The 144,179-nt window shown below is 45.3% G+C and overlaps 2 protein-coding genes across 16 annotated transcripts; both read right to left on the reverse strand.

The window, feature by feature from the left end:
- Window positions 1–21,043: 21,043 nt before the first annotated feature.
- On the reverse strand, window positions 21,044–66,640 carry TNK2 (tyrosine kinase non receptor 2). 13 transcript variants are annotated; one of them, XM_042954443.1, is made up of 16 exons: window positions 66,286–66,640; window positions 40,342–40,522; window positions 39,243–39,313; window positions 37,087–37,308; window positions 35,953–36,105; window positions 35,167–35,444; window positions 33,599–33,725; window positions 33,040–33,186; window positions 32,861–32,955; window positions 27,723–27,917; window positions 26,249–26,340; window positions 25,629–25,673; window positions 23,546–24,900; window positions 23,348–23,443; window positions 23,048–23,175; window positions 21,044–21,856 (listed from the first exon to the last, which is right to left on the reverse strand). In XM_042954443.1, the coding sequence occupies exons 2-16, from the start codon at window positions 40,502–40,504 to the stop codon at window positions 21,850–21,852; spliced, it is 3,174 nt and encodes a 1,057-aa protein (XP_042810377.1). In that variant the 5' UTR covers window positions 40,505–40,522; window positions 66,286–66,640; the 3' UTR covers window positions 21,044–21,849. The 13 variants fall into 13 exon arrangements, with proteins under 13 accessions (XP_042810377.1, XP_042810373.1, XP_042810371.1 ...); XM_042954439.1 differs by having other exon boundaries at window positions 37,087–37,257; window positions 66,286–66,363; XM_042954437.1 differs by lacking the exon at window positions 25,629–25,673 and having other exon boundaries at window positions 66,286–66,363.
- Window positions 66,641–82,359: 15,719 nt separating this feature from the next.
- TFRC (transferrin receptor) lies at window positions 82,360–135,069 on the reverse strand. Of its 3 annotated transcripts, XM_042903372.1 has the most exons (20): window positions 135,029–135,069; window positions 116,208–116,227; window positions 105,043–105,101; window positions 104,262–104,472; window positions 102,839–103,052; window positions 101,544–101,693; window positions 101,266–101,368; window positions 99,344–99,457; window positions 98,342–98,440; window positions 97,806–97,945; window positions 95,267–95,424; window positions 94,238–94,357; window positions 93,064–93,149; window positions 92,419–92,482; window positions 90,701–90,768; window positions 89,290–89,348; window positions 88,996–89,077; window positions 87,274–87,495; window positions 86,018–86,158; window positions 82,360–85,393 (listed from the first exon to the last, which is right to left on the reverse strand). In XM_042903372.1, the coding sequence occupies exons 3-20, from the start codon at window positions 105,076–105,078 to the stop codon at window positions 85,151–85,153; spliced, it is 2,310 nt and encodes a 769-aa protein (XP_042759306.1). In that variant the 5' UTR covers window positions 105,079–105,101; window positions 116,208–116,227; window positions 135,029–135,069; the 3' UTR covers window positions 82,360–85,150. The 3 variants fall into 3 exon arrangements, with proteins under 3 accessions (XP_042759306.1, XP_042759305.1, XP_042759304.1); XM_042903371.1 differs by lacking the exons at window positions 116,208–116,227; window positions 135,029–135,069 and adding an exon at window positions 112,186–112,222; XM_042903370.1 differs by lacking the exons at window positions 116,208–116,227; window positions 135,029–135,069 and adding an exon at window positions 110,121–110,197.
- Window positions 135,070–144,179: the final 9,110 nt, after the last annotated feature.

The following is a 144,179-nucleotide window of genomic DNA, read 5'->3' on the forward strand; positions in this document are numbered from 1 at the left end:
TACCCCAGTTCAGGACACCCTCCCCTCTCTTCCAGATGACTGTCCCGAGCCCCCAAGCTGTCACCCTGTCTCCAGCCCTGTGCCCTCTGCCCATTCTCTATGCCATGGTGGCTGTGATCCTCCTTATTTTCAGAGCTGACCATGTCTCTACCCTTCCTTCTTTCAATACCTGTCCACTGTCTCCAGGATAAAGTCCAAGTTTCTCAGCACGGCTTACAAATCCCTGCCGGCCATGTGCTCTGCCTGGTTCTCAGCTTTGTCTGACATCCCACACTCCAGCCCACTAAACGCCCTGTCTTGAGCCAGCCAGACTGTTCCCCTACAAATAGCAGCTCATTGATCAAGACTCACCTCAGTGGCCACTTTCTGTCTGACGTTCTTCATCCCTTACTCATACTCTGGGTTGGACTAGACCCCACACAAGCCTTCCCACGGCAGTCAGACCCCTTCTTGCTCACACCTCCTCTCAACTGTCTCCATGTCACCTCCACAGACAGACCTTCCTTGATGATGCCACCATCCATTCTGGTGGCTCCATCACATTTCACTTTTAACATTTATAACTACCTGAAGTCTTATTAATTTGTTTTCTTGTGTATTATCTATTTCTCCACACTAAAATATAAGTTCCCTGAGAGTAAGAATCTTGTGTTTCTTATTTATCTCTGAACCCCAACCTCAGAACAGAGCCTAGTGCCCAGAAAGGACTCGATAATCATATATTAAGTGATGAATATATGTTTAAGGTGAAAATAGATTTTGTTTGTTAAAAATCACATTGGGGTGCCTGGGTGGCTCAGTCAGCTGAACATCTGACTCTTGATTTCGGCTCAGATCATGATCTTGCAGTTCATGAATTCAAACCTCACACACTGACAGTGCAGAGGCTGCTTGGGATTCTTTCTGTATTCTCTCTCTGCCCTTCCCCTGCTTGCTCTCTCTCTTTCTCTCTTTCAAAATAAATAAACTTAAAAAAAATTTAAAATCACATACTGATTTTTTAACTGCAGGAAAATTGGTATACACATTATATTAGTTTCAGGTGTCCAGAATTTGATCTTTGTTTACACCACAAGTCTAGTCACCATCTGTCACACAATGACCATTTGTAAAATCACAAATCTGAAGACGCTTTGCAGAAGTTAAAGGCCCCCATATCACTGCTGTGCCAACCTAACCTTGACATCCTCCTCCTTTAGGAGATTCTTTTATTTTCTTTTAGTGTTTTATTTCTTTTTGAGAGAGAGAGAGAGCGTATGCGCATGCACGAGCAGGGGAGGGGCAGAGAGAGAGAGAGAGGAGGACAGAAAATCTGAAGCGGGCTCTGTGCTGACCACAGGGAGCCTGATGCAGGGCTTGAACTCACAAACCGTGCGATCATGACCTGAGCTGAAGTTGGACTTTCAACCGAGCCACCCAGACACCCCTACGAGATTCTACTCTCTGACCTCTGAGGCTCTTGGGTCACCCTGGTTCTTCTCTCATTCTCTGACTGGTTCTTTGTCTACTTATTTCCTGTTTCCCCTTCCTCTTCCTCTTCTTTGCTCTCCCAGCTGTCGGCTTTCCTCAACACCTGGGTCTTAGTTCTCTCCTTTACACACTAAAGGAAACTTAAAATTACATATGTGGCTTACACTATATTTCTGCTGGGCAACCCCACTCTGCACATCATTCTACATCTTGTTTTTTTCCACGTATTTGGAAATTATTCCAAATCAATACATATGGAACTGTTTCATTCTTTTCAATGGCCACATGGTATATACAATTGCATAAAAATGCTATAGTTAGGTTTCGACGTGGTGAGTTTGTAGTCATTACAAATCTAGTCTGTAATCAGCTTGTTAATTGCTAGGAGCCATTGGTGTGCTATCACACAGTTTAGAGGCACAAAGGGAATTCCAAGTGGGACTTTGCAGGTTGCAGGGAGTGAGAGGATGTACCAGGTGAGCTGTCCACACAGAGGGACCCAGATGCCATCATGGGGATTCATTTTGACAATATAGTTTATTTAACTCAATATATCCAAAATAGTATTTCAACGTACCAATACAAAAAATTATTAATAAGATATTTAACTTTTTTCTCATATGAAATCTTAGAAATTCTAAGCCTTTGAGGTGTACTTTGTACTTACTGTTCATGCCAATTTGGTCTAGCCATGTTTCAAGTGCTCAACGGCCACCTGTGGTTAGTGGCAGCCATAATGGATGGTGAGACTATGTGAATAACAAGCACACAGCAGGAAACAACTACGCAGCCTCCACGTCCTCAGTCATCTTTCCCATTTGAATGCTCTGTGGGACATTGGTGACTGACCATGGATCACAGGAGCAGTTGGAGGCCACCCTGAAATGCACACCCTAGATCGCTCCCATGGCCCTGCTTAGACTTCTCAGAATGGCTGCCATTCAGGGGTACAAAAAGACTCCTCCCATTTTTGCCCAGTGGCTGTCTCCCCAAGGAAGCAAACTAGCTCCCCTGATCCCAACTCCATCTTCACCATCCTCTCGGTGAAATTGTCCAAAATCAATCAACCAAAGTCAATAAGTCCTTGAGTGTTTACTGTGTGTTACTTGCTTGCCAGGCCCTGGGGGCATGAGACACCTGGTTCCTGTTCTCCTGGACCTCCCAGTCTAGGGAGAAATCTCTCCCTGCCCACCCTTGCCCACTCCCTCTGCCTTCCCCTCTTCTTACCTTTGACGCCCTTCCTTCATCTCTCAGGGCTCCAGATCTCTCTCCTGGCACCCATGGGCAATGACAGGTGGCTCCCCCAGGTGCTAACCACACCCTTTTGGGCTTAATTTTCATTTCACGGTTCAGCCTGGTCTCTGCTTTTCCTGGGGAGATTCCTGTGCATTAGTCACTCTGCCGGGGGAGCACAGGACAGCAGAGATGATGGGGTCACTAGGAGGACGGGGAGGAAGTCTGGCCTGCAGAGCAAGGACTTGGCTCAGGGTCTCACAGCCTCTGGTCTGCTCTGGAATGACCAAGGCCAAACTCACCCTGGAGAGAAAGGAAAGCACAGATGGAAGTGGGTCTAGTTGACACTGGTTCTGGGTGTTGGGGCTCCAGCAGTGACTTGCCTAATCTGCCCATATACGCAGAGGAGAGAAGTACTAGCTACCCTGGGATGTCCAGTCCTGCACTGACTCTTTCCTCCCCTTCAAGTCTGTAACAAATCAACATACTTCCTGTTCGACATGGCGTTTCAGGCCCTCAGACCTGCTCCCTGTGGCCATTCAGGGGCCTCCCTAATACCCTTCTATACCCTCTACTCTGGTTCATCCTGTACCAACCACCACATTCACCTTCACACGATCCTCCTCCTTGACTGCTGCTGAACAACCCTGCTCAAACCTTGCCCTGACCTCTGTGGTTGGTACAACCATACCTTCCCAGGTGTTTCTCCTGCTAATCCATGAACAATGTGACAGATCACCATGCTCGCCCCACCCCAAACTCTTCCTGGGAGGGGTTCCTTAGGGAAATGGAGGGAGAAAAAATAGAGATGCTCTTAGCATAATAGTGCTCCACAGTTATGAGTTGTCAATGTCAGCAAGAGAAAGGTTGTTTTGTGGCTGAGCCTTTCTGAGGCTGGGTGTGGAGGGCCATTTGCCTTTATCCTCTTCCTCCTACACAACTTCAGAAGTCTCTTCATCAGCTCCAAGTAGAGGAAATCCTGACACAGCCAAAACCCTGGGCTGATGGGAGGTTGATGGATGTGTGTGTGTGTGTGTGTGTGTGCATGCGTGTAGAGGTGTTGTTAGGGTCAGAGTAGAAAATCTCGTGTCCCCAGACACTGTCTGACCGTGGCAGGGATAGAAATCCATCCCTGAGAGACAGACACAGGCTCCAGGACTCCCTGACAACTTTTTCCAACCTTTTGTAGAGTCCTGGAGGTCTGGGACACGCCAATCTGCCCTCCCTCTCTCCTTCACTTGGGTTCAGGCTTGCACAGTGGCCTGAAGCCTCTCCCAGCATCTCCGGCTCCCTCCCTCCTTATTTCCTTTCACAATCTCCCAAATCAAATCCTTGGGCATTCAATCCCAACCCTTGTTAAGTGGGTTTTTTGTTTGTTTGTTTGTTTTTGGAGAATCTGGACTAACGCAACTGGGCTGTGCATGTCTTCGCCCCACACTCTCAGCCTCAACCAAACCCAATCCACAGATTCTACCAGCAGGGGGCGTAGCAGGCAGAGAGAGAGTGCCCCTCTGCCCTCCTCCTCCTCCAGTCCCAGTCAGGGAAGAGCACACTCTTCCATGCCTTTGTCAGTGACCTCTTAGATCTGCCAAACTTAGCTGTCCTTCAGAGTCACCCTCAAGGCCATGTTAACTCAAGAGGAAGCCACAGGGCATCTGAAGTGGATACTGCAGCGCTCTCCGCTCCTTCTAGGACCCAGGTGTGGAGCAGAGCAAAGGGCCGCCAGAGATGCTGTCACTGGCACTTCCCTGATCTGGGCCTGCTGGTCTTTCTGGGGATCTGCTTGTGGTGTGTAGGGATGGCAGGTCACTTAGGGTGCCACCTGAGGAAGGAGACTTAGGGCTGTGGTTCCATCTGCCCACCCAGCCTCTGAGGGCACAGCACAGGGAGGCCCAGCTGCTCTCAGCCTCAAGTTCCTGCTGTTGCCCTGTGTCCACGTGGAGGGTGGCCCTTACCTAAGGTTTTTTTTCTGTTAGAAACAAACCTGGCAATAACCTTGTGGCCATGCAACTCGATATACTACGAACACCCGCAAAGCAGCCTCTGGGAGAAACTGGCTGACTTGGGTTCAGATCTTGCTTGCTCCCACCTGCTAGGTGTGTGAACTTGGATAAATTAACTTGTCTGAACTTGATTTTCTTAGCAAAAGAGAGGTAATACTAACACATACCCCCTACGCTTATTGGGAGGATTAGATGAATAACATGTGAAGTTCCAAGCACAGGGTTTTCTCTACGGGACCAGTGGTTCTAAATGAGGACAGTAATGACCTCTAGAGGACAGTTTGGGAAGTGCTGGGGGTGTTTTCCGTTGTCCTCATGCCTCAGGCCACTGGTGTAAAAGGCCTGCAGTACCCTGGGCAGTAAAGCACACGAGGAAATATCCTTTATTCTACATGGCAAAACAGGTTTTTGCGTAAGTTTTAGACACACTGAATTTTCCAGGAAAGCAACCACTGTGTAAGTTGAGGGAATTTCATAATGTGTTTTGTTTGGCACATTATCAAAAGTTGTTCACCGATTTAGAAAATCTTACCACTAACAATATAACCACTTGTGGTATTTGAGTGGCCACGAAGTGTACTTTTCATACTCTACTGTGCACACATGTTCCCTGGGGACCCTGCTGAGGTTGAGGTTGCATCCAGCAGGTCTGAGGTGGGAGCTGAGTCTGCATTTCTCACCAGCCCCCAGGAAAGGCCAATGTTGCAGGGTCCCAAGGCAGTCACACCTGAGCAGGACGTACAGAGAACATGTTTTATTAAAAATTACTCTTCTTTTATTCTCCATTTGTATGACAGGGCTGCTTCATCTTAGGTCAAGATGTTTCCCTAGGAAACAGACTCAGAGAGACTTGTGTGCAGTGATTGACTGGGGCATGTTCTTGGAAACACCCGTGGTGTGTGGGAAATGCAGGATTGGGCAGAGGAAGAAGTCACTCCATGATGCAGTCACAGGAGAGGCCTCAGCTGATCCCTCGGGAGCTCAGGATCTGGTGGCCCTCCAGATCTCTCACATTGAAGCAGGAGGGGCCGGCATTTATTCCACATCAAGCACTCACTGGAAGTGATAGGTGCATAACCTTGGCTCTCTGGTCCCAGGCAAGTCCTGGGGAGGCCTCAGCTGTGAGCTGTTTGCGCATCCAATGCTCCCACAGCTGGAGGAAGGAGGGCGACTCTCTGGACAAGGGATCTGGGCAGGACACCTGGCATCCTGTATGGGCAGTATTCAGTTTTAAAATGGTATATGTGGACAGATTATATTATCTATGAAATTTCATTTTCAGATAGCAAAGAGGATGTATCAAAATATTTGTTACTGAGGGGCGCCTGGGTGGCTTGGTCAGTTAAGCGTCCGACTTCGGCTCAGGTCATGATCTCACGGTCCGTGAGTTCGAGCCCCGCGTTGGGCTCTGTGCTGACAGCTCAGAGCCTGGAGCCTGTTTCAGATTCTGTGTCTCCCTCTCTCTCTGCCCCTCCCCTGTTCATGCTCTGTCTCTCTCTGTCTCAAAAATAAATAAACGTTAAAAAAAAATTTTTTTTAATATTTGTTACTGAAAGGGACCTCTGGGTTTCATTTAGAACCTCTGTACATAGTAATTGGTGTAAGTGTCTATTAATAAAAACAATAGTTCACCAAACTTGACAAACATTTATTGGGTGCTTACTATGTGCCAGGCACTGAACGTAAAGATCCGTCAGTGAACATAGTAACAAAGGCCCCTGCCCCCGTGGAGGTTACATTCTAGCAAGTGCCAGGGGGTTAGAGACTGTGGTCCCAGTTTTCAGTTTTCGGCCTGTATCTGCCCCCCAGGTGGCCCACCACCCAACCCACAACCCATGCATTCAGTGGGTGCCTAGTTCATGGTGAAAGCCTCTCTTCTTGCTCCATCCAGGCTGCCTGCATGTAACAGATTCTTGTCCTTGGGGCTTCATCTCTCAGGTTCTCATTACTAACCATAGAAACTGCCTCTGGCTACTTTAAACAGAAAAGGCATGTGTTAGGGGCACCTGGGCGGCTCAGTCAGTTAAGCGTCCGACTTCTGCTCGGGTTATGATCTCATGGGTTCGAGCCCTGCGTCGGGCCCTGTGCTGACAGCTCGGACCCTGGAGCCTGCTTCGGATTCTGTGTCTCCCTCTCTCTCTGCCCCTCCCCTGCCCACGCTCTGTCTCTCTCTCAAAAACAAATAAGCATTTTTAAAAAATTAATAAAATTTTAAAAGGAAAATGTATGTATTACAGGATACTGAGTAGCTCACAGATCCTCTAGGACAGCAAGAGGGCCACCTAGTAACATGCAACAGTGCTGACCCAGCCCCTGATTGATCGCACCCTAGATACCGAACAAAGTAGGAACGTTTCTTCATGAAAGATGCCATCTGAAGCCTCTTAGTCTTCCCTACACACTGTTCAGCATAAAGTAATCATCAGGCATAGAGAGAGTGCCTCCCCCACAAAGTGACTGACATGGGGGAAAAGTAGACAAATAGAAGTAGACCCACAGATGATCCCAACATCATTCAAGGACTTTAGAACAACTGTGATCACTATGTGGAGGAAAATATGGAAAAAGTAGATGAGAAAGCCCTTTTCAACAGCAGAAAGAGTGTATCACCAACCAGCTTGCACCACAAGAAATATTAAAAGAAGTTCTCATACTACAGGACAATGACCGTGGATGGAAGCACAGAGCTGCAGGAAGCAAATGAGATCATTAGATAGAATAAACATGGAAACCACCAAAATGAAAATGAGTAACTAAAAAAAAAAGCTGGTAAAGGAGAAATAAGTGGAATAATAAATCTGTCCAAGTTTTAAAAGGCTCAGAGAAGAGAAATCAGTTAAAACTGCTGAGGAGATTCTCCAGAAAGCCAGGACTGTGGCCCGCAACGTGACTGGTCAGAACGTGTAGGTTGTTTCGTTGGGGGAGGGGAGGATGGACCTGGTGGCCTGTGAGAGATTTTCTTATCCGCCAAGTGTTCCCTGCCCTCCCTACGGCGTCAACCCCTTGGAGCCCCAGGTTGCCAAGCTCGGCCAGGCCAGGCCAGGCCATGGACGTGTTTCTTGTCACTGGGGTAGAAATGGAGTGTATGCATTCTGAGGTAAAAATCTCCAGGATTTTTACCTTTGTCCTGTTTCCCACCCCCCTCCTCTGCAATGAATCTGGTACATCCAAGACAGGGGAGGCTTCTTCAGCCTGGGGCCCAGAATGAAGGACAGAAAATAAACTTTGTTTCTGTAACGCTAAGGTCGGTAGCTCAAGGAGAAGGTGTGTCAACCTCAGCTCCCATGGAAAACTTCTCCCAGAGTTCTGCTCTGACGCTGGAGAGTTTACATTATTTCTTGCCCAACCTTTCATTCACTCATTCACTTATTTGTTAAATTCTTACTAAGTGCCGGAACCGAAAGGTGTGAAAAACAAAAATGACTAATTCAGTCCCTGCCCCCTTGCACTAGCTGTCCCCACAAGAGGTAAACAGCTCTGAGAGAGGTCCCTACTCACAGCTGGGGGAGGGGTTGTTGAGTCAACGCAAACAATTTGACAAGAAAACAATAGTAATAAGATAAAAACCATTAAGTCACCCCAAATCTCTTCCTCTTCTGTCAGTGTCCTGACAGACATGTTATTTAGCTGTCCCCAGCATTCTAGGACCATCTGGGGACATCTCTCACTGCTTTGGCAAAGTGTAGACTCAGGTCAGGATGCATTCAGGCTGCAGTTTGAGCCCTGTGTTTACTGAAATGCTTGAGGGGCTGGGCCAGGAAAGGGGGGTGCCCAGACCCTCACAGTGGTTGTCAAGTGCTAGTGGGGGGTCACATCGGGCAATGGGGCATGACTGCGGGGCAGGATGACTGTCATGTCAATGATTTTGGGAGGATAGGGGACCACTTCCCTTTAGTGAAACTGGGGTACCTGTTGCTCAGTGAGTCATAGGCCACCTTGTGGGGGTCTCCAAACCCACTCTAGGCCTCGGAATTTCCCTCTGCAGCTTTCCCTCCACTAGGTCCACCCAGACCCTCACTGATTTCTGGGAGAGACATGCCAGACTGGAGCCCAGGCAAGGAGCTAAAGGGAGGGTCTCGAGCCAGAGGCCTTTCCACAGCGACCCTTGCTACTGCTGGCCTCTCCTTGGGGCAATCCCTATTTTCTCCCTGAGTCTGGGTCCTTAAGTCTTAGTCTCAGTCCCCAAGCACCCCAAGGACAACCAGATAAGGGCCCAGATGGGAGAACAGAGCAGCCATCTGTGCAAATGAACATGCACACACTTTCCTGCATTTTTCTGAGAGTCTAGGAATTTGGGTTTCCACCTGGGCTCCTCCATAGACCATTTGGATTGTCAGGAACCATCAACCTCAGGTAACTTTTAACTCACTAATAAACACAATTATTACGATGGGTCTGTTTCTATAATGTTTGATTTCCTTTGAATACAAAATTGTGCACACACATGTACGCACACACACACACATGATTTAGAGTGCTGGTAAGCTGGAGCGCCTGGGTGGCTCAGTCGGTTGAGCATCTGATTCTTGATTTCGGCTCAGGTCATGATCTCAGGGTCATGGGAGCAAGCCCCACATTGGGCTCTGCACTGAGCATAGAACCTACTTGGAATTCTCTCTCTCTCTCTCTCTCTCTCTCTCTCTCTCTTTCTCCCCCCCCCCCCCACTCATGCTCTCTCTCTCTCTCTCTCTCTCTCAAAATAAATAAATAAACTTAAAAAAAAAGAAAGTTGAAAAACTAAAAATATACATATTTTAAGAAGAACTAAAGGTTACCCACAATGTCGCCACCCACAGTCGGGCATTGCTAACTCAGGATGAATCACTTGCCGGGTTCTTTCTCTGCGGTTACAATGGAGCTACCATCAACAGCTATTACAGTCACGATTGCAGTCTTATTAAGACCCTAGTGTTTGTTCAGGGAACCTGGGTTTAAGCAACATTACTGCTCACTAATTAGGGCTCCACTGAAGCAGTGACCCCCCTCCCAAGATCCTCTTCTGCCTCCTTATTCTCCAACTTCTCTAACCTGAAGTTTGTGCCAAGTGCTTTACATTCTTTATTTCATCGAATCCTTACAACCACCACAAAATATGTCTTCTTATGTCCATTTTATGGATGAAGATACTAAGACTCAAGGAAACCAAACAGTTTAGCCAGAGGCAGCAAGTGGAGAGCCTAGGTCTGGGCTCATGCCCTTTCCATAACAGTTTGTAGCCTGCCAGAAGCCCCCTGGGGATTGCCCAGGCTGGAGAAGAAGAGGCTGAGGGAAGAATCGGGAAACACCTTCTGGTCCATGCAGAGGTTTAACTGGAGGGGCTAGTGCCTATTCTTTCCTGAGAACAAGGCTGAACATATGGCCAGAGGCACGGCTAAGCGTCCCCCAATGGTAGGGCGACTCTGTTATAACCTACGGTCTATACTGGGATGCTTTTGAGAGTGAAAACGTTGCTATTAGCAATACTTAGGAGCAATGGACATAAATGGGAATGTGCCAGAGAAACTGGTATGGATGGTCACCCTGATCAGTAGGGGCAGAGGGCAACAAAAGGACTCTCTTAGGGGATTGCCCAGAAGGCCAGAATGCACCATCTCATCCCCTCAGGTATGCTCTGGGCACTAGGAGAGGTTCCAAGAAGTCACGTGGTTTCTTCAGCTGTCCTCTGACTCTTCGTGACTGGCTTCCCAGGATCCACTTTGGTGGCCATGCTGGGTGCTTATGCAGCAGGCAGCTATGTGGGTGCTAGTGTAACCCAGATCTGAATTTAGATTCTAATACCATCTCTTTCCGTGGCTTTGGAAAAAATCACCTAACCTTTCTGAGTCTCAGTTTTCTTGTCTGTATAATGGGACCAATAAAATCCAATTTTTGAGAAAATCTAATTTTTGAGACTATTGTATTATATGAGATAAGGCAAGTGCCTCCCGTTTAGTAAATGCTCCGTGAAGATAGTGTTAGCCTCTGAGATGCAGTTTGTGGCTGGGTAGGACTGGGGTCATCAGGTTGATGTTAATTAAGTGACAGGGCCAATGTAAGTTTTCTAGACCAGGATCAATCCTTGATTGGCCTGTGGCTTTCTCCTACTTGTACACCCTCAGGAGTGCTAACCTGGGGGCAGATCCCTGTTCTGGTCTGAGGCCTGCTACTTGAGACTCGGAAAAGTAAACGATGGCAGGTGGGCTGGGGAAGGAAAGCGCTAGCAGCGGCAGCAACAGCTGAATAGGCAACTAAAGCTCCAAGGGAGGGGACTCTCTCTGACCAGACGCTCGGTCCCAGAAGGATGGGAGAAACCCCCATCGCTTTCTCCTCTCTCTCCATTCTCTCTTTGCTTGGTCAGAGGCAGCCGCAGTCATGGGAAGTGCATGGTAGAGCAGGCAAACTCAAGCGTTGGCTGTCACGCCAGAGAACCGGAAAGGGGGGTCCGTGAGAACCAAAAAGTGCCAAGTTGATTGTGAAGAGGAGGAGGCTCAAGACATCAACCCCATAAAGGTGTAGTTGAATTCCTGGGCCCATCCCCAAGCTGCCCAGGCATGGATCCAACCCTAACCAACACTCCAAAGGCATTGGGCACTGAACTATGGGATAGACGGCCACCCAGGTCCCAAACTGGCCACCAGGTGATGTGTACGTGGGATGATCAGGATAGCGCTACGAAGCACTAGCAAAGACTTGAAAATCAGATGACGCTGGAACCACACAGCTTACAGAAGGTGAGGAAACTCGTGGCCTGAACCTACCTAAATCAAGGACATGCTGAAACAAACAAAACAACATTCTCCACAGACTTTAAACAAGACTGGAGTCTTAGAACATAATTTTCACAATGTCTACACATGATCAAAAACTACTCCATATACAAAGAACCAAAAAAATTTAACATCTCCCAGAGAAAAAGGTAATGAGATGCCAATCCCAAGATGAGGCAGATGTTGGAATTATCTAGGAGGCTTTAAAGCAGCTATTATAACCATGCTCCAAGAAATGACAACAAACAGAGGCACCTGGGTGGCTCAGTTGGTTAAGCATCTGACTTTAGCTCAGGTCGTGATCTCACAGATCATGAATTCAAGCCCTGCATCGGGCTCTGTGCTGACAGCTCACAGCCTGGAGCCTGCCTCGGATTCTGTGTCTCCTTCTCTCTCTGCACCTCTCCAACTCTCTCTCTCTCAAACATGAATAAACATTTTTTAAAAATTTGTTTTAAGAAATAACAACAAACACTCTTGACCTGAATAAAAAGATAATTTCAGGAGAGAAATAAAAAATTAAAAGAACCAAATGGAAATTACAGAAGTGAAAAATACAATAACCTAAATAAAAAATTCACTGGAGGGGCGTAACATCAGAATGGGCCACAAGCCGTGGAGTTCCACAGGCAGCGCCTCATGCTCCTCAGATTTGGCAGACTAGGGTAGAGGCACTAAGGCCAGCACCCTACCAAGCGGCTTTGATCCCGGAACCGTTAGTGCGGCTGCATATGTGTGCATATGTGCATATCGTGTGGCCTACTTATGTGTGAGTCTTCCCAGAACTTCCTGGCCCATCCACACCAGCTCCTGTCTCAGAACTCGGCTGTGCCTTCCAGCCTAGCCTTACGTGTTTGCTTACCCACCTCCTCTGTGAGTCGGCCTCCCCACCCACGTGTAAGCTCCCTACCGGGAAAGGACTGTGGTTCTCCTTTCTCTTCATAATGCCCTGCACACAGCGGGAGGCACAAAAGGGGATCTGGGAAGCTAAGGACTCACCTCCAGCTTGGGCTTTGGGGGAGAAGCAAAAGGTAACGGGTAATAAAACCTCACCGCCACGCCAGAAGCCCTGACACATGTATGGCTTCAAAACTGCTCACTCCCATTTCAAGATGAGGAAACCGATGCTCCCGAGAGATTAAAAGATCGGAATGAGGTTGCACAGGAATGGCAGCCTGGGGCCTCACCAGGGCTTCTGTCTGTGACCCCGGCCCCTTAGGGAAGACGAGAGAGACAAGGGTGAGGAGTGCAGTGGGCAGAGCGAAAGCATCAGCTTCTCCTCCCTGGGACAGAACACTGGATCTTGGGCCTGGCAGGCTGGTGAGGGCCCTCCTCCAACCCGCTCCCTTATGGCCCATGAATTTCAGGCCCAGGGAAGGACAGGGACTTGGCTAAGATCATACAACCAGGGGCAGAAATACCCACTTTCCTGAGGTGTCTATATCTAAGGGGAATTAAGTACAATAAGGCTTCCTGAAGTTTCATTAAGGGTTTCATTTTTGCCAAAATGTGTACCATTCAAGGAAAAAAAGTTCTTAGGTGTAGATGTGCTTAATAAATACTTAGCTAGAATAGCATGATGAGGGGTGCCTGGTGGCTCAGTCTGTTAAGCGTCTGACTCTTGATTTCGGCTCAGGTCATGACGGGTAATTATTTTGTAAGTGTATTTTGGAATACACCAGATGAAACGTTAAGCACCAAGTGAAGTGGATTAAATAGTAATAGATTTAACAGTTAGCTTTGGCAATAAGAACTACAGAAGGAAAATGGGAAGTACTTGTATGCCCGCCCAAAGGGGAACGACTAAGAAGGACATTTTGGCACATGTACTCAGTGGATTGTGCTTATGAATGTACCACGACGTGAACGCAGTGGGGGGAGAAAAAGACAAAACCAAGATGTTACATGGTGGTTGTATATTCAAGTGTCAGACTACACTTGAGCTAAAGACTTTATTTATTATTTTTTTTTTTTATTATTTTTTATTTTGGTGTTCCAGAAATTCTAAAATGAGAATGTCCTTTTGGCAAAGAAGGAAATGTTTTATTTGGGAAGAAAAAAAAAAAACACTCCTTTTCTTTGGTAGGGGACGTAGCTGGAACAATAGCTTGTCTGGCGTTAAGCAAATGCCAAGCCCGGGAGCCTATCCCCGTTTTGCTTCTGACTGTACCTCCGGCAGGAATGCAGGCAAATGTTGTTTGAATAAGTTGGTTGGATGACATATGTGGAAATAGTTGATCCTTGAAATTTCCAAATACCTAGTAGAGACGTAAAGAGTTGAAAATGAGAATTATTCCAAACGGGAGCTGTGCAACTGAGACAAAAATAAGTGAGCATTGGAGAAAACTGTTAGCCTTCTCACCTGTGGGTTGGGCTGTAGGGAAAACAGGGTGACCATCAGACATGACATAGTGCTCAGAACCCCAGGGCTTTCGGCAGCCAAACCGTTCCTCCAAAACATGGGCCAGATGTGGATTTTCTGCAGCTCGGCCATCCTTCCTGACCAGCTCTCCCTTACCTCCATGGCCAGAACCTTCCTGAGGTTCTAAGGGGAAGCAGGTAAGTGAGAGAGGTGGGCAGCCAACAGGCCAACAAGGCCTGCCCTTGACAGGACAGAGGGGTGCTCACTGCCCCACGTGGCCATCTAGTGCTGGCAGGGGAGAAAGGGACCCGGAGCCAGCAATTTGCCACCATCAGACCTCATGTCATACAATTAATGTATCCTAGGTACACAAAGGAAGCCACTCAGTTCCAATGGGGAGTGAGGAAGGAGGGAGGGAGGAAAGGAAGAGAGGAAGGGAAGAAGGAGTGAGGCAGGGAAATGAAATAGAAATGCTAACCTGGAAAACAATGAAAGCAAGTAATTGACACACTTTCCTAGAGCACCTAGGGAGGAATAAGATACAAGTCTGCTCTCTAGAGCTTAAAACCTAATCATAGAGACAAAACCATCCCCTGAGGTCACCTTTCCAACTCTGGGCTCTCCCCTGCCTCCCTGAACCCAGGTCCAGGCACCATTTTCTACTACACGAGTGCTTCTGTGATTTTTGATCTTTGCTCCTTCTAACTTGGCCCTGCCCCTCGCTCACTGTGAGCCCACAGAACCTAGTTACTGCTCCAGAGGGCATCTCGCAGCTGGCAGGACCGCCGTGAACAACCACTGGGCAGCTGCTAGCCATGCACGCGTGCACAAGAGCAGCCGAACTTGGAGGGGCTGGGACAGACAGCCGTGAGGACGGCGGGGGGGGGGGGGGGGGGGGCAGCCGTGGGGGCGGTGGCATTTCACAAGGGCTGGAGACCATCAGCAGGACTGCGAGCGGTCTCTGGACAGGTGTAGATCCAGGCTAGATATGGGGACTCCGAGAGACACATGCATGGTGCTGCTCCTCCAAGAACAGGCTGATAATTCCCTCAAAAAAAGGAACAGCCACGACAGAAGGTGCTTGTGCGTATGGAGGGAGAACCAAGCCCACGTCACGTGCTTGCAGAGAGGAGAAAGGCAGAAAGCAGTATTCCCAAGGCCAGTGAAACCAGATGGTGAGAGATGGCGCATAGGTCATGGTGTCTGGCAAAAGGGCAATTAGGACAACAAAATACAAACAACCCAATTAAAAAATGGAAGGGAGACAAATAAGCAACAAGCACAGGAAAAGATGTTCCACATCACTAATCATTAGGAAAATGCAAATCAAAACCATGAGATACCACTTCATGCTCATTAGGATGAGCTAGTTAAAAAAAAAAAAAAAGCATAAGTTTTATGATATGTGTATTTTACCACCAAAATAATTGAAAAAAAAAAAAACTAATAGGAAGCCATTTTGCAGAACATAATGTAGAAGTTAAAAAAAAGCCACAATCTCATATCTCAAAATAATTGATTTTAATATTATTAATCAAATGGTCTTTTTAAGGATTCTTTGATTCGTGGTGCTATTTCCCATTCTGTGGATGAAACAGTTATATTTAACCAATCCCCTATGATGGTACATTTTGATGGTTTCCAATTATTTACGATAATACTTGGCAACTAAATTCCTTGCATATAGTTTTAAGTGAATTATTTATTCAAAAAAGGGCAGTTAGGCTGGGTGATGGGTCATGGGAGGGGGCACAGGTAGCACAGCCCTGCCTACGGGGACCAGGGGCTCCTGGCAGCCAGGCGGGGCCTCCCAAGGCCCACCAGCTCTTTGGGATTAGAGCAGGGCTGCCTTAGTTGAAGGCTTCACACACTTGACCGTTTCTGTGCCCCTCCTGGGAATCTTGGTAGAACAAAGATTCTAGTTCAGTAGGTCCAGGATAGGGCTCAGGTTCTGCATTTCCAACAGGTTCCCAGGTGATGCTGATGTGGATGGACCTCGTGCAGCCCTTTTAGTAGCAAGGCCTCAGGATAAAGGGTGAACACACGGGATGGGGTCTGTGACAAGGCTGGTGACAGGACTGGAGATATTTCCCTCAGGATTTGGCTCTGTGGTTTGTAAAACTCCACCTTGACTCTACCTTGCAAAAGCTAGCAAGAGAAGGAGGTTCTGAACACTCTGTGCCAGAGCCACAAAGATGGAAGTTACGCATCCCTGGGGTCTGCCTTGTGTCAACGGAAACAAAGAAACCTCCAAGGGGCGACTTCAGAGAAGACGGCTGGACCAGTGGGAATGTCCCTAGCTGGAGAACGCGTGCATTTTTGCTGAGCTTTTTATTGTGGAAAGGAACATCCCTCATCTTGAGGACTACAATAAGCCCTCATACTCCATCATCAGCTTCAACAATTATCAACCCGTGTCCCATTTCCTCCAACCATCCATTTCCTCAACAGATGACTTCATTCAGAAATATTTTAAAACGTTATCTCCAAAATACAAGTCCTCTCTTTAATAACACATATACTTTGTTTTAATAAAAGAGACAAATCTTTCTGAAAAGTCATTTAGCAGTATTTGTTAAAATAATTTGCTGCAAAATAAAAATGTTAACAAGGTGTTAAATAACGATGTCTGCATTTCATTTCTATAGAATGAAAACTATGCTGCGTTTTAATGTCCCTTGAGAAAATGAGTTTCAAGATATAGAAAACTGCCTGTGGTATAAAATATTAAGTAAAAAGGGGTTACAAAACAGTATAAGCAGGATGGCCTTTATGAAACTGTAATACACACAACATACACGCACAGGAAAGAAACTCAAAGAAAATATAACAAAATTCCAAGTGCCTTTCTGGGTAATTTTAATTTTCTCACAGTGCTTTTCTGAATGTTCCATGAACAATGAGCATGTGTGGCAATCATAAAAACATTTAAATATATATATATATTTACTATATATATATATATACACTATATAGTTATATATATACAGTATATATAGTATATACTATATATATATACACTATATATATAACTATATATACTGTATATATATATAACTATATAGTATATATATATATAGTATATAGTGTATATATATATATATATAGTATATATAGTATATATTATATATATATATATATATATATATATATATATATACTATATATATATATATAGTAGTGGCTGGGGCTTCCCAAAGGGCACTTGTGTCATCCCAGGACTTTTCACTGGTGAATGACTGCATGCACTTCCTCAGCCCACAGCATCCCCCCAGGGAGCCCCTAGGTTTCTTTCCTAGGCTTCTTCCTAGGAAGAACCTAGGTTTCTTTCCTAGGTTTAGGGGTGGTCTTCAGAGCCAGTCCCTTTTCCCGCCATTAAATCCTAGCTGGCTTCCATTTGGCTCCAGATGGTGGGAGAACCAGTTACCTCCCCTCCCAGCTTCCCTGGGACGAGTCCCTTTTAGCACCCATGGACCTGGGCCAGCAGCTTTTGGATTTAATGTATTTATTGGGCAATGACTTTCACACAATCTTCTCTCTCTGTCATCTGAAATTTAGCCTGATTGCAATGTCTTCTTTGGCCAATAGGTGGTGCTGCGTAACACAAAAGCACTTTTGTCCCGCGGTTCTGAGGCTAGATTTCAGGGATCCTTACAATAATTGCTGGAGAGTGTGTGCTGATATAGCATCACCACATAAGGGCAGGGCGACAAATCTGTCACCTGCCAGTATCACTATCATCACCAGACAAAAATAGCCATTTCAATACCAAAAATGCAGGAAGACAAAAATCTCAGAACAAAGGCAGACTTTGAACTTGAATACCTTTTAAGAAAAACTGTCATATGGTTCATATTCTTACCATTTCAACTCAGACCAAAACTTGACCCGAGACCACCACTGGCACTGGCTTGGCCTTTGGGAACCCTTGCTCTAGTCAAGGATTCCAGAGTTGGAGGTCGTTCCATTCCCCAAGGTCAAATTTCTGTAAAATTCATTTGCTTCAAATTAAGAACACATTTGTGTTCCCAGTGTGCAGTGAGACACATCTACTAGATCTTTCTTCCACTCATGGTTAAAGTGGAGCAGTGAGCCACTTTTCAGCAGAGCTCTCTTCTTAAAAACATAGACTTACGTTGCTCTGCTTATTCTCTGCTGTCTCCCCTCATCTACAAGGTCAAAAGGCCTCCGGGTATCACACCAGCGGCTTCATGATCCAGGACTGCCTCACTCCACCAGAATCAGGATCACATAAAAGCTACCTCCAACTCATCCCAAATACACAACCAAAGGATGGCCTCCAGCCTTACCAAACTTGAGCATTTACATAAGTCCCTCCACCTGCAATATTTGCACGCCCCCTCACCTTCCTGACATATGCCTATTCTTCCCCATCAAGTCAGCACAAGGTCACCTACTCCAGGGAGCCACCTCCTTTGCTCCCAAGGCATCGGGCACATTGTGATCTTAGAGCACTTATCACCTTGCTATAATGTCACAGTCCTGTGGACAGACTGTTCAGCTTGTATTCCCTCTTCAGGGCTTGACTCAGTAAGATACCCAGTGAATTTTTGCTGATTTATTGATTCTCCTTGTTGGCAAACGAACCTGGGCCAGCTTTCTCAACATCCTCCTTTAAGATCTTTTCAACAAACCCAGGAGATGCTCGTAAGAACTGGCAGGCTGGTTAGAAGTGAGAAAAACAGCAGGAAGCCCCTAGGATTTAGGGGCTATGTATCTGGCAAGAAAAGTATATGGGGTTTCCCAATCCTCTGAGGAGCCCCCAGATCCTTTGGTGTCACCCTTGCAAAATATCTAAAATGTACTAGCTCTGCCATCATTTACCGAAAAACAGCATTTAAAAAAAATGGGAGTTGAAAATGTCCATGATCAGGGCGCCTGGGTGGCTTGGTCGGTTAAGCGTCCGACTTCGGCTCAGGTCATGATCTCACGGTCCGTGAGTTCGAGCCCCGCGTTGGGCTCTGTGCTGACAGCTCAGAGCCTGGAGCCTGTTTCAGATTCTGTGTCTCCCTCTCTCTCTGCCCCTCCCCTGTTCATTCTCTCTCTCTCAAAAATAAATAAACGTTTAAAAAAAAATTAAAAAAAAAAAAAACGGAAAATGTCCATGATCTATAAAAAAGGAATGACTTTGTAGCAAAAGAAAATTATTTCAAAAAAATAAAGTGAAATTAAGGGGAAATGGGAAGAGAAGACAATTGCACGCAAAGAGATGTGGTCAGTGTGAATGTAAGCTATTGATTGATAGCAACATGAAAAAATAAAATGTATAATGATTATAGTTTATTGGGTACGTATCATGGCCCATGCACTAGGCAAAATACTTTACCTGTGCAATCTCATTTAATCCACACCACCATTCTAAAAAGCAAGGATTACTGTCCCCCAGATTATAGGCTGAGAAAGGTTAAGTAACTTCTCCAAGATCAAACAGAACTGAGAATGGAATCCAGGTCTAACAGCAAAGTCCAAAGTTAACCATACTAATGTTTTCTTTTGGGTGATATATTTTGATTAAATATTTTTATTTATTTTTTAAAAATGCTTATTTTGAGACAGATTGCATGCTGAGGAGGGGCAGAGAGAGAGGGAGAGAGAGAGAATCCCAAGCAGGTTCCATGCTGTCAGCTGTCCGTGCAGAGCCCAATATGGGGCTCAATCTCACGAACTGCGTGATCATGACCTGAGCTGAAATCAAGAGTCAGATGCTTAACTGACTGAGCCGCCCAGGCACCTCTTGACTAAATATTTTTAAATTGCAGTAAAATATAATTGAATTCTTAACTTAGTACACAGGGTATTCAGAACATGTCTGGATCTGAAGGCCCAGACCTCCCAGGCCTGAGGGCCCACCAAGCAGTCCAGCCTGGAACAGCAAACACATAGACAGCACCCAGGCCCATCCTAAATGGCCTTTGTGTGGTTTTTAATAAACTAAACCATCAGCTTCCCCTCTCATGATTTAGCTGTCTTCCTAAAGTTCAGATCACATAGTAAAGCTCAAAGAGCTAATTCCCTTCATCCAGTCATTTCCTAAGAACCAGTAACAGACTAATCACTTACTTTGTAAAATGGGCCAGGGGTGCCTGGGTGGCTCAGTCAGTTAAGCATCTGACTTCTGCTCAGGTCATGATCTCGCGGTTTGTGAGTTTGAGCCCCGCGTCAGGCTCTGTGCTGACAGCTCAGAGCCTGGAGCCTCCTTCGGATTCTGTGTCTCCCTCTCCTTCTGCCCCTTCCCCGCTCATGCTCTCTCTCTCTCTCTCACTCAAAAATAAGCAAACGTTAAAAAAAAAAAAATTTAAATGGGCCAAGGGTATTAATAGGCAGTTGACAGAAAAGGAAATATAAATGGCCCAAATCACTTTTTATAATGTTTATTCACCCATTGGGGAAATGCAAAAACTACAGAAACCCATCTCACTGGCCAAAATCAGAAAGCTCTGGAACACATGGAGAGAGCTCTCACACGCTGGTGGCTGTGGCTGCTGGAATGAGCTCCTCTGTGGAGAGCAATTCAGCAACACCCATCACTACTGCACAAACTCTTGGACTCAGGAGTTCCACTCCTGGGAACTCATCCTTCAGACTGACCTGCAGGTGCAAAATAATCCATATACGCCATTTATTGCATCAACGGTTATAATTGCAAAGGACTGGAAACAGCCCAAGGGGCCTGGTTAAGCAGACTATGGTACATCCACACACCCAGGCACCCCTGAACAAGAATGGGGACACTCTTTCAGTATGGCCATGGAACCCTTCAGAATGTACTGTGAAAAAAACCAGACAAGAAGGCAGCCTCTGGGGAGGGGAGGTGGCGGCTGGGGCAGTAGACTTCACTGAGGACTCTTCAACACCTTTTGAATTTTGAACCATATGAAATATTCAGAAAAACAAAATACATATTGAAGCTTTCCTCCATTACTAAAGGTTCTGGCTTAGCTCTAACTAGGTGAGTTATCGTACATGCTCTCTCCTGCAGTATATATGGCCTTATAGAACTCTCGAGCAAAACCATGGAGACAGAGTCAGTGACTACATCAGCAGGGGCTCTGCCCCTCTGCCAGGGTCACCCGGGGCCCGCACTTCCTCCCTCTGTCCACAGGTGGCACCAGGAGGACTGCCACCCTGGACAGATGGTGGTGGCCTGGGAAGCCCCGGGGCCTCAGGCTGCTGACCAAGAGTCAAAGAAACAGACAGTCACAAGTAAGTAACATAAAATAGAAACTAACTTTATTTCTCTGGAAGAAGCAGGTATCCATAGCTGGGGCAGCAACTTTGGCGACACAGGCTGGTAGGAAAACACAGAACAGCACAGGGGAGGAGCTGGGTCAAAGAGGAAGCACTGGTATCCCTCCAGGGCAGCTGCCCCCTTGGTCTCCTTCCAACCCTGGGGCCTTGGGCCCTGGTCCCTGCCAGAGAACAATCTGGCACCCTCGCTCTGCTTCCTGAGCCACTCAGGGCTATTTCCAGGCACAAGATCCTAAGACCAGCCTAGTCCCATAACATATCCATGGTGAGGCCACAAGTCACATTCTCTCCGACACCCTAACTGCCCTCCAGGGGATCCCTGGAGAAGGGCCCTACCCTGGGGAGGGCTTGCTGGGTGCTGGTCCACCTTTCTGTGTGGCCAACACATCCTCCCTGCACGAGTCAAGCCCGGCTTCCCCACCGGCAGAGCATGGAAACACACTCCGGCCACAGGCCCAACCAGGGGCTGGAGCCAGAAGCAGGTCAGCTGCAGGGCCTGCTGAGGCGGCCACCAGGCCTGCCTTCATGGGGTTCCTTCCCACCCCTTGGCTAAGGGCACCAAGAGCTGATCCAAAGTTGCAGGGACAGCACTGGGTGAGGGAGGGACAGCAAGGCGGGGCTCCCAGTCTCCTGCTGCCTTGGCTTTGCTCTGCCACGGCAAGTGGCAGCAGGTCCTCCAGGCCTGGGCAGGTCTTCTCCCCACCCTTGTCAGATGGACAGGCTCAAGTGATTCCTTCAGGGCAGACCCTCTGGCTCTTCAGACATCTCAGCGCCTAAAGGACAGGAAACAACGAGAAAGCCCCTCTATCAATACAGGGGCTGATTCAACAGAGTGTCTAGAGTGCGTGGGCACAAGAGGGCCTCTTGATGGTGGGCTAATCGGTTGAAAAGTCAGCAATGATTTTGGAACTTACCATCCTGGGATGCCTTTTTCTCTTTAATTAAAAAAAAAGAGAGAACAGCACTACTGAGTATTAGACTATCAGAGGGCAATAGGCACGGTAAAGCCTAAGTTTCTTTGGATGCAAATTAGTAAGAATCACCACAAGTTAACAGCTGACACTAGGTGATGGTGTCCCATGTGCCAGACGCTTGCTGTGTGATTTGACAGATGCATCCCTCGTTTCTTCTAGTCATTTCTATGAGGTAGATACTGTCATTTGTACAGATTTTTTTTTCCCCCTAAGTTATCTCTACTCCCAATGTGGAGCTAAAACTCACGACCCCGAGATCGTACTCTCTACTGGCTGAACCAGCCAGGCCCTCATTAGTACACGTTTTACAGATAAGGCTGAAGAGGTCGGGAAACATGCCCAAGCTGACTCCGTCCCTGAGCGGAAGGCTGGGCTCTAATTCCAGCTATCTGCTGCCAGGGCCCACCAGCTCCAAAACCCCCCACCCACCAGCGTCCCTCCGAGGACAATGCTGGGATCTACCCATATCTCCACCTCTGACTTGATACAATTCTCATTTATGATGTATATATTTACATTTATACTACAGATCATTTGTATCATTTGTTACATGTCCACATATACATTTTTAACAGGAAAGTAATGGGATTATTTTTGGTTAAGCGTTCCATTAAAATGCCATTAAAACTTTAAACTGAAATATGAAATGGAGAGGTGAGAAATATGTTGAAATCACTGAGCCCTAAAATGCTGCTCCCTGACGCAGGCTCAAGGGTGCTGTGTGGGGTTAGGAAGCAAGCCCCCACAAGGGGAGAGGCTCCAGTGCTCTCTCTTTACTTATTAGTTCTTTTGCACCAAGTGGCTACAAAGTCTAAATGCACTGAGGAGAAACTGTTTTCACCCAGAAACTGCCTGCATCCCAGGGTGGGGGCTGCCTTCCCTCCTCCCAGCTGGGCAGCCCTGTGTCTCCTGGCCCTGCGAGGCCCTGCGAGGCCCTCGAGGCGTGGGGCTCTCTTCTAGGGGGGTATGCTCCCCGAGGGGCTCACTCACTTGTGGTGGGCGGGGCCGCAGGAGCCCAGGAGGTGGCAGCCTGCCTGCTCCAGGTTCCAGTCACACATCTCCAGCACCTTGTGGCACTCGCTTCGCGGCCGCAGACCCAACCCAAAGAGCTGCTCCACCTGAGGAGCAGAGGGTGGTGCCATGGGACACACTGGGGCTGAAGGGCACCGGCCAGGGTAGGGGCAGAGGAGAGCCAGAGGCAGGATGGTAGGGAGGGGCAAAAGGAGGTGAGAGCGGCAGAACCAGTCTTCAGGGTCCCTGAAAGCCAGAGTGGGCAGGAGGTGGTGGTACCTTCAGATACTGGGCAGCCCTCTGCACGCTCCAGCTGTGACTCTGCAGGGCCGCCTGGCACTCCTCTGTGGTCACCCCATGCACCATGGCCTGCAGCTGGGCACACCCACCCACCTACCCATCAGCACCACTTGGGCCCATTCCTCCCGGGCCCTTGGGCCCCCGCCCCTCCAACCAGCAGCCAGGCCCGGTACTCACCATCTGGATCTTGTCTGTTGGTCGTCCAGCCTCTGGCCCGTCCCCAGGGCAGCCCCTCTGTGGCAGCCGTGCAGTGGCCCTCAGGGCTGGTGGCCGGACCCCTGGGTTACTGTTGTTGGTGGAGAAGTTGGCCTTGGGGTCTGGGGCAGCCTGGGGCATTGGTCGAACAGTGGCAGTGGGGGCGGCAGGGGCTGGGGTGCTGGGTGGGGGCAGCAGCAGGGGCACAGGCAAGGGGGCCGGCTCTTCAGGGCTTTGGGCCTCACGCAGGAAGCGCTGGTAGCGTTCCAGGTAGGGTGGGCGCTCAGGCAGCAGGTAATAGTGGGTGTTGCTGACCTTCTTGCCATCACGGACGATGGGTAGGATGCAGGGACCAGCCCGTGGGCCGGGTGCCTGGATCACTTGTGGTGTAGCATATTTGGGGTCTGAGGCAAAGCTCTGGGTGGTGGGCATGGTCTTCCCAGGTGAGCTTGAGAGCCGGGGCGGCAGCGGGGAGCTTCCAGGTGGTACCAGGGGGCTAGGGGTCCTCGAGCCTTGAGGGGACAGGGGCTCCCGGGGAGGCACCCGGGGAGGGGAGGCAGGTCCAGGCCACCGCCCTATCTCCTCCTCACCTGAGGGGGCTGGTGACAGCTCACTGCGTGGGCGAGTGGGCCTCGGGGGGATGGGCACCCGGGGGGGCACCTGGGGCTTGTCTTCACCCGCTGGGGCTGGGCCAGGTGAAGGGACCAGGGAGCCAGCCGGGACCCGCAGCTGCCGCATGCACTCCTGCTGCAGCGCCTGGAAGATCTGTGCGGTCTGGGCCGAGCTGGGCGGCTTGCTCCCACCCTGGGGTGGGAGGAACAGATTGTCCTCCAGGGGAGGGAGGAGCTGCGCCTGCTCAGGCACAAAGGCATAATTGGTTTCACCCTGGCTGGGCCCAGCACAGACCCCTGCAGCCACCAGGGTGCTGTTGATGGAGCAGACTTCAAAGTCGTCCTCATCCTGGGCCACATCGTCATAGGCAGGAGGCGGGGGCAGCGGGCGGGCATCCCAGTCCACCACAGGTGTGGGATGCAGGGGCCGGGGCAGTGCCCGAGTGGGGCTCTGTGGTGGAGTCTTGTCCAGCAAGGAGCAGGCATCCATGGCCAGCTGTGCCAGTGAGGGTGCACAGGGCCGGGGGGCGGGGATGACGGGCTCCTCGCCGAAGTCAATGAGTGTGACCTCGCTCCCGCCGCCACGCCCTGCCTTGGTGCCCGGCACCCGAGCTGAGGGCTTCGCCAGCCACAGCCCACGGGTCAGGCCTGGTTTCCGGAGGCCCAGCCTCTTGAAGTCGCTGGACAGAGGGTCCTGGTCCTCACTCACTGGGTCGTAGGTTGGCTCTAGGATAGAGAGGGAGATCCTAACGAGAAGGCAGTGTCAGGGGGACGGGAAGAAAGACAAGTGTCTTCCACCAACTCCCCACTCCTAATGCCCCCAGAGGTTAGCCCTCAGCTGCCAAAATTCTCAAGGCACACCAACCCTATTCACACGGGAGGACAGGATCTGCTCTGGACGCCATGAGCTCTCCACACAGGCTAATGAGCCCCTGCCTCCCTCTCAGCTAGAGCAAGCAACACCCCACACCTGCCTAATACCCCAACACACGAGACCCCAGGTATCCCGGGCTCCTGGGCCTGGTTGGTAATCCCTTGTCCCCACTCCGTTATGGCACACAGCACACCACTAGTGCAGGCAGCGGGCTATGGGCAATCCTCCACCATTAAGGGCAACAGGAGCTGTCCTTGGAAGAGCACAGAGCTCCTGACTAGCCACCATGAAAGCCCAGACACAGCCTCTGCAGGCCCCAAAGGGAGTGAAGCAGGGCCAGGTGACGGTGGAGAGGGGGGACCAGGACCACACAATTGCTCCAGGAGCCCAGGTGTTTGCAAGGCGGGGGAGAGGCAGGCATGCTGGGCCAGGTCAGCGGCACGAGCTCACAGCACACATCCCACCTCCCCTCCCGCCCGGCCAGCCCACCAGGGCTCTGTACCTTTCAGAAGGAGAGGAGGAATGAGAGGAGAGAGGGGGCAGGGGCAGGGGCCAAGGCATCGAGAGCAGCCCCACTTACTCTGAGCGAAGATGGCAGGCTGAGGTGGGCGAGGTGGAGGCTCCCCTGCAAGAAAGGCCATGCGGAGAGTAGAGGGGACAGAGCGGGAGAGACAGAGGACGGGGGGAAGGGAAGACAGCCAGACAAGAGGGCAGAGTGTGGAGAGAGACAGAGAGAGGGCAGTGAATAGGAGTGAGTGGACATACACACCCAAGAGCAATGGGAAGCAATGGGGTGGCAGGATGGGGAAAAACGGGTTCCGGAACAACAGGCACAGGATCCGGGAGATGGATGAGGCTCCTGGCCAACATGAAGCCTGTGGGGTGGTTTTGGCTTGGGAGAGGACAGCAGGATTAGGGGGGGGTGAGGAAAGCCAGGATCTGAGCACGGCGGGAAGGAGGGAGGAGGGAAGCTGAGGTGGGCAGGCCAACACAGGACGGCCGAGGATGCCCACCTCGGCGGATACAGCTGCTTCTCATCTTCCACCCCACACGCAGCCGGAGCCGGGTCACAGCTGTCCCCCGGCAGCCCTGGCCCAACTGTCCCAGAGCCAGAACAGCCAGCTCAGAGTGCCTGCACAAGACAGTGCCTTTTCCTGGGCAGCTGATGAACTAGGGGGCACTGGGGAGCCAGGCTCTTACTTTTCACCCTTCCTAGATGTTGGGTGGGTTGGGAGGTGCTCAGTTCCACGCTCAGCAGGTCAGGAGGGTCCATGGGGTTTCCCAGGTACAGTCTGTGGGGAGAGAACCGGGTCAGAGGGTGGGGGCTGGGGGAAGGGTGTGGAGTGGTGACGGTCGTGGGGAACCTCAGGAGGAGATGCCCGGGGTCAGGCAGAGAACAAAACCCTGAGTGCATGTAGGGGACCATCTTGTCCAAGCCCCGCACAGACTTGGGTCTGGAGCACAGGACGTGCAATTCCCCGAAGACGGTACTCAGGGAGGGTGTCATGGAGAGAGGGCAGAGACAGAACTGACTGCAGGGTGAAAGGCTTGGACTGAAGGGGCTCCAACAATACCCTACAAAGGCAGAGCTGGCCCTCCATGACCGCCATGGCACCCCAATGTCTAGCAGCCACCTGCTGGCACACTCTCCTGTCCTGCTGGGCCCGCTCCCCTGTCGGGGTGCGTAGGAGGCACCCTTCTGCCCCGCTGCCAGGTGGGAGAGGGGCTGGGCCACTTGCCCTGCTCCCGATTCACCCTCTCAAACCCTGTGCTGACTGTCAGGCCTTGGGACTTAGTCACTGAGCTGATGAAAGCCTGGAGGAATGGGGCTGGGCTGGCCGCAGCACGCCAGGAGCAGGGCAGAGGGTGCCGGGCCACCTTCTGGAGGGCGTCTACACACCTCGCCCCAATTCCCACAGGCCCGTGCTGGCTCACGCCAGCTGCTCTCCCAGGGCTTCGGGTTCTGGTGTGTGGGGGCAAGAGGGCAGGCCTGCTTCACTGTGCCTCTCAGGGCAGAACCGAATGTCAGGAGAAGTCAGGAGAAAGGGCTGCCTCGAGGCCTCCTGGGGCCAGCAGAGAGGCATGAAGCCTGGGCTGAGGAGCTGCCAGGTGGCTCGCTGGGGTAGGGCACCCAGGAAGTGACTGATTCTTCTCCTCTGTGTCCTCCGCAGAGGACAGGTCCCCAGTGACCTCATCCTTTCACTTAAAGGAGACTGAACCCCCTGCCAGGTAGAGAGTGAGCACGCAGGGGCGGGGGGTGTTGCCTAACCTTCCTCCTGGGCTTTCCCCACAGGGAGCTCTTTCTCTGGGCCCCCAGCTCACCCCCTGGCACCTGTGCACACCCCAGGGCTTGACCCAGCAGGCTCCATCTCCCAGACTCTGCACAAACACTAGGGGGCATGACAGAAACCCTCCTGCTGAACTCATTCCAGAGGCTGTTCTCAAGTCCATGTTCCTAAGGTCGGTGTTCTGGGGGGGTTCCACCAAACAGAAGTGTGCCTCCATCCTCTGAAGCTCCTAACCTCAGTTCTGCCTACAGGGAACAGCTTTCGGGCAATAAGAGACCCTCTGCCCTATTGTTGTGACAAGGACCTTGGCAGTGAGAGCCTGCATACCCAGGGAGGAGCTGCTGACTCTGGAGCCACAGGTGACCCCCACCCCCAAATGCACTCACTCATCAATCTTGTCGGGGAAGCCCCAGCAGTGGCGGGGGTCACTGTCGCCATGTCCCGTGTGGATGAAGCTATTCTGCAGGGGTTGGCTGATGTCCTGGGCTGAAAGGCCAGCCACGGAGGTCACCACGTTGCGAGGAAAGGGTCCCACACACAGTGTCCGGGTGTTCTGTCCACGCCACCAGTAATTCTCAGCCCTGCTCAACAGAGATGACATGGTGAACACCAGGGTGTGTGAGGTGGCCCCAGGGAGTGGGACCCTTTTCATTCCAAGCTCTCTCCAGCCAGAATATATCTGACTATCTTGGCAGGAGGGGACCCAAGGGCTATGGCTCTGAGACCAGGCTGGTCTGTCATCAGCCTGCCTGCCCCACAACCTGTCACTCTCCCAGTACAGGGCCTGTCTGTTTATACACTCCTTACCCTAAGACACTTAAGTGGGTCAGACAACCTTTTCCGACAGTTTACAAATAAGCAGATAGGTTACAAATAAGTGACAGGACTTGCCTACACTTCCCAGACAGATCATAGCAGACTCAGGATTCAAATTTGGCTGTTCGTCTGCAGCTACCAACCTTCCTATAAATCTGCCTTGCCTCCCTCCTCCCCGGCAAGGCCTGTACCCCTACCCTCTGGCCACCTGACCTTGCTATTCAGCCCAGTTCCCGGGCATCCTGAGCTGCAGTGGCCAAGGGAACACCATGGCCTTAGCACTGGGCTTGGAGCCAAGCCCCCCAGCCACACTCTGTCTCCTGCATGCAGCCCCTTGTGAATTTGGAAGCACTGCAAGCAACCCACGCCTTCCCATCACCAGTTTTTGTATCTCCAGTGTCTTCCACCACCTCTACGCAGGGCTGTGGGACCTGTGCCCTTAACCCTGGTCATCTCCTGGGGAGTTCTACTCGTCTTAAATAAGGGGTCTATAAGGGGACCCAGCCTCCCAGTGCGGCTGGACTGTGGGACCACCCCCTCCCCACTCTGATCTCAGACACAGAACCTCTACTGACGTAGCCTAAGCCTAACCCTGAGTTGGGGTAGGATGGTGCCCTCCTGGACACTTCAAGTGGCAGGATGCAGCTCCTTTGTCTGCCACTAGGATCGCTCACACCAGACGACATGGGCAGAATCTGAGCTAAGGCAGAGGTAGTGCAGCCTCATGCTGCTGTGGTGGACACATGCACACACCCAGTCAACCCCCACCTGGGCAGCCAGGAGCATCAAGGTCTCCTCCAAACTGGAGCCAGACCACAGGGACCAAGGGCAGATGGAGGCTGAGCTCCTGGACCCTCCTCCATGAGGTGACATGGCCCGTTGGGGCAGCACGACCTCAATCAGCCTGCTCTGGAGATCACAAGTCAAACCCCATGAGCACAGCAGTGCTTGGGAAGCCAAGAGGTGGGGCGGCAGAGGGCTGGGAGCCCAGCCTCCCCATAAACAGGGCCGCTGACCAGCCTACCACCAGACACAGCAGCCCTGTGATTACACCCTGCCCTAGGGTGGGAAGGGCAGGAAAGGAAGCAAGAAGGGAGGACAACACCCAGGAAGGGACAAAGCCCATTGGAAAACAGCAGGGCTGTTCCGAGAAGAGAACGTCCCCTAGCACCCCAGTCCCGGGGACTGGCTGAGGTCGAGAGCCTCCCATGAAGCAGGGTGAAGAGGGATGCCTGACACCAGGGGACCCCCTGCTGCTCTCTGCCCCCCCCCACCCCTGCACCCAACGGCTCCCTGGGTTCTGCGTACCCCTTAACAGACCTTCTAAACACCAACCCCAGGCTGGACACTGGACTCTGCTCTCCACACCTCTTCAGAGGTGCTCATTAACCTGGGTGAGAGAGGTAACCGAGGCAGAGAGATAGTTCAAAGTAGAACAGAAGCATGTCCAAGACCAGTTCCACCCTGTGACCCTATCTTCCCTGTGTCGACCCTGAGCAAGGCCAGACTGGCAGGTCACTCCCTCCACCCCCTTCCTTTTGCCAGCACAGCCGAACACACAGGGGCTCCTTTGGACCCACTTCTGAGAGTGAGAGATGCCAACCCACCTCCCTTTATTATAGGTATGGCCGAGGCAAGAGCCTCCAGGACTGCTGGGAGTCCCGACATCACTTCCCAAAAGATCTGTGCTACTAGGGGAGGGGAGCTGGAGGGCAGGGCAAGTGTTAAGACAGACACCCTCAGAAGCAGCATCCTCTCGACAAGGCTCAAATGTAAGTCTTGAGATGGCCAATGCTGTATCGTGCTGCCTACCTGTGCCCCTCTGAGAATCAGTAGGGCCGAAGTACCAGCAGCTCAGAGAGGACTGAGGCCACCCTCCCCACCCTCCTGCATTGGCCACACCCGCTCCCCCTCCTTGAACAGGCCAGAGTCTCCATAGCAATGGGAGGGCTAGGCCTACCATGGGCAGACACTGCAGTGAGGACAGAAGTCCTTGGGGGAACAGGAGAAGGGGCCAGCACCTCCAGCACGAACTCTCTATTTCCTGCTACCTGTCAGTATCCTGGGACAAGTACAAAGTGGAGTGGCACCTGGGAAGCCAAGGCCTGAGCTGAGAACATGCCGCAGGCTGCCCCTGCTCTATTTGGGACCAGCTTCTGGAAATCTCAGACCTCTGTCCCACTCCTGGTCTAAAGTAGTTCAGAAATGGCTGATAAATGTTGCTTGAATATTCTGCTCAAAACCCCACCCCACTCACCTCTCTCTGAGAGACCCAGGCAGCCCCTGGTTTTGAGAGACAACTTAGGCCCTTGCATCCCCCTCCCCTACCTACCACTGGGAGCAGAGGCTCCAGGGACCAGGCCAGACCAGGCCAAGGCCCAGAAGACAGACTTCAAAACCTCTGTCTCCCTTCTCTAGATCTATAAAAATGGAACATGAAACAGCTGCCAGCCATCCTAATTTCCAAGTAAGAACCCATGGAAAAGACCCAAGTCATCATTTGTCCTTCCATCTAGACAGCACCTCACAGGCTCAGCAAAACATCTAGGTGTCCTGTCTCTGCCCACCGCCCGCTACCCCGAGAAACACTGAGCCTACGGAACCAATCAGAGCCAGGGACAAGGGGGCTCTCAGACTCCACTTGGAAACAAACACTGGCACAGCTTCCGCAAGAGGAGTCCAAGGCTGACAGATGAGCAGAAACAGAGCAGAGAGCCAGGCTAAGAGGAGACACAGAAACAGAGACCCACACGTACAAGCCCAGACCCAAAAAGACACACACGAACAGAGAGCCCCTCCACTAGGAGACATGGAGACAGAGGCAGCCAAACAAACATAGAGACATCTGGGCACTGAAAAGACAAGGGGGCAGAGTTAAAGCTCTGGTACCATCCGCATACAGGCCTACTCCCAAAGCCTCACCAGCTGTTGTGGCCTCCTGCCCCTCACCTCCCACCTCCTGAGCAGCTCCAGGAACCAAGAGCAGGCGCTGTGGTCCAAGTCGGCCATGGCCCTGGAGGAGGAGCCCAGCAAGCCCACACTGGCAGGCAGCTGCGGAGCCAGCAGCCCAGGCCAACCGGAGGCTGTGACGCAAGGGCAGGGCAGGGCACGACCACAGTGCCTCCCAAGAGGAGCGGCTCCCCTGGGGCCCCACCTGTTGCCCGCCTAGCTCTGGTGGTAACCCAGGGTGCCAGCTCCAGAGACACACACCCCAGGAACACAAGAAGCAACTGAGTCACCCGCTGGGGACCACTGGGTCCCCACTGAGAGCAAGGGATGGGGGAGGTAAAAACCCGAGGGCTACGGTGCACAAGATGGGTCAGGTTCAAGGTCCTCCTGCTCTTGGAGGTAGGAATGGATATAAGTCCAGACTTCTGAATTAACACCCTGCCATGCCCCTCTAGACAGGCCCTCACCCTAATCTTCCTATTTCCGGAATGCTCCCCAGTCCCTTGTCTGGCTCCTCAGCCCCAAACCCACAGACTGTCTTCCTTCCTGTCCCCTGAGCCTCTCTCCGTCTAAAAGCTTTCTGCTTTCGTTTACCACCACTAACTCCCCAAACTTCACCCCCACAACTTGTTGGTTTGTCATTCATATTCTCAGACTGGGCCCAAAGGCTAGGCAAGCCCTGGCCTGGGGAAGAGGTGCTGGGGCCACAGTGAGGGTAGGTCATGTCCCTCCACAACCAGCTTGGGCTCCAGGGCCTACTCTATCACTCTGACCAAACGCAGAAGCTCTCCCCTCTCACCAACACCCCATGAGGCACAGACTGAATGAACTAAAGGCCCCAGACCCCCAGACCTGAAGCCCAGGTAGAAATGGCTCTGTAGGAAGCGAACCCTGTCCTCATCCCTGCCTGGCTCTGAGTCAGAGGAGCTGGGAGCACAGGGGATTTCCTCTGCCTTGCTCCTCTTCCTGGTCCTCCATGCTCACCCCCTACCCCAAAGGCACCTCGACCCCGCCCTGCCCCAACCAGTTCCTCGGCAGCCCTGGGGATCAGATAACAGAGGGTGGGGTGAGTGGTGGGTAGGGCCTCCTTAGCAGAAGGGCTTGAATGGGGGCTACAGGTAGGAGACATGACTCAGGAGATGCTGCCTGGAGGCAGAGACGTGTGTCCCAGGTGTCTGGGCAGGGGCAGGTAAGGAATGGGGACTGGGGACAAAGGAGCCCAGGTGGGCAGCCCAGCAGAAAATGGAGGGGAGCCCCAGGAGGTGACAGTGGGGCTCAGTGGGAGGGCAGAGGCTGCCAGAAGAGGGTGGGGCTGCTTTGAGGTTCTGACAGGTACCCAGCCGGGTAGTCTAGAGTCCCTGTCCTGGGAGGAGGTGGGAAAGGAAGAAAGAGAGGATGAGAGGAATGTTCAGGAGTTCCAGAGTCCCTAGTTGTGGCCCCAGGGCCAAGGCTGAGCCACTTCCTTTGCCTCACCATATTGGCAGTTTGGCTCTGACCCACACAGCCAGGACTGGAGCCGAGTGGGAAAAGGGTGAAAGGGTGGTGCTAGGCAGGGAAAATCCCTCTTAGCAGCAGCATCTGGTACTTAACCCCAGGCACTCAAGACTGGACCCGGGCCTGTCCTCCCCTTACTGCACAGCTCAGGCTCCCCACAGCCTGTATTGCCATGGGAACCTTGGAGGCAGAAGAGCTCTCAGCCAGCAGGCCCCTCCACCCTGCACCCTTCAAGGCAGCGTAGGCGCAGCCTCACGCTCCCTACCTTCCCTCGATGACGGTGATGACGTCGTTCATCTGGATGTGCAGCTTGTCTGGCTCCTCAAAGTCCTGAAGCGCCCTCATGTCAGTGGGCTGGGCCTGGGGGCGGAGACCCGTCACTGCCCACCCTGGGACTGACCCCTGCTGGGATACCTCAGCCCCCATGGGCAGACCAGCCCTCACCTCCAGCAGGAAGTCCCGCAGGGCCACAAAGGTGGGTCTGTCCTCTGGCTTGTGAGCCCAGCACTGAACCATGACATTGTAGATATCCTGTGGGCAGTCCTCAGGCCGCGGCAGGCGTTCCCCCTCCTTGTCAATCTTATGCAGAATCTGGCGGTGGGGTGGTGCAGTTTGAGCACAAGCAGAGCACCCAGCTCTTCACTTCCCACCTTCCCTCCAGCCCATGGAACAACTGGAGCTGTGGGCTGCCATGCCTGCACCCCAAAGAAAAGGTCTGTCTCCAGGAGCCTATCCCTGGGCCTCTGACCCTTATCCCCTGGCTGGGGCCTCTGGATAGGTGGCTATTACAAGGGAAAAGAATGTGAACAAGCCCCAGTCTGCCCCTCTCCTGACCATTGGAGGCTCTTCTCTTTGCTCAACTATTTGAGAGGTCATGCAGACACCGGGCAAAGGGGACAGGAACTCCAGCAAATAAGAGCTAGTTCCAACAGGGCCAGGTTGGGAACCAGGAATCAAATCAGCCCCCACCCATCCTGTAGGGAGCACATCTCCAGCCACTCACCTGACTGCCATTGAGGCCAATCCAGGGCTCCTGGCCATAGGTGAACATCTCCCACAATGTTACCCCAAACATCCAGGTGTCACTGGCATGGGAGAAGGTACGTGTCTTCAGGCTCTCAGGAGCACACCTGGCAGAGGCAGGGGTCAAAAAGAAGGCCCCTCAGAGCACACCCACCCACATCAGCCCAATGGACAGAACATATTCATTCAACAAACGTGTTGTTACCCTGTGTGCCAGGCTCAACAGCAAGTATTGGGACACGTGCAAAGTGAACAGGGACAGGACATGTTGACTATGGGGTGCACAGATGGAGAAAATCATCTATGTTCGTGTCTTTATTCACATGAAGCCTGGGGTAGGAAGAGGGTGAAATTCCCAGGTCAGGGAAGCCAGGAGGTCAGAGGCTACAGGAGTTGGTGAGGGGATAAGATCTCAGGCTGTTTTCTAATTGTGGTGGGAGGATGACAATTTCCGGATTTGGGGCAGGATCCTGGGATTTGGGTCATTTCAGCAGGAAGGTGTGGGTGGGAAATTTGGATAGGGTCTGGGGAAGAACCAAAACGGGTGGAAATAGTTACACTCACTTCACCCAAACATCCCACACTCCCTCTGGGACTCCCTTTTAGGTGAGGAAGAGAAATGTCACTGCAGTGAGGCCAGCAAAGGGGTATTCCGGGGTGGGGTGAGGTACAGAGCAACGGGGAAGCTGACCGAATGGAGAATCAAAGACTCTCTCCTGGGACTGGAGAGCTGGCCCTGCCACTCAAAGGGGGTGGGACCCAGGGACAGTCACTCAAGATCTCTAAAGCCTCACGGTCCTCATCTGTGAAATGCGAGTAACAATAATCTGCTTATTTCACAGTGCTATGATAAGGGGACCTTATAATTTACCATCCAAACCAGGATGCTTGGGTGTGAAGGGGGTGCTATTAATTACTCCAGAACAACAGGCATAACGTAATCTGAAATGTATGGTCACTCTACATATAAAATCAGTTATTAATTAGGGTGACCGTACATCCTGGGTGAGAAGGGTGCTCTGGCAAGAACTAGATCTACTCCTCCCACCCCAAAACAAGGAGACTACACTCCTCTGGGTGCCTCCAAAGCCAGTGGACCACGATGGTGTCAGCACAGGATGAGTTCACACAGGAGCTAGGGTAGGGCCAGGTAGCACTTCAGTGTGCAGGTAAACATCCCTGGTCAATCTACAAGGCCCAGTATGGTCTGGCCCTGCCTGCAGCTAGCTCTACCTGAAACATACTTGCCAACCAGTCTGCCTGGCGAACTTCTGGTATTTCAGAAGCTTAATACGGAGTCCTATAGGATGCCTTTTTGAACTCCCGCAGCACTTACCCCCGTGCACCATAGTACCTGGTACATGGGCCCAGAGAATTCCTGGATGAATGAGTGAATGGACTGCGCACAAGAAGGGCATCCCAGACCCAGAGAAGACAAAGGTTGTTGTGGTTACAGAAGGCCTGGAAACTCTGAGGCCCAGGTACACAGGGACCAGGAGGGGTAGGACGGGGTCCAGGCCCTGTGAGCCGGCAGCACCTGTCCCTCACCAGGCAAAGGGCACCTTGCGATGCTCTTGCATGACATAGTGGTCGTCATTCTGGGGTAGTGCACGCATCAACCCGAAGTCCCCAATCTTGACCAGGTCACGGGTGGCCAACAGCAGATTTCGGGCAGCCAGGTCACGGTGAATAAAGCGCTTGGACTCTAGGTAGCCCATGCCCTCAGCCACCTGCACGGCGTAGCGGCTCAGAGTTCCCAGGAGGAAGTGGCCCTGGTGCTTGCGCAGCCGGTCCAACAACGATCCCAGCGGCGCCAGCTCTGTCACCTGAGGCCATGGAGGAGGCAGGAGGAATAAGCGTGGCTGAGCCCTGCCCCTCCCTCAGTGCCCCAAGCTGGATGCTCCTTCCTGGCCTGCCCTCGGGGGACCTCTGAGAGTTCTACAGCTTCCCAAGCCTCTCCCTCCAGGTAACGTGGGAACCTGAGGCCCGAGAGAAGCAACCCACAGAGGCTCAGATTAGAATTTCTAAAAACTAAACTCTAAAAAAAATAATAATAATAAAAATAAAAAATAAAAAATAAACCCTAGGGCCAGTCCCTCCTGTGAGTGCAACTGTCTGCCAATGAGCACAAACAAAATCCAAAGACAGACATGGCCTCCAGCAGACACAGTACCAGGCTGGGCCCCCTAGGAGCCAGTCTGCCACATCAGGTGGGGGACCAAAGCATCTTCGTCAGGATGGAGGGAGTAACCACCACACAGGCAGGAGGAGGGGCAGATCTGGGGGGCCCAGAGACCCTCCTTGAGCACCTTGCCCTCTGCCCACAGCACTCACCATCTTCATGGGCGGCGTGAGCACCACACCATAGAGACGAATGAGGTTTCGATGGTCCAGGGAATGCATGGCATTAACCTCCCGGATAAAGTCATCCATGGCCTCTGGCTGGCTTAGCACATCAGGCTTCAGGCACTTCACAGCCACACTCACCTGCCCAGAGTGGGGAGCAGAAGTCAGGACAGGTCCCAGGCCCCAACACTCTGAGCCAACCTGTCCCTCCTCCCAACTCAACCCAAATATCCCTGCCTCAGATCTGCTCATCTGGATGGATGAGCATGTATGTCACAGGTGTCTGTGGGTTGGCTGGGAGAGGGCAGCCCTCCCTTGGGCCTCTCCTTCCTGGGGGAACGTCCAGATTAAACAGCAACCATAAAATAAGAGATGATCAGTATGATGACAGAATATTAAAATCTTGTAATAAGATGGAATATTAAAATGTTTTTGGTGTAGAAGGAAAATGCTGTAAATATAATGACAAGAAACTAATCTATAGTGACAGAAATCAGAATAGTGCTTCCCTTGGATAAAGAGGATACTCAGTAGAAGAGGCAGGAGGGAGCCTTCTGGGTGCTGGAACTGCTCTTAATCATGATCTGGGCAGTGGTCACATAGGTCCGTGCATATGCAAAAATTCACTAAGCTGTCCACTCAAGAACTATGCACTTTATTGTATACATGCTACCTATCTTTCTGGGGAAAATGTTTAGAATACCAAGATGAAAAGGCAAGGTTTTAAAAGTTGCATTCAAAATTTGTATCTTCACCAAATTCAACAAAATACCTGGGGTGAAAAAAAGCAGAAATGCTAACTCTGCTTCCCCTGAGTGAGGGGATTACAAACAATTGTTTTTTCTTATTTTTTTAAAAGTTTTCAAACTTTTACAGTAAGTAAATTATTTTCATAATTGGAAAAAGAAACAGAGATGTCTAATTAAACCTGAGCATGTAGTCCAGAGGAAGCCCCTTTCTGATCTGTGCCCAGCCACACCACCATCCCAGCAGAGGGGAAAGATCTGCCTCAGAGGGTAGAGTCGGGGAAGGCCAGGGTGGAGGGAGAGTGGGGATGGACTCTGCCAGAGTCTCTTAGGGGCCTGTCCCTCCGGCTCACCCCACATGACCCAGAAAGCTTACCGTCTTCCCTGAGGGGGCGTCCCACTCGCCCCTGCGCACCACGCCGAAGGAGCCATCTCCTAGCTTCTCGAAGAGATGCAGGTCCTTCTCCCCAATGAGGCACGTGAGGCTCTGCAAGGGCCCCTCCCCTGCTGGGCCCCCTGGAGTGGGCAAGGTCTTCCGGAAGGTGCTCTGAGAGTGATGAGGAGGGAACTCAGCCTCCAGTCGCTTTCCACTGAACACCTGTTTGAAGGCAGCCAGGGGCCAGATGGAACTCTGAGGTCCCAGAGCCAGTCACTCAGTCCGGCCCACAGGATCCTCGGCTAGGCCTTCAGAGAGGTCCTGGCTTTGCCAAACTGCCAGGGGGCAGCCTGGCTGGAGGCCCACCCACCCCCCACCTCCAGATCACACCCTCAAACAGGAACCCACAGTCTCAGTGTGGCCTCAGAGTATGTGCCAGAAATGGACTGACAGGCATGTAGCTCATGACTGCCATAGCCCCACACCCAGCTGTAGGGTCAGGGACAGCCTAAAGCCACTCCAGACCCATCTTGTGCACCACCTGTCCCTCCCTATCCCCCTACCCAGCACAGACTTGGGCCCCTAACCAGAGCAGATGGGCAGGAGCCTGAGGGGCCCTCCACAAACACCTCCCTGTCCATTTTTAGCCCTGGCCCCTTCTCTGGGTTGCCCATTTGGCGCTGTCTGTCTCCACCCTCCCTGGGGAGCTGACTGCCCTTCATCCTGCCAGGGGAGAGGATAATTTGAGCCTGAGGTTGGACCGTGAATGTGTGCGGGGTGGGGGTGGGGGGGTATGTGCAGATGAAGCAAGGTCTTGCTGGGGAAAGGCCTGGGAAGACAGCTGGGCTTCTGGAGGAGCTAGAGCTGAGAGCTGGGAAACGAAGACTGGAGGTGACTCTGTGACCTGGGATGTGGAGAGAAGGGGCCAAAGGTCAAGGGACAGGAGGAAGGAGACCCTGAGTAGCACAGTTGGCCCCATTAGTCTGACTGGGGCTTCCAAAGCCTTGGCCTGAGGCTGCAGACTCTGTCCAGTTGGGCCCCTGCCCCTCAAAGGCTGGCAGAACCTTGTCCGTATGGGGTAGGCGCGTTTCCAATCTGAGAGCCTCTTCTAGCCACTGCTCCGTCCTTCATCCTAGTAACTGAAATCCCTTATGTTTGTAAGCAGTGTTCAGCTAACAAGGCCCTTCACAGCCTTTATCTCCAGGGACCTTTTCCGCCGCCCCGTGAGGGGAGCTGGGCACAAGTGCCACCACCACGGTTTTACTGAAGACATGCCTCAAGTCTGGAGAGGTTCGCTGACTGACCTGAAGACCTCCTGCATGGTGGTCCAAGATCCCCGAACCCTGGCACACCGCACAGCTCCTCCCTCCTACCTTCACCCGCCCGACAAACTCATCCTTCCCTAAAACCTGGGCAAGGGACCAGGACAGTGTCCCCAGAAAAGGCCACAGGCTCCCAAGAGACAGCCCCTTTGCCAGATCGTAGCCAGGAAATCTCTGCTGCCCAATCCTAGTCCAGCTGTTCTGCCCTGCCCACCCCCCATCCCAGCCCTGAGGCCAGAAGTGGGGAGGGAAGGCCCCTGGCTGGTTCACTTCCTCTCACATTGTCTTCCAGACAATGGGCAAAGCTCCACTGAGTCAGACCAGGGACTCACCACTCCACAGACCCAAATTAGGGCAAAGGGAAAGGGGGGCAGATTGTGGGGAAGGAAGTGGTCAGCAGGGCCAGATGACCAGAGAAACCCTCTGCAGACTAGGGAGGGCGGGGGGCGGGGGAGGGAAGCAAGGCAAAGATGTGCTAGGTCCAGACAGTCCCCACCACTCTGTCCTGGACACTGGCCCCAACACTCAGACTGAGCAAGGGCTCAAGTTACGGCGCACTTGTCAACGGGTGCCTGCTCCACACCCAGCGCCACTGCACAGCGGGAGGGGAGGTAAAGCCATCGCCGCACACAGGCTACTCACGTGCCATCTCTGGTGGAGACAGACACTTAGCTGGGTGGTCCTACAAGTACCCTGCCCGGTAAGACCTTGGAGGAGGGAGGTCTGTACAAAATACAAGATCATACCTGCCTGGGAATGGGGGAGTTTCCTAGGACTAACATCAGAGCTGGGCCTGCAAGGCTGCCCACCCCATCTTGTTCCTCATTCACGCACCTTGCTCATCCAAGACTTGCGTTTGCACATGGCCTTTCTCCTCTTCACAGCCTCCCACAATCGCCGCTGTCCTGCAGAGAAAAAAGGGGAATCAAATGCTGTTAAGGTAGTTCACAGCCCCCAGGGCCCCCACCTGCATGCTTCCTTGGTCCCCCTGGGGCGGGCCCACCACTAGATACTGCCTAGCACAATGACACCAAGGAAACAGACCATTCTAACCAACCAGGGGCCATAGTTAGCCAGATGGTCACAGCATTCCACTTCTAGGCAGTGGTTCTCGAACTAGATGGAGGTGTTTAACCACCAAAATTGAACAGCAGTGGTCTTTTTCCAACCCTCAAGGGGGGAAAAAAAGGCAATGTGTAGGATTTACCCAATTTTGTGTTTTTCTCCCATAAAATTTTATTGTTACTTGCATCAGATACCAACTATCCAATCCCAAAGTAGTCTATGTCAGTGTCTAATTTAGCACGTTATTACTTATTCAGCTATTTTAAGTTGAATATACTAATAAGTTTCTAATGCTCTACAAGGAATACCATGGCTTCTAGATGCTATGATCACTACTTTTAGGATAAAAACTTATAGAGCATATTTTTGTGCATGGGAAAGAGACAGAATGAGTTCAATTTAAAGCAGATCTTTGTGAGGGAGAGAGAAAAAGAGACAGATTAAGAGAAAATTTGCAAATCATCTGAGGGTTTTTAATCTTCTCTTCTCCATACAGATCTCTGGACATTGACCCCTCTGATGTTCAGAATGGTGAACAGAGCAGACTCAATGCCATGTTTATAAAGGAGGAGGAGATGGAGGAAATACATCCTACAAACGTCTGAACAAACCAAAAGCAGCATTTTTTCAATCCTGAGAATCCAGAGCTTTAAGTATGACTTCATTCTCCTCAAACTCCAGTTCACCTTTACAACTGCTAACTGTTCTCATGCACTCACTGCGTGCAGCATCTACTGATGCAGCGAGAGTTCTCAGCTATGCCACCCCAAGGAATAAGGAGGAGGGCTCTTCCAACTGGCAATCCTGAGGATAGAGGAGGTAAACGGTCAGTGGGGAAGCAACAAGCAAGGCCAATATCCCCACCTACCAGGCCGGCCCATGCCAATCTTCTCCAGGTCCTCATTCTTGACATACTCAAAGTGGGACAGGCGGGTAACATTGAGGTCATCGCGGAGCCGCAGGAAGTACTGTTGTAGCTGCACCTCGGACAGCAGCTCAAGCAGCCAGCCCGTGCCCTCCTCGGGCTGCATGCTGCTGCTCCCCAGCCTCTGTGGGGAGGGAAGAATGGCTCAGGGACCAAGGGGTACAGGGAGGTGGCAGGGGACCCTGTCCTGAGTGTCCTAGGCTCACCCACATTCTACTAAACTGCTTCAAGGGAAGGACTCAAACCATGTTCTTGCTCCCCAAAACAGCTGTACAGAATGGCCTATACTCCTGTGCCCCTCTTCCTGCCAGCAACAAGGGTAGAATTAGGACAACTGGAATACAGCCCAGGCCCTGGAGTCAGGGTCTTAAGCCCAAACTTTGTGATCTGTGGCTGAGTGATATGAGATCAACCTCTCTGCTTTCAGAGAGTCACAAACCCTTTGAGAACAATGAAAACTATCGATTATGTTTCCAAGAAAACATACACATTCTTACTCATGAAGTTTCCATTAAAAAATTGGGGGGTGGGGCGCCTGACTAGCTCAATCAGTCGAACATGCAACTCTTCTTGATCTCAGGGTTTTGTATTGTAGAGATTACTTAAAAAATATTTTTAAAATATTTTAAAAAACAATTGGTCGGGGAGGGGTGCCTCCCCTCAGTCAATTAAGCATCCGACTTCAGCTAGGTCATGATCTCGCGGTTCATGAGTTCAAGCCCTATGTCTGGCTCTGTGCAGACAGCTCAGAGCCTGGAGCCTGCTTCGGATTTTGTGTCTCCCTCTCTCTGCCCCTCCCCCACTCACACATTGTCTCTCTCTCAAAAATAAATAAACATTAAAAAAATAGAAAAAAAAAACAATTGGGGGGGGGGGTGCAGGGTCCCTTGAGACCTATCCATAGGCTCCTTGGACCTGATGGACCCCAGGGAAAGAAAGCACTGTGGACTAGATGAGCTCTAGCTAAGTTTCACCCAATGCCTGACACCACCAGAGGCTGTCCCCTCACCATCCCACAGACCACTCAAGTGCCCTTAGAACCACAGTGAGTGGAAGACAAGAGGCAGGCAAAGGCTGGGGTCAGCTTTCAGATGCCAGCTCAAAGAGGCAGCCCTGCTTAGCTCCATCAACAGTTATCATCATAGACTACTGCCCAATGTCATCAAAGCTTTTAATTTTTTCAAGAAATACTGGAAATCTGAATCTATATGTGAAATGTGACCACTAAAATTCTTTTTGAAAAGGTAATATATGCACATGGTAAGATATTCAAAAAGCACACAGGAGCCATAAAGTCTCATTCCCTGCCATACTGCACAGCCACCTAGCCCCCTGTCCCCAAAACCAGCTGCCATAAATGACTTTTACACATCCTTCCAGACTTTGTTTCGCCCACACACACACACATTTACCCATTACCCACACCATTCTGTTCCTTTTTACTTAACATTACATCTTTCTCTTGACTTTTTAATTATATCGACTAATTCAAGTTTGAAATACACACACACACACACACACACACACACACACACACACACGCTGTACAAGCCAAGCAAAACACATGTGCAGGCTATAATCAGCCAATAGGCCACCAGTGAGTGACCTCTGACCTACACTCTGTGCGGTCCAGAGAAAGAGGACAGGGCACCCATAACACAAAGCAGCCTGGCCCACTGGACACCAAGCCCATCCTTGTCCAAGTAAGACCCGACAGAGCTGAGAGCTTGTCCAGGCCGGCCCATGACCTGTGTTCAATCCCCACGGAGGAAAACCCACAAGAAGGAAAAGGCCAGCTGCCCCTCGACACCCCACAAGTCAGAGGTGGCCCTGGCCTCCAGCTCTCAACACAGGCTCACCAAGAGAAGCCGGCGCTTGCAGCCCAGGCGGAGCATGAGCCTCCTGCCCCCACAGTTCCCAGCGGTGTTGCCAGCCTAGCAGCAGGACATCAGAGCTTCCCAGGCAGCTCAGGGCAACGCAAAGAGTGACAAACGGGAATGAGAAGCCCTCAGTTCAAACCCTGGCTCTTCCACCAAGGCAGCTGGGCCAGAGGGGGGTTTTCAAACTTCAAGCTGTGACCCTTTACCTAGATGGTTCCCATGAGGTCTGTGCAGCCTCCTAGGGGACATTCTTGGATGTTGGGGGGCCACTAGTGGCATTTAGTGGGTGACTGGGGGACAAGAATGTAAGTTATCCTGTAATGTGCAGGGGAGTCTCACACATTGTCCCAAATCCCACACAACTTAATTTGTGCGGGTGAAAAACTGGTTTATAAACATCTGAACCTAGAATCGAATCCCATCTTAACATGAGCAAAAATGTACTTTTTGTTTTTTTTTTTTTTAATTTTTTTTTTAATGTTTATTTTATTATTTTTGAGACAGAGAGAGACAGAGCATGAACGGGGGAGGGGCAGAGAGAGAGGGAGACACAGAATCGGAAGCAGGCTCCAGGCTCTGACCCATCAGCCCAGAGCCCGACGCGGGGCTCGAACTCATGGACTGCGAGATCGTGACCTGAGCAGAAGTCGCACGCTTAACCGACTGAGCCACCCAGGCGCCCCTGTACTTTTTGGTTTTTAATACACACTGAATCTTCCTAGAACAGAACTATGGTGTAAAATGAGGGAACACTGACCTTTGCTTTGTTCAGAACTTAGCAAAAGTTGTTCACTAATCAGAAAAATGTCACTGAAGGCAACCTGCCCTTATTATTTCCAAACCCCACTCTCGGTCAGCACTTGTAGATGCTGCCTCCACGGTGGTCCTCCTAGAGGTGTTAGCACTGACTACCTCATCACGTCAGAGTGTACAGACATACCAGAATACATGAAATGCTATCATCACTTTCCTTTTATTTCTCCTTTATACTATAGGTGACATCGTGTTGACTATACACACACACACAGTAAAAAAGTTATATTTTTATTATTTTTATTTAAGAAGAACTATAAAAATAACTCTAACATTTCAACTACACTTATTATATGCCAGGCACGGTTCTAAGCGTTTAGCTGTATTAACTCACTTATCCTCAACAAAACCATTTGTTACACACAAGGGAGTGCATGGACGTTAAGAGGGCAGGGCACTGCTGCTTTCCAGAAGAAGGCCCCAAAGGTGCACTGTGAAAATCACTGACCTAGGCCGTGTCTCTCCGCAGCCTGGCCAGGCAGGGCCAGCCAGCACTTCCACCATCACTACCCTGTCCCTGGAGCAAAGCAATTGCACCCACTACATGCCCCACGATGTGGCCTGCCAGCAGGGCAAGCAGTTTAAAGTCTCCCTCCTCTTCTTGCCCAGTCTCCAAGTCTCAGGGTTCTAGACTCCCCACTCCCACCCTCCTCTGGGGGCAACTGCTCAAAGCCATGCCCTGGGTGGTCAGGACTTGGGGAGACACACAGCCCTTCCCCTGAAGCTGTGCAGAAAGCACACAGTCTGGCATGTTCCTTTTCCCTGAGACACCAGCTAACAGATCTCCCTGCTCAGCTGGACACTCCCCTCCCTGCTCACCAGCCCCAGGGACAGGGTTGCTCTGCGTAGGGGTGTGTGGGGGACAGGGAAGAACACTGGGATCCCAGTGAGAAGAAAGCAATCAGGGTCCTAGTTCTGTCTCTACCACCAGGCCCAGAGTGGCCCTGGATAAGCCCCTTCCCCTTGGCTAAGTGCCCCTTCCCCGCCAAGTTTCTTTGTCTCTGAAGCTTTCCCCCCCACCCTGCTCACAGTCTCCAGCTGTGCGTGTGCCTGGCCCCCAGCACACCCACAGTCCCACACCTGTGTCTGACGTGTGGCGTGGCACTCTCCAGACACGCACAATTCCCGCATACACTTTGCTAACATGCTCACCAACCAGAATGCAGCAGCTGAGGGGAGAGGCCCTGGTCTCAGAACCCCTATCAAGCCCTCAGCCATTCCCGGTCCTGTCCTCTGCTCCTCAGTGAAGTGCTGGCTCTGAGGGGCTGACCCAGTCCCCAGTCAGTCCTACCCACATCCCCAGCCCCCACTCACTGTGTACAGGCGTCGCCGTAGTCTGGCCAGGAGAGGGAAAGAAAGCTCCAGGCCAGGGAACCGACGGGCTGCTGGCATCTCCACGGAGCTGGACCCTCTGACTGGGACCCTGGGACTTTGGCCCAAGATATGAGGGAGCAGAGCCTTTAGCTCCTGAATTTAAGGTTCTGCCCAGAAGGGAAGTTGGCCAAAGACCTGCTCCAGGAGTCCCCCAAATCCCACAACAGGAGTGGGAAATGGGGCAGAAAAAGAGGGTGGGCTCCTTTTCTTTGCTGCACAGCTGTTTCCACAGCTGGCTAGTCTGGCAGGAGGTGAGCTCTTCTCTGGGCTGGCTCAGCCTGGGTCCTCTGTCCTGTTTCTCTGACTTCTCTTCAGTGCAGTGGTCACAGCTCAGCCCTACTCCCTGGCTCCCCCGCCTGACTGCCCTCCCTCCCTTGTCCCTCCCTCCCCGGCTGAGCAGCTCTGACACTGGCTGAAAAAGGACCTTTCTGAATCACTGCCAAAAGGGTGGCGGGAATGAGGGGACTCTTCCTCCCAGCCACCCGCGCTGGCCCCCCTGCCTCCCCATACACAAGGCCCCCTGTCTTTGGCTTCCACCCCAGCCCCCATAGCTGCAGACAACTCTTGGGATTTTAGGGTGGGGGCTATGTGAATCAAGCAGCAACGTACAAAGAGGGGCTACAGGCTCCTACATGGGCTTGTCTGGGGCTGTGGGGGCTAGAACACAGCCTGAGTTGAGGGCCTGGACCCCAGACAGACATTCCTGGGCCCTGCAGGCAGACCCTTCAGAGACCCTCCCCCATCTCCCAGTCCCAGTCTTGGCTGGGTGTCTCCTGGCTCAGGCCCTAATGTGGCCCTGTTACCCTGGTGCCCGACGGAAATAGGAGGCCGGCAGCCTGCCAGAGTGGGGCAGTCCAGCCAAGAGCGAGGGGGGTTGTGGGGGTGAGGAATCTCCACCCCCTCCCCTGGGGTTGCCTTGCACTGCCCACAACATCCAGGGTGCCTCCTCCCCCAGACCAGCTAGCTAAGATCCAAAGCCCCTCTAAACAAACAAATATGCCCCTAGACCCTGCTGGGATGTCCTCATTCCAAAGCAATAGGATTCTAGGCTATAGGATGTTTCTTGTATAGCACCCCCAAACACAGGCAACAGCCTGAGCTAAAAAGAACTGGAGAAACTCCACCAAGCCCCCATTGGCCCCCCATGTTCCTACAGCTGACAAATGATCCCTCTGCCCCTCCTCAAGAGTACCAGCTGCTCCTACACCCCCCTCACTACAGCCCCCAGACACACCTGACAGCTGCAGGAAGTCCTCGCAGGCTCCCTCAGCAACCCCTCCCCCCATCAGCAGCCATGTCCAGAGAGCCCGTTTCTTGTACACTGTTCTCTTGTCCCTATCCAGCTGGCTACCAGCTCTGGGAACCCCAGCTGGATGGTGGGGCAGACAGCTGGGTGAGAGTTTTGGGGAGTTAGCATCTTAGGCTCTCTTTCCAGGGCCTCTCTTAGTGCCCAGCCTTCTTAGCAGGGAGGTTACCTGAAAGGTCAGCCATTTCCTGGTCCAGCCCTGTGGAGGGGTAGGGGGTGTGGGTGTTGGGGGACATGCCAGCTCTCAAGTTCTCAGTCCCTCCTCCTCATCCCTGTGTCATCTACCACACAAAGCTCGTGGATCCAGCCAGGTATAGCCTCCCCTTGGTCCAGTGAATCACCAGTCTGAGGCTGGTGTCAGAGCTAATAGACAAGATAAGGCCGGGCTGAGATCACACTGGAAATGACTTTTCCCAAAACCCTGGCAGACAATGCCCTTGGCTCAGAGAAGCCTACTGCCTACTTCCCACCAGGCACCACCCTGAAGGAGCCCCAGGGACCTGACTTTAGGGGACAATTTAAGCAAAATTACTCCCTCTACTGCAAAAGGGAGGCTGCTGGAACAGAATGGCCAGATTAAAGAGTCTAGCCACCCCCAAAAGATGTGTCCCAAATCATTCAGAACCCCATGCCTGACTCTTCCCTTAGACTTTGGGTAAGAACAAGCCTCAGCAACTTGGTCAGCAATCCAGCTGCAAAAGGCTGTGAGGAAAAGCAAAGCCTGGTCAGAGCTCAGGCCACTTCTTGGACCCCTTCTCTCAGACCCGGAAAACAACCTCCACCTTTTCTGTCCCCATTAGTCCTGTCAGCTATCGCCCTCTGCCGACCAAGAGAGAAAGTGCTTTATCTCCAAGCAGAAGGGAAGCAGCCCCACGAATAACGATCATATTTCCTAAAGCAAATAAGGGCATTTAGCTTGATATGCATATTCAAAAGTAAGCAGGAATGTCCAGGGAACAAGGACTCAGTGCCCATAAAAGACTACACCCAAAGCCTGGCACTGCTTCTGGTGCTCCCACAGGGTGTTGAAGAAAGCCCAAAAGGCAATTTAACTGGGTCCCAGAGAAACCAGAGACACTGAGGCAGGTGGCAGCATCAGTAATTTCCCACCACTGATTTGCCCCTCACCCACCACATACACACACAAACACCTCATTACCCAGCCTCTCAATCCCCAGGATCTGTCCTGGGGCCCAGAAGCACAGACGCCCCTCACTCCTGAGAGGCTGCTGCGGAGCAGGGCTGGGCCCTCAGCTCATTGGCAGATGATGGGGTCTAGGACCCAGCTACCTGGCTATCCCCCAGGCCTCTCCCATTACCTGCTGTCCCTCCTCACCCCCAGCCAGGCGCTGATATGCAGATCTCTCCCCCATGGCACCCAAACTCCCCGGCGTTAGAGCCAGGGAGGACAGCAGAGCCCTCCCGCAGCCCCCGCCCCTCCAGCGGCACCGGCAGCGGCAGCGTCACTGCCCTGCGTCCCGAGGGGCCGGGCCTCCAGCATCCTCCAGAAGGAGGGCAGGGGCTGCTTGAGCGCCTCAACCGAGAAGGCCGGTCCGTACCCCACAGCATACCCACCCACAGCCTCATATCCACCGCTGGTTGGCCAGTGCCCGAGCCGAGCCCGGATGGTTGGATGGTCGCCGTCACCTATGCCGGGCCTGCGACCGGCCCCTCCCCCAATCGCTTCCCCAGCCTCCATTCCAAGGAGCCGCCGCCTCTCGCCTCTCCGCAGCACCACCTGCTGACCCCCGGAGACATCCAGGTGCCTCGACCCCACCTCCACTGACCGCAGGGCCACAGCTCCCCTCAGCCCCTTGGCTACCTCCATGATCCCTGAGCTCCACTGCCACCAATTAGGTCCTGGGGAATCAAGACCTCCCACATAAGGAGGTCCATCCAAGAGGCTCACAGAAAAGGAGCCCCATCCTGACTCGGCCTGAGAACCCCCCCCCCCTCCGTTCACTGGGGCCTGAAGCCTATCTCCCCAATCCGCTTGGCTTCCACCAAGCTCCAAGCATGCGCCCACCTGCCGGACTCCCTGCCGCTCCACTCCGCACTCCACTGCACTCCACTCGCTCAGCGCCCCGAGAACCTGCCCAGTCGTAGAAGCCACGCCTCCGGCACCAGGAGGGAGACCACAGCCCGCCCCTGCCCCACGCCTCTTCCCAGCCCGGCCTTGACATCTCCCTAGCCTCCCCGTCCCCCTCCCCCAAGACTGCACAGGCTGTGCGCACGGGAGCTCAGGGCAGGGCACAGTGTTGGGGCTGACCTCTGGCCTCAGAAGAGTGCCTCGAGTGCCCACACTCCCCGCCGTAGGAGCTGCTCCAACACGTGCCCACGCCGGGCTCTGCCACCCAGCACTGGGGCGAGGCCATTGCCTAGTGATCAGGAAGTCCTACTGCAGAGGCTCCTCCTCTCCCTCCCGCCCTGAGGGCCTCAAGGCGCCCCACGCACACCCTTTCATTGTGCTGGCATCTGAAGCATCCACTGACTCCTTAGTACCAGGTATTTAGGGCTGAGCTCAGGGCACCCTCCACTTCCGGGAGGGTTGGGGCAGAGGAGGAGGGAGATGCTGAGACACCTGCCCTCCCATCAACCAACTCAACCTTGAGGCTAAGGAAAGGGACCCCAGGAGGATACTGGGTGAGTTCCTATAAGGCTCAATCTCCTCACAAGTTCCTTCACCTTGAAGTATGCTGAGGTAGGGGATGACCCGCCAGGCAGGAGATCTAATCCAGGCAGAAGTCCCTGGGTATCTTACAGCAGCTATAGCAGTTTTGTGAGAAGCTGCAAGAACCCAGCCAAAGTCAGGAAGCTGTCCTGACCCAAAGTTAGAGAAAAAGAGCATGAAAATGCCAGGCCCATCCATTCTTCCCTTCACTGGATGAATGGTATGATCCAAATTATTCCTCCTTCCTGCTTTCTCCCTATCTCCTCCCACCCCCCCATTACCCTCCCTTCCTAATGCCATCCTGCCAAGATTCCCACAGGATCCAAACTACCTTTAGGACTTGGGGGATCTACCCTACATGTATACCCCTGTAGTCTACAACTTGCCCCCATATCTCTAAAGAGAGATGGGAGTGGCCAGGAACCAGCTTGCCTCTGCTGTCCACTCCCCTCCCCCAGCCTCTCCAGCAGCATCAGTGAAGTGACAAATCCACACTGAGGAGCAGACATGACATGTAATTTCCGGCCAAGAGATTTTTCCAAAACAATCTACCGTATTCTTGGGAATATATGCCAACCTCACCTCCAAGCCAGCCCTCTCCACCCCTGCCCTCCCTCTTCTCTAAGCTCTAGAGGGAAAACAACATATTGGGAGGAAGGGGGGGGGGGTGCTTATAGTTCCTCTCCCAGCCAGAGGATTATCTTGCCTCCACATGCCAGCCCCACAAAGCCCAGTCAACTTCAACTCACCCCTCCATACACAGGCCCCAAACTTCTGGACCAAGGCCAGGCTGGCTCCCCTTGGGACCTCATCCCAGAGGGAACTGCACCAAGCAACCCCACACCTTCAGGTCAGCCCAGTTCTGACATCACACAGATCTGGGGAGGAGGCTGGCCTGGGGCCAATGGAGAGAGGGGGTGATTCAGACACACACCATGGCTGTCCACACCCTCTCCATCTCCAGGACACAGGGGCCCACTCCCTCCCAGGAGAGCTTGGCAGCTGTGGTTCTGAGGAGAGGCAAAGCTGAGGCATATTTGCTAGTGGTGCTGGGCCCATAGGCCCCAAGTCTAGCCCTGGAGCCTCTTTCCCGTCCTCCTTAACTATCGATATTTCCCCAAGACTTCTGAACTCACCCTTCCTTCTCTTCTCAGTGGATGCTCTGCTCCCTGGGGGGTCACTTCCTCTCCCTCCCCTGCCCCAGGGCTCCAATTACCGTGTGCTGTCTGTCTTTATTTCTGACCACCTGAAGCTCTAGGCCCACATTTACAGACATTTACAGGACAGCTCCACCAGGAGGATGCACAAGTACCACAAATTCTGTATAACCATACTGAGCTCATCATCACCCCCTTCAACTTAGCTAAGGCATGCTCCTATATCCCAACTGAAAATATCACAAGCCAATGCCAGCCACCCAGGCTAGAAACCTCACCCCTGGCCCCCCTGCAACTATAACTTCCTACCTTCCTCACTGGGCAGGACACAAAATCTTGTTTCTGCCTCCTCATTAGTCCTCCCAATGAATACCATTAGGATCAAGAGTCAGACAGACCAGATCTGAAATCTTGGCTCTGTCACTTTGTACTTGAGCAACTTTTGGGCAAATACCTTAACCTCTAAGACTCAATTTCCTCTCCTGTAAAATGGGAAGAAATAGCAGCACCTCCTTCACAGAGTGCAGATTCAATGAGATAATCAACAGCACACTTAGCACAGCACCTGGCACACAGCTGCCTATTGCTATTATTGTCATCTGAAGTCCCTCCCCTGCTTCTATCCTTCTGTAACTCCTCATTGAGCCAAATACAAGGCCCTTCAAGATCCTCCCCTTGCCTATTTGTCCACCTCCATACCTCATCATTTTCTTCAAATGTCCATATTCCAGCCAAATTAAATACTTGCCCTTCCCTACACACACTCCCTTCTTTAACTTTTTTTAATGTTTTTGAGAGAGACAGAGACACAGAGACAGCGGGGGAGGGGGCAGAGAGAAAGGGAGACACAGAATCCCAAACAGGCTCCAGGCTCTGAGCTGTCAGCACAGAGCCCAAGGCGGGGCTTGAACCCACAGACCCTGAGATCATGACCCTGAACTGAAGCTGGACGCTTAACCGATGAGCCATCTAGGCGCCCCACTCCCTTCTTGAATCTTAATGTTTCAGGGTGCCTGGGTGGCTCAGTCAATTAAGTATCTGACTCTTGATTTCAGCTCAAGTCATGATCTCAGTTCGTGAGTTAGAGCCTCATATTGGGCTCTGTGCTGACAGTGTGGAGCCTGCTTGGGATTCTCTCTTTCTCCCTCTCTCTGCCCCTTTCCCACTTGCTCTTTCTTTCTCTCTCTCTCTCTCTCAAAAATAAAGAAAGAAAACTTTAGAAAAAAAAGAACATTTCTCATTTAAAAATTTTTAATGCCTCTGAGCTATTCTCTTTGTGACGGTCCTTCTCTTTGTCTACATGATGAATTCCAACACATCCCCCAAGACCCATGTCATCTCCTCTGTAAATTGCCATTTCCTACCTCTAAATGGTTATTTTTGCTATGCTTCCCATGTTATTCTGTTAAAATAATATTTGAAAACAGGAATGGTATAAACACACAATACAGTTAACTCTTGAACAACATGGGTTTGAATTGTGCGGGTCCACTAATGTGTGAATTTTTTCAATACGGTACAGTACAATGTATTTTCTCTTATGATTTTCTTAATTACAACCTTTTCTTTTCTCCAGTTTACTTTGTTCTAAGAATATAGTACATAATACATATAAAATGTAAAATATGTGCTGTTTATGTTATTGGTTAAGTTTTCCACTCAACTGTGGGCTATCAGTAGTTCAGTTTTGGGGGAGTCAAAAGTTATATGCAGATTTTAGACTGTGTGAGAGGTCAGCACTCCTAGCCCCCACGTGTTCAACAGTCAACTATAGTGTAGTACATGTGGAAAATAGCCAAATCAATGTATAATTTTCAAATTATTCATCACATTCTGATCCTTAAAGGCTCACTGTTCTTATAGCATTCTGTATCAATATATAATTCTACTGAGAGATTCTATGTACACACCTCTACTGTAGTTTGTACCCTGTAAAGTAACCAGCTGTTTTTATCTATCAACTTGAAGGCAGAAGCTGGCAAGGTATCTGGTCAAGAAGAGTTTGCTGAAAGAGACTTAAAACCCATAAGATGGCACTGGAGAAAGGGGGCCTGCTTTACTTCCAGAGGGTATCAGAAATAAGCCTCATTCCCCCACCCCACCCCCCGCCCAGGCTTTGCTCCCTCCCAGTATTTCTAATCCAGGAAAGCAAGCACCTTCATAGAAAGAGGGGCTGCCAATCTCATTACAGCCACTCCAGTACCAGTAAGCTACTTTGCTCCCACAAAGCCGTTTCAGCACCAGCGATGACAAGGCCAGTCAGTTGCTTATGCAGAGGGAGGGCCAGGAATCGGCCTTCTGCAGAAGGCTGCATTCTCACTAGACTGCAGGGACAGCTGGGGTAGGCGATACAACAATGTTGATGGGAAGGAAGCTCAGTTTGTCAGGCATCCCAGCCTCACCATGGGGGTCAAGGGAGTAACAGGGTGGGAAGGCAGGGCACAGAAGCAGGGACCCAGATCAGATACAGGGACCCACTATGCCTCATCTTCGACTCCAACAGAAAAGGAGGTGTGACTTTCAGAGAAGAAAGGAAAAAATCTACCTTTACACAGAACCTATCCACTATACAGACCCACATTGAACTCAACACCTCCCCACATGTACCAACTTGATCTTGAAAGTATTTAGTTGCTGTTTCATGCTCCAGCGGCTCAAGACTGGCATGCCAACCCTGACACTCAGAGACAGGACACTGAGAGCCCTAACACATTCCTGGAGCACTCCTCCCACCAACAAAACCCTACTCATGTGTGACAGAGGATAAATTCCGGCAGCTGTCCGGGTCTGGTGCACATGCACACCATGCAGGCCCTGGTGCCAGGGCTCGGATGCAGGGCACTGCAGAGAGCTGCCTCTTGCCAATCCTCTGGCCCAGGCATCATCACAACACCAAGCAATGCAGTGACTCCCGGGAACGGAGGAAGGATGCAGCACAGCTCCCAGCAGCCAGCCACTCCCAGAGCTCTTCTAGGGCTGGGGCTGCGCAGAGGCTGCCTGGCTGGTCCTCTGCCTGCTGGCTCAGGCCTCACCCCACCCCCACCCCTTCAGCAAGAGCCTAGAGCTGAAGGGGCCTATTGTTGAGCCCTGGAGGTGGGGTGGGGAAAGAAGCCAGAGCTGTGAATGGTACAGCATTTATTCTGCAAGAGGGACTGCTCATCCCCTCTGGACCATGTCCATACCAGAACCCCAGGAGCTAGCAACACCCAGTGAAGGACAGGCTGCAGGGCCCAGGAGACAAAGGGACTGAACCCAGGAGTAAAAGAAATGTTGGACTACCTTCCCACTATATCCTGCCTATCCATTTTAGCAATAAAGAAACTGAGATCCTAAAAGGGGAAGGGACTTGTGAAACAAGGCACTTACGGAGCTATCTTTGGAAACAGATCCCTAGGAACTAGGGGAGATCAATAGTTCAGAGCGGTGGTGATTGTAGACACAGAGGAGCAGCCATACCAAGGTCAGGGATTAGTAAACGTAAGGACCCAGGAAGAGGAGGCCTTGACTTATTAGAAGACACAGCATACAGGAGACAGGCAGAGACAGGAAGAGCCCACTGTTCTTACACCCAGCTAAGGCCCTTGGCTCGGGGCTCCTAGGAGATACAGCTGCTGAAGGAAGAGACTAAGCCAAAACTCTCACTCCAAACCCTGCCTCAGTCACTCACCATGCACCTTCTATGTGCTCACTCTGTGTTAGGGTTTTGGGGAAATAGGAAAGGGAAGTTATGTTCTGGGTCCTCAAGAAGACACTATGTGCAGGTTCTTTTATTTTTTTTAATAGAAAGCAATGTTTTTTTTTATCTATTTACTTACTTTTATTTTTTTTAGTGAGTTCTAAGCCCAATGTGGGACCTGAACTCACAACACCAAGATCAAAGAGTTGCACACTCTACCAACTGAGCCAGCCAGGGATCCCTACATGCAGTTCTTTAAAAGCTTTATCTTCACTAACTGATTAAAAACTTCCCCTTATTACTCTACATTATCCCCGTTTTACAGATGAAGAAATTGACGTTCTGAGGAAGTGACCAAGGTCATGCAGAGAGTAAGAGCTGAAGCCAGGATTCAGTCCATATACAAATGCACACTAAATTTCTTGGCTCAATGACACGAGCCCACGGAGGGCAGAGTTACAGTCCTATTCATTAAATATATACTGGATATTGAATGAATTCATGGATTCTGTGAGGAAGTTTAAAGAGGGGACAGAGGTTCCAGGAAAAAAAACCAGTAAATTGCACACATGCACATAATTCCATTCCTTCTCAAAACCCCTCCAAAACTACATTTTTAAAGAGAATTTATTTTTCTAAAGAGAATTTTTAAAAAAATATATTTATTTATTTTTGAGAGAGACAGCACACAAATGAGCAGGGGAGGGGCAGAGAGGATCTGAGCAGAGGAGAGAGGATCTGAAGCAGTCTCTGAATTATCAGCACAGAGCCTGACATGGGGCTCAAACCCACAAACCACAAGATCATGACCCGAGCCGAAGTTGGATGTTTAACCAACTGAGCCACCCAGGCGCCCCTCAAGAGAAATTTTTTGAATGGCAGAGGAAACAACCACAACAAGCTAGAAAGCAGATGATGGGCCAGCGACAACTGGGAGCAGAACCTAAAAAAAAAAAGCCACAACTCCCAAGGTGAGAAGCACCTGAATGATCCCACAGAATCTTCAAATGGCCTGGGAATTTGAAGCCCCAGAAACCCCTACAAGAAGAAGAGGTGAGAGAGGGAAGTGCTAAAAATATAGAGGATTATTTAAAAGCTATTTAATAAGCAGTAAGACCCCACCACCAGCACCACCATACTCCTTCCCCAATACAGAGCCACTGGGTGACTGTCCCTTTACCACCCTGCAAAAAACAGGGATTTCCCTACAGTAGATAAATGGAACATCTTGAGACTGGCACAGTGGGCTTCATGGAAGATGGCAAGGGGGTGGGAGGGAGCAGCAGGCAGGTGCTACATCCCAAACAAGGAAAGCATGCATGGATGTTGAGATCCCAAACCCCTTCTCAACTTGCTCCTGGAACATGGAGCCAGGCTTCCACATCTTGGCAGGAGACACAAGTGTCTTTTCTGGCGACTCTGACCTGGCCAAGAAAGATATAAAGATACCAACACTAGGAGTTCCCAACAAATGGCCCATCTAGGTCACCACACAAAGAAGCTCCATCAACAAGACCATTCAGTGCTGTAGTTCCCCATCCTCCGTTGAGAGCAGACAACACAAAATTACCAGACACCCAAGACAAGCCTCTAACATGGAAGAGAGAGAGCAAAACACACAGAAAAAAGCAACCAAGAGGGAACAGACTATGCAGAAGAAAATTTCAGACCAAAAAATGCTCATTAATATACCCTCAGAGACAAGATAGTGTATCTTCAAAATAAGAACAGGATATTATTGGGAAACAAAAAATTACAAACACAATAGGTGACATACAAAATTCAACAGATCCATTCCCAACCCACCCAGCAGAGTCTGGCCCATGGCAGGTGCTCGCTCATAAATACCTGTTGAATGGATAAATGAGGTAGTGATTCTCAAACTTTAATGCACATACAGATCACCTGGGGATATTGTTAAACTGCAGATACAGATTCCATGGATATGGGGTAGGGCCTAAGATTCTCCATTTCTAACAAGCTGCCAAGTGACACGTGTTTTGGTCCAGTAGACCGCACTCTGAGAAGCAAGGGTCTTCAATAAACTCTGGAGGTGCTCTTTGCCCTGGCTATGCATTAAAATCACCTTGGAGTTAGGAAAGTGTCAATGTGTAGACCCCACCCACTGAGATTCTAATCAACTTGACCTAGGTGAGACTGAGGTGTCATTTTTTTTTTTTTTTTTTTGAGAGAGAGAGAGAGAGAGAGAGAGAGAGAGAGAGAAAGAGAGAGAGGGGCAGCGCACAAGTAAGCCAGGGAGGGGCAGAAGGAGAGGGAGGGAGAGAATCTTAAGCAGGCTCCACACTCAGCATGTGGAGCCTAATCCGGAGCTCAATTTCACAACAGTCAGATCATGACCTGAGCTGAAATCAAGAGTCAGATACTTAAATGACTGATTGTGCCACCCAGGCATCCCTGAGGCATATCTTTTTTTTTTTTTTTTAATTTATTTTAAGTTTATTTATTTTGAGAGACAGAGAGAACAGAGGAGGGGCAGAGAGAGAGGGAGAGAGAGAATCCCAGGCAGGCTCTGTGCTGTCAACGTGGAGCCTGATGTGGGGCTTGAACTCATGAACAGTGAGATCATGACCTGAGCTGAAACCAAGAAGTGGATGCTTAACCAAATGAGCCACCCAGGTGCCCCCTGAGACATCGTAGTTTGAAGCCTCTTCAGCTGAATCCAGACTGGGGTTGAATACCATTGCTCTGTAGAAAGCTTGTAATTGTGCCAATTCGTTTGACCTGGCCAGAACAGTCCTGTTCTCAGATGTTCTCTCCCATTATTGACACTGACCACTCTCTCAAAGGCCCTTCTCATCATAGCCATGAGCATCAGTTTATGGGACTACTTATTATACTGATAGTGATTCTCAATTCTGAGTCCCATTAATATGGATGAAAAAAATCATTCTACTGAATTCTCAATAAATTCATTCTGAGAGTGCTTTCCTTATTAAATTCTCACACTTATCTTAATCTAATTTTTTGTTACCCTTGACCTTGAAACTTTATCAGGTTAATAAGCCCTTTGGGGAAGGAGGTTTTGTTTTTGTTTTTGTTTTTTAGTGAAATGTGGATAATTCCCTAATCAAAAATCCTAACCCATTCTCCCAAGGTTTCTATTACTAAAGTTGAATTTAGTAGTTTTGTGTCTACCTCATCCATGTCACACATGGGAGAAAATAGTATCAACAGACATTTACTGCTATCATAGTTGCTAAAACTACAATAGAAGGGATGGAAGATAAAGTTCAGATCTTCTGCAACAGAGAACAAAAGACACAAAGATGGCAAACAGGAAAGGAAAAAAAAAAAAAAAGAAAACCAGATGATCAGTATAAGAAGGTCCAATATCTAAACAAAAGGAGCTCAGAGAGAGAGAGAGAGAGAGAGAGAGAGAGAGAGAGATGACCAAAATAATACAAGAAAACTTCCCAGACTTGAAGTACAAGTTTCCAAACTAAAAGGGTTCACTGAGCATACAGCACAAGTTGAAAACAGACCCATACTAAGCTACTTAATTAGGAAATCATTACAAAACACAATACTGGAGATAAAGAGAAGATCCTACACACTTTGGGGCAAGGGAGAGGGTCCCACACAGGATTTGGAGTGACCTTAGACTTCAGTGTTAATTCTAGAATCTAAAAGCAATATCCTCAAGATGTGAAGGAAAGCAATTTCCAACCTAGATCTTTATATTCAGCTGAGTGAATAGCAAGGCTGGCAAGGTCTCCAAATAATCTCCCACCCATACACCCTCCTCCTTCAGGAAGCTACTAAAGGACAGACTCTACCAAAACTAGAGAGTAAACCAACAAAGGAGAAGACATGGGATGCAGGAGATCCAACACAGAAGAGCAGTGAAGGAGATGCCCAGATGCTGAAAGGAGGTTCCAAGAGGATGGCTAAGCACCTGTGATAGACACCAACCAGACCATGTTGCTTCAGGGCACAAGGCTCTGAAAGAGACTTCTTCAGAAAGATAAATTTGATAGAATATCTGATGGAACTGACATCTTGAGAAACTTAGACAGCTACTGGAATTTGGCTAATTGAAAGGTGCACAGAAAACTAAGCAAACAAACAAAAGCAACTCCAGGAAGAACAAAAGTTGTGCAGGAAAGGAAAAGTCATCACAATTTACTATACCGTAACAATAAACACAGACAGTAGAGTGAAGAGACGGAAGGATGGGAAGTGTAGAAGGGTAGCAATGGGGGAATTAAATTCAAATTCTCATCTTTGGCCAAGATGGAATAATAAGGATCAGATTTGCTCTCCTGACTGCAACAACAAAAAATTGGACAAAATATACAAAATGGTTTTGAAAATACCAGATATCAGGGAACTAAAGACAGTGATACCTGTGAGTCAGGAAATAAAAGATGTCAGCCCTATGGTTGAGTTTCCAGGCTACAGCACAGAGAAGGGAAACTGTCAGACCCCAAAAGACTCCAGGAGTTGAGGAGATGGAGCTTAGAGTTTGGGGAGTCTTAGGGGGCCGGAGTTCACAGAACAGAGCAGCAAAGAAGAGAGAGTACCACAGAAGTCTATAAAGGGTTCCCCTCAAGTATTTAGCTGAGCACTAATCATCTATGTGAATGTGTAGAAACTACCCAAGGGTAGGGAAAATAACCACCCAAAAGGATTAGAAGTAACAATGCTTGGTGCTCCCAAGGCTGGGAAAAGTGCCTGTTCCCACCAGCCAAACTGGAAAAGGTAGGCACTGGGTACAATTCACAGATGGGTCTTGCCTCAGCAGGAAAATTAGTAGCCTTAGATTGAACATGGCTCTGGTCCTAACAACTCTTAAAAACAAGACCCAAGATAATCAAACTGTTTCCAAGTCACTGCATCCTAGAATAAAGCTCAAGAATAGTTATAAGAATACAAAAGTATCCAGCAACCAACCAGGTAAAATTAACATTGTCTGGCATCCAATAAAAAATTATCAGGCATGCCAAAAGCCAGGAACTAGGACCTATAATAAGGAGATAAAGCAATTAATCAAAACCAACTCAGAACTAACACAAATGGCAGAATTAGCAAGGACATTAAAATAATTAAACATTAAAACAGTTATTAAAACTATTATTACTATAAAACTATATAGCTATTAAAAATATTTTTTTAAGGGGCACCTGGATGGCTCAGTCAGTTGGGCATCCAACTTCAGCTCAAGTCATGATCTCAAAGCTTGTGAGTTTGAGCCCTGCATCAGGCTCTGTGCTGACAGCTCAGAGCCTGGAGGCTGCTTCAGATTCTGTGCCTCTCTCTCTCTCTGCCCCTCCCCACTTGCACTCTCTCTCTCTCTCTCTCTCAAAAATAAATAAAGATTTTTAAAATTTTAAACATATATTTTTAAAAAGAATAGAACTGAACTTTTAGAATAAAAACTACATTGCATGAGATGAAAAAAATAAACTGAATGCAATTAAAGGTGATTAGATACTGCAGAAGAAAAACCTAGTGAACCTGAAGACACAGTAATAGAAATGATCTGAAATTAACTCCAGAGAAGAAAAAAAAATCTTTTTTAAATAAACAAAGCATCTGCTCCTGAAACAATATTGCACTGTATGTTAACTAAATAGAATTTAAATAAAAATTTAAAAAGAGAAAAAAAAATTTTTTTTAAATAGGGGGGACACCTGGGTGGCTCAATCAGTTAAACATCTGACTTCAGCTCAGGTCATGAATTTATGGATCATAGGTTCGAGCCCCATGTCAGGCTCTGTGCTGACAGCTCAGAGCCTAGAGCCAACTTCGGATTCTGTGTCTACCTCTCTCTCTGCCCCTCCCCTGCTCATTCTCTCTCTCTCAAAATAAATATTAAATTTTAAAAAATTTAAAAGAGAAAAAATAAATGAACAAAGCGGCTGTGAGCAGTGGGACAATTTCAAGTGGCCTAACATTTGTATTGTTGGAGTTCCCTGAGGAAAGGAGAGCTGGAAACAGAAAAAAATATTTGAAGAAATAATGGCCTAAATATTTCCACATTTGATTAAGATTATAAGCCCACAGATTCAAAAAGTTCAATGAACTCCAAGCACAAGACACATGAAGAAAACTATACCAACATACCTCATAATCAAATTGCTCAAAATCAGTGATAAAGAGAAAATCTTAAAATGTAGCTGGGGAGGGTGAGGAAGACATGTTATAGACAGGGAGCAAAGATACAGATGACAGCAGAGGGGGCGCCTGGCTGGCTCAGCTGGGAAAGCATGCAACTTTTGATCTCGGGTGGTGAGTTTGAGCCCCATGAAGGGCACACAGAGCTTACTTAAAAAAAAAAAAAAAAAGACAACAGATTTCCTGCAGAAATGAAAATGAGAAGACAGTGGCACAACATCATTAAAGTACTGAAAGAATAAACTAATGAAATGGAATTCTAGTCCAATGAAAATATCTTTTTAAAATAAAAGCTAAATAAACTTAAGCATACAAAAGCTGAAAGAATTCATCACCAACCTGCACTACCATAAATGTCAAAAGAAGTCCTTCAGACAGAAGGAAAATAATACCATATAGAAATATGGATCTATGCAAAGAATGAAGCACTGGAAATAGCAACTACAGGGGTAGACACTTAAGACATTTTTATTATGTACATTACTTTAAAAAATAAATTGTTTAAACACAAATAATACCAAATAGTGTGGTTTACAACATGTGTAAGAATAATTTCTGAATAATAGCGTAAGAGGAGAGAAATAAAAATATAAGTTTTTATACTATTATCACTTGAAGGCAGACTGTGATTAGTTAAAGATGTGTATTATGAATCCTGGGGCACCTGGGTGGCTCAGTCAGTTAGGCTTCTGACTTCAGGTTATGTCATGATCTCACGGTTTGTGACTTCAAGCCCCACATCGGGCTGTCTGCTGTCAGCACAGAGCCTGCTTTGGATCCTCTGTACCCCCCTTTCTCTGCCCCTCCCCTGCTCACTCTGTCAAAAATAAACATTTAAAAAATTATTTAAAATAAAGATGTATATATTATGAATCCCATAGCCAGTACAAGGAAAGAAAACTATCCTCATAAACACAGATGCAAAATTCTTAACAAATTCTCTAGCAAACAGAATTCAACAATACATATAAAGAATAACACACCATGACCAAGTGGAGTTCATCTAAGGAACGCAAGGTTGGTTTAACATTTGAAAATCAGGGGTGCCTGGTGGCTCAGTTGGTTAAGTGACTGACTTCAGCTCAGGTCATGATCTCAGGGTGCATGAATTCGAACCCTACATCAAGCTCACTGCTGCCAGTGCAGAGCCTGCTTCAAATCCTCTGCCCTGCCCCCTCTCTGCCCCTCCCCTGCTCATTCTCTCTTTCTCTCTCTCAAATATAAGCATTTAAAAAACAAACAAAAATTTGAAAATCAATGTAATTCAACATATTAACAAACAAAAACAAAAAAATCCCATAGTCACAGAAAAAACATTTTTTGTTTGTTTGTTTATTTATTTTTTTATTTTAACGTTTATTTATTTTTGAGACAGAGAGAGACAGAGCATGAACGGGGGAGGGTCAGAGAGAGGGAGACACAGAATCTGAAACAAGCTCCAGGCTCTGAGCTGTCAGCACAGAGCCTGACGCGGGGCTCGAACTCACGGACCGCGAGATCATGACCTGAGCCAAAGTCGGCCGCTTAACCGACTGAGCCACCCAGGCGCCCCCAGAAAAAACATTTGACAAAGTCCAACATCCATTCCTATTAAAAATCTCAGGACCTTCTGGGTGGCTCAGTGGGTTAAGCATCCGACTTCGGCTCAGGTCATGATCTCGCGGTCCGTGAGTTCGAGCCCCTTGTCAGGCCTATGCTGACAGCTCAAAGCCTGTAGCCTTCTTCTGATTTTGTGTCTCCCTCTCTCTGCCCCTCCCCTGCTCGTGCTCTCAACCCTCTCTCTCAAATAAACGTTAAAAAAATGTTTTTTAATAAAAAATTTAAAAATCTCAGTAAAATAGGAACAGAGGGAGTTTCTTCAACTTAATAAAGATCATATATGAAAAACCTACAGCTAATATCATGCATAATGGTGAAAAGACTGAAGGAGCAAGTAATCCCTCTTCTACTGAACTTTATACCAGAAGATATAGCCAGTGCAATTAGACAAGAAAAACAAGTAATTATCAGGCATAAAGATCAGAAAGAAAGAAGTAAAACTGTCTTTATTAACAAATGACATGACAGTCTATGTATAAAATCCAATGGAAGCTACAAAAAGCTACTAGAATACATTTATCAAGGTGGTACGATTCAAGATTAATATACAAAAATCAATTAGGTTTACATATATATATATATATATATATACACACACACACTAACAACAATAGGAAATAGAAATTTAAAAACAATACCATTTTATAGCAGCATTATTGACGACAGCCAAAAGGTGGGAAACAACCACCAGATGAATAAACAAAATGTAGCACATTCATACAATGGGTTATTACTTAGCCTTAAAAAAGAAGTAAATTCTAACACATGCCGCAACATGGACGAACTCCAAATACATTATGTATGGTAAGTGAAAAAAGCCATTCACCAAGGGACAAATACTGCATGATTCTACTCCTATGAGGTATTTAGAATAGCCAAATTCATATAAAGTAGAATGTGGTTCCAAGGACTAGGGTGGAGAGGGTATGGAGAGCTATTGTTTAATAGGTACAGAGTTTTAATTTTGCAAGATTAAAAAGTTCTGGAGATGGATGGTGGTGATAGTTGCAATGTAAATGTACCTAACACTACTGAACCATACCCTGAAAGATGGTTAAGATGGTAAATTTTATGTTATATATATTTTACCAAAATTAAGATAAAAAAGTAAGAAAGCCAAATACCATTTACATAGCATCAAAAAAAAAATACATAATACTTAAGTATATATCTGACAAAACACATGAAAAATCTGTATACTTAAACTAGAGAACACTGGTGAAATTCTTAAAAGTCCATATACAGACATATATATTGTTTATGGGTCAGAAGGTTTATTATTGCTAAGATAATGGACATTTCCCCCAAAATGATCTACAGACTCAATGCAATCCCAATCAAAATCCCAGGAGCCTTCCTTATAGAAATTATCCCCAAATTGATTCTAAAATGCATGTGGAAGTGCAAAGAAGCTGGAATAACTAAAGCAATTTTGAAAAGAACAAGGTTCAAGGTTTTACCCTGATTTCAAGACTTACTATAAATCTACAATAATCAAGATAGTGTGGTATTAGGATAAAGATAGACAAAATGACCAATGAAGCAAGAGAGCCCAGATTGTATCTACACATATACAGACAATTGATTTTTTTACAAAGGTGCAAAGGCAATTCCATGGAAGGACACGTTTTTTCAACAAATGGTGCTGGAATAGTTGGATCTCCACAAGCAAAAAAGATGAACTTCAATTCATTCCTTGCACCATACACAAGAATTAACCCAAAATGGATCATTAAACCTAAATGTAAAACCTAAATGTAAAACCTAAAAATCATTTCTAGAAGGGGGAAGGCGGTAGAGCATGAGACTCTTGATCTCAGGGTTGTGAGTGCGCACCCCACATTGCACACAGAGATTACTTAAAAATAAAATTGTTTTAAGAATAAATAAATAAAATGTCTAGAAGAAAAATAGGAGAAAACCATTGTGCTTTGGGTTAGGCAAAGATTTCTTAGACGTGACACCAAAAGCATAAACCACAAAAAAAAGAGGTTGTTAAACTGGAGTTCATTAAAATTTTAAATTTCTGCTCATCAAAAAAGGCACCGTAAGGAAAATTAAAATGTAAGCCAAAGATGGAAGGAAATATTTGCAAATCAAACATATCCAATCCCAACATATTCAATAAAGGATCTGTATGCAGAATATATAAAGAACTCATAAAACTCAATACAAAAAAAAAACAACTCACAATTAAAAAATGGGTAAACAATTTGAACAGACGTATCACCAGATATACAAATGGCAAATAAGTACATGAAAAGATGCTCAGTAACATTAGTCATTAGGGAAATGCAAATTAAAATCAAGGAGATAACCACTGCAGACCTATTCGAAGGTCTAAAATTAAAGAAACTGGGGCACATGGGTGGCTCAGTCGGTTGAGCATCTGACTTCAGCTCAGGTCACAGTCTCAAGGTTCATGAGTTTGAGCCCAGCATCAGGCTTGCTACATTCAGGGCAGAGCCCACTTTGAATCCTCTGTCCGCCTCTCTTTCTCTGCTCCTCCCCGGCTCGCTCTCTGTGTCTGTCTCTCTCTCTCTCAAAAATGAATAAACATTAAAAAAAAATAAAAGCTAAATTAAATTAAAGAGACTGACCATACCAAGTGCTGACAAAGAGGTGGAAGAATTTGAACTTTCATATACAACTAGTAGGTATGTAAAAAAGTTTTTTTAATGTTTATTTTTGAAAGAGAGAGAGAGAGAGAGAGAGAGAGAGAGAGAGACAGAGTGTGAGCGGGGTTGGGGCAGAGAGAGAGGGAGACACGTAATCTGAAGCAGGCTCCAAGGTCTGAGCTGTCAGCACAGAGCCCAATGTGGGGCTCCAACTCACTAACTGCGAGATCATGACCTGAGCCGAAGTCAGAAGCTTAACTGACTGAGCCACCCAGGCGCCCTACAACTAGTAGGTATGTAATATAAGACAACCACTTTGGAAAAAAGTCTGGCAATTTCCTTAAAAGTTAAATGTATACCTACCATATGATTCACAATTCCAGTCCTAAGGATTTACCCAAGAGAAATAAAATAGTGTGTCCATAGAAAAACTTACACAAATGTTCACAGTAGTTTTATTTGTAGTAACCAAAAACTAAAAACAACCCATCATCAGGTGAATGGATAAACTGTGGCATATATGTGTAATGGAATGCTACTCAGCAATAAAAAATGAGCTACTGAAGTTTACACAACATGCATGAATCTCAAAATAATTATGCTGAAAAAAAAAAAAAAAAAAGCCAGGCAAAAAAGGACACATGCTGTCTGATTTCATTTCCATAAAATTCCAGGTAACGTGAACTAATGTATGGTGACAGAAAGCAGACCAGTCTGTTGCCTGGGGAAAAGGCATGGCAAAGGAGGGGCGGGAAGAAGGAATTAGGAAGGGGCATAAAGAACTATGGTGGGGGGGTGGTGGTTGGGAATAATAGGTATGTTCATTATCTTGACTGTGGTGGTGGTTTTACAAATATATTCATACGTTAAAACCTACTGTTTTAAATATGTTCCATTCATTGTATATCATTACACCTCAATAAAGCCACTATTAAAAACAAAAAGAATAACCACTTCCTTCTCCAGAATAAAGCACAGGACAGGGGATAATTGTGAATTTAGGGACCAGAGGAAAAGGTCTGGGAGCACAGACACCTCCTCCCCAACATCTGCCAGCAGGGGTCCCAGGAAAGTGGGCACCAAACTGCCAAAGAGGGAACTGAGCCCTCTGGTCTCAGGACAGTGTAAGGAAAACCATGGCCCACTGCACAGAAACTGAAGCCCAGAGACATTATCTTTCCCCAGGAGGTTACACAGGTAGTAGATGGTCTAAACCCAGAACTGTCAAAGTGCTTCTCTTCATCTACCACAAATTCAAAAAAGTTGACCTGAAACAGGATAAAGGTATATGCTTATGTCTATGTGTTTAGAACAGACAAATCTCTCCATTGGCTCCAGAGAGCCAGAACCAGTTTGGACATCCCAGAAGAGCCAGGCACCGTGGACACAGCAGCTGAACTTCCGGTGCATGAGTGTTTGGGGTAGCAGTGTGACAGGCAGGCGTGGGACGAAGCTGACAGTCGGTTTGGGGTTTGCATGAGGAGCAGACTAACCGGCTCCTCCAGCATAGTCCCAGGAGCTGCCTGCCTATGGCTCTGCTGCCCCAGCTACCACCACCACCACTCCCCCTGTCCAGACTAGAGAGGACTATCTCCACCCACTCTGGTTTAGACAAACGGCTGGGGCCACCTGACTCAGACATAGGACCCAGCTAAGGCAAGCAGCAACTCTGTACCCACCCCAACGTGAGGGCCATAGGAGCAGGAACTTACAAGTGCCAAGTAAGAGGTGAACAACCCTAGGAGGATGAGGCCCATAAACTGGCCAACCAACCCCCTATGGGCCAGGAATGAGTAGGCCTGGCACTTGGGCCACCGGGGAGTCAACAGGAAGCCAAATCTAGTCCCCACCCTGTAAGCCCCACCTCTAGGCTGCGACAGGAGCTGGCCTTGGCTGGTACAGAACCTATGATGCCACAGCTGTCCACCTCCAGGGGGTGGGGCTGAGCTCTGGGCCACAGAGAATGCCCAGAGTCCAGTAGTACAAACACCCTCTCCTCAAAGTGTCCCTTTCAAATTAGAGGCCTAGAGCCCACACCCAGACAGAAGGCCTCACCAGTAGTCCTCTGCCCTGCTACCCCTATTCATCCTTGGCTCTGAGCCCTCGATTATTAATCAGCTGTGACAAGAAGGTGTGGCGGGAGCAGGTCAGGCTCGTGCTCAAGTCACTGGCAGCCACACTCACATCACATGGCTAACAGGGTTACTAGATAAAGTCCGGTTAATGCAATGCTGTCCCTTCCCTTTTTTGGAATCTGTTTTGAGGACCTGAGAAAACCTGTGCTGATTGCACCATCCCAGCCCTGGCACGGAGGCACTCCTATCTCCAGGGGCAGACTGATGGAGGGGTGACTACCTCCTCCGCAACCTCGGCCTAGGGCTACCCCTCTCTGCCTTCTGCCCAGGCCTGGTAGCCTCGCAGTCTCACCTCCAGTCTAGACTCTAAGGAAATGCCCCATCACTCTAGTTGGCATTTTTAGTACTGGGGGGAGGGGTCCTGCCTCGCTGTTGAAATTGCACTGCTTCCTTCCTCCCCAGGTTTAAACACAGCAAAGTGAACAAGAGCAGTTTGGAGACCACCCTCTCCTGAAATAACTGCAGCCCCCTGCTTCAAAACACACCAACTCCCGCTGGGAAGGGAATTGGGTTTCCTTACCTGCTGCCTTCGGCTGCCTCCCTGCAGACACAGTTTCGATGATGTCCAGACTAAGGTGGCAGAAGAGGATCCAGCAGGACACACCGCCCGCTCTGGGGCAGTGGCTTCCAATGCTCCAATCCCCAAACCCCTACATCTTGCGCTCACCACGGCCCTTGAGCGATCCGGGCGCTGGGCAGCCGGCCTGTAGGTTACCACCTCCTCCTCCGCCGGCGCCTCCGGATCCTGTGCCCCTCGGGGGGCCCCTCTCCCTCCTGGGACCCCTTCCCGTCCAGGTATGTCTCCTGGACAGCCCGCACCACCTGTCCTTCTTGCACCCCGGGCAACCAATTTGCTTCTTGCACCCCCAGGCGCCCCTCCCCCTCAGGCCCCTGGGGCCCCACAGGCCTGGCCCTCCCCACCAGCTCGAGTCTCTCGCGGCGTGTCGGTGCCGCTCCCAGGACCACTGCCTCCCGCCTGAGGTGCCCGCAGCTCTCCCAGTGCTGAGCCCCCGGCTCCCCGGAACTTTCGAGCCCCTCCCCGCGCTCCCAGGTACGGTCCCCGAACTCGGAGAGCGGCTCGGGCTGCTGCAGCAGCCTACGTGGGCTCCCCTCCCCCTGTTCCTGCACCCCGGCGCGGGCCTCCCCACGCTCCTGCACTGCGGGGCTGCCTCCCCCCTTCTCCTGGTACTGCTTGCGGGGCCCCAACCCCTCCTCCTGCACCACAGGCCAGCCCGCCGAGCCCGTCCACGGCGGCGGGCGCCTCCAGTCCGCGCCGTCCGGCGGACCCCACACCACCCCCAGGCTGGGCTCGTGGCCACGGCCGCCCCGCTCCTGCACCCCCGGGCCCACCCCGCCCTCCTCCTGCACGGCCGGACCCACGCCCCCCTGCTCCTCCACGCCGAGCTTCAGCCCGCGGAGCAGCTGCGGGCCCCAGCTGAGAACTCCGACCCGCTGCGGCTGCTGCTCCGGCAGCGCCGGACTGAGTCCGCCGCGCTCCTCCTGCGCTCCCCGCTCGGGGCCCCTCGCCGGCACTGCCCAGCGCACTCGCCTGCCCCCAAGAGGCCGCGCGGTCCCACCCCTCCAGATGGTGCTGCCCTCGGCGCCCGCTTACACCGCCCCCTGCCCGGCTCCTTCCGCCCCGTCCCCCTGGGGAGGGGGCTGCAGGCTGGCCTTCCCGCGGGTTCCGCGGCCACCCCCACGTCCCAGGCCCGCCTCCCCGCCCTAGCCTCCCGGCGTCGACGTCCGCCCGCCGGGCGCCGCGCCCAGCGCCGGCCCCCGCAGGTGCTGCGGCCCCGCGCGCCGGCTCGGGAGCCAGGAGCGCCCGCCCTCCCGCCTGAGTTCCTGGAGCCCGCCTGCGCCTGCGCCGCCCCAGGGGGGCGGAGTCCAGCAGGGTTGGCCCGCCCTCTTAAGGAGCCAGGTCCCGCTAGCTCCTCCCCTCTCTCCTCTCTTCAGTCCCACTACCCATCCTCCTGCTTTACTCTCCAGAATCTCCCCACCCCAGGCACAGCTTGCGCCTTCCTGTGTGTCTACCGGAGGAGAGACAAGTCGAAGGTAGGGAGTTACACTGAGACTGTGCAGTTAACTGGGCCCAGTGGAGGAGCACTGAAACAGGAGTCTCGAATTCTCAGTAGCAGCAGTTCAGCAGCTGCTCACTTACCACGTGACAGTGTAAAAAGTCACTTCCATCTGGTCTCAGTTGCTTTGTTTCTAAAATGAGGAGGTTGGATTGGAAAGTTTCCAAGGCCACAATCCAGTGAGTGTTTGCAGAAGTGGACTTGAGTCATAATCTCTCAGCAGCAGCAGCCCAGAGGCCTGGGAACCCGGGCCACCCCCATCCTTTCTGTGGGGCCAAAGGAGGACATTTCAACAAGGGAGAGGTGGTTTCAGACCTGTGACACTTTCTGCTGGGAACACAGGCATAAACAGTCCCAGGTAAAGGGGGCCTTCCTCCCTCCTGCACCGCTCTCGTTCTTGGGTGCTTTCCTCCCTGTACCCACAAAGAAGGAGAAAATTCAGAGCTCCTCCTCCCATTGATAGAGCAACTATCGCACCCAGATCCTAGCTAGTTGGAGGCAGCCTTGAGGCATGGTGCTTAGAACCCAAAGGTTTAAGGCCAGTTGGCACTGTTACTGACTACCTCATCTATGAAATGGGTACGATAATAAAACAAGTCCAGAGAGAATTGTCCCAAGGATCAGACATCAAAGAACTGTGTAAGGATGACTCTTTCTGCACCCCTGTTGTCCAGCATTGAGCCCAAGGGCCCTGGCGGGAGGTGGGGGAAGCAGTAGGGCAGATCGGGATGGGTTAGAGACACCTAAGGGGGGGCTGGACTGGGTGGATTTGGGTCTTGGTGTCTTGCCTTGTGAGATAGGCTGGGCATCTTTCCACTAAATCATTTGGTAACAGTGTGTGTAGCAGCTTACCTTCATCAGGAAGCCAGAGCATGGGGTGAATGCACCCTACCTGGTCCAAGGGAGGGTCTAGGGCAGGCAGGACTCCTGACGCCACCTCTGGGTTCAGCCAAGTTCCCCCTTGCTGCCTGATCTCAGAGGAAAAAGTCAGGGAGAAGGAATCTGAGGGGAGTCCTCTCCCAAGCTCCTTTACACTACATCGGTAATGACAATTGCTAAGGTTTATGGAGACTTCCTATGGGTAAGGCCCTGCATTTGGCATGTATTCTCATCTACCGGCCACCACAATCAAATGATGTTACATATTACCATCCTCATTTTAAAGATGGACTTTACATTGTTAAATAACTTGCTCCAGGTCATACAGCTGGTGGCATTAAAACCAGGATTCAGATCCAGTTTTTGACTCCAAAGTCTGCCCTATACCACTGATGCACAACAAAGCAATGCCAAACCCAGGAGCCTCACTTTGGGATGTATACAGTCTGACTAAATTTGGGAGTCAGTAGATACAAACAACTGATTTGGAGCAAGCTTTCTGCCTGTAAATCAAGCTCCACATCAAAGCAAAGAATCAAAGCACTTGTATCCTGGTCAGTCCTGCTAGGTGATTTTCTTAAGGGAGCCCAAGTCCCCATTCTTCCACCTCCCCTCCACCTGCCCACAAGAGCCAGATCCATCCTTCTTACATGCTTAGTGCAAGGTTATCTGGAGCTTTAGTTTCACAGAAAAGCTTCCTCCATCCTTTTTAGTCCCAACTCTTGGACTGTCTCCACCACCACGCTGAGCACCAGGGGCTATGCTGAGAGAGGTCCCTCAGGCTGTCTGTCTCCACTGCATTGTTCTGTGAGTCCAGTACTATCGCCTAGAGACACCTAGGAAGACGACTCTGCCCTCAGGGAGCTGACAGCATATTAGAGGAAATGAGACACAGTCTAGAAGCATAAGGCTCAGGAGGTTAAAGGTGGCTGTGGGGATAAACCCCAAACCTTTAACGTGCCTGTACCAGTCTCTTCCCAGATCTGGAACTTGAGGAAGGTTGCCCACAGCAGAGTGACTGCAGGGAGAAGGGCTTGTCAGTTCTAGTTCTAAATGGAGGCAAACCAAGCTGCTTGAGGGAGGTTTGTGGGGTGCCCTTAAGAATCCCCACCTCGAGATGACTGCACTGCAGGGTATACAGGAGGACAAGGAAGGTGGTGACGGGGCAGCCTGGCTCATACCAGCAAGCAAGTGCTCAGCGAAGAGTGGTGAATGTTGCTGAGTGATTGGGCTGAAGGGTTTTTGTTCTGTTTTTTTTTTTGTTTTTTTTTTTTTTTATAGAGCAATGTTTTTTTAAACTACTGTTGCAACCTATGCATAGGAGGTGAACTGAATTCAGTAGGTTTTAACTGGCTTTTTTTTAAGTGGAAGAGGACAATAATGCAATAGAAAATATGAGAATGTAATTTTTTTGAACTTTTAATTAAAGTATGACATACATCAAGAGAAGTGCAAACACGTGCACATTTTACAAAGTGAAGGTACCTAGCACCCAGATCAGAAAACAGGACGTAACCAGCATCTAGAAGCACTTCCAAATTTAATTTTTATTTTATTTATTTTTTAAAAAAACAAAGCAGACGATATTCTTTTACTAAAATACAGTAAAATTAGAAAATAGGAAAAAAAGTCAGAAACCAAAGTTTCTTCTACCTAGAAATGTAAAGTTTATTAAACAATTTTTGTGTCAAAGAGAAAATACAGCAGAATTTTTTCAATATTTTATTAAAATTATTTTATTTTATTTTATATTATTTTATTTTATTTTATTTTTCATCATGAGTGTACTCTTTAATCCCCATCCCCTATTTCTCCCATCTCCCTACATCCCCTCTGGTAACCATCTGTTTATTCTCTATAGTTAAGAGTCTGTTTCTTGGTTTGTCTCTCTTTTTTTTTTTTTTCCTTTGCTTGTTTGTTTTGTTTCTTAAATTCCACATATGAGTGAGGTCATTTAGTGTTCATCTTTCTCTGAATGACTTATTTTGCTTAGCATTATACTCTCTAGCCCTATCCATATTGGTTTTGATTTTATTTTATTTTATATTTTTTTTAATTTACATTCAAATTAGTTAGCATATAGTGAAACAATGATTTCAGGAGTAGATTCCTTAATGCCCCTTACCCATTTAGCCCATCCCCCCTCCCACAACCCCTCCAGTAACCCTCAGTTTGTTCTCCATATTTAAGAGTCTCTTATGGTTTGTCCCCGTCCCTGTTTTTATATTGTTTTTGTTTCCCTTCCCTTATGTTCATCTGTTTTGTCTCTTAAAGTCCTCATATGAGTGAAGTCATATGATTTTTGTCTCTGACTAATTTGACTTAGCATAATACCCTCCAGTTCCATCCACGTAGTTGCAAATGGCAAGATTCCATTCTTTTTGATTGCCGAATAATACTCCATTGTATATATATACCACATCTTCTTTATCCATTCATCCATCGATGGACATTTGGGCTCTTTCCATACTTTGGCTATTGTTAATGGTGCTGCTATAAACATGGGGGTGCATGTGTCCCTTCAAAACAGCACACCTGTATCCCGTGGATAAATGCCTAGTAGTGCAATTGCTGGGTTGTAGGGTATTTCCATTTTTAGTTTTTTGAGGAACCTCCATACTGTTTTCCAGAGTGGCTGCACCAGCTTGCATTTCCACAAATTTAATTTTTAAATAACTGTTATATTAATCTAGCATACCCTTCATATTCATGACTTCTTAACTTTCTGACAACCCTCCTCCCCGCTCCCAACACACAGAATGTGAACTCCACAAGGACAGAGGTTTTTGTCTGCGAGCAGATTGGCACAGACACCTACGACACTGCCTAGTAGGTGCCAGAAATGTATATTGAATGAATGAGAGTGCATCACAGCTAATAAAGGTATTGTGTTTGTGACATTTTTGTTTCATTATACGTGCATATGTGCTCTGCTTCTTGATATACAACCTGTTTCTTTCTGTAGGTCACACTCAAAACTTTCTGCTCCCAAAGCCCACTGCTCCAGCTTGAGAAAGTTGTGGAGGCTCCGATTCAGGCCAGGTAATGAGCATGGGTGAAGCAGAACAATATACTGATTATATCAGTGCTTCTCAAACTCCAGTGTGCAATTGAATGAGCTGGGGATCTTCTTGAAATGTAGATTCTGATTCAGCAGGTTTGGAAGGGGATGCTAAGACCCTACATTCCTATCAAGCGTCTACACTTTGAGCAGCAAGGCCTTGGACCCAGAGAGTCTCAATTACGCTGCACATAAGAATCACATGAGAAGCTTTTAAAAACAATGATGCCCAGGCCCCACCCCAGAATAATTAAATTGGAAACAAACCAATTTGCAAACAAACCAATTTGAAAAAGGGCAGAAGATTTCTTAGTCGGGAAGAGACTAAGAGACCATTTGTCCCTTACTGGAGGAGGTTGAGGGGAGGGATTTCTGAAGGAATTCTTAGGCATGGGGCTATCTGCTAGCCCAGGCCATGTCCTCCCAGGACTGAGAACACACTGTGCCTTTACCCTATCAAGCAAGCCAGAGCTCCCTGGAACTGCTCAGATGGGCCGGCTCATATGCCCCTAAGCAATTCAGACAGTTGCAAAACCTTACTAGGGCATTGGGAGGAGGTGCTGCCAGCTGCTCCCACGCACCTGCCCCTCTGCCCAGCTAGAGAAAGGGCTAAATGAGCCAAGAGATTACAAACCCTGGATCAACACGGGCTATTCAGAAAGGAACACCACAGACCTGGGTTCCGACGCCCCCTGGTGGACACCTAGAATTGAAGTTTAGTAACGCACAAGGACCGAGTGGCACAGGTTCTCAAGATTTTATTATGTGTCCAGCCAGTGTCTGGCATGGTCATGTAAGACATGGCCCAATGTACATAATCCAGAAACTGCTAGTGACTAAACATATTGAAGCCTGGCTCCTTTTATGCTCTACCTACTCCTTTACGTCCCTGAAATCTAGCTTCCCCTGGAATTCACTGTACTAAGTTTGGAAATGAGCTGTCAGGGCTTATCCTTAAATGGAGAGGAGGTATTTTTTCACCTTTCCTCTCTCCTTTTGTTAAATCTCCCCGTTGGTAGTGTAGACACAACACAGTCCTTTGTGGTCTGTTCCTTTCTCCTGCTGCTCCAACAATGACCATCCCAGAGAAGCCCCTACCAGCTGCTTTTTGAGACACCCTCTCAGCTTGGTGAGCTCATGTCTACTAACCTCTCCCCCCACCACACACACACACACACACACACACACACGCACACATCCGAATTAGTGAGGCCTGCGTGGATAGAGCCCCCCACATCGGTGGCTGCCTCCAGAGTGATGATGTTGACTCCCAGACACTTGCATTTGGTCACAGCAATCTGAGGAAGGGGCAACCGAATCCAAACTCTCAAATCCAGCTCTGTCTCCCCTACTCCCCTAGCTCTCTCATTTGCCCAGAAACCAGCCTCAGGTCCTTTACAGCATCTTTACCCAGCTCCTCTTATAGACTTTGTGCAGACCCCAAACACCGCAGGGCTCCACCCTCCTGCCTCGTCTCCAGACTGGCTTCCTCTGAGCCACCACCTCAGCGCAGTTAGGGAGAATCCAGGCCCAGGGCCCACCTTCACCACACCATTTATTCATTTAAATGGTTAGGGGCGCCTGGGTGGCACAGTCGGTTAAGCGTCCGACTTCAGCCAGGTCACGATCTCGCAGTCCGTGAGTTCGAGCCCCGCGTCAGGCTCTGGGCTGATGGCTCGGAGCCTGGAGCCTGTTTCCGATTCTGTGTCTCCCTCTCTCTCTGCCCCTCCCCCGTTCATGCTCTGTCTCTCTCTGTCCCAAAAATAAAAAAAAAATTTAAAAAAAAAAAAACGTTGAAAAAAAAAATGGTAATCAAGGCAGTGCCTGGGTGGCTCAGTCGGTTAAGCATCTGACTCTTGATTTCGGCTCACTCAGGTCATGATCTCACGGTTCGTGAAACTGGGCCCTGCATCGGGCTCCAGGCTGACAGCGCAGAGCCTACTCGGGATTCTCTCTCTCCCTCTCTCTCCGCCTCTCCCCCGCTTGCTCTCTCTCTCTCTCTCTCAAAATAAGTAAGCATTTAAATAAATAAATAGTAATCAAGCACCTTTGAAATGCTCCGTATCTAATTATGCATTTACTTCCCTGTGAAGTGGAACAAAGCCTTTCATCAGAAGGCCTCTGTTTCTCCCTTCACTGGAAACTTTAAGGCTGTGACACGATGATACTGTGATATTTATACTCTTGAATGGTGTTTTACTGGAAATGTTCTTTCCTGACCTTACTGACTTCAGCCTCTCTGTCTCCATGTTAATTCTCCATTAATCTTTCTAAAACACTGCTTAACCTACTCCCTTACTCAAGAACTTAAAATTGCTCTCCACTTCCCCCTAGGTAGTCTGCAAATCACGGCAAGTGATTGGTTATGGTAATAGAGTGGGAAATTGGGTCCAGATGGAGCACCAAGCTGAAACGAGGTCAAGATAGATAGGTCTGTGGGTTAGAACTTAAGAAAATTCTGTTTCCAGAAGATAAGGCAGTCAGTATGTCAGAAACCAGGAAAGCATCCAGAACAGCAAATATAAGTCACCATCAGCAAGGATACTAACCTACAACTCCTGCAATAGTGGGCTTGTCCATAGTAAAAAGGCAAGTTCTGGAATATCAGTTTTAGTCATCTAAGACACCTTAATATCAACAGCCCCAAAAGAGGTGATCAGATCATTAGACCAAGGGGAACACCCAGGACACCTGAACAAGTGCCTGAAGAATGTCTACAAGATAAATTCAGATTAACACAGTCTCATCAATAGTACATCTGTGCTCTTAGGAAAGAGAAGAAAGGATTATAATGGCACCCTTAAAGGAGAGAACTGAATCTGGGTTTGAAAGAGGAAACACACATTCTTAGTGAGAGAGGGATTTTGTGTTAGAGCTACAAGGAATATCAGAGAACATCAGGCCTAACCCCCTCAGGTAGAAGTGAGGACACTGAGGTTCTGAGAGGTATAGCAGGTTACCCAAGGATACCCAACAATTTAAGAGTGGTGACTGAATTTGGATTAGCATTTCCATGACCCAGATACAAACTCTGATTCTCTTTTAACCCAACTCCCTAACCGCTCTAGCACATACATGTATATGCCATTCCAAAGCTGTGTTGCAAAAACAAGTGGAAGAGAGTGAACATTATTTTAGTGGAGCTGAGGACTTACATATAAGGATTATATGTGGCCCAGTCTCTATGCACTTGGTTGGGGGTGATGAGATAGCACCTTAAGGGATTCATTGAGAGGACCAGCTGGATATCAACGAAGGCCGGGACTGGGTTCTAGCACAGGGATAATGCCTACACTGGTACATTTGATGATGTTCCATGGGTCCCTTAGGCTCTGTTCATTTTTCTTTATCCTTTTCCTTTCTGCTTCTTATACTGGATAATTTCAATGGCTTTATCTTTAAGTTCACAGATCTTTTCTTCTGACTGCTCAAATTTGCTATCAAATATCTCTAGTGAGTTTTTCATTTATTTTACTTTCCAGCTCCAGAATGTGTTTGGTTTCTTTTTATAATTTCTATCTCTTTACTGATACTCTCATTTGTTCTACATAGTTTTCCTAATTTCCTTTAGTTCTTTGTCCATGGTTTCCTTTAGCTCATTTAACATATTTAAAGCAGTTGATTTAACATCTTTAGTGAGTAATTCCAGTATCTGGGCTTCCTCCGGAGTGATTTCTGTCAACTTTTTCCCCCACCGTGGGCTGTACTTTCTGTTTCCTGTTTTGTTTTGTTTTGTTGTTTTTACTGAGAATTGGACATACCGAGCATTATGTTGTGGTAATTCTGGAAATCTAATTCTCACTCCTCAGAGATTGTTAAATCTTGCTTGTTACGGATTAAAGCCATGTGTTTGTGACACTTCCAAACTATTTTTGCAAAGTGTGTATTGCTTGTGTGTGGTCATTCAAGTTTCTGTTATCACTGCAGTCAGCCCAGTGACCTGACAAAGATTTCCTTAAATGTCTGTTTCCCAGAGAGAAATCATGTCTCTTTAAAACCCTTGTAAGTCACTTCAGCCAACAGGGGCTCAAAAGCAGTGATCAAAAGCACTAAGTGTCAATCAAAACACACAACTCTTGATATTTAGAGGACAAGATCCTTATTGCCTACCCTGGCTCCAGGAAGCTGCACCAGGATCATGGGCCACCATCCCTCCTCTCAGCTTTCTGCTCTGAGGCTGGGAAGTGGGGGATAGTAGCCACTACATGAAAGGCTAAAACTGACTAGAATTTACTGAAATTTACTATCCTCTTCATCAAGCTCTACCCTGGACTTTGCAAGCATCCAACTAGACTCCCGAGCTCCAAAATAATTACTTCAGACACTTCTTGCCAGCTCAATAGCTATTTACGTGAAGGAATGGCTTCCTACTCTGCCATCTTCCATGACATTACTTCACTTCATTCCTTTTATTGTCAAGTAATATTCCATTGTATGTGTATACCACATTTGGGTTTTTAGTTTTTGACTATTAGAAATAATGCTACTACGATCTCTCACGTGTAAGCTTTTATATGGACATGTTTTCATCTCACTGAGGTATATACATAGGTGGGATATTGCTGGGTACATTGATTTTTGAGCATTAAGCCTACATTCTTGGAAGAAATCTTACTTGATCATGATATATAATCCTCTTACACGTTGTTGGTTTTCAATTTGCTAGTATTGTTTAGGATTTTTGAATCTATATTCATTATAATATTGGTCTGTAGTTTTTGTAACATCTTTGTTAGGCTTTGGTATGTTGTATTAGCCTCAACAGTTTCCTCTTCCTCTGTTTTCTGAACGAGTTTGTGTAAGATGGGTGGTATTCCTTCCCTGAATGTTTGGTAGAATTCACCAATGAAATTGAGTCTAGAGTTTCCTTTTTGGAAAGTTTTGATAAATTTTATTTCTTTGATACAGAGCCATTCAGATTTCCTGATTTTTCTTATGTTAATTTTGGTTAAGTTGAATTATAAATAAATAAATGTATCTACTTCATGTAAGTGGTCTAATTTTGCTGGCATAAAGTTGCTCATGGTATACTGTTATTCTCCTTTAATGTCCAAAGGACTTGTGGTGATAATCTTTTTCATTCCTGACATTGGTGATTGTTTTATATGTTATTTATTTATTTATTTGAGAGAGAGAGAGAGAGAGGGAAAACACACAAACAGGGGAGAGGGGCAGAGGGAGAGAACCTTAAACAGCCTCCACGCTCAGCACAGAGCCCAACGTGGATCTGTCTCACGACCCTGGAATCATGACCTGAGCTGAAATCAAGAGTCAGACGCTCATCCGAGCCATTCAGGCACCCCTAGGTTTTTCTTCATCAGTCCAGCTAGGGGTTTTTCAATTGTGCTTTTCATTCCAAAGAATTAGATTTCGGCTTTGTTATCTATTGTCTGATTTCCACTTTATTGATTTTTGCTCTGTATAGTATTTCCCTTTGTCCTATTTCATTTGGGCTTACCTTGCTTTTCTGTCTCTAATTTGTTAAGGTGGAAACAGGTCATTGATTTTAAAGGTTTCTTCTTTTCTGATATATTTAAAACCATAAGTTTCCCTCTAAGCCATGACTAATAGAACTTTCTGCAGTGATGGAAATATTTGATTTTCTGCTGTCCGATACAGTAGCCACTAGCCATGTGTAGCTACTGGGCACTTGAAATGTGGTCAGTGTATCTGAGGAATTTGAACTTTTTTTTAGATTTTTAAAAAATGTTTTTATTTTTTGAGAGTGCACGTAGGGGAGGGGCAGAGGGGTACAGAGGATCTGAAGTAGGCTCTGCACTGACAGGCCGACAGCAGCAAGCCTGATGTGGGGCTCAAACTCACAAAATGCGAGACCATGACCTGAGCCAAAGTCAGACATTCAATGGACTGAGCCACCCAGGTGCCCCAGGATTTGGAACCTTTAATTCTAATTAATTTAAATTTAATCATGTGTGGCTGGCGGCTACTGTAGTGAGCAGCGCATCTCTACTGCTTTACCACATCCGCATACTTTATATCGTAATTATCATTAAGTTCAAATTTGTCTAACTTCTCTTGTGATTTCATCTTTGGCCCATCAATTACTTTAAAAAACGTGGCTTAATTTCCTGATGTTTTGGGCTTTTTCTGGATATCTTGTCATTGCTTTCTTGCTCCGCTGTGGTCAGAGAATACACTATGTATAATTTCAATACTTCCATTGACACTTGTTTTACAGCCCAGAATACGTTGGATCTTGACGCATATGCCACGCGTACCTAAAAAAATGTGTTTTGCAGTTGTTGGACGTAGCATTCTATAAACGTCAAGCAGATTGAGGTGGCTGATAAAGTGGTTCAAATCTTTTGTCCTGATTTGTCTATTGACTACTAAGTGGGTGTTTAAAATTTACTACAGTGGGGTGCCTGGCTGGCTCAGTCAGCAGAGCATGTGACTCTTGATCTCAGAGTCATGAGTTCAAGCCCCACATACGGCATGGAACCTATTTAAAAAAAAATTCTTTTTTAATTTTTAAAAAATCTACTATGGCAAAATTGTCAGTTACTTCCTTCAATTCTTTAAACGTTTTATTCATGTATTTTAAGGCTATTAAGCACATACACATTTATACTTGTACTATATTTTTAATGAATTGTTCCTTTTATCATTATGAAATGTTCCTAATTTTTATCCATGGTAATAATCTCTGTATTGAAGTCTGTTTTACCTGGTATTTATATAGCCACTCTAGTCTTATGCTAATTTGCCTATTCTATTTTTTTCCATCTTTTAACCTTAAACTCATTCCGGCTTTGGCTCGGGTCATGATCTCACAGTTCGTGAGTTTGAGCCCCACATCAGGTTCACCGCCATCAAGCCTGTCAGCATGAAGCCGGTTTCAGACACTCTGTCCCCCTCTCTCTATCCCTCCCCCACTTGTGCTCTCCCAAAAACAAATATCTTAAAAAATAAAAATAAAGTGTTTCTTATAGGCAGCATATGAATGAGCTTTTTTCCCCCCTAACCCACTAACAGACTTTTAATTAGAATGTTAATAGATCAATAATGTAATTTTATTGATTTGGTTGGACTCTGGCATACCATTATTCTATTAGTTTTTTGTCTCTTCTTTTTGTTCTTGCCAAACACTTCAGGTTTTACTACCCTCCAGTCTGTTTGCTTTTATTTACTTTTTCAAGTCCCTGGGTGGTTTTCTTGTTTTTTTTCTATTTTAAAAAAAGGTTTGTTAAAAAAATTTTTAATGTTTATTTTTGACAGAGAGACTGTGAGGGGGGTAGGGGTAGAGAGAGAGGGAGACACAGAATCCTAAGCAGGTTCCAGGCTCTGAGCTGTCAGCACAGAGCCTGACGCGGGGCTCAAACTCACGAACTCTGAGACCATAACCTAAGTTGAAGTTGGATGCCCCACCGACTGAGCCACCCAGGTGCCCCAGTTTTATTTTTGAGAGAGAGAGCCCAAGTGCAGGAGCAAGGGAGGGGCAGAGAAAGAGGGAGAGAGAGAATCCCCATCAGGCTCTGCGTTATCAGTGTGGAGTCCATGGAGCTCAATCTCACAGTGAGATCATGACCTGAGCTAAAATCAAGAGTCTGATACTTAGGCACCCAGGCACCTCCCCTTCTCTTTTTTTAAGTTTTATTTATTTTTGAGAGTGGGGGAGGGCAGGGAGAGAGAATTTTTTCTATTTTAACCAGTTTATCACTGTAAGCAGTCAGAGGGTTGGGTTGCAGGGATTTCCATTGTGATAGTGGAACCAACAACCACCCTCCCGTGTGTGCTTTTATCAAGGTTTCATGGACATTCTCACTTATGCAGAGACTACTTTGAAAGTATATGCACGAAACTGGTGATTGTGGAAAGAGGGAGAAATTGTGAAAAACAAGAAGAAAAAGTTTTCAATCAGACCGTTCTGTACATTGACCATTAATTAGTATGTACAGATTTTCAAAAAAGGTATTAACTAGTCAAAGAAATCCATGTGAGATGCATTAGATGTAGCAAATGGTAAAGGCTCTGACTGAATCACCTAAAACAGTAAACCCATTGGTAGCCGTAAGGAAGCCATTCTGATGTATTATATTCCAAGGGAAGTGTATCTTATAAATAAACAGATGTCTTCAAATATATTTGTTTAGGCCTGTCTCCTCACTCACCATCTTTCATGTAGGCACTTCCCCTCTATAGAGCAAAGCAGTTTCATTACTGTCTTGCTTCTTCCTCAAGGATATGCATGTGGCTACTAATTCTCACAAGGGCAAGCTTGGACACAGGTGAAGCAATTAAAAAGCCTCCCTATGCTAGGGGCTGCAATTCCTGCAATCATACTGAAGCATCCCAGCTGGCACTTGTAGTGATGAGATGAAACCGTATGATGGTTTTGGTAATTGCACAGAAAACCTATTAAAAAAAAAAAGCAAGCAAGCAAGCCCTACCAATTATGCCTTTTGCTATACAGCAGCAGTGTCCACTCACCATAAGTAGCTATTAAGCACCTGAAATGCGGGTATTCCAAATTGAGATGTGCTAGAAGTACAATGGATTTTGAAGACTTAACTCTGAAGGAGTATAAAATATCTTGGCAGTAATTTTAATGCATACCTGTTGAAATGACAGTATTTTGGATATATGGAGTTAAATATAGAACATTTTCACATATTTCTTTTTAGTTTTCTAATGTAGCTATAAGGACATTTAATTTTTTATTTTTAAAAAAAATTTTTGTTAACGTTTTTATTTATTTTTGAGACAGAGAGAGACAGAGCATGAACGGGGGAGGGGCAGAGAGAGAGGGAGACACAGAATCAGAAGCAGGCTCCAGGCTCTGAGCCATCAGCCCAGAGCCCGACGCGGGGCTTGAACTCACGGACCGCGAGATCGTGACCTGAGCTGAAGTCGGACGCTTAACCGACTGAGCCACCCAGGCGCCCTTTTTTTTTTTTTTAATTTTTTTTTTTAAGGACATTTAAAATTACTTAGCTCATGTTTTCAGAGGGGAGAGTCTTACTAGAGTATTCTTAACAAAAACTCGTGACCAATTGGACATCCACATGCAAAAAAATGAATCTAGACACAGACCACATACCCTTTACAAAACTGAATTCAAAATGGATCACAGACCTGAATGTAATATGCCAAACTGTAAAACTACTAAAAGACAGCACAGGAGAGTATCTAGATGACATTGGGTTTGGCAGTGACTTAGATAAAATGCCAAAAGCATGATTCACAAAGGAAATAATTAAGTTGGACCTCATTAAAATTTATAAACTCATGCTCTGTAAAAGACATTGTCAAGAGAATGAGAAGACAAACCATAGACTGGGGAAAAAAATATTTGCAAAACACGTATCTGACAAATGATGGTATGGTTATCCAAAATGTACAAGGAATTCTTAAAACTCAACAATAAAATGAACAACCCAATAGAAAAAGGGGCAAAAGATCTGAACAGACACCTCACCAAAGATATACGCTGATAAATAAGCATATACGAAGATGCTTAACATCATGTCATTGGACAAAGGGAAATCAAAACAAGATTATCACCACACGCCTATTAGGATGGCCAAAATCCAAAACAGTGGACACCACCAGATGCTGGCAAGTATGTGAAGCAACAGGAACTCACTGCTACAGGAATTCACATCGTACAGCCACTTTGGAAGACAGTTTGGAAATTTCTTACAAAACTAAGCATACTATTTCCATATGATCCGGCAATTGTACTCCTTGGTCTTTACCCAAATGAACTGAAAACCTGCCCACGTAAAAACTGTTTAGAGCAGCTTTATTCATAGTTGCCAAAATTTGGGAGCAATGAAGAGGTCCTTCAGTAGATAAATGGATAAATAAACTAAGTTACATCCAATGGAATAAAATTGAGCACTAGAAAGAAGTGAGCTATCGGGCACCTGGGTAGCTCAGTCAGTTAAGCATCTGACTCTCGATCTTGCTAGGCTCAGGTTATGATCTGTTGGTGAGTTTGAGCTTGGTTAGGATTCTGCTTAGGATTCTGTCCCTCCGTCTCTCTTCCCCCTCCCCCACTCATTCTCTATCTTGCGTGCACACTCTTTCAAAATAAATCAACTTTTAAAAAAGTGAGCTATCAAGCCTTAAGTGCATATTACTACTAAGTGAAAGAAGCCAATCTGAAGAGGCTGCCTACTGTATGATTCTAACCACGTGACATTCTGGAAAAGGCAAAAACTACGGACTGTAAAAAGATCAGTGGTTGCCAGAGATCAGGCAGAGGAAGATGAAGAGGCACAGAACAGACGACTTTCAAGACAATAAAACCATTCAGTATTGTATTATAAATGGTGGATATGTTTCATTATAGATTTGTTCAAACTCACAAAATACACAACACTGAGAGTGGACTTTAATGTCAACTATAGGCTTTCGGCGATAATGATATGTCGATGTATATGTTCAATTGTAACATGTGTACTACTCTGCTGGGAGATGCTGATAGTGGGGGAAGCTGGGCCACGGGTGAGCAGGCAGAGAGTATATGGGAACTCTATACTTTCCTCTCAATTTTGCTGTGAACCCAAAAATGCCCTAAAACAATATAATCTATTTTTTAAAAAATGACAACTCCGTGTTCAAGCATTTTATTAAATCAGATAAGGAATTTCCACACTGTTGCACATACCAGTTTGGACACAATTATAAGGGCATATCATTTGTTTACAAAGATATCGATGAGCAGTAGGTTGGCAAGTCTAATAAGCCATGTTTAGCCAACTAAAATTTCAAGAACATTCAAAGAGGAAACACAGTAAAGGTCATGCAAGTTCTAGAATAGTGAATCATGATAGAGCTCATTTATCCTTTACCTTCAAAATGCACCTGATATCTATAACCAGACAAAATCTGAAGTCCAGCAGGTTGTCACTAGTCAGATACACATTTCATTCAGGAATATTACGCCTCTTACCACTTACTGGCTTTTTTGATTAGAACTAACTCAATCCTCACTACAGAAAAGAGGTATTTGAAGAGATCTACTGCTGTAAAATGTATGCCCATATTCATAGTATGTCTTGAAGTTACTGAGCTTTCATTAAAGTGTGGTAAAGCATGATACCCAAACCAGGAATCCCAGCTATGACCTTTCCACTTAGCTACACTAAACACCAGTTCAAGATAAAACACCGTGAAGACTAAACAGACCGTGAGCAGTGAAACAATTCAGTGAGGCTGTAATAATCTAGACCTATGTTAACTTCGGTAAGGGACATTAAGTCTGTGGACTTTTTCTTAGGTGGCAGTTTCTTAGGGTGAACTGCCCTATAACAAACAACTGATTATCAGGTTTATAATGATGGCGGACTAGAAAATAAAGTCTTTACTCATGTAGCTTCAAACTTATTTGTTCACATCTCTGTTTAACTTAAAACCACCATATACTAACGGGTAGGGAGACATGATCAAGGATCCTTTTGCAAGCTTTGCTTCCCTACACATTTCACTCCCCCAGCCCCCTGAGTCTCCTATACAAGTTTCCCCTGATTTAAGCTAAAAGATCAATTCTGGATACAAACTTGTGTGAACTAAGTTTCCAGGAGATGACATGCAAATAAGGGGATAAAGTTAAATTCATTTGTCAACAGCAAACACTGTAAATGTGGACTACCATCCCACTAAACAGAAGACCTGGAGAAACCACAAATATAATAAAACACTACATTAGGTTTAAAAACAAAGACTCTCGAATGAAGTAATTTTATTTTATGGTGGTTGAATTCACCCACCAAATGTTTAATGACCATAAAATGTTTCTGCAACTAAAACTAAAAGATAGAGAATTATAGGGAGCTGGGAATACATGTTAGATACTAACGATCTTCAAGCTTTGAAGATGTCATTGCATGAAGAAAATTATGGGAAACACTGTTCCCGATAATTACGTACACCCTTAGTGTAACATATGGAGATCACTGTCTCCGATATAGACACTGTGGTAGGCAAAAACTACCTTGTTCTTTATACATTATGGAAGACACTGCTCCCGATAATGTGAGTTAGGTTTGTGACAAAGGTACTGGAAATTTTGCAAAATTCGAATTAAAGTTACACCTTGGATAAATTGAGCTGTAAAATTTCACATGTATGAGTATCACAGCCTTTAAGTGACATTAATGTATAACTTGGTCACAATTCCTTCCCTTTAAGAACTGCCATTTTTACCTGGTTGACTAAAATTCTAACTTGATTAGCAACTCCTAATTCAATTGAATTCTTCACCAATATTTAGCTTTATAATTTTATTTGGCGTGTGGCCGTTTTTTAAAACCCTCAAGTGTTGACCATAAATGCAAAACTTCCAGTATCTGTTGGGTTTTATTAGCAGATGCTGCTTTTATTAAAAAAAAACGACAGTATAACTGTCATAATTATGGAAGGCACTGCTTCCGATAATTATCTTCTATAAAAAAAACACCATTTATAGTGAACTCTGTCACTGATAAATAAACAATAAATATCTCAGTGCCAAAATGATAGAAAGCTTTTCCAAAAAATTAACACTTTGGCCAAAATTTGGCAGTGTGTTCTTTAAAGTCTGACAAACTGAGTTTGAAATTAAACACCTAAAGCTGGTTTTCTTTCAAAATACTTTGGGAAACACAAAGACGACAAAAAACTAATACAAAGGCTTATGGGGCAGGGGCAGAGGAAAAGAAAATCTAGGTCTTTGGCTTCTGGTCTCCTCTTTTCATAAATAATCTTGAGGTTAACACATTAAGGCCTTACTCCTGTGATAAACAGTTGAACCTCACTTTATCCAGCGGAAGGACCTCTGTTTCAGACCTCACTGGCAAGAAAACAAGTCCCATCTCTTCTGAAAGTTAACTGTTTCATTCAGGGATGTGGAAACCAGCTAAATCCTTACGGAAGGCATAGATCTCATTTGGAGAATAAAGTCTTACAACCTGGTATCTCCTATCCAGCATCAAGTGCAGGTGGAGGATCCCACTAAGCTACCACTTCCAGCCCCCAGGAGACACCACCTCCCTCCTCCCACTTAGAAGATACCAGTTCATGTCCTTAGGATTTAGAGCAATAGTTTACGTAACTGGTTCTGACTCTGTCATAACTCTAACAAGAAAGAGGCAGTTACCATACAACACATTTAAAATTTTAGAGATAATCAGAGAAAAGATTCTATCATGAACATTTTTAAGTGGTTATTCACTTTAACTTGAAGTGCAGGTACCTACCCTGTATTAAAAGCTGCTGCCTAAAGAAATCTAGTGGTACCAAGATGGTTGGGTAAAATTTTAACAATATTAGGTTTTGTAGCCCTACTAAAAATTTAGCACAACCAGCCCAAGTCTAAAAATCACACTACCCTGCTGTTCTCATATAAGTTATGGGTACCACATTTAAAACTCATTGTCAATGTCCCAAATGTCACCAGAGAGGGCATTTGCAGCCCCTTGAATAGTCCAAGTTGTTAGAGCCAACTGGTTTCTAAACAGTGTTTCATTAAAAGCACTCATATTTTCCTGGCGCAGCTTCAGATGCTCTAGTAATGCTGACAGAGTGTGAGAGCCAGTGCCCCAAAAGATATGTCGGAAAGGAGACTCTCTCGGAGATACATAGGGTGAGAGGAAGTGATATTCCACCTACGGAAACAAAACATACATGAGAACTTACACCGTGCTGGGACTTTTGGTGTAAGGGCCTGACACAGTAAAACAACGGCCATTTTCTCACTTGAAATGTGAAAATTCCCCCAATTTAGCAATGTGGAGAACCAGGCTACTTATCTTCTAACATTAAAACTATAATCAATCAATCCTTTTGTATAGTCAATCCTTTTGTAAAAGTGAACTCTAATTATATTGGTTTTTTTTAGTTGAAGCATATACATGGAAAATTTACAAGCTTCTACTGTAATCGAGTCTTCTGCCTCTTCCAGGCAGATTAAGATAGAAGCAGTTAAGGGCTGAATTAGAGAACAGGAATACAGAGAAAATGATAGCTAAAAATCATTAATGATTCCTTCTTAAAAATGTTTCTTAAAACTTAAAAAAGGTTAATACTGGGACAAATGTCTCTTGGACTTCCAGTTTAGATATATTGGTTCTAGATCTTGCTAATAAGTAAGAGTTAAAAATCTGTGCTCAGTTCTAAAGCAGCAAATGATGCTAGGCTCCTGGAGTTACTACTCTGCTTTTTAGAAATGCAAGGCCCACCAGTTAAAAATTAACAATCTTTAGTTCTTCCATTTTTAGGAGTTTACTTACTCTCATGATACGGTCATTGATGTCCCTCATGATAAATCTGTTTGTTCTCTCAGCATTCCTATAATCTGTTGTCAGTCTGGAGGTGGCACGGAAAAAGTCTCCACGAGCAGAATACAGCCACTGTAGATTCAGACCCATCTCCTGAAGCAGAGAGACATTACATTCTTTAGTAGATGTTGTATTTCTAAGGATGTTATACTATATACCTTTCTAATTTAGTGATAGCAAGGGAGTTGGTTCTGGTAAAAGGGGGTGGCTCGTGGACAAGCTCAAGATGCAGAGAATGGTAGACTTAGGCACCTTGCCCAGGAGGCCCCAAGCTCTATAGAGTAGTATGCTCATATCTGAGCCCAAGAGATGGCACAATTTTCCACTCTTAGTCTCATAAGGAAGCCGTCCTCCTGGAGAAATCTAACATAATTAACTTAATATATAATCCTGTGTAGTATATTGTTTCCAGTTCAATTTCCCTATGGGGGAAAATTTGAAAACATTTTGGTTCAGTGAACTTCAGAGTCTAGTGATTTGTCTCACAATTGCCACTTTCTGATCAGTTACAATTAGTTTCAAGTTTCAAGAAAGCCATAATCATTAAGATTTGTTTATCAGTGATTTGCTTCATTTAAGGGATCTCTGTTAAATTGACTTCTAGTACCATAAAAGCAGTTAGAAGCCACATATTAATACTAATTTGATTTTTTAAAAGATTCTATTTTTAAGTAATCTCTACACCCAACGTGAGGCTCGAACTTACAACCCTGAGATCAAGGCACACACTCTACCAACTGAGTCAACCAGGTGCCCCATTATTAATTTGGTTTTATCAAGTATCTGAATACTAGGCACGTAGGATGAACACTAAGTAGGACTGTAATTACTGACTCTGTTATCTCTCTAGCTGTGACATCCCTGAAAGGCATATATGATATATGGCCCAAACTCATAGTTTCAAAGTCATGGTTGAGATCTTTGTATTCTCTGGATTCTCTTCACAGGTTGCTTGGAATTACAAAAACTTAACATACCTTAACAAAAGTTAACATAGTTCTAGACTCTGAAATACCTAGTGTGGTATATCCTAGATTTATAACCCACAACCTCTCAACTTTCAAATGAGTTAAAAATCTAAGAAAAATGATATATCAGTTCCCTTAAAATGTACTTTGGCTACCCATCATGTCCTTTCTCAGGAATAGCTAAACATCATAATTGCTTGATATTTCAGCAACAAGAACCTGGTTTTAATTAGTACTTACTTTTATGTCTGCTCTGAATCGGCTCACATCCCTCACAAATGAAAGTATTTTGTCATTATACATCTCATAGTTCAGGTTCAATTCAAGATCATAGGTAAGTTTCATTATGAGCTGACCAGCTACTTCTGCTGCTGCACGTGCCATTTTGTTCAACTGAGGAACTTTCTGAATGAGTTTCTCATAGACATCCATGGTAGTACCCAAATAAGGATAATCTGTGTCCTGAAAAACAAAGCTAGGTTAATGTACTCACAGGAGGGTCATAAGAGTAGGAGCCTCACATTCATTTTCCCTTCAAGGTGATAACAGTTGCAATTCATCCCTTGCTTCTAATACATACCTACTCCAATTTTATCTCACATCCACTACTTTAATATCACTCTTGTTATTTCCTCTGAATCTGACCTACTCCTTGAATGACTACTTTCTTCTAGATTCTATAGAATCTTTGTCCCATCACATCATAGACCCTGAAAAGATTTCTAGCCGAATTTCTTGAGGTTGTATCCTTGTTTTCTTCTCTGGGAAGTTTGGTTCATTAAATAAGGAAAGAAGAGAGCATGTATGAAGTGTGCTTTTGATATAAAGCATCACGCTTACATGTGAATTTACCTTCTTCCTAATGATTCAGCACTCGATCCATTCATACATGTTACCTTTCTAACAAACATGTCTGATGCTCACAACTTCTCCCCACCTTGATTAGACAATTTAAGTAACTACTTTTTCAATTCTATTCCCTATCCTTGTCCTTGGTGACAATTTCACTGCCAATCCTTTGATCTGACCTCAATTATTTACTTTCAGACTATACACTTCTGTATTACCTGCTAGATTTTTGACATCTAAGAAGTTTTTAAGAAACCTTCTGGAGGTCAAAAGAAATCATCCATAAACCACCAAAACGGTAGCACCTGACATCCAGTTCTTCCTAATGTACTAAATAGATACTGTGACCAGCTATTTCAATGCCATCCATACTGCTGTTCTAGCAGAAGGTCAAGGGAGTTCCACCTATGTTAATCTCTGAATCCAGATCTTACATCACTCCCTAGCTCCAAACCTTTCCCCTCCTAGTTCCAGGCCAAAACACTCAGTGATAAGAAGTCTTGTGAGGACCTGGCCTCCAGAGCATCAATAATTTGATGCCAAAGTCAACAGCTTCCACCCTGACCTCCTACATTAACTCTAGGATCTCTTCAGCCCTGGGAAAGCCCAGTACAGGGCTGGAATTCCAGCTTCAGCGCAGAAGCCTTCATCATTTTGTTTACTCATTGTGGCTTTCAGGGCCTTCTGACGACTCCTGAAACAGGCCAATCTTGCTTTCCTACAGCTTGGTCAGTTCAAAGTTCTGTGTCATAACAACCTTGTACCTGGTTTAGGAGATTAACATCTTTGGACAAACGTCTAGAACCGTATTTCGACAGGTATCAAGAACAGCAATGTCCAGCTGAACTTTCTATTTGGTGGAAATAGTCTATACCCACACTGTCCAGTAGGTAGCCTTGTTATTAAAACTCATCATACCTAAGTGAAGATGGCTTAGCAAATAAATTCCAATGCTAATTAAGCTGAGAATAATTCCACGTTAAGACTGATAATAAGGGAGCATGTAATAACCGCAGGTGTATAACTTCTGACAACATTTCAAGTACTTTAGGAAATTTGGTCTCAAAACTGATGAAAGGGCTAAGATATAACTTGAGAGTTCTTCATACTTACCTCACAAAAACAGAAAGAAACTGCTGGGATTCCAGAATACGCAAGGAAAGGGAAAGCAGCATTATCCAAAGAAAATTTCTCACTGCAAGGAAAGCAAGAATGTGTCTCTAGGTTTTCTGAAGAACAGCCTGTGCTATCATGCAACCCTACCCCTATCCCCAAATAAATTCTTAAATTGACTGTATAGGTGGTAAGCTCACTGCAAGGATAGGTTTAGATCTCTACCTAACATAGCAGGGGCTCCTGGGTGATTCTGCTTTTCTACTAGTTGTTCATTCACTTTTCTCAACTTACACTTTGTTGATCCAATTGCTGTCCCGATAAAGAGACTGCCCAGTAACTGGGTGTTTCACCTATAAAAGGAAAAATTAATTTGTCACTAAAATGAATCTTTCTGCACACAGTCATTCAGGCTAGTCACAAACATACTTCGATCTGTAAACAGTTATAAAAAAAAATTTTATTGTTTCTTCTTGAAAAAAATTTAAGACAGCTAAAACAATCCCCAATTTCTAAAGTTATTCCTCCTACACTCATGCTGCCAGTTCCTTTAGTTACAGCAAGAGAAAAAATGTTTTCCTCCTTTAACCATTTTAAAGGTGGCACAGTTTTAAAAGCCCTTTCTAGCCTTCACGATGCCTACCTTATTTCTGGCTTTTTCCTTCTAGCACATTTTATACTACTGCAGCCTAATCTGCACATTACTGCCTTGCTGGAAACTCGATAGCGATTCCTAGTTTCCCATAGGATCAAGGCCAAGTTCTCTGACCCTTGTTTCCTCCATCTTTAATGATTCCAATATATGGCCTCTAAGCCCATTAGCCAAATCTTATTCCTTCCTATTGCAAAACCACGGTCATTTGCATGTTTGTTTTTACCCAGTGAATATTTCATCTGGCCTTCTTATTTAAGTATTAGGTATAATTCATTAATTTTTTTAAATATTTATTTTTGAGAGAGAGACAGAGCTCGAGTGGGGGGAGGGGCAGAGAGAGGGAGACACAGAATCTGAAGCAGGCTCTAAGCTCTGAGCTGTCAGCACAGAGTCTGACGTGGATAGATCACGACCTGAGCTGAAATCAGTCGCTTAACCAACTGAGCCACCCAGGTGCCCCATATTTTTAATTTTTTAAAATTAAAGCCATACCCAACATGGGGCTTGAACTCACAATCCCGAGATCAAGGGTCACATGCTCTACCAACTGAGCCAGCTAGGCATTCTCAAGTTCATTTAAAGCTTCCTTGCACCTGGGTGGCTCAGTCGGTTAAACATCCGACTTCGGCTCAGGTCATGATCTCACAGTCCGTGAGTTCGAGCCCCGCGTCAGGCTCTGTGCTGGCAGCTCAGAGCCTGGAGCCTGCTTCAGATTCTGTGTCTCCCTCTCTCTCTGGCCCTCCCCCGTTCATGCTCTGTCTCTCTCTGTCTCAAAAATAAATAAACATTAAAAAAAAAAATTTTAAAGCTTCCTTAGCATTAGGACTCTGTAGACAACCCCCAGTGGGCAGTTTACCCTCACCTCACACAGTTCAATAGACTGAGAGCAAATAAGCTAAGAGCATGACCTAAATAATGCAACTATAGAATTTATTCTAAATTCCTGTACTTGGTTATTTATGATGATTGTTTAAACATCAATGCTTTTCACTTTACGTAAATTAGATGAGAAAATTAAGTTACAGATTTTGTAATTAGGTATACACTCACATCTTTCATCATCTTCTCAATAAGCGAATACAACAGTGGACTGGCAGAAACCTTGAAGTTGCTGGTACCTGCAAAGAGATTATTTAAACATTGCTTCTTCTCTAGTCAAGTGATTTTTACATGGCTACTTCAACAACTAAAAGTACTTGACAAAAAAGGAAGACATTAACCTAGATCAGTGGCAAATATGACTATACTCTTCAAGAAGTAGACAAAGTGATTTAAGAGTCAAGTTCTTTAGTAAATGCTAACTCTAATTGACTGAAGATCTTACTCCTGAGTTTGCATATGTTAACGATCTGTTTCTTGGTACTTTTTCAGTTTACCTATCTTAGGGCAATTACCTGCTAGCTACTCTTGCTATATTCCATATATTCTGCTGTATAGGTAAGATGGCAATGACAACTCATCTAATAAAGGTTTAGTTCAATTTTTAAAAAATATTTTGAGAGATTGAATGCATATGCGTGCACAAGTAGGGGAGGGACAGAGAGAGAGGGAGACAGAATTCCAAGCAGGCTCCAAGCTGACAGCACTGACAGCCTGACAGCCTGACACAGGGCTCAATCCCATGAACCAGGAGACCATGACCTGAATCGAAGTCAAGAGTCAGACACCCAACTGACTGAGCTACCCAGGTGCCCCAAGGTTTAGATCAAATTCCTTCCTTTTTCTTTCAAATGAGATATTCTACTGTTCTCAGTTCATCCACTGGCTACATCTGTACCTTTAATAACATTCAAACTCTTTCAGAACTAGTTTATCTGGTATTTCTATTTGTGATACCACAATCTAGCAAGATGTGAATTAGTCTATAGAAGTATCACTCTATATTGTACAGTTGAGTTCCTTCTGGTCTAAAATACAGTCCAGACTAGTGGTTCTCAGACTTTAGCTTATTGGAATCACCTGGAGTGCTTGTTAAAACATAGCCTGCTGGATTTATGTTCCAATTTCTAAGTGGAAAAGTCTGGGTAGGGCCTGAAATTTTACACTGCTAACAGTTCCCAGGTGATCTTAATGCCGCTGATTGAGGACCACAATGAGAATGACTGCATTAGACAAGGCAATCTGCACCTATTTTATAATTTAATGGACTACTAAGAGAAAGCAAAGTTAGTCTTTTGATCAGGGAATGGACAGTGTGAATTGTAAAAAAAAAAAAAAAAAAAAAAAAAGACAAGTGTTGCTTTAGAAAGCCTTCTCCTGGAGGCACCTGGGTGGCTCAGTCGGTTGAGCATCTGACCTCGGCTCAGGTCATGATCTCACGGTCCGGGAGTTCGAGCCCCGCGTTGGGCCCTGTGCTGACAGCTTGGAGCCTGGAGCCTGCTTCACATTCTGTGTCTCCCCCTCTCTAACCCTCCCCATCCATGCTCTGTCTGTCTCAAAAATAAATGAACATTAAAAAAAAAAAAAAAGAAAGAAAGAAAGCTTTCTTCTGGTTTGTTTCTTGGAGTTTTATTTTTTTTCTTTGAGACAGAGAGAGTGCAAGCTCACAAGCAGCAGAAGGGCAGAGGGAGAGAGAATCTCAAGCAGGCTCTGCACAGCCAGTGTGGAGCCTGACTTGGGGCTTAAACTCAGAAACCATGAGATCATGACCTGAGCCGATACCAAAAGTTGGACGCTTAACCAACTGAGCCACCCGCTTGCCCCAGCTTTCTTCTGTTTTGTAAGTAGTTTATCTGAATTCATTAACAGCTGATGAAAAGGATACTTACCAAGAACAGCTTTGTCCAGATTAATGTAAGTGAAAGCCTTTAAATGCAAGGAGGAAAGGTATCCCTAGAAGAGATGGAAAAATACTAAATGTACTAATATGTATTAACCTGTCACATAGAGTAGCTATTATTAGGGACTTCTTTTTAAATTTAGAGTCTATTAACGCTAAATATACAAAGGCAAAAATGATATACAGTTGACTTCCCTAACGTGGGAGGTTAGGGATGATGACCACCCCCACTATGCACTTGAAAATCCACATGTAACTTCTGACCTCCTGAAAACTGTCCTACTAATAGCTTATTGTTGACCATAAGCCTTACCAATAACATAAATAGATAACACATATTTTGTATATGTATTACATATTGTACTTACAATAAAGTAACCTAGAGAAAAGAAAATGTTAAAAAAATCATAAGAGAAAATGCATTTAGAGGGCCATTACTATACTTTTTTAAAGGACTAGTCTGCATTTATTAAAAAAAAAAAAAATCCACTATAAGTGTACCTGCACAGTTCAAACCTGTCTTGTTCAGGATCAACTGTAATCAAATCTAAAAGAGTCTGGTTTCTGGAGGACAAATGAAGCCAAGGGCAAGTTCAGGTGCCCATTCTGGGTATGAGTGTTATACAAATAATACCTCTAGCCATTCAGTGGCACCAACAGCTCCGAAGTCTCCAGCACTCCAGCTGGCAAAGACAATGCTTCTGCTGGGTTTAAAGCCACCTAAAAGATAGCAAAAAAGTTAATTTTATCTTGGGAAAGGTTATAGGTAGGCAACTGACTTCAGATGAAATCAGAAATTTCTAACTCAAGACAGCAGATTCAAAAATATTTCTTTCCCTTTTGAGGCCCCAGGTGAAAGAACAAAAAAAAGTAAGAATAAATTTTAAAGGTAATCTACAAAAAAAGAAGAGAACATTTGCAAATAAGATTTCAAACACATAGTAGAGACCAGTTTTTACAGGAAGTCACTTTTGTTTCAACTCCATTCTTTGAGCCCCCCTAAAATTCTGCACCAAGAGATACTTGAAATCGCAGTGTAACTACAATGTGTCTCTTCTCTGAAAAGAATCTGCATAGAAGTCAGTCACTGAAAACATAGGGTTACTTTACAATTGTTACCAAACAGAGTAAATACTTACAAATTTAAGTTATGAAAAAGTTTACAGAGAAATTACATTAATGACAGCTCCCCTCCAAACCTCCCCTTTTCCTGGGTATGCATTTTTCTGTATTATGTACTTTTCCACAAAAGTTAATAAGCACTGCAACTTACCCATGGCCCAAGGATTCAAGAATGTGATAGGGGTTTGTATGTGTGTGTGGGTGTGTGTAGAGGAGCGGCAAATACCAAGGGAGAAAGGCTTGAAAGTGTTTATATATTATAAATATATAAAAACATATCCAGTATTATGCCTATAAACATAACACATCAAGTTACATATTATAATTTTATACCAAAATTATAGAAACTTAGTACAGAGGTCTGCCACTGCTTGCTTTAAAATAGATTTCTTAGGGACCACGCTAGATTAGCCATGTCATTCTGAATATGTCAGACTAAGAGCTAGGGTCCAGTACAACACTTTTTGAGTGTCTCATCAAAGTTGATTCCCAGTGCAAAGACACTGCATGGAAAGCTGTTTCAAAGTCAAAGGCAGATCCAACAAAAGATGATCTGCTTTTGTGCTCAAACACAGAGTCCAGCATAAGTGAACCACAATAATATGGGCCAAAGTGAGAAAGCATATAGTATTTAGAACTATATACAGCAAATAGATATTCAAGGGTCCTCACAATTTGTACTCTACCTTTTAAGACCATATCAGAGAGTATCCGTGCAAGTTCCAAGAGGAGAGCTGTTCCTACGCTAGACTTTGCAGCTCCAGGACCCCAGGCATCCCTCTGAGCCCCTACTACAACATAGTGATCTTTAAAAAAAAAAAAAAAAAAAAAGAAATTACACAATCAGCTTTTAAACTGTTTTTAATACTGAGCTTTAAACTCTAGAACAAGCATGTTTGTAAGAAGGATAAAAATGCAATATATGCATTAAGGATAAGAGAACCTTTCTTCATAGCTGACTTAGGACTCTAGGAATTAAAAATTTACATGACAATACTAATCTCTTTTTCCTTGTTAGTATTATTACTCTTTTCCACATTACCAGTTAAGTTTACTTATCGACTACTAATTTGTACTACTTAATTGTTTAATCAGCGACCAAGTCCAAGGGCTTTCCTTACTAAATGACATGACTCTTAGATTCTACTTAAATAGATAGACTGTATTGACTACTTCTACTTAATTGGTTAATAAGCAACCAAAGTCCAAGGGCTTTCCTTACTAAATTACATGACTATTAGATTCTACTTAAATAGACAGACTGCATATTTCAAGGACCAATCAATAAACCACAACCCACATGCCCATTCATTATGTATTGGTTACAGCTGTTTTCATGCTACAACGTCAGCGTCAGCATAGTCAGCTAGTCAGAGTTAAGTAAGTAGTTGCAACAGAGACTGTATATCCTGCAAAGTGTTTATCTGCCCCCTTAAGAAGTAGTTTGCTTACTGATGACATATTCAATAACTTGAAAGAGATTCTCTAGTCACAGTGGTCAATTTTTGACAAATTAATTTCCTAGGGCCTTATTACCTCCCAATAAAACTGACACCTAAACAGTTCACTGTAGGACAGACCAGAGCACTCCACAAAACCAAGCCAAAGCCAGCCTTCCTGTACTCTCTTCTGGCCACATTCTTATGAACTAGGAAAACAGAAACAAACTAACAAACAAAAGAAAAAAAACAAAACAAAAAATCAAAGGTCTTTACCAGGTTCTTCAAAACCTTTAATAACTCCAAACACGTTAAAAATTCTTATCTCTTTCAGCACGTTGTTCACAGTGAGCTTCACATTCCAGTTCTGTGAGGTTTCCAGCCTACAGGAGGAGTCTGTTTCCCAAGCAGAAGGACAGTCTCCTTCCATATTTCTAGAAGTAGAAAACAGACATTAGAGTTCTGATTATTATGGCTTCCCTTAGGTTTACAAAATCAATCTTCCTTACTCTCCAGTCAAGTTTTAGGCTAAGAGGACATATAAAGAAAACATATACAAAATTTACTCCCTGGTGGCTAACCATTTGTGTCTTACTCCGATCTGTAGGCAATCATCTGAAAATCATCAGTTATCTCCTGGTTTAAACAATGTTTTAAAAAAATTTCTGTACCTATCCTCATCTGAAATGTGCCTTTCTGCCAGAGACACAGCTATCATTTACATGTGAAGTAGATACCAAGATGGACTCAGAATGAAGTTCTGACATAAAAACCCATGAGTATATTCCCATGTTTCCTGACTCTCTACACTAACTAGTATACATTCTTTTTTTTTTTTTTTTTTTTTTTTTTAATTTATTCTTGAGAGATAGAGACAGAGCATGAGCAGGGGAGGGGCAGAGAGAGAGGAGGAGATGCAGAATCCGAAGCAGGCTCCAGGCTCTGAGCTGTCAGCACAGAGCCCGACGTGGGGCTCGAGCTCACGAACCGCGAGATGATAACCTGAACTGAAGCCGGAACTTAACTGACTGAGCCACCCAGGCGCCCCTATACATTCTTATCATAATTATAAAAGAATATTTTTATGCTGCTGATAGTTACGTATCTTCCCCTGTCTAATTCCTCATGTTACCCAATGACTGCTCTATTTACATAAATGTCAAAATATGATTACCCCACACTACACAAGGATAAGACAGGGAAGGGAGCTGGCTTCACAGGTTAGGGAAGACCTGTAGGTGGAGGTAAGAATGATCTGATTCGAAGTTTGGTATAAGTCAATAAAAAATCACCATTTTTAAAATGCTTCATGGGATGCCTGGGTGGCTCAGTCGATTAAGCGTCCGACTCTTGATCTCTGCTCAGGTCATCTCATTGTTTATGGGATGGAGCCCTATGTCGGCCTCTACGCTAATAGCATAGAGCCCACTTGGGATTCTCTCTCTGCCTCTCTCTCTCTCTCTCTCTCTCTCTCTGCCCTCCCCGCGCATGAGCACTACTCTCTCTAAATAAATAAATTTAAAAAAAAATGCTCGTAGATAGCATGGTTAATAGTCACATGGTGTTACACATGTGTCCTTACATGTAAATGCTCTTCATTTGAAATCAGTCACCCTGCTAAGTAGATTATATTTTAGCTATCCAATTAAGTGAAAGAAACATGATCAGTGGGGTTAGAGTAACTTGTTCTACATCACACAGAAAATCTAAGTGTCTGAGACCAGATCTACATTCTATACCAATACCAGGTGGGAAGTATGTCTAGATCAAGATAAAAACTAATGACATGTACTCTAATCAGACGGGGTTCTATTTTTAAAGACAGATACTAATACATTAGGGAGGATATCCAGGACTAATCATGACTGTAAAGCATCTGGAAACTGTCATGAGAACTGAAGATATTCCATTATAGACAAGAAAATTTGAACTGTTGTTGCTAAGAAGAAAATCTAGAACTAATCGGTGTTACAGGGAATAAGATTTCAGTTCAACATGAATTCTAACAGCTCTTTTCCAATAACTGAATAGGTTGCCAAGGGCAACAAAGTGCTTTACCTCAGGAAGTCCTCAAGGAGAAGCTATGCCAGGAATAGTATACAAGGAATTCACTGGGTAAATTGAACAAGGACTTGCAGAGTTTGTAAATCCAATGTCTAATTATTAATATCACTTTATGGAGGAAAAACTTCATGTTTATCTACACCAGCGTAAGAGCTATCCACCCCACGAGATGCCAAATATGGAAAACTACAGCCAATTATCTAAAATGCTATCAAATTGAGGCGACTTTTAAGCGTATGACTCTTGATTTTGGCTCAGGTTATGATCTCATGGTTTGTGAGTTCAAACCTTACATCATGTTTTGTGCTGACAGGGTGGAGCCTGCTTGGGATTCTCTATCTCTCCCTCTCTCTCTCTGCCCCTCCTCTGCTCATGCGCACTCTCTCTCTCTCTCAAAAACAAAGTAACCTTTTTTTTTTTTTTTTTTAACGTTTATTTAGTTTTTGAGAGAGACAGACAGAGTATGAGTGGTGGAGGGGCAGAGAGAGGGGGAGACACAGAATCGGAAGCAGGCTCCAGGCTCTGAGCTGTCAGCACAGAGCCCAATGCAGGGCTCCAACTCACAGACCCAGAGATCATAACCTGAGCCGAAGTCAGATGCTCAACTAACTGAGCCACCCAGGCGCCCAACAAAATAACTTTAAAAATAAATAAATAATAAAATGTTATCAAATTAACTTAAGGAGATTATTATTCCTTTCTACTCATAAAACCAGTTTTCAAAAAAGACAATTTTCAAATAAGAACTTACCCAAACAACTTTTCTGCAGTGGCTCTGGAGATTGTTTGGACAGGTATATTCGGCAATCCTGATGACTGCGATGGTGGAAACTGAGTATGATTGAAAGAAGGGAATCCAGGTGTATATGGGTCACCTGTTCCCAGATGGGCCTAGTTAAACAAAAAAGTAATGTGCTCTGTCAGACATTTATTCAAGAAATCCTTAGAAGATTCAGACTCAGTATGAGGGTATAGCCTAAATTTAGTTTAGCAACTCAAACCATGAAGGTCTGAGTGGCTCTAAAATATGTGACTATTATTTTTATATGGCAATGGCATATGCCAAATCTCAATTCAAGACACTATTGAAAAGGTAATGTTAGCAATAATAACTAGGTCTCAAAGTCCCATAATCCATTTTCTTGTTACTGCTAAGACCCTCCCAGAAAAAAAAAAAAAAAAGAGTATTTAATAAGGAAGGCATGTTACACTTCTACTAATGCAGATGGAATCCAGCAACAATTTGTAGAACCCAAAAACTCATTTACGTAAGAAATAAGAACTCACATGTCCAAAGAATGGAATCTCTGCATTAGTAATGGGAAATTTAGCCTGGTCCATGTATATCAAGACACCAATTGCATTGAAGCTTTCAGCATTTGCAACCTAAAGAAAAACATGTAAAGGTCAGAAGGTGAAGATAGTGTTGGGCTTTATGCTAAGACAAAAGGTTACAGAGGACTGCACTGAAACTCCCAAATGTTGCAAATAGCTTACATGTTGAGAAAAAATACTTCCCTTAACTAACTCATTAAGAGAGTTTCAAAGATAAGAGAAATAATAAAAACCCATCTAACACAACCACTGTCTTTTAGTATGTTCCATTCTAGGCCCTTATTACATAGGTTTGACTTTCAATTTTCTTCTTCAAAAAACATAATTATACGTATATATTCCATATATACATAAAATTTGGTTATATAGAACTTAACAAAGCACCTTAACAATAATTTAGCAATTCTATGTAACAACAGAATATTGTTATTTTAAATTTAAACTGCTTTCACTGAAGCATTTCTGATTACCCCATTGTCACCGAAAGACAATGACTACAGAATACTCCAAGTGGCTATGCCATAGTCCTGGAAGTATCCTACAGTTTAGATAATTAGAACTTATTTGATTTGTTGAATACTTTAATAAATTCAAGTTTAGGGGTGCCTAGGTGGCTCAGTAAGTTAAGCGTCCGACTTCGGCTCAGGTCATAATCTCCTAGTCCAGGAGTTCGAGCCCCGCACTGGGCTCTGTGCTGACAGCTTAGAGCCTGGAGCCTGCTTCTGATTCTGTGTCTCCCTCTCTCTCTCTGCTCCTCCCTGCTTGAGCTCTGTCTCTCTTTCTCTCAAAATTAAACAAACATTAAAAAATAAGTAAATATAAAATAAATTCAAGTATATTATTAGGTATGAGAGTTTAAGACTGATGGTTTCCAGAATGTGAAAAAAAATAATCAATGATACCACTTAAAGGAAGAATAGTATGATACCAGTGTATTTAATAACTTATACTCACCTTTTCAGCAAAAGTGATTTTCCCTGCTCTAACAATCACTAAAGATCCATTCACAGGAGAGTTTAAATTCTCAAAGTCTTTTTTAGTGCCAAAATTAGCATGGACCAGTCTACCCTAGAATAAAAACATGAGATTTAATGAGCATTACGGTATTAGAACAGCCGTAGAGTCTGAGAGAGGATAGTTTTACAGATCAAACCCAATAGAGAAAAGAGAGATAAAAGGAGGCCAAAGCCTAAAAGGATGTAAGAATTCTAGTCAACCTAGTCAGTTATTAGGAGTGAATCAAGACTCTGGCCTCCTATAGTCACATCTTGCATCATCACATGCTGCCTTGAATCTAATTTGCATTGCTCTTGACATTTAATCTCTTTTACATTGCTTCCAATATTGTGTGGGGAGAGAAAGGCTAACAGAATATGATAAACAAAGAGACATATACCAATATAAATACTGTAGGTTAGCCCTGGCTGCACCAATTACATAAAGTTCCTAACACATGAATGCTAGATAATTGAGGACATACATAAAAATAGGTCTTAATGGAAAGTTCTGATAAGAAATCTGTATGAAAATTGTTAAACACTATCTATCACAATAAAGTGCCTTGCATAGATCAATTTTTAGATATTTATAAAAGCTGTCTCATAATATTCCTAAACTATTAATAGAGCTATATAAACTGATCCTGACAACCAAATAACCTAAATATAGAAAGCTTGCAGGTGAACTAAAACCTTCAATGTTTCTGACAGAACAGTGTACCCACCTCCAAACCCCCAGGTTATAGGTAGTCAGGGAAAGTGATATAGCACAGGTAAAACTTCATCTGGCTTGAAAGGCATCCAGTAGATAGACCCCTGACATACAAACATTTGTTTTTTAAAACCTGAAAAACCTAGGTAGATCTATCAACTGTTTTTTAAATTTCTGCAGTAGTTTGGCCATATTTGCCTAAATTAAAGATTCAAGCTAAGACTGGACTCCAGCCAAGATGGTTACTTATATTATATCTGTCCCCACATAAAGTGGCATCTTTTTTTTTTTTATTTAAAAAAAAAATTTTTTTTTAACATTTTTATTATTTATTTTTGAGACAGGGAGAGACACAGCATGAACAGGGGAGGGTCAGAGAGAGGGAGACACAGAATCTGAAACAGGGTCCAGGCTCTGAGCTGTCAGCACAGAGCCTGACGCGGGGCTCGAACTCACGGACCGTGAGATCATGACCTGAGCAGAAGTCGGCCGCTTAACTGACTGAGCCACCCAGGCGCCCCCATAAAGTGGAATCTTGATACACACATTCACTCAACAAACACCATCTGTCAGGCACTGTCCAAGGCTCTATGACACAGCAGTAAATGAAGCCAACCTCTAGCCCTGCATGTAGCTTTCATTCTAGTGTGGAAACAAATGAGTAATGTCCGGGGTGTAAGTACGAGTAAGAAAAATAAAGCGGATAAAGGGAAGTGATTGGAGGAGGGCCATTTTTAACAAGATAATCAAGGAAGACTTCCCTAAGGTGGTAACACTGGAAAAGACACTTGCACAAAAGGAGGGAACAGGCCATATTGGTATTCAGGGGAAGAGTGGGCCTGCAGAAGGAAAGGGAGTTTTATAAAAGCCTTGAGGTGGAAGCATGCCTGCATTTGAGTGGTTTAGGAACACTGGGGAGGCTGGAGTGGCCGGCAGAGTGCAAGAGGAAGAGAGCAGTAGGATTACTTAGAGCCTTGCCATCCTGAAAGAAGACCTAGGATTTTACTTTCACTGTGGCATAGGATGGCTGAGAATAAGAATATCTCACAATCAGTTACATTTTAAAAAATAAATTTATACCAAAATTCCTAAGAAAGGTAACGACAATGAGTTTCTGAGCTCTTCAACAGGGAAGACCATCTCATGCACCGTTTCGCCTTACTTACAGTAACTGTTGCTGCTTTACTGTATGCCACATAGCCCTCTGGACTCTCCACCAGGTATACCATGCCACTGTTCGTGCCCACTATGGTCACTGAGTTTGAAGCACTGGCAAAAAAAGATTAAGTTAAGATGAAGCTGAAGCTAAGGACAGCCTTGGGAAAAAAATGGCTTTAGTACATTTAGCATCTGATTTGCATTATTTATTCTGAAAGTCTTTGCTGTATTAGCACACCTGAAAATAGCTACTTCCAGAAAATAAGTTTACCATCTTTCAACATACCTGCCTTTGACCTGAACCTTAACAAAATGTTCATCATGCCAGGCTTTGCTAAGTTGAAGCTCACGGAATCGGTTCTCAATATAAAAGGCAAGGCTTTCATCTTTTTGAGATCCAGCCTCACGAGGGAAATATGAATTTTCATTCAGCTGCCTAGAGGAAAAAAGTCACTGTTACATGAACTAAAATTTAATTTAAAATAAACAATGAACTGAAATATCAAGAAAATTGTTTTAAAATAACTCAATACTATTCATCATAGCTAAGATAACTATGACCCCAAATTTCAAGGTTGACTACAGACAAACTTAGAAGAAAAAAAATTATGCCCAATGTCTAAAGGAATTTATGACTTTAGCTTTATCCAACCTCTGAATCCAATGTATAGTACTCCATCAAGAGCCCCATCTTAACACATATATGTGCTTAGGGTAATTTTAGGGGAAATGAGTAAGCAAAATCAAAGTATTACTGTTGGTGAACTCAAGATGTACAGCTTTAATTTTCACCTTTGAAACAAAACTACTCCTTGTTCTGATCTCCTATGTCTCACTGTAAATATATATACATCATATTAGTTATTTGATTTTTGTTTGGTAGACTACACTCTTATGTTATCCGTAATGCCTGGTATACAGTATATACAAAAGTATTCATTAGATGAAGTAAAAATGCCAAAATTCCTCATCTAAGACTAAGAAAATCATTGTACCACTGTAACTACTGGAAGCCAGCTAATAAGTAAACGATGAATACGTTCTTTACACGGGGTTATGTATGTGTCTAAGGAAGGTCTTCAAAATCGAAGGACAGAAACCTTAAGGACACTTCTAAGGCTATATGGATTAATGAGAACCAGAAGAAATCACGAATACTAGAGACATGATACGTCTCTATATCAAGTCGGGCAGTCAAGTTAGTCCTGATCTAAAGAATAAAAAAGGCTACTGATGCCCTTGTTGATGGTAGCAAAGCTCAGTGTGCCTTACAAGGGGTTGAGATGAAAATCAAAGCAAAGAAAGTCTGACAGCAGGCAACAAGCTTAAAAGACCAGATGACAAAAAGATCAAAGACCTCTGAATTTTTTAAAGAAAAAGGAGTGTCCTCACAAAAATTTTTTCCCCATCCAACAAGTTTGAATTCTTTACTAATTCTTTACCCTCCAGCTAAACATGGGAAGTCTCCCCTACTGTAAGAAGTCTTTCCTCCAGACTGTCATGTTTGTTTTGTTTCACTGCTCTGAATAATCAGTATTTGTTAGGGACTGAGATTAAATTTGTGAAGTAGCTCAAGTTTACCTGATGGTGCTGGTGAACTCTGTGTTACTCAGTTTCTCTGACAGCATTGTTTTGAGGTCCGACCAAAATAAGTGAGAAGGTGCTTCAGGAAAGTACTCTTCTGTTTCTGAAGGTTCGGTTCCCTCTACCTCCAGAGACTCTGTTCCTGCTGGTCTCTCACATTCAGACTTTGCTTCTACACGTTTACAATAGCCCAAGTAGCCAATCATAAATCCTATGGATAAAAAGTTTCAGAACTGACAATATATTCCTATAGGAACTGTTAATATTTTCAGCTAAGCCTTGAAAATACTGGCTTTAATCAAATTGTAAGCAGTTGGAAAGTAAGTAATGAATGTCAATTTTTTTATATTTTAAACCATTCAATGTAATAAATCATACAGTTGACTCTTGAACGATGCAGGGGTTAGGGGTGTATACCCCCACACAGTAGAAAATCTGCATGTAACTTTTGACTCTCCAAAAACATTAACTACTAATAACCTACAGTTGACTGGAAGCCTTATGGTACCATAAAGAGTTGATTAACACATATTTGTATGTTATATATGTTATGTGCCACATTCTTACAATATCTGTCTTTTTCTTATCTTTTTCAGTATTTCTACACTACACAGTTGGTGTGCAAGTTTTTCAAATTGTCACAAATCTCCAAAAACTTTTCCAATGTATTTATTGAGGGGCACCTGGGTGGCTCAGTCAGTCAAGCGTCCGACTCTTGGTTTCATCTCAGGTCATGATCTCACGGTTCATGGGTTCAAGCCCTCCATCTGGCTCTGCGCTGGCAGTGCAGAGCCTGCTTGGGATTCTCTCTCTCCTCTCTCTGCCCTGCCCCCCACTCACTCTCGCTCTCTCTCAAAATAAATAAATATATACATACGTATTTTAAAAAATCTGCATATAAGTGGACCCACACAGTTCAAGTCCATGTTGTTCAAGAGTCAACTTTATAGTAACTCTAAATACTTGCCTTTTAATTGTGTTTAAGTTTATTTATTTATTTATTTAAGTAATCTCTATACCCAACCTGGGGCTTGAACTCTTGGCCCCGAGATCAAGAGTCACATGCTCTACTGACTGAGCCAGCGAGGTGCCCCTAAATAGTTACCTTTTTAAAATATAGGTAACTTTTCTTCCCAGAAGCCTTCTTTAAATCCTTAGGCCAAGCTTCTATGCTACAGATATCCTGTGTGTATTTCTAGTATAACATTTGCACATTACAATGAAATGATTCATGTGTCTCTCTTCTTCCACCAGGCCAAACTCAAAGGCAGGCATAGAATCTTAGTCATTGTTGTTGTATTCCTAGTGCCTAGCATAATGGCACATAAAAAGGCACAAAATAAATGTTTGCTTGGCTGAATTAACAGATTTCCTGGAGTCACTCCCAAGGAACATTTAAGTTTTGAATAGCCACTCTTACCAATCAAGAAAAAGAGGATTATAGCGATAGTCCCATAGCAGATAAATCCATTAAACCTTTTTGGTTTTGTGACACTGGCACCATTATCCCTCATGTTATTGTCAACATTTTCTTCTTCGTCTGCAGCTAGTTTCATCTCCACATGACTATTGTCACCATCTACTTGCCGAGCCAGACTAAACCGGGTATAGGACAATGGTTCTCCACCAAACTGAGATTTGAAGAAAAGAGAGAAGAAAGCATCATGAAAGAGAAGAAAGGGAAGAGGAACATTTACCAAAAGTTTGGTTAGGTACTATACTTAGTAGTGGACCATTACTATGACTTGCTATATATTCTTAAGGAAAAAGAAGTTCCTCTTTCAAAGCAACATTCTTCCTGATACCTAGTTCTGTCAATGGTAGATGGGGGCTAGATCACACACTGGCCTTTTTCATCTCATTCAGCCTTTTCATTCAGGGTTTCTGTTACATATGTCTACTAACATAGGTATACATTTTGATCAGCTTTCTTTGTTCATCTTATCAATGTGGCTGTCCCCCTCCTACCATACTTGAAATACCCTGTATGTTCTTACAAGATTTCCCATAGTTAACTCCACACAAGACTGAAGATACCCTTTGTGGGAGGAGTTACATCGCCAAGCCACCACTTCAACATAAAAAAATACTTTATGATAGCTTTGAATATTACTTCATGCTTATTGGGTGAGAGCCATTCTTCTATATTTCATATTCTCACAAACTGGTGACAAGGAATAATAAAACTTAAAATATCTTACCAAGGTAGAGAATGCTGATCTGGCTTGATCCATCATTCTGAGCTGCCACACAAAAGAACCTAGTATTAAAACAGAAATTTAATACAAAATAGATACCATTGTACCAGTTATAAGAGGTTTTCATTACCATGCTAAATTATTATATATCAAGTTTACTTTTAAATATATTATCACATTCCCAGAAAGGGTCTTTAATAAAGACATTTAGTTCATAGGAAAACTAAATTTAATATAATCCTTGATTAGATCCTGAGTTGAGGTGGGGTGGAGGTGAGAACAACTACAAAGGATATCATTGGGAAAAATAAGAAATCTGAATACAGACTACATAGTGGATAACAGTACTGTATCAGATTAGATCTGGAGAGTGTGACATATTCGATTTGATTATATTAGATTTGGAGAGTGTGATGATTTATTCTGTTTTTGGAAAAGAATGCCCTTGTTCTTAGGAGATTAATGCTGAAGAATTTAAGAATTTAGTATTGGGGCACCTGGCTGGCTCCATTGAAAGACCATGTAACTCTTGATCTCAGGGTCATGAGTTCAAGCCATATGTTGGGTGTAGAGATTACTAAAAAAAAAAAAATTGGAAAACTTAAAAAAAAAAAAAAAAGGATGAAGTATCCTAACACTTATTTCAAATAGTTTAGTTTAAAAAAAAGGGTCTATGGGGCGCCTGGGTGGCGCAGTCGGTTAAGCGTCCGACTTCAGCCAGGTCACGATCTCGCGGTCCGTGAGTTCGAGCCCCGCGTCAGGCTCTGGGCTGATGGCTCAGAGCCTGGAGCCTGTTTCCGATTCTGTGTCTCCCTCTCTCTCTGCCCCTCCCCCGTTCATGCTCTGTCTCTCTCTGTCCCAAAAATAAATAAAAAACGTTGAAAAAAAATAAAAAATAAAATAAAAAATAAAAAATAAAAAAAATAAATAAAAAAAAGGGTCTAAAAAAAAAAGGGGGTCTAAGAGGGGCACCTAGAGGCACGTAGGTGGCTCAGTCGGTTAAACATCCCACTCTGGATTTCGTGAGTTTGAGCCCCACACTGGGTTCTGCACTCATGGTGCAAGCCTGCTTGGGATTCTCTCTCTCTGTCCCTCCCCTGCTCACTTCCTCTCTCAAAATAGACTAAAAATAAATTAATAAATTACTTTAAAAGCATATAAGAAATTGGGGCGCCTGGGTGGCTCAGTCGGTTAAACGTCCGGCATCGGCTCAGGTCATGATCTCACAGTTTGCGAGTTCGAGCCCCACATTGGGCTCTGTGCTGACAGCTCAGAGCCTGAAGCCTGCTTCGGATTCTGTGTCTCCTTCTCTCTCCGCCCCTCCCCTGCTCATGCTCTGTCTCTGTCTCTCAAAAAATGAATAAACGTTAAAAAAAAATTTTAAAAAAGTGTATAAGAAGTAAAGCAAATGTGGTAACTGTTAATAATTGATGAATCAGAATAAAGGGTACATGAATATGGATATATACTGTACTATTATTTCAAGTTCTTCCTACCATGGTTCTACCATGTCTATTTACCATGGTAGGTAAATTTAAGTAACTGAATTTGGTAGTCAAAGGGACAAATACAATAGACTAGCACCTGGGGGGAAAAAAAACCCAAAGTAGAATTAAGTCAAGACTGGTCATGCTAAAAAGACCTGTAACAAACCATCTTCAATATAAAAGGAGAGAAAACATGATCCTTCTGATTAAAGGAACAGTTCTTACAAATGATTTGACAGATCTTTGATGCAAAACGAATAGACAAAAGAAAAACACACCATGCTGTTTTACACACAAAGAAGCCAACCATCTGAGATGTTCAGTGTCTTATTCAAGGCTGAAAACTGATAATCCAAAAACTGAAGTTCAATGGGTTACTGAGTTATAAAAATTCTGTTCTCATCTCCAGAAATTTAAGAAATTAATCTTAACCTTCAAATCACTATGTTGTGTACCTAAAACTATATATTGTATGTCAACTATCCATAAATAAAATAAATTTAAAAATAAATAAATGACAGCCATTTTATTATTTTTTAAAGATTTAAAATTTTTTTTATTTGAGAGAAAGAGAAAAGAAAGAGAGTGGGGGAGGGATAGAGGGAAGAGAGGGAGAGAGAGAATCCCAAACAGGGGAAGGTGCAGAGGGAAGACAGAGAGAATCCCAAGCAGGCTCCACACTCAGCACAGAGACACAGGGCTCAATCCCACGACCCTGGGATCAAGGCCTGAGCCGAAATCAAGAGTTGGATGCTCAACCGACTGAACCACCCAGGCACTGCTAAAAGATTTTTTTATTTTCAAATAATCTCTACACCCAACATGGGGCTTGAACTTACAACCCAGAGATCAAGAGTCACATGCTCTACCAACTGAGCCAGCCAGGCAACTTAACACCCATTTTAAAGGTGAAAAACACCTCTATAACCAACAGAGTTCTATGTTAAGTTAAAGCACTGGTATTTAGTGAAATCCAGATTTTCTAATTAATTTGATTTGAGTGCATCTAAATGTTTTAAAGCGATATTATGCTGAGATATATAAAATGGTCATTTATTTCATACTATTTTAAGGCTTTTCCTACACTACAAGTACACTTAACAGAGCATTTAACATGCACATGTCACAAAGCAAACTGAGATATATACAGACTATAAAATAAAAGACGTTATATAAACTGGCATTAGAAAAGTCTCCTATCAAAACCTATTAACAACAACAAAAATTTAATCCCCAAGCTTTAACGACCAGAGCCAAGAAGCAAGATCATATTCTTAGAAGCAAAGTCTCTTGCCCTATCTGGTACAAAAAGTTTACCATTATCACTGCACCAGAACCCTACAAACCCAATCACTAGAACCAGAACTAGAAGACCCCACCCTGAACCAATTTTAATCACCCTTTTCTAGGAAAAACCAGTTTACAAGTTTAATGCTGATCTGAACCAGCCATTCCTCAAGGTTTCCAGTTTTAAATTAATTTTGAGATTAAAGTGACAACACTTTTAAATAAATGATCTAAATAAAGGATTTAAATAAATGATGAGATTGAGTTGATTGCAATTCTGCATAAACAGATATTAATAGAACATGTAATTATGATTTTGTATAATTAAAATCTAAGTACAGTTTTAACTGAGAACACCAGTATGTTATTTCTATTTCAATATCCAGACACAAAATGAAGACTATAACATAAAAGAAATCAAGTCAGAGGAAAAAATTGTGACTTAGGCAATTCCCATTTTAACTTCATAATTTAACCCCGCATCTATGAATAACACGATAATTCTAGGATATCTACAAAAGTTACTCCTTAAGTTTTATATACAAAAAAATTGAGTCATTCTTTCAAAATGACTTCATACATGATAAAGCTTTGTATTGAAAAGAACCCCTTACTGAATTTTCTTTGAACTGAAATCACTCTAATTTATGTACTCTAGAAGCATCAGAGAAACTTTTCCTACCAGTTATAATCACTGTCTATAAACAGTTCTGTTTATAGTTACATAGTTCTGTTAAAAGATGGCATCTAAAAGCCAAACATCTTTTATTACAGCTTATTTCACGATGTCACCACCATTGCTGATAATCCATAACAAGAGACAAACCAAACACCAACTGGATTTTTGTACATATTAGCACTTTGTGTATCTTTGGTGCTCTCAATGGTAACTTGAAAACCTATTCAGTTTCTCACATTAATAATGAAAATTAAAGTAAGCAAAACAGAGCCGTGTATGTTTTGAACATGAAATGGAAGGAGTAACTGAGTCTTTTTTTTTTTCTTTCTGAAATGTCTTTTAATTGAGCCATGGGATGGAAGACAGGAGGCAGGCGAAGGTACAAGCTAGACTACAGTCCTAAACTTCTTTATAATTCATATCATCTCATTCCTACTTTCTTCAAATGTGGCATTAATTTCTATTTAATGTTTTTAAATACAGTAAATGCCTTGAGGTCTTAAGCTACTTTGGGGTGTCTCAAGACCAGGAGTCTGTACACAATACATACAGCTGAGGATGGAGGGATCTTTGCACCAAAATACATGGTCATCTATGTATAACATACCCAAAACTGCTACTCCATTTTACCTGAAATAAGAATGAGTCACTTGTTATTATTGACAAGCCTACTTCCATTTGGAAAATGCGCCACAGCCTCAAGTCCTTGCAGCACACATGAAACAAAGTTCCTCTACTTGCTTTTAAGGCTCTTTGTTCTAAAGAACTTCACTACCTACTAAGTGCTGCCCTCTACTATCTCCAAAATGAGACAGAATTCAGTCCCTGCCTCTACTAACATCCTTCCTTTGTTCTACTCATCCTTCCTTTCTTCTTGACTCAGCTCAGGGAACATCTTTATGTTCTCTGATTGATTTCGCTACCCTATACTTGATAGGGAATTTACAAAGAATAATTAACAAAGAAAGATATTTTATTTCTTAACAGTATGGGGACATACTTAAATGTATGTAAAGTTCATTTCTCATATCATTTGGAAATTACATAAAAAAGAATACAATGAAAACCTTGCACTTGGAACTGGAATCATCTCCCATCTCTGCCACTACTCTGGTTTATTCTGGAATCACAGGACAAAGCATGGATAGTAGGGAGATTTTAAAAAGGAGAAAAACTTCAGGGGCGCCTGTGTGGCTCAGTCGGTTGAGCGTCCGACTTCAGCTCAGGTCATGATCTCACAGATCGTGAGTTTGAGCCCCGCGTGGGGCCCTGTGCTGACAGCGTGGAGCCTGGAGCCTGCTTCGGATTCTGTGTCTCCCTCTCTCTCTGCCCCTAACCCACTCGCATTCTGTCTCTGTCTCTCTCAAAAATAAACATTAAAAAAATTTTTTTTTTTTAAGTAGAAAAACTTCACGGGCACCTGGGTGGCTCAGTCGGTTTAGCATCCAACTCAGTTTTGGTTCAGGTCCTGATCTTATGGTTCATGAGTTCGAGTCCTGCACTGGGCTCTGTGATGACAGCATGGAATTCTCTCTCTCTCCCTCTCTCTCTGCCCCTCCCCTGCTCTCTCTCTCAAAATAAGTAAACAAACAAATTTAAAAAAAAGGTAGAAAAACTTAAAAGGTTACCTGGTGGGGCTCCAAGATCTTAAGCAATTGGTTATGGATACCTGTTTTGCAAATTGCTTCCCTATGCATTTGCAGGAGAAATGAAAAGATGACATGAACCTACAAAACTTCTTCAGGGCCCCCAGGACACATATAATAATTGTGTCTACCCAGGATGGTCAAGCTCTTTCCTAGTTTTAAGGGTCTAAAATGAAACCCCATAGAGGAAAACAAGGAGAATCTTCATTTCTATTCAGCTTTCTGTAAAAAGATTGTCCAATTCAGTCTACCTGTACAGTGCTCATCTGAGAAAGCAGACAAATGGCACATCCAGAGAAGGGTTCCAAAAGGCCTCAGAAGATCATTTTTAACTAGCTTTCGTTGTTGTCTGATTCAAGTTTCGCCGGGCACCTTGCTCCACTATAGTTAAGTACGTTATCAGAGGCAAATAACTGCCACAACCTAGGGCAGAGTTAGCGGAGTTGTTGTCTCTACCCAACAATCTTCAGTACAGGCTAAGTTCACAACCATTACTTCACAAAAACATTCCATATTCTATCAAAGAAAAGTTAAAAGGTGCTATGCTGTAAGTCGATTTTTGGAAAATATTTCATATCGATGACAAAACGTTTTAAGTTCTAGATCTTGTGAAGTATACTAAATTTATGATAATCCAAAACAGAAAAAAGAAGAGCCAAGAAGTACTTTAAATAGACTAAACTTGAATTTTGCAGTAGACAACAACTTCTGGAAATCACCTTAAACGTCTTTGTCAGTAAGGTCAAACTCCCTAGCTCAGAGGCAACTGAATCAGCATCTAGTATTCCAACTCCTATCTAAGCCTGGAATAAAGATATCAGGTATCCATGTACTTTTGTAAGAGGACAACTACTTCCTACTTCAATCCTCTCACTGCACCCCCCAAAAAAGGGAGAAAGCAGAAACAATTAAGTTCCCTGCTTTACCCAAGGTCGCTACAGAGGAAAAAAACGTTGACCGAAAAAAGTCAAGTCACAAAATATTTTCTTACCCTACCCACTACATTAGAAAGCTATCCACTAGAAAGTGACACAATGGGCGTCTAAGACATTTGTCAATATAGCAAGCCCTTTAACCATACTGCTAATTTCCTGAAAGGGAAAGCCAATTCTAATCTAAACAGCTTTCACTTGGCCTCTAGACCATAGCTTTCATAAAGTAGAAGTCTTATTTCTGAATCTCCCATCTTATAACAAGGAAAGCAATCAGAATATTCTTCGAGTCAGCACCTGCGGCATTCAAACAGCTTCTGCCTAGGGAAAACTGAGAACCCACACACAAAGCCAACGGCATCGCTGAAAGATCAGGTTGTGCCGGAGTTCAAACGCACGGCTTACAGAAGCTCACATCAAATTCCCAGGGCACACTCGTAACCGAGTGGAGGACAGCTCTGTCACTTTGAGCAGTGAGACCACGATCAGGGTAGGCGCCAAGAGAACGTAGGGCTACAAGCTCAAGGTCACCCGCGCACCCCGACAGCAGTTCTTTGGGGAAACTTCCCGGAGTAGCCACGTGCTCCCAGCAGAGCCAGTCTACGCTGCGGCAGCGTGGCTCGCACTCCCGCGCCCGCGGCCTATGGCTGTCCCACGAGGTCCTGTATCTTTTAAGGACGAGCTAGTGAGGACAAGGGATCGGGGTGGCCTGAGGAACGGCCGGAAGCAGAATGGCGAGGCGCAGAGCGACAGCCGGGTACCCCTCATCCCGCCTTCAGTGCCTTAACGGAGAAACCATTCGCCGCCCGGCGAGACGAGAAGGGCGCAGAAAGGCAGAGAAGGGCAGCCCTTCTCCGCGCCGCGGCTCCACCTTGCTGCACCTGCAGCCCGCTCCCCGCGCCGCGGCGGCCCCTTCCAGTCCCGCACGCGGGCCCCGCTCCATCCCGCCCTCTCCTCCCGCCCCCCCCCCCCGCGCCTCCCCGCGCCCCCTGCGGTCCCCCAATGCAGCTGGACAGCACCAAGGGGGCCCGCACCGGAGACCGCTCGCACCCGCCCAGCAGGCTGAGGGGAGGCCAGGAGGGTCGGCGAGATTCTAGCTTCGGCGCGTCACTCACACAGTCTCCCCCTCCGGCCGCTACCGCCCGAGCCGCTACAGGCCGAAGCTGAAGCTCTGTGGGGGATGTACGCCCCCAACCGGCTGTTTATAACCTGGCCCCGCCCTCTTCCGACCCCCCCCAGGCTTTGCGTCACTTCCTGCCTCACGTACACCCCAGAGGTGCCCTGGAAATGGACTGCCTTGGGCGAGCCGTGAGCACGCACTGGGACAAGGGCGCTCGACTAGTGTGCGCGGAGGGGCGGGGAGGAGCGGGTTGGGGCGTGGTCGGAGGGAAAAGGCGCCAAGCCTGCAGGTGCCGGGAGGAGCCGTGGAACCCGCACTGGCTTCCTCCTCGTCGCCTTCCGCCGCGTCCCGGGCCGCAGCCTTGATACCCGGAGCTCTCCGTCTAACCTTGACCGACCTCCAGGCCTTGCAGTACAAAGGGTGATGGTGTTGGCGTTTACTTTTACATCTTGGATACTTAACACTGAAATAATTCCTTAAAGTGTATGCCCTAGTTGGAATATTAGGTAGCCAATAAAGACATATTGTGAGTATATATTTTGCAGCCTCAGAAGTGCTTAGGATAAGCAAAAAGGAAAAAGAATTAAAAGCAGAATGCAAGTTTGTATTTAGGATGTGTAAAAAATGCACGTGGACCAAGACGGGCACAGTGCTTTGCATAATGTTTAATGCATGAGGGAATGAAAAGGAAAGCAGAAACAAGTGATTTATTAGGGGGGCATAATTGTAGATGAACTTTAATGTTCATTGCCATTATTGTTATTATAAGGTTGTGTAATGCATAACAAAATAGGATTCTTGTCACTTTTTAAACTCTTTCCAACAATCACACCCGCTCCCCGCCTCTAGTCGGTCCAGGCAAGAAGATTGGACAAGTTTACAAACAGGTACAAAGCGAGAAAACGGGCAGGGCCATAAAAGAGTCATAGATAAAGCGCTTTCCAAGTCCGAGCCCTGAGGGACAATGAACAATCCTTTAAAATGCAAATCCGTTTCCTGGCTTGGGCTCCGGCTCTTCCCCCAATTCTGCGCTAAATTTCAGGAAGTACCACGAGGTTTGCGCACCGCCCCCTTCCCTTTGCCCCCCGTTCTTTAAAATCTCGCCCCAGAGAGGAATATTTTTAAACCTTATAAGCAGAAACATAGCTGCATTTTAGAGGGTCTACGCAGGAAAAAGTGAAATCGAGGAATGGGACGGATAGGGATTAGCTGTGGAGGGGCCGCCTTGAAATTCCGACAATGGGCCGGCTGAGTCCCTTCTCCCTTTCCTTGCCCTGTGGGATCTTAACAAACATGGCTAGAATCGAGGTGAAAATCTTACAGCCACATGGACAAACGGGCTAAGGATACCAAGGTTAGGAGGAACCTACGAAAATCCAAATTAAAAATTTTACATTCACTGGTACAGCAACTGTGGAAAACTGTATGGAGTTTCCTCAAAATTTAAAAATAGAACTACCCTGGGGCCAGTAATAGCACTGCTGGTGGTTACCAAAAGACACACACACACACACACACACACACACACACACACACACACACACACAAAATCAAAGGGATACATGCATCTCTATTTTATATAGCCAAACTATGCAAGGAATCCAAGCGTCCATCCATAGATGAATGGATAAAGAAGATGTGGTGTACAGATAAAATGGAATATTATTTGGCCATAAAAAATAATAAAATCTTGCTATTTGCAATGACATGGATAGAGCTAGAGATGATAATGCTAAGCAAAATAAGTCAAAGAAAGACAAATACCATCTGACCTCACTCATATGTGGAATTTAAGAAATAAAATGAATGAGAAAAGAAAAAAAAAGACAAACCAAGAAACAGACTCTTAACTATAGAGAACAAACTAATGGTGACCAAAGGGGAGTCAGAGGGGGGATGGGAGAAGTAGGGAATGGGAATTAAAAAGTACACTTACCATAATGAAAAAAAATTTTTTTTAAAGGTAACCTGAAAAAATTTACAGTCACTAAAATGAAACAACCAAGAGGACACCACTTTAAACAGTATGTCAATTATATTTTTAATTTCATATCTTCTATTAGCAATAATGGACACTATGGAATTAAATTCCCTTTACTACCCCTTTCTCCCTAGAAGTTTTGCAGGCTCTCCCTCCTCTGCAATTTCAAGTAGATGAATATAAATTTGTCTTGCTTTGTTGCAGAATCTATACCCACTGAGAGGCAAGTTTGCTTTGTTTGGTGTTCCATACAAATGGTCCAACATCTTATTTTTTTAATCTGGTTTTCACTGTTGTCATTGAGGTTGCCATTATTACACAACATTAGCTCCCACTTCTGGAGACCCAATAATTTGGATGCTTGCAATGACATGAGCTTTTCATCATCTTTATTTAAACTATCTGGCCTAACTGAAATGCCTATTATTCAAGGTCCAATCTTCTTCAGACGTAAGAGACCTTAGAACTGAAATTCTTGCAGTTTGGGGAAAGGAAAATTTTTTCCTCCATCCTGGACAATTGCGGCTTATATGCCATGCTGAGCTAAGGAATGGGAGACGGGCCTGGGGCTTTAAATGGGAAGAGGATATTTCACAGGACTATAAGAAGAGCAGGTGTTAGGTAATTAAATGTTTGCCCTGCCATACAGATGGGTCATTCAGACAAAATTCATCTCTCTTAGTAATGCTTACTGAAAATGGGATTAAAATACCTGCCTTGCAGATTTTCTGTGTGTTTAAATGAGATACGACAGGCGCAAGCTCCTAAAAACACACAGTAAACTGGCACATAATAGACTTTGGTCAGCGTTGGTGGAGTCAGCCTGGGTGGGATGGAGCAGAGTCAGGCAGAAAAGTAACATGGACGATGTCTGCAGACTAGTGTAGGATTTTAGGTCAATGAAGAGGAAGAAATGAGGCTGTCAGCCTAGGAGAATGATTTGCGCAAAGATTCTGAAGTGACAACGAGCCTGTGGCATGCCAATGTTAAAAGACCCTAGTCTACAGAAATACCTGACAGCTACATCAGGGGAATTACTGGTGGAGAAAAGGGTACAGGAGTCATCAGCTATAAAATTCTCTCCCTCTCCCTTTTTTCTTCACCTGGAGATGAAAGCAGAAGTCTTGCTATTTGGTGAAGGAGAAATTGCAGGAAAAAACCAAGCCAGAAGAGCCACTGACATAGTGAAAAGGCATCCCAGCCTAGAAGTCAGCAACTGGTCTCAGAGCTGTTACCGATTGTGGTGTAGAAACATGGGTTTAATGGCTCCATGTATCAGTTTCCCCATTGGCCACATGGAGATAACACCCTTTTATTTCCTTCGCCAGTGAATTAAAAAGTAGGAAAGTTCCTTAAACCACACGGTTATACAGATATAATGTGCAGCTAGTTCAGAGCCCAAGCCACTTGAGTAAATGTGGCCAGAGTGGGGAAAAGCCTGGAAATGGGAAAGTTCTAAGCAACTATTACTTAAGAAAAGGAAAGTTGTCTTTAACGGCTTTCAATGTCCTGATTACAGAAAAAAAAAAAGACTCATTGGTAATGGCTGAGAAGAAAAGGTAATTAATTGCCATTATTATTAACATTTACTGTAGTAGTGTAGTGCATCAGACAAAGACTCACAAGCAGATATGAAACAAATCTATACCTCTGAAAAGACAGGGGACACAGAAGACAAATGGGGAAACAGAATTTATACTTAAAAGACAGATAACAAGGATGCAAATGTTAAATACAAGCAAAAATAAAAGCAAGCTGGGGTCTATGACAGCAAAATGTCCAGATCCGAAAAGATACATGAGGCTCTGATGTGCCCACTAGGACATACCTGTAGTTCTCTAAATCCTGCTCCAAATTATATGCCTATGTAGATTCTAGTTAATCTTTCTGTTTAACTGTTTTTAATAACCTATTTTTAATAGAAATGTACAATTGCATGTAGACACATTCTCCTCTCTAACTCAGGCACAGATGCAGCAAGAGGGAACTTTGGCTGCTTGTCCCATAAGATCAAAGTCAAAATGTACACCTCTTACCTTAGTTATAGACCAGGAACCTAGGAAGAAAAAAAAAAAAAAAAAGGTGAGTAGAGGAGGGGGAAAGGCATCATAAACCCAAAGATACAAGAGGATGCAAATTGGAGGTGGGAGGTTCTTCATTTTAGTACTTTGTTCCTTACATTTAAAAACATTAATCTTTTTGGGGGAACCTGGGTGGCTCAGTCAGTTGAGTGTTGGACTTTGGCTCAGATCACGATCTCACAGCTTGTGAGCTCAAGCCCGCATCAGTCTTGCTGCTATCAGCACAGAGCCTGCTTTGGATCCTGTGCCTGGCTCTGTCTCTGCCCTCCCCCACTCACTCTTTCTCAAAAATTAATTAATTAACTAATTAATCTGATTATGTTATGTATATTTTATCAAAATTTAAAAAACACATTAATATGCCAACTCACTAACAGAGTTCCTTCTGGTGTCGTATCTATGGTCCAAATGACCATATGGACCAAATGGACCAAATGACCATCTTAGGGTCAAAAAAATTTTTAGTTTTTTTAGATTCAATTTATTTATTTATTTATTTATTTTATTTGAGAGAGAGAGAGAGAGAGAAAGTGGGGGAGAGGGGCAGAGGGAAGGAGACAGAGAATCTTAAGCAGGCCCCATGCTCCGTGCAGAGCCCAGTGTGGGGTCCATCCCACGACCCTGGGATCATGACTTGAGCCAAAATTAAGAGGCAGACACCCAACTGACTGAGCCACCCAGGCACCCCAGGATCAAATATTTTTGATGGCACTCGATGCTAAAACTTTGGGTAAAATTTTATTTCACAACTCCGTACACATGTGTGTGTATATGTTTGTGTGTGTATGTGTGTTTATGTGTGTGTGTTCACAAGAAACAAGAGTTTTATGAAATAATACCTTTGCTATGTACAAAACGCTATGGAGATTTCCGTTTAATTTTTGAAATGTTGATTTCAACCCATGAAATTGATATCTCAATGGGCTGTGACCTGTGTTTGAAAACCACAGTCGGAGGCCATCTCCTGTCTCAGAGCACAAGTCTTGTTAGTGAATAGGACAAATGACTTGCTCAAAGTTAAATTTCAACTCCCAAGGTTTTTCCCTGTTACTTTGCCCACTGTTTCAACTTTCTACCACCCCATACTTCTGCAAATATTGATTGAGGTTTTATGAGTTAGAAAACACCCATAAACTATTTTCAAATGCTTTCAAATCCTGGCACGCACTTTGGCCAATCACAGCAGAGCTCTGCCTGTCCCACAGTAGGTGTTCATAGCAACCACCACAGAAGCCACCCTAACCCACATTCAGCCCCGACCACATCTCCTATTTGACAAACTGTGTCCATTTTCTTTACCTTGGAATCCTAAGCCTAGGGCAATCACTTTAGGACCAGAGTCATAAAATAAAAATGTGGAGCTCTGCACATTGGAACAGGATGCATTCCAGAGAATGGAGGTAGATTGTCAGCTCACATATTTGAGGCTGGTACTATTTTCCATTTTATTTTTCATTTTTTTTTCTTTAAAAATGTACTTGGGAACCTTCAGTTTCCTGTCCTAATTCTGCTGACTAAATCATTTTTTGTTTCCCCTGTACTAAAAGGAAGCTTACACAGGAGAACATAGAGTAAGAGCAATAGCCAGGTTACTATGGAAAAGTTTGCTCCTGTTTTATAGCAAGTGGCAAAAGTTACTCAGGGCAAGGAAAGAAGAATTAATAAGAATTAATTAAGAATTCAGAATGATTAATTTTTAAATTGATTATAAGGATATTTATGCCCATTTGCCAGTGTTCTTGGCTGGAGTTTTGAGCAAGGTATAAGGTTCTATTTAGTTTCATCTGGGCAAAATAGAACTTCGAGCTTGGAGGGAACTTTAACTCCTGTACCATCCCTGGCCTATAACAGATGTTTGATAAATGTATATTGAATTAATTGAACAAAATTCCTCTGCTTCATACCATCAAGTGATTACCCAGCTTCTCCTTAACCTTTCCAATGAGAGCAAATCTGTCACTTCCCAAAGCAGAGAGCTTTGGATAGTTCAGATGGTTAGAAAGCTTTTACTTGTATTAAACTGAATTGTCGCTCCCTCTACTTTCTCCATTTGCTATTGCTTGAAGAGTGCTCTCATGTCCACAGCTGTCTTCTCTTCTTCAGATTAAATATCCTAATCCCTTCCCAGGACTAACACAGGACACAATTCCACATCTCCCCCACCCACTGGTCACTTCTGGAAGCGTGGTTTGACCAGTCTAGGTGGAACAGCGTCACGTTCCTCTGTCCTAGAGGCTACAGCCTTTACAAATGCCATCTGTCTGCCACCCCATTCACTACCTTACCAATCACTGCACACTGTCAACTCATGTTGACCTTTCAACAGGGTTTAATGGGAACAGATTGGCCACTGGAGCAGAGAGACCTGAGTTGAAAATCTAGTTTTGCCATGTACTTGCTGATTGTACGAGTAGCCCACATTTCTCTCATTTCCATGGATAATGTGATATCCATACATTGTTGCAGTCTGATACACTGTACACAGACTGTCTGTCCCAGTATATCACCAGTCTAGTCAGCTCATGATGGAAAGGAGTGTAGCCTGCTTGCATCGGGGAGTGTCCTCGCCATCAGCACCGAATGATAACAGAACAATCGCTGCTAGGATTTACTGAGCATCTACTGGGCACTGGGAACAACTCTAATCCTTTTACAGGATTAGGATTAGTTCATGTGATCCTCATAATGATCCTTAGAAATAACAATTAACATTATCCCTGTTTTCTAGGTGTAAAAACTAGGATTCTACAGAAGTTAAAGAATTTGCCCCAGGTCGTAATGGCTAATAAGTGGTGATAAGCAGAATTCAAACCTAGGCAAACTAGCTTCTGAACCCAGCTCTAAACAACTCCACTTTACTATCTCTTTACGAATCTAATCATGGCACAGCTGACTGTATACATACAGTCTTCTCCCCAAGGCAGAATCTTTACTAAAGAGGTTCACAGACTGTCCAAGTAGGACAATTTGAGAAGATCCAGTATTTGGGGGTCTGGGGAATCCATTTAGTTTTCATTTCAGCTTTAATTGCATTTCAAAATTTGGATTCGTATTCATGTTGAGGAGGAAATCTCAGATCACTCTAAACACAAAATCTTGTAGTATAACTGATGCTCCAGAAATGTTTAACAGAATTGCGGTGCGCTCATATTTGTCCTTGCAAGATCCTGATTTCCTTAAATTCTCCCAATGTATGCTACCTTTGATAAGGAGAGTTACTGAATGAAAAGAATCATATTAACTTTGTTTCCAAAATATCAGCACATCTGTTTAGTGTTTCTTATTTTCATCTTCCTCCTTTGGACATCTGTACTTTGCAATTCTTTCACTCCTGTTGGGAGTTTCTCTTCCTCTATGGCGGACATCTGGCATCTTAAACAAGAACACTTATGGTAAACTGTATGCCATGTGATCAAACATTGCCTAAAGAGGCCTTTGAAAGAACACTGTGATGTGCTTGGTGGCTGCTGATGTGAACAGGGAAAATGAACATATGTGTCCAGAAGACACTTGCAAACAGATGATTAAATCTAACTCCCAAGTCAGCACATCCAGTGTTCGGGAAAAATACCGTATCATCAGAAACTTTTTGGTTTCTTCAGCTTAATATAGACAAGCAGACAAGTGTTCCCTTGGTTTGGAAAATGATTGTGATGAAATTTTTATTTCTCATACATGGAAATGTGGTCAAGGAGGCAACTTTTTGGTGGCTACATCTGTGAGGGCTGGCCCGGTTTGCCCCGGTTCATGTCACACAGTCTCTTAAATGGTAGGGAAGCTGTGTCCCAGAGCCAGGGTTCTAGAGCGACTAACATTCACTGAACCCAGACCCCGTCCAGGTGCTGGGTGGGGTGCTTCTACTGTGTCACACACAGTATCTTAGCCTCCCAACGATCCCGTGAAATAGGCACCATACCCATTTTATAGGTGAACGAATGGAAGCGCAAAGAATACAAAACAATTGACTTCAAGTGCCACGCTTTTTCAGTGGTATAGCCTAGCTTCAGATCTTTGAGATCTTCTATCTGAAAACCACCTTTCACTACATCTTAAGTTGGAATTTTGAAACACTGTCCAACAGGCAGATGGTTGAAGCTCTGTGCCCAGAGTAGAGTAACTTACTCCAGCCTGGACCTTATAACCATACTCATCTTAGGAACGTTTGAGTCCAATTTGTAACGGAATTTGATGTCACCGGCACAAAATAAAAGACCCTAAGATATAAAGACAAGCTCACTAGGTGCAGTGTGCCTGGAATAACAATCTCTCAGAACATTTCCCAGAAGTAGCCTATGCTACAGTGAGATTTTGAATTTGCTTAACTGATGACATGAAGGTCCACAGCCCACAACCAGGTAAGCAAAAAGCAGCCAAGCTAAAATGTAGTCATGATAAACCACTTTTTTTTTTTTTTTTTTACCTTTATTTTGAGAGACAGAGAAGGACAGAGCCTGAGCAGGGAGGGGCAGAGAGAGAAGGACACTCAGAATCAGAAGCAGGCTCCAGGCTCTGAGCTGTCCGCACAGAGCCCTATGAGGGGCTCAAACTCACGAACGGCGAGATTATGACCTGAGCCGAAGTCAGACACCCAACCAACTGAGCCACCCAGACGCCCCTTGATAAACCACTTCTAAACCTCATAAGATTACCCTTCTGAGACTGGATTCAAACAAAGAAGCATCTGAAGGGACCCACTGGCTTGTGTAATGAAGTCCAACACAGGACTCAAATGTAAGCAGTGGCAGCTCCAAAGGGAAAGAGAATCCAGGGAACAGGAGGCATTCCTGCTGAGCCCAGTGCTGTCCGCATTAACGGAGGGAGATCCCAGGTCCACCCTTAACTTTACTAAGGAAAAGGCAGGTTCCCTGCAGGTGTTGAGGTTGAATCAAACTGAAGTGGATTTTGAGATCCACATGGAGCCTGGACGCTAGCCTGGGGCTTCTTAAGCTATACTGTGCATGCGAGTCTCCTGGGGGTCTGTTAAAATGCAGATTCTGACTCAGAAGTTCCCCGTGGGGGCCTGTGACTTGACTCCGCATTTCTAACAAGCTCCCTGGTGATGCCCAGGTTGCTTCAGAGCACATTTGACTGGATTGTAGAGGAAAGAGGTTTTCATTAGCCTGCTTCTCCAGCACGCCCCACAGGGAGGGCACACTGTGTGGCCAGCTGACTTGAAAGTGGTTTCTGCTTGGCAGCTGTTTTCTGTAACTGTAGCAGCTTCTATTCTACCAAGCTTTTCTGTGGACAAGGGCAATTCCTGGGGCGATCACAGCTTAAATAAAACAGCCCTTAAGACCATTCAGCTCCTTTGCTGGAACTCCACAATTGCCAAACAACCCACTCATCCTAATTCTTGAGGCTTTTCCCTCCTGAGAGGATGTTAGCCTCCAGTATGAAGATTCAGCCTTGCCAGCAGCCCTCTTGCTCTGCACAGAGTAATGAAGACAGCTGATGAATCAGTGTTTTGTGCCGTTGGGTAGCAGATTTCTTAATGACCATAGGGGAACTGATAAAAATTGAGTTTCTGAAACTGAATTAGAGGAATGACCTATTGTGAACTTCACGGAGTTACTCCAGGAAAGAGCAGCTGGATAGCCAGTCCCTGCAGACTCTGCCCGGGAACACTACCCTGTCCTGCAGACCCAGCCAGGGCTGGAACAAGGGTAGGATTTTTCGAAAATGATCAAACACCACCACAAATACCCCACCCCCATCTTTCAAACAAACAAACAAAAACTCTTAGCTTTACTATATCACTCCTCCCTGCCCGCCCTGCCAGCCCAATCACACACTCACAAGAGATGAAACAAACCACAGCGTGCGCATTTGGGAATCTAATTTTGGAGTCTAGTTAAAGGTTGGCTGTAGTGGGGGCACCAGCCTTGACCTGCTTCCTTTTATTCACCCGATTTAGCAAGAGGGAGGTGGCCTCTGTGTCAGGACTCTCACACTTGGAGCTGTGGAGGACTGGTACGGGCATAGTGCAGGTGGCATTGTTGGGCCTTGCCTGGGAATGGGCTCTCAAAACAATCCTTTCTGCCCCAGGGTAGCCTAGACCTGAGGTGTCCCTGGCCCACCAAGGCCCTTCCCTAGAGACCGAGCCTTGGGTGAGTCTCTGATTCTGCCCCTGAGGACCTCAGACACTGAGCCGCAGCCGCTGCTTCAGCCTGTCTGGATATCTCTGTGCAATTAGCTCCTGGAAGGCCCACCCTTGCCCTGACCCATTTCTCTCTGGCTGCTTAGCACTGGGCTGGGTCATGAATAGTCCTAAACCAGCATCCTGTCTGAGTGGCAGCAGGCACCAATCTGGGCTTGTGTGCAAGATCCCTCTGCAAGAGAGACTATATAACATCGTCCTGTTTGTAAGCCTGAGCTGCTTTGGGGCCATCTGTCAAGTCCCTACTGCTTGTCTGAGGCATACCTCTGATTTTCCCTGTGTACACAGAATAGAGAGAGTCAGTCTGTGAATGGGTAGGCCTTTATGGGTTCACATTCCCATTCATCTTATCTTATTTATGGTGTATTTAATGTTTATGGAGGATCTACTGTGTGTTAGGCACTGTGCCAATAAACAGCTGCTTCAGAATGCTTCCCTTGAGGGGCACCTGGGTAGCTCTGACTTCAACTCAGGTCATGATCTCACGGTTCATGGGTTCGAGCCCCACATTAGGCTCTCTACTGTCAGCACAGAGTCTGTTTCAGATTCTCTGTCCCCCCCCCCACCCCCCGCAAAAATAAATAAACATTTAAAAGAAAGAAAGAAAAAAAGAAGGCTTCCCTTGAGTTCTCTTTGATCACTCATCTATCTTCCACCAGCCTATTATTCTACTTCTGCAGCATCAAAAGCCTTTGAAACATTAAGAGGAGCATCCTTGTTTCATATTTGTGTATCACTTAAAACAGAAAAATGGTCAGCACAGTGGATCTATAGAAGTGCTTCATCATTATCTAATTTCTAAGAAGATTTATAAAACAAGGGGGGCAACAGATATGCAAATGTCATGAATTATCTGAGAGAAGGTACGTGATGAGTTGAAGGTTAGCTACCCACATGCTCACATCTGGACCTCTACAATGAGATTCCTTCTGCTCACTGTACAAATACCAGTTTGTGTCCTTATTCTCTCTAAGTGCCAGATCTTTATTCCCAGGTGCCTGTGGACACCTCCACCTGGATAACCCACTCAAATCCAACCTGTCCCAGAGAGAACCCAACATCCTCCTCCCCAAAGCTGGGGCTTCTGCCTCCTGTCTTCCCTGCTCCAGAACACTGTGTTTTACAGATTTAGGGCAGTTCTGGGGACTCTCCCCAGAGCCACCTGGTGGGTGCTCAATAAGTATTTATTGAAGGGCACTCCTTTGGCATCGGTTTGTTCCTGGGCTCAGACAAAACCAGCCTGTTCATTGGATGACTTCTCCAAACAAGTTGCCCTGAATTAGAGATAATCACAAAATGGGTGTTGCTGGTGAAAATCATAGAGAAAAGATTCCAGCACCTCCATCTTTGTTTTTGTTTGTTGTCAGAGCTCACTCTTGGGAGAGTTTCAAGTTTCCACAAGGAAGGAAAAGAGATATTGACACGTCCTGCTTTGAAACCTCAGCATGTCACCCCAAATCACTGTCCTGGAAGAAGAGCAAGGACTTCACCTTGGCCCGGCTCCATGATATTTGGCCTGTGTCGAGTGATGGTTTCTAAGCTGTGAGGAGGAGGCTGAGACACTCCAAATAAAACTGTGTTTCTGGAAGTTGTTTGATATGTACATAAGTGTGTAGAAAATGGTCAAGAGGGAGATGCACCACACTAACAGGTAATAATGGGGGAAACTGAGTGTGGGGGCTAGGCAGGAACTCTGTACTGTCTTCATAGTGTTGTTATAAATCCAAAACTTTTCTAAAAAACAAAGTCTGTTTGAAAAGAAAAAAAGTTCAGGGGGGAAAAAACAAATGAAAAAGCAGATTGTGAAAAATTCAGGAATTGCATAATAAATGCAAAAGCTGAAACTCAAGGCAACATGTGCTTGCCAGGGACCTGTTAGACAAGGACTTCTGAGGGTTCAGAGGAGGGAAGACTGGCCAGGAGGAAGTAGGGGGCCTCCTGGAGGTAACAAGGCCTGGGGTATCCGGAAGGTTCCATCTGGGCAGGCCGTGAGCATTTTGATACCCCACAGCTAAAGCACAGAAGGTATTCAAGAGCCCGCAGACAAAAAGAAGGCACCTTTGGAACCAAAAAACTCAGACTGAAATCTCATCTTAAGATAAGTGTCTTAGAGATACGTACTTATCTCCAGGTATCTTAAGTTCTCCAAACCCCAATCATATCTCTTCTCTCTAAAATGCTATAAAATAGTGCTCATCTCACAGGTTTGAGTGAGATAATGCAGTAAAGTGTTTAGAATGGTGTGGACACCTTAGAGGGGCATCAACTGTATTAGCTGTTGCTGATGCTATTGTCAAAACTTTAGGTCAGAATGACTCCTAAACTCACTGAAGCCCAGATTCTTCTCCCCAAACTTCTCACTCTCAGCTTCCATTCAGATCAGACCCCAATTGTTCTCCCCTCCTGACTTTCTAGACCGACTTCCTTCATCTTTATTTCAGGCCCAGGGGGCCCTTCATCCACTTCTGCCATGGGCTCCTTCCCTCTTCCCCAGATAATTTCTTATTCATATTCTTTTTCTTTTTAATTTGAGAGAGAGAGAGAGAGAGAGAGAGAGAGAGAGAGAGAGAGAGAATGCAAGCAGGGGAGAGAGGCAGAGGGAGAAAGAGAGAGAATGTTAAGCAGGCTCCACGCTCAGTGTAGAGCCTGACACGGGGCTCGATCCCACAACCTGGGACCATGACCCAAGCCAAAATCAAGAGTTGGACACTTAACCAACTGAGCCACCCAGGCACCCCAATAAATTATTATTCTTTTTGTCTTTCCTGTTCGCTGATCATCCTGACCCCCTTTCCCCAAATGTGTCCTAGTACCTGTCAGTCCTACTGAGTCTCATTAAAGCCAGGACTCCTGATGCTATAGTTATTTGCTCCTATCACAGTTGTATCTTAAGATTCATCTCCAGTTAGAATTCAAAGATGATAAGAAAGGGACCATCTTATCCTAAGATATTCAACCCAAATTATACTTTTCCTACTATCAACAACAAAATAAAAAAGGCTAACGAAAGTATTGGTTTTAGAAATATAATATCTGTAGTTCCCTATAGCATGGTACCATCTGGATTATTGGAAAGGGGTGCAAAATATACATGGCCTGGAGGAAATCTCACATGAGAGGTTGGGATTATCAGTTTAGCAAAGAAAGAACCTTTCCTCTCTGCAACTATAGTCCTTTACGGTTAGCAGAATGAGATGTCCTTGGACGTCTGGTGCTTATAAGTTTACCCATTGGCAAAGAGATTGATAACATTAATCAAAGGGTCTGTATCTCCCTCCCAGGCACACCCTTACTTTCCTGTGGTTTCCCACGGCTTTAGATCCATCAGAGCAGTAAAGAGCAAGATTAATAGAGGGCCGTAAATTTAGATTTGGAGTCATTTTAGTTGAAAAGTCCTCTGTCATAGTGTGTAAGAATTCTCATTCATTGCTGGTGGAAATACAAAATGGTAGAGCCACTCTGGAAGACAGACTGGCCATTTCTTATAAAGTTACATATAGTTTTCCCATTCAATATGGCAATCACAGGCATTTACTTAACAGATTTGAAAACTTATGGACACAAAAATCCACACATGAACGTTTACAGCAGTTTTATTCATAATCTGCAAAAATTGGAAGCAACCAAGATAGTCCTCAAAAGGTGAAGGTATGAAAAAAAAAAAAACTCCAGTACACCCATACAATGGAATACTATTCCGAAATAAAAAGGAATGAGCTATTAATTCATGCAACATACAAAACATTGCTAAATGAAACATATATTGCTAAGTGAAAAGAGCCAATCTTAAAAGGTTATTCCATTTATATAACATTCTGCAAAAGGTAAAATTATAGAAATATAAAACATATCAGTGGTTGACAGGAGTGTGGGGAGTGGAGAGGGCTGAATAGATGAACTGCATTTTAGGGCAGTAAAACTGTTCTGTATGTTACATGAGACTGCATTTTTCAAACACACAGAACTTTATAGCACAAGGAATCAACCTCAATGTAAAAAAAATTAGGTCAGGGAAATCCCAGAGTAGAATGTAGACTATGATAAAAGAATCTGTTATTAAAATATATGATAATAATCTAACTGAAGAGAGTGGATGTTGACCTAAATGACTTTGGAAGTGAGTGGAGATTGTAAGACCAAAGGCAAAAGGAACTGTACCTGAGCACTATACTTTAATTGATAAAGTTATTTCCTATGCAGATATGGGTTAACAATCCTGAAACCACTATACGCATATACTGGGATTAAACAAATAAGTAAATGGGTGGCAGATAATGGGAGCCAAATTTACTACTCTTGAATGTATGAAGTTACAGATGAGCAAGGGGAAAGGCTAGAATGAATTATGTGATACTAGATTGGAGTTGGAGATATCAGTATGAACCTGTGTTTAGCTTAATATAGTCACAGATGGATATAATACAGTAACAGTTATGGATGTATGTGTATGCACAGATTAGTATACACATATAAAAACAATAAAGTTAATCAAACCACAATTTGTCCTTTGAAAAGATAATCAAGATTGACAAAATTTTAGCTAAACTGACCAAATTAAAAGAGAGAAAAAACTCACTCAAAATATGAAAATCAAGAGTGAGAGAACATCACTACCAACATTACAGAAATAAGAGAGATTATAAAATAATATTAGGAATAGCTGTATGCCAACAAATTAGACAATTTAGATGAAATGGGCAAATTCCTAGAAAGACACAAACTATGGATACTGACTGAAGACGAAATAGAAATTTATATAAACTTATAACAAGAAATTGAAATAGAAATTTTATAACTCCATACAAATAAAAGCTCAGGCCCATATAGCTTCACAGGTGAATTCTAACATATATTTAAGGAAGAAAGAGTAACAATTCTTCACAAACTCTTCCAAAAAATAAAGGCAGGGGGAACACTTTCGAACTCACTCTATGAGGTTAGTATTACCCTCAAACCAAAACCAAACACTTTATAGGAAAAAAACAGGGCAATATCTCCCATGAATATAGATGTAAAAATTTTCAACAAAATACTTGAAACCTGAAATGAGCAACATATAAAAAGGATTATACACCATGACCAAACAGGATTTATCCCAGGAGTACAAGGTTGGTTTAATATCTGAAAATCAATTAATATAATATACTATAACAATAGAATAGAAGACCAAAACCACATGATCATCTCAATAGATCCAGAAAGATTTGACAAGATTCAACACCCTTTCATTGTAAAAACACTCAACAGGAGTGCCTGGATGGCTCAGTGGGTTAAGCGTCTGACATCAGCTCAGGTTATGATCTCACGGTTTGTGAGTTCAAGCCCTATGTCGGGCTCTGTGCTGGCAGCTCAGAACCTGAAACCTGCTTCAGATTCTCTGTCTCCCTCTCTTTCTGCCCCTCCCCTGCTCGTACTCTGTCTCTGTCTCAAAATAAATATTGACCAAAAAAAAAAACACTCAAGAAATGAAAGGAAACTACCCCAACCTGATAAAGAACACTTATTAAAAAACCACAGCTAACATTATACTTAGTGCTGAAACACTGAATGTCTTCCCCTAAGATCAGGAACAAGACAAAGATGCCTACTGTCACTACTTGTATTCAACATGTGCTGGAGGTTCTAGCTAATGGAACTTGGCAAGAAAAAATAAATAAATAAAAAGTATCCAGATTGAAAAGGAAGAAGTGAAACTATCTCCCACTTGTAATTAATAAGATTCTGTAGATAGAAAATCCTAATGAATCCACTAAAAAGCTATTAGCATATACATATATATTTCTTAGTTCTGTCCACTGAGAGAGCCTGGAAGTAACAACACCCAGGTACAGTGAGGACACCCAGTGCCCAGATCTTGGTTTCCAATACCATTCCTCAATAAAAAGAAACTAAGCTCCTTGGAGAAATGGCTGGGGCATGGAATATACAACATAAATACGAAACATCTGTTAGTGCCAGAAAGTAAGGAAGTACTCAAAGAAAAACATACAAGGGTATGTCCATGGCAACCGAAAGAGCTCCCAATAGCCAAAACTGGAACAATGTCCAGCAACAAAATAAATAGCATAATAATACTGGCTTATAACTCAAAGTATAAAATAAATACCCACAAGATCCTACTGATACCAATAAATGATTGACTAAATAAATAAGTAGAAAAAAGACAGAAGAATTCCAAGCAATATATGTAGATATTATTTCATTAAGGACATAGAGAATAACTTCCTACCCCTAAAGGATAGGGTGTGCATAGTGACTTTCTTCCAAAGGATACCATATGAAAGGGGGAGAAAAAAGAAAACTTTACATATAATACCTCAACTAGGTGATCAAGGTCAACATCCACAGTGAAAAGTCATGTTGATAGTACCATTGATATGATGTGATCAAATGGCACTTTATTCCTATGGTTTTCCTCCCCAAAACCCATAACCCCAGTCTAATCATGAGGAAAACATCAGATAAATTCCAACTGAAGGGCATTCTACAAAATACTTAACCAGAACTCCTCAAAACTGTCAAGTTCACTAAAAACAAGAAAAGTCTGAGAAACTTTTGCATTCTAGAGGAGCCTAACGAGACATGGTAACTATATGTATGTGGAATCCTGGATGAAATCCCGGAACAGAAATGGAATATACAAAAAACCAAGAAATCCAAATTTAAGTATGGACTTCAGTTAAGAATAATGTATCAGGGTGTCTGGCTGGCTCCATTGGTAGAGCATGAGATTCTTGATCTCAGGGTTATGAGTTCAAGCCCCACACAGGGTGTAGAGCTTACTTAAAAAAAAAATGTATCAACTTTGGTTCATATGATAAATATGATAGTGTACAGTAGCAATGTAAGATAACAGTAGGAGAAACTGGGTGTGAAGTATAACTTTCTGTATTATCCTTGTAACTTTTCTGTAAATAAAAAAAAAAATTAAAGTAGAAAGTTTATTTAAAAAAAATAATATGGTTGAAGGTGAGCAAAACGTATAAACTTCTAGTTATAAATAAATAAGTCCTGGGGATGTAATGTACAGCATGGTAACTATGGTTAATAATACTATATTGCATAAAGTTGCTAAAACATGCACACACACACATATACATACATATACACATAGTTGTTGGCAAGGAATAGAAAGAAAAAATCCCAGAAAGTTAATAGCAGATAGGTTTTAAAACTTTTTTCTTTTTCATTAAATGTTTCTTAATGAATGTGTATTACTTTGAACATTAAAAAAAAAAACCTGTCATTTTTTCCAGCTTTACTGAGGTATAGCTGATAATTCGAAATGGTATATATTATAAGAGATTATTTAATATACATATACATTGTGAAATAGTTACCACAGTTAAACCACTTAGCATCTCTCTCACCTCCCATAGTTACCGTTTCCTTTTCTTTTTGTGGCGAGAATACTTAAGATCTACCCTCTCAGCGAATTTCAAGTACCTAAAACAATCTCATTAACCATAGTCATATTGTTGTATATTAGATCTCCAGAGCGTATTCATCTCGCAGAATTGAAATTCTGTACCCCTTGACCAACATCTTCCTGTTTCCCTCTCCCACATTTTTGTAACCATGGAAAAAGAAAGTAATTATTTAAAAACAAACCCCAGCTTTCTCACTTCTATATTATATCCACTTCTATTACATAATAAGAGGCATATCTTTCTCTTATGCTGATCACGATGCAGACAAGAGATTCGTGCCAAAAGCTGACTCATGCTGAGCACATACAATGTGCCATGCATTGTGCGTACATCAATTCTCCTTATCAACCCAATGAGGTGGGCACTCATGTAAGCATTGTGCCCATTTTACAGCTGAGAAAACTTAGAGTGGTTAGGGATTTGCCCCACTAGGAAGGTGTACAGCTAGAATTTGAACCCAGGTCAACTGACTCCAGAACCCATGATGGCCTGGGCTAGGATGAAGCACAAGGCCTGAGGGCTGGCTGGTTGTCTGGTTGGCTAATACTCAAGGTTCAGAGTAGTGGCAGGAGGATAGGCTAGCAGGTTCTGAGCATCTCTGCCTGGCAGCCACACAGGCCACAGTGCTCTTGGGGCTTCCCAGTGCCCCCCCCGCCACAAGCCCCCCACCACAGCACAACCAAGGTGGAGCGATGGGGCTGGGGTGGAGCCTTTCCTTGCCTCCTCAGCAGAAAGCCCCCTTCTTCCAAAGACAGAGAGTGCGGGGAGGCCAGGCCATTGCTGACAGGGTCTCTGCATTGCACTATGTTCACGTGTGTGGGTTGGTGCTCCCTGGAGCTGTGTGACTCGTAGGTCTGGTGGCTGGTAGCACCGTCTATGAGATAAGAGAAGGGACTGTGGTCTCGGCAACCTAGATTTGGACAGGGTAAGTAGACGCCAGCTCCCCAGCCATGGAATCACCCCATGCCCCCAGTATGTGTGCAGCAATAGCTTCCCTATGGCAATGGGTCTAAGCCCATGACCCAAAGCAGCCCGAGACTTACAACGGTCTTGGAGAGAGCTAAGAAAGCAATCCCATTCAGGCACCCTCATAAGCCCTGGGAAGGCCAAGTTGACAATAATGACAAAGACTACCCAGAGCTCTGCCTTGGGACCGCACTGTGGACATCTCAAGTCTTCACTAAATTCTTCTTTAGCATCACACCACTGCCTTCATTGAGGGACAATAATGAAAAGTCCCAAGAATCTCAATATTGATTGAACTTGTCATAGGAGTGATTAAGAAAGATGGCCTTCACCACATCACAAACAGTGTCTGTCTTTGGGGGCTCTGGGAATTTTTCTAGGGCTTCAGTACCAGAAGAGGCTGAACTTCTTCTGATCAACTGGGTTGTTTTACTTTTGACACAGTTTTTAATTACCTTTTTTTTTTTAACGTTATTCATTTTTGAGAGACAGAGACAGAGTGTGAGTTGGGGAGGGGTAGACAGAGAGAGAGGGAGACACAGAATCTGAAGCAGGCTCCAGGCTCTGAGCCGTCAGCCCAGAGCCCGACGTGGGGCTCGAACTCACAGACCGTGAGATCGTGACCTGAGCTGAAGTCGGACGCTCAACTGACTGAGCCACCCAGGCGTCCCTTAATTACTTTTTTTTTTTACACAATATACACAATACACACATACAATGTACAAAATACACATTACTTACAATATACACATGCAAAAGTGAGTAAACCTTGAGTGTATGACTTTTAAAATGTCCTTATGTACTTGAGCCCAAGTAATCAGCTCCTGATTCACAGCGTGGAACAATGCCAGCTCTCAGGAACCTCCCACTTGCCACCTCTCAGTCAATACCCTGCCCACAATGGTAACTGCTGTTCTGACTTCTTTCATCATGGCTTTGCTTTTCCTGCAGAGGTTCTGCTGGGAATCTTGTTCCTGATTGTGTTTCTTTCTCTGCTGTAGCCCCAGGGAGTTAGAATCAATTCTGGGGCACCATTCCAGCACCGTGCACAACTTCAGGGTGTGCATTTTTTAGATAGGGGCCCTACCCTTTTGGTTTCCTCTTATCTTCCTGTCATCCTCAATAGGACCAAATGGTTGAAACAACAGACTTGGAGCCTGTCCAACCTTCTGCATTGCTGTCGACCAACTGGGTGGCCTTGGGCCAGCTACCTGACCTCTTTGAATCGCCTATGAGCCAGCCTCTCCCAATCCTGCTGCCCTCCCTCTTCTGCAGATAGTAATCCCATAGGCATTTTTAATAAACGTCCTGTGTACAAATCTCCCTCTTGATCTGTTTCTCAGACACCCTACCTTCAATGATCATCCTTATCTATAAGATAATAGTACCTACCTCACAGGGTTGTTCTGAGCATTAATAAAATATGTAAAATAATTAGCCCAGTATACTGGCCTTGAGTGGGACTCAATAAAATATAGCTAATACAGTAATTTAAAAGTTGTATTTACCTCCATAGCCACCTCCAACCCTCTTTTGGAATGATACAGAGGTAAAACAAGTATAAAGATAAAACTCTTACGAAGTTCAGACTTTTCCCATGCAGCTACGTGGAACATTGTTTTCCTATCGATAAAACACAGAGGAAATGGAAATGGAATCATAAGGGTGCTTGGTAGAATGGGTTTAGGACAAGAGAAGTCTCTCTCTGGAAATTACCCAAGGCTGGAGAGACCTGCCTCATGTCCTCCCCATGGAAAGGGTCACCCACCTCCAAAGCTTCTTGCTGTAGGATCAGCTGAGGCCTTCACTCCACCTGCAGCCCAGGCCAACCTCTGCCAATCCTGCTGCCCTCCCTCCTCTCCAAGAGTTAGATGGGAAGTCATCTTTAATAACCTCCTGTGTACAAATCTTGCTCTTGGCCTTCTTCCCAGACACCCCACCAGGGACAGTTACACGGTTTGATTATTAAGGGGCCCCATCTCTGACAGTCTAGTACGTCTGTCTCCACAATGGGCATGTACCGTCCTAGTTCCCCTGACAGGGGACTGTCCCCTCCAGACTTGGTAATCTGTAGAAAATGATCAGAGTTGGAGACTGGCAAAAAAAACACAAAAGTCCTAATGTTTCCTCCACTCCTACCCAAATGAAAAAGAAAAATTTTAACAAAGTCCCACAAACCACTGAAGAGGAACAATCCAAATCATACTTCTCAGAAGTATGTGGTATTAAAGTTGCTTCAGTCTGTAAGGCTCCATAGTAAAAACTGAGTTTTTGTTTTTCCCTTAAAGCCTCAAGTTTAGCAAAAAGGAAGAACCCACTGTTGGCAGTAAGTAAGAAAAAGTACAAAAATCTTCAAGACTAATCAAAACTTAAAAACTTTTTAAAGCCTTTTTTTTCAAAATTTTTAAGTAATCTCTACACCCAATGTGGGGCTTGAACTCACAACCCCAAGACCAAGGGTCACATGCTCCACCGACTGAACCACCCAGGCACCCCTATGGTAACTTACTTACTTTCTTTCTTTCTTTCTTTCTTTCTTTCTTTCTTTCTTTCTTTCTTAATATGAAATTTATTGTCAAACTGGTTTCCATACAACACCCAGTGCTCATCCCAAAAGGTGCCCTCCTCAATACCCATCACCCACCCTCCCCTCCCTCCCACCCCCCATCAACCCTCAGTTTGTTCTCAGTTTTTAAGAGTCTCTTATACTTTAGCTCTCTCCCTCTCTAACCTCTTTTTTTCTTCCCCTCCCCCATAGACTTCTGTTAAGTTTCTCAAGATCCATATAAAAGTGAAAACATATGGTATCTGTCTTTCCCTGTATGACTTATTTCACTTAGCATAACACTCTCCAGTTCCATCCACGTTGCTACAAAAGGCCATATTTCATTTTTTCTCATTGACACGTAGTATTCCATTGTGTATATAAACCACAATTTCTTTATCCATTCATCAGTTGATGGACATTTAGGCTCTTTCCATAATTTGGCTATTGCTGAGAGTGCTGCTATAAACATTGGGGTACAAGTGCCTCTATGCATCATCACTCCTGTATCCCCTGGGTAAATTCCTAGCAGTGCTACTGCTGAGTCATAGGGTAGGTCTATTTTTAATTTTTTGAGGAACCTCCACACTGTTTTCCAGAGTGGCTGCACCAGTTTACATCCCCACCAAAAGTGCAAGAGGGTTCCCATTTCTTTTTTTTTTTTTTTTAACGTTTATTTATTTTTGAGACAGAGAAAGAGCATGAACGGGGGAGGGGCAGAGGGAGAGGGAGACACAGAGTCAGAAGCAGGCTCCAGGCTCTGAGCCATCAGCCCAGAGCCTGACGCGGGGCTCGAACTCACGGACCACGAGATTGTGACCTGAGCTGAAGTCGGACGCCCAACCGACTGAGCCACCCAGGCGCCCCAAGAGGGTTCCCGTTTCTCCACATCCTCTCCAGCATCTATAGTCTCCTGATCTGTTCATTTTAGCCACTCTGACTGGCGTGAGGTGATATCTGAGTGTGGTTTTGATTTTTATTTCCCTAATGAGGAGTGACGTTGAGCATCTTTTCATGTATGATAACATTCTTAATGTCTATCTATAAGGAATTCTGATGCACCCATCTCATGCATACTATACAGCTATTTATTATACAACTATTTAAAAGAACAAGGTAGAGCTGTAAGCACTGAGACCAAATCACATCCAAGATAGAGTCAGTCAAACAAGCAAGCTGCAACGTGGCTGCCTTTGGAAGGGCAGGAAGTAGGGACAGTGGGAACTGACTGGAAAGGGGCATGAGGAAACCTGGGGGATGGAACACATAGGATATTATCAATAATGATTAACTTTTAGGGAGTGGGCCAAGGTAAGAAAGAGAGAAAGAGAAGTTTTTCATTTTATAGCTTTCTGTAGTATTTGAGATATTTTCTTCCCCTATGCAAGTGCCTTTTTTATTTTTTTCATGATGAAACCTTTATAATAGGTGACTTTATAATAAAAGGAATTTTTCATATTGGATGAGAAAGAACTCCCATAACCACCTCTGTTCTACAAATTCATATATAATGGACTATCAGCTTTGAGTTTATCTAGAGTGGCAATGGTAGGCTTATGGTAAGCCAGTTGTTTGGACCTAATGACCCAATCGTGGCCCATTTGATCTTAACCATGCTTATACCTAATCTTTGAAGCATACAGCCACATAAAGGATTTAGTTGTTCACAAACACTTACTCGTGAAAAAGTAGAGGATCATTGCAGGATCTTAAGGAAAATCTCTGGACCATAGCATATCCCTGTGGAGAAAGATAAGTAACAAAATAGAATGTGAACAAGAACCCAAGGCTTACCACACCACACCAGATTCATTTCAAAGGAAGTGAGTTTGGGAATCCCCAGTGGCCCACAGAACCCATATAAACATATATATACTCATGTGAAAACAATCAATCAGGAAGCTAACAAATATGCAGTATTCTCCTTAACAGTAAATTCCTAATTAATGATTCAAGACTTTAGCAATCTGTAATTTCTTTCTTTCTTTCTTTCTTTCTTTCTTTCTTTTTTTTTTTTTTTTACTATACAAGACCTACTTCTAGATAGGCCCACAGTAAATATTCAATAAAATCTTGCAAAAATTCAACTGAAAGAAGTAAGCCCGGTTTGTGTAGTTCCTATGTGAGTTTAGAGAGCACACACACAATGTCTGTAACTTCGTATATGCTACATTACGCTCAAAAAACAAAACAAAACAAAACACACACACACACACACACACACACACACACACACACACACACAAAAGACCTCTAGTTTGTTTAAAGACATAAGCATGAGGGGCGCCTGGGTGGCTGAGTCAGTTGATTCTCTGACTTTGACTCAGGTCATGATCTCAGTTCATGAGTTCAAGCTCCACATCGGGCTTTGTGCTGACAGCTCAGAGCCTGGAGCCTGCTTCTGATTCTGTGTCTTCTTCTCTCTCTGCCCCTCCCCTGCTCATGCTCTCTCACTCTGTCTCAAAAATAAATAAACATTGAAAAAAAAACCTTTAGGGTACAAACATGAAAGGCCAAACTATAAAACAATATAGAAAACCATCTTTATGACTTTGGAATAGGAAATGATTTTTTTAAATACTCTATGGAAAGGGAAAATCATACAGGAAAATAATGATAAATCCTATTCCATTAAAATTAAGAATTTGTTTTTATGAAAAGATTCCGCAAATAAAGCAAAAAACAAGCTGTAAACATATCGCTAAAATACATAACCAAGAACTTATTTGTATATAAGATCTGTCATAATTTGTAACGCATTAGATCATTTATATGTGTCATAGACACTATTTTGAGAACATATTTTACAGTAAAAAAAAAAATCACAAAAGACATAATGCAGACTTGGAGCTGGAGTGAACCTGACTCTGGGACTAAGTTCCTGAATCTCCTCAACCTCAGTTTTGTCATGTTCTACATGACCTTAATAGTCCCTTCCTTGTAGGGCTCCCAGTTTTATTTATTTATTTTCCTAGAGCTTTAAATGGCACTATGTATACAGCAGCTGACACACAGCAAGAGTGCAACAAATGGTTAATGATTACAACTATAAATAAATAATAGAGTCAGAGCAGGATCAGAATCAAATTCAGCTCCTGATCTAAAACAGGATTGGCCCCAGAACACATGGCTGGGGTTAAGTGGCCTTGACTGTGGAGGGCAGGGGGAAGCAGGTACTGACAGATGGAACGTGTCCACTAGGCTGCCTCTTAGGTAGCCAATGACGTCCGCTCCCGAGTTGTATCTCCTGTTCTTCCCGCTGACTGACTCTGAGGCCAGAGCCATGTGGTCCAGATGACATTCCCCACAATGAGTCTCTGGAGAGAACTGTCAGCTGGGCCAGGCCTGGATGGGGGGGGGGTGGGGGGGTGGGTGAGGGGGCTGGATTCTGAGGGTGGGCACCAGCAAGAATACTTGGAGTAGATGGTCACCTTACATTTTTAAATAGAAGAATCCGGGTGCCTGGGTGGCGCAGTCGGTTAAGCGTCCGACTTCAGCCAGGTCACGATCTCGCGGTCCGTGAGTTCGAGCCCCGCGTCAGGCTCTGGGCTGATGGCTCGGAGCCTGGAGCCTGTTTCCGATTCTGTGTCTCCCTCTCTCTCTGCCCCTCCCCCGTTCATGCTCTGTCTCTCTCTGTCCCAAAAATAAATAAAAAACGTTGAAAAAAAAATTAAAAAAAAAAAAAAATAGAAGAATCCGACATAAAGCTCACAAGGCCCTGACTCAGCTGCGCTGGAACCAGGAACTCTTACTCTAAACAGGTTTAGCTTCTGAGGGAAATTCCCCCAAACTCTCGGCCCATTCTTAAATTGTCTGTTTTGTTTATACACTTCAAACTGTCAAGTAAGATAATGCAAACATAAAAAAACAAAGGACTAAAACGAGGGAAAAAAGAAAGAAAGAAGGAATGGCGTGAGTGATGCTTGTTTCAATCCTGATGCCACAGACAATCAGGGCCAGGTCAGCCAAGAAAGCCCGGGGCTCCAGAATCAGAAATGCCCCTCCCTGCTGGGACTGCGGAGCCAGGAGTCCCCTCCTCTGGGCCCTTGTAATTGAAAGCTGGGTGTTCGGTGGCTGGATTGGATGGAGAGGGTACCCTGGGGAGGCTGGAGCAAGTGACGACCACGAAATGAGCGGCCAGCTCCGTTCACACCATAAACAAGCCCGTTCTTATCTGATCCTGTGTATTTTTTATTCCAAAGGATACTATGACCCTTTCATTCTAGGGCTTTTTGAGGGATCATTTGTTTGTACAATGAGAGCTTAGGTCAAGGGAATTTGGTTCCTCTCCAAATCACTGAGAGAAAAATGTGCTTATTGTAAATAGCCCAAGCAACTGGCCCAGAGGGTACAGGCCATGCAGTCCTAGTGCCCCAGAAGACATGGTCCTTAGGGGGGACAGTGGCCCCATCCACACTGTCCCATGCTCCACAGTCAAGGGCACAGAGAATTGGGTAGAGTAAGCAGAACCCGGGAGTGGGAGCCACTCTGGATCTGCTGGGCTGTAGCTAGGCAGGAGGCTTTGTCTGGAACGAAGGGAGGCTCAGAGCTGACACTTAAGTGAATGCTCTTCCTCTCTTGTGCCCTTGCAAACCTCACTCTGACTGCCACATTGACCCCAACTAGGCACCCCTGGACAGAGCATGGTCAGGCATGTGCAAGGAAGAAGAGGCCTCCAGACCAGGCCTCCCAGAATGGCAGCTAGTCAGCAAGCTCAGGAGGCCAGAAGGTGAAGAAAGGAGAGGGCCAGTTTCTCAAAATCCACATGGCAAATGACTTACAGGGCCGCTTTGAGGGGATTTCATGAGAGGAAGTTGATCCACAGAGGCATGGTTTGGTAACTTATTTCCTGTAAGCCGCGGCTAACGTTTTGCTACTCTTCCAGTCTTTATCCAAACCACAAAGCATTGCCTTCTATGCCCAGGAAGAATTCACTGTACCAGGAAACTACATTGCAATACCATTCCCAGCGTGAACATGTCTTTTTATTTTAGATCTTTACTTATCTCCCCGCCAGGTCATGAAAGTATGACCTGAAGAATTATCTTCACACTCCAGAGACCTGTTCCTGGTTTATAACCAACTGAGCACCAAGTCATGCCCCAAAGACAGAACAATAGGTTATACATTCAAATGGACATTTTGGGGAGGTATAAGCAAAACCTGAACTTTCATTAGAGGCAGAGAGAGAGGGAGAGAGAATCCCAAGGAGGTCCGCACCACCAGGGCAGAGCCAGACACAGAGCTGGATCCCATGAACTGTGAGATCACGACCTGAGCAGAAGAGTCCGACACTTAACTGACTGAGCGAGCCACCCAAGTGCCCTTCAATGTGTAATTTTAAATCATCTAGTAGCCACATATAAAATAAAAAACAAGAAACAGGCTAAATTGATTGTAATAAAGTCTACCATTTCACCCAACATATCCAAAACATTATAATTTCAACACGTATCCACATAATATTAATGAGATATCTTACATTCTTCTTGTCATACAAAGTTTCAAAATCTTGTATATATTTTACACCTGGAGCATATCTCATTCAGAGCAGCCATGTCTCAAGTGTTCACAGCCTCAGGTGGCTAGTGGTAACTGTATTGGGCAGTACAAGTTTAAAACATCAAATCTGAATTTTACAGCTTAGCCTCCTAGGCCCTTTCTAACTGGATCCCCACTTACTGAATCAGGTGTATTTATGTTACTTCTGAACAGAGAAAAGGCATCTTAGAGAACTTCCCTCCTTTTACAACTAATCCCTTCTCAGCCCAGACATGGAAACTGACCTGCTTGAGGTCACACAAATATTTGGTGGCAACACCAAAAATTTCCTGACTCCTGGAGTAAGTGGAACTACCTGAACCAATTAAATACAGTCATTTATTTAAAAATGCTACTGGATAGAATTAATGAATGAATGGGCCCCTCTCTGCTTTGCTGAGGGTTTTAGTTGACCCCAACTTCTCAGAATTAGTCACCCCCACAGCCAGTCCCATGACTGTCTCAGTGCCAGGGTGGGCTGGCCTTTAGATGGCCGTTAGGAGAAAGTACCTTGAGCTCTGCGGGACCTAGGGATTTCTGGAAGGTCATTCCTGGTCACAGCCAGAGGTTCTACAGAAGATGCACCACACTTCCCTGTTCCAGGCAAATTCAAGGCATGGCCAGGGTCTCCCATGTGCCCCCACCTGTTGGACTCAAACCAGAGAAAGGGAAACAAAAGTCACATCCAGACAGACTTGCAGAAAGCAGTAGTCGGGCTGGACAGGCTCTGGGGCCAGGCCTCCCTAGCAGGCAGGCGGGAGACATAAAACAGCAGCTCCAGGAGCATCTGGTCTCAAGATCAGGAGGGCCAGAAGATTCTGGTTGCAATGGGGCCAAACCCCTCCACTTAGAGATGCCTTCAGTGCTCGTTCCAAGGGGCCTGTCTCGGGGCTCCTCAAACTTCAATGCTCACCTGAATCCCCTGAGGATCTTTTGCTAAAATGAAGATTCTGCCTCAGTAGGCTAAGGGTCGGGCCTTGAATCCAGCCTTCCTAACCATCTCCCAGGTGACAGTTACTGTTGGTTCAGGGACCACACTTAACAGCAAAGGCCTACCGCACCTACCTGCAGGCGGCCCAGTCAGGCTGGATACAGCTGGCCCCCTTCTCCCTTCCGAGATTTATGGAACAAGGTGCAACCGCTGCCCTCGGCCCTTACGCCGACTCATTTAACCCTCACAACAGCGTTCTGAGCTGGTGACTCTTATTATATTCCTCATGTATGGGTGAGGAAACCAAAGCACAGAGAGAGCAGAGGACAGGCCTGCAGCTGGTAGGTGATGAAACGGATCTGAGGGCAGCCGGCCTGGTCAGCCCCGGCACATCAGGGCCATGTAACTCGGCAGGCTTAAAAGACTCTGAGACCGCTGTAAGTGGGCAGCAAAGGGGTGCCAAATATGTCTGTGGTCTCATAGCAGAAGCCTCTCAAACAGTGAGGAACTCTCCCAAGTTTCTTTCAAAATACATGGAGGCCATCCCCTCAGCAGCCTTGGCCCACAAAATACTTTTTATCTTCAAACAACTTCAAAGCTTGTTTGTTGTTTTGTTTTGTTTTTTAAAGAAAAGTTTAGTTTCTTAGGAATTCTGAAGGAGTACTAAAAGTAATCAGTATGGGCTTAAGGAATTTTATCTTTAACTTCCTCACTCTGGGAGACAGGCCCTATTAATATGCTTCAAACGTGGATCTGTCTTCTCTTTGTTTGAGGGGAGGCTGGGCCGTGTCATCCTGTTGGGCCCAGTTTTCTCGTTTGTTCTTTGTTTGATCCATGGCCATTTATAGTTGTGACTGGAGGTGAGGATGGTGGGGCTGAGCGCTAGTCCAAGGACCAGGCTAACTGGGTTCCAGTCCTGCTGTGCCTCCAGGTGGCTGTGTGGCCTATTGGCTCCCACCCCTTCTTCGGCTCAGTTTCCTCATTTGTGCTGTGAAGGGGACTGGCCAGGCTCTGAAGTTCTATAGCACACAGCATATTCTTTTTGAGGGTTCCCAATCTTTGTAAGGACTTTCCCAGCAGCTGCTGTGAATCACACAGATTTTCTGTGTGACTAACTGTTCTTACCATCAGGGTGACTAGTTCCTACAAAACAAGCAGTCCCTAGATAAGGCCCAAAACAAAGGTGAGAAATTCTTTGGTAAAAAAGTCTCAATACTGAGGGGCACCTGGCTGGCTCTGTCGGTTAAGCATCTGACCTTGGCTCAGGTCATGATCTCACAGTTTCTGAATTTGAGCTCCACATCGGGCTCCATGCTGGTGATGGTCTGCTTGGGATTCTCTCTCTCTCCTTCTCTCTGCCCCTTCCCTGCATACTCACTCTCTCTCAAAAAAAAAAATAAATAAATGTTAAAAAAAAATTTTTTTTTAAAGTCTCAGTACTGATCCTGGCTCCCTCTCTGTATTCTGGGTCCCTTTGACTCATTCCCAAAACTCATCCTTCCTCGTGGATATTTGGTAACCTGTTGACTTCCTCCAGTTCCCACTTCTAGCCCTGGCCTAAGCCCCACACTGACTCCCTATTGCCTGCTCAACCAAATCCACATTTATCCTGGGTCTAGGGCCCCTTGTGTTCTGCTTACGTTCTTCCAGATGTGTTCTCACCTCTCAGCCCTCTGTGAGTGACCGCTTTACCCTGCATCTTCCTTCTTACCTCCAAGCCTTTTTCACGTGCATGGCATGCCCTGCCTTCCCCTGCCTGCCTAGCAAACTCCTACTCATCCTTTTCTTTTTTCTTTTCTTTTCTTTTTTTTTCTTTTCTTTTCTTTTTTTGAGGGAGAGAGAGAGAGAACTGTGAGATCATGACCTGAGCTGAAATCAAGAATTAGACACTTAACCAGTTGAACCACCCAGGGGCCCCTCCTACCTATCCTTGAAGATCCTCCTCAATGATGTTTTCTAAGAAGCTTTTTATGATCCTTTGGGAAAAACAAGTCCGTTTCCACTGCATCTCATGCTGACCACAATGAGCTTTCAATTCATCTATTTGTATGCATTTGGCTGCAAGTAACAGAACATCTGACTAATAGTGACTTCAACAATAGAAACATTTCATCATTTCACACAACTGATGGTGGACTCTTCAGGATTGGTTCAGTAGCTCAACTCTGTCCTCCAGGATCTAGGCTCCTTCCATTCTGTCGTCTTCAGCATGTTGGGTATGTCTTGCCTCATGGCCACAAAACAGTGGCTGTAGCTCCAGGCATCACATCATCGCACCTCAGCATCCAAGAAGGAAGAATGGGGGGGGGGAGGGTAGGATAAAATGTGCCTTTTACTCCTCCACTTGCTCTTGGCCTCCCGATGGTTGTTCTTTCCTACCCCTGCTTCTTGCACTCCATCAGATGCTCCAGTTTTAACTACTCAACCTGACCAGGCACACTTAAATATCTATACCAAGACCTGACCCCTTCAAGTACCTCAGCTCAAAGACCTCTTTTGTCATTAAAAAAAAAAAAATCACTCCCACAGTCTGAAAATCATGAAAGGTTTTGACTGGACATTTATTCCCTTTTGAATAGCTCTGTTGTACGTGTGGCTTTTACTGTGAGCCACCTCAAATAGGTTTTGGAAGTAGGTGTGGTATAAATAATAAATACATGAATGAATATCTGGAAGTGTGGCTGTTTTTATTTAGTCTTGGGAGAATGTGGTTATCTCTGCGATAAGTCCCTCTAGCTAAGAGTAAACAGGATGGCTTGGCCCCTGTCTAGAAGCTAAAAGCTGCCAGCTGATGTAGGGGATAGGGCCAGTGGTGAGTGGAGGTGGGGGCTGTTTGGGACTTGAGCTTGCTTTTTGGTGCAGCCTGTTGGATGCATGATGTGAATTTTGGGGAGAGATGAAGTCTGAGGCCTCATCACTGACTTCATAGTAACTGCGTGTGTGATATAAGGATCCTTCTCTCTGAGCCTCAGTTTCCCAAGTGTGTGACAGCAGTTTGGGCCAGATGGTCTCAAAAAGCCCTTCTAACTTGGCTGATCTATATGTATGTGAAGTACTTCCTGGAGGGGTGGAACTATGCATTAGGGGGTAGTAGGAACAGGCAATGGGGTCCCTGACCACTTCTCCTGTCAACCACCGTGGCCTTGGCTTCCCCCAAGAGCTGGAAGAGGGTTCACTGCCCCCCTGCCTGTCTTAGAAGGATGGGGTTCTTAGTCTTGAGGCTGTTCTCTTCTCAACAGAAGGCTCAACAACAGATCCCTGCTACTCCTGCTCTGTGCTCTCAACTTAGGGATCGCCCCTTCCAGCCTCAACCAAGACAGGGCAGGCAGGGAGGGTGGGAAAGAGCACCACGTGCAAATTCTGGGGACAGTGGACATCTCTCAGGTGCCTGAGCAAGTCAGTAAGATGGATACTATCATCACTGTCTCCATTTTATAGCTGAGGAAATCAAGGCTCAAAGAGAATATTCATTTTCTGTTGTTGCACAAATTTAGCAGCTCAAAACCACATAAATGCATTATCTCAACTTTCTGTAGGTCAGATGTCAGGGCACAGCATGGCTCAGCTGGTTCTCTGCTTCAGGTTTCACAATGCTGAAATCAGCTGCCCGCAGGGCCGTGTTCCTTTCTGGAGGCTTTGAAGATGAATCTGCATCCAAGCCCGTGCCAGTAGTTGGCAGAACTGAGTTCAATGCAGTGTAGGATGAGGTACCAGTGTCCCTGCCGGCTGTCAGCTGGGGGTCATTCTCAGCTTCTGGAGGCTGCCTACATCCCTTGGTCTGTGGCTCCCTTCCTCCATCTTCAAAGCCAGCAATGGTGGTTGGGTTCTTTTCACATTTCAAATCTCTCAGACCTCCCTTGGACCTCATTTTTCTTCTTTCTTCAGCCAGAGAAAGTGTCCTGCTTTTGAGGGCTCATTGATTAGACTGGGCCCACCAGGATGATCCAGGACAATGTCTCCATCTCAAGGCCTACAACCTTAATCACATCAGCAAAATCACCTTGCCAAGTAACGTTATGCATTCACAATTCTGGGGATTAGGGCATGGGTGTCCTTGGGGATCATTACTCTTCCTACTACAGGAGTTTCCAAAGCTATCACTCAGCTAGTCATTGGCAGAGGTGGAACCCGAACTCACATCTTGTATCTACAAAACATGTACTTTTCCCACCACATCTGAGCTGTCTCAAGAACTTTTAAATGTTTATTCATTTTGAGAGAGAGCACAAGCGGGGGAGGTGCGGGGGTGGGGGTGGCGGGGAAGACAGAAGATTGAAAGCAGGCGCAGAGTCCCGATGCAGGGCTGGAACTCACGAACCAAAAGATCACTATCTGCACCGAAGTGGGACCCTGAACC

The sequence above is a fragment of the Panthera leo genome, chromosome C2, assembly GCF_018350215.1.
Source record: "Panthera leo isolate Ple1 chromosome C2, P.leo_Ple1_pat1.1, whole genome shotgun sequence".
NCBI classification, from domain to species: domain Eukaryota; kingdom Metazoa; phylum Chordata; class Mammalia; order Carnivora; family Felidae; genus Panthera; species Panthera leo.

Coding starts and splice junctions, on each gene's coding strand:
- TNK2 (XM_042954445.1), bottom strand. CDS start 44,483: ATGCCAGCAGCCCGTCGGTTCCCTGGCCTGGAGCTTTCTTTCCCTCTC. Junction 24,901..25,628: donor GCCTGCCATCTTCGCTCAGA/GTAAGTGGGGCT, acceptor TCTCTATCCTAG/AGCCAACCTACGACCCAGTG. Junction 23,176..23,347: donor GGGCTGCCCAGTATCTGAAG/GTACCACCACCT, acceptor TCTGCTCCTCAG/GTGGAGCAGCTCTTTGGGTT.
- TFRC (XM_042903372.1), bottom strand. CDS start 105,078: ATGATGGATCAAGCCAGATCAGCATTCTCTACCTTG. Junction 92,483..93,063: donor GTGCCACTGAATGGCTAGAG/GTATTATTTGTA, acceptor CATCTCTTCTAG/GGATACCTTTCCTCCTTGCA. Junction 86,159..87,273: donor GATTCAGAGCAGACATAAAA/GTAAGTACTAAT, acceptor TCTCTGCTTCAG/GAGATGGGTCTGAATCTACA.